This window comes from Crinia signifera, chromosome 2 (assembly GCF_055691185.1).
Source record: "Crinia signifera chromosome 2, ASM5569118v1, whole genome shotgun sequence".
Classification (NCBI taxonomy): domain Eukaryota; kingdom Metazoa; phylum Chordata; class Amphibia; order Anura; family Myobatrachidae; genus Crinia; species Crinia signifera.
In genome coordinates, this window is record NC_139218.1 from 215,306,837 (window position 1) to 215,451,015 (window position 144,179).

Sequence of the window (144,179 nt, forward strand, 5' to 3'; positions counted from 1 at the left end):
TAAACATTATAGGTCATTATGATAAATAAAAAAGGTTTTGCTTGGCAATTTTCACACCAATTTTGAAAAATTCCCTTGACACTCAAAGGGTTAAAAATGGGATGTTGCTACTGGTAATCAATCAGAATCTACTTATAATTTATTTAGCACCTTCTTGAAGATAATATACATAATCTGTAGGTTTTCAGAATATTTTTTGTCTTGTTTTGTTTTTTTACGGCACCTTTTTTCGTACTTACTTCATCCCCCGGTATCCACGGCGGCCATCGGACTCCTCTTCAGTGGCATCCCTGGGCCCAAGGATGCATTGATCGGATGCGCATCCACGCAAGGCATCCTTGGTACCGGGGATGGCGCTGAAGAGGAATCCGAAGGCCGCCGTGGACGCCAGGGGACATCGGGGACCACCAGGGGACCAGGTGAATATGGAAATAATTTTTTTTCCCGAGATCCTCAATAATCCCTCATTCAAAATGCTTGTGGTCCCGAGCATTTTGGATAAGGGATACTCAACCTGTAAAAGAAAACTTGGAAACTTGACCTATACAGTTTAGGTTTACATTAATACTATATATTATTTATGTAAGAACATGTGTACAAACTAATAAATAGAAGAACTGGCTTAGTGAGTACTCCATTCCATGTAGGGCGCCGGAGATCTGGGGAGAAAAGTTCTAGTTTGGGTAATGACACTTTGAATAAGGCATTCATAACAACATTCAATAATATAAAGCCAAGAAAAAATAATCATCCAATTTTGTGTACAGGAAAACAGTATCACGGATAACAAATAAATGCTAATAGCAGGAAATACTATGAAATAACTAAATAATGAATAAATAAAATCTTGCTGTGTGTAACATAATGGAAAAACAAATATAATACTCTAAATTGTAAATGCACAAAAATACATGCATAAATAAAAATAAAAATACACTACTAACAGATGTTTACCAAAATGTGTTTTTTATTAACTCATTTTTCATCTTCCATACATTCAGTCTACATTTAAAATGAATTATGACAAAGTCCAGTAGCTGGTAATTGTATATAGTAAAATTATCAGATTCCTGATGAAGCCCCATGCACCGGAACTTTCAGCTTCTTAACAGCATAGTATCCAGAACTCTCAAAAGACAACACTTGGAAGGAGAAAACCACCGGAACATTTTTCTATCTATACACATACAGCAAGGGTTCTCAAACTTGGTCCACAGGACCCCACACAGTTCACATTTTCCAGCTCACCCAGCTGGTGCACAGGTGTACTCATTACTCACTGACACATTTTAAAATGCAAAACTGATACATTTTTAGTTTGCAAAAATGTGTGGGGTTCTGAGGACCGAGTTTGAGTACCTATGTCATACAGTATGACTGCAGCAATGTCAACACATCAAATCTGAAGCCAGCCAATACCAGAGAAAAAAATACATAACAGTTATGTTTACTCTGCAAACCTAGGGGTTTATTGCTAAGATGGGAGTTCTGTTGAAGATGGGATGTTGCCCATAGCAACCAATCAGATTCTCAGATTCTATTATCTGCAAGAAGGTGCTAAATAAATAAGTAGATTTTGACTGGGAACAATGCCCAGCTGGGAACGATTGTGCGAGGGCCAGATTATGTGGGGCATATCCATGGGCCACTTATTACCCACGGGGCCGTAGATGAGCGCCTAGGTTGCTTTGTGGGAAACCCAGCCCTGCAACCTTCAATAGTGATGGGTAATCTAGATCATTTTGGAGATCACTTTATTATGATTTAGTGCACAAATTTGTTTATTTATGGACCTGCTCTTGAGCAGCGAATTCGGAAGTGTTTGAAGTCAGCGCCTTCGGCAAAATTTTCATTCACCAGGGCACTAGCTGCCTGATTAAAAGGCAGGGGGCGTTCCGTGGGTGGACACTCAGCGTTTCATTGGCGTGCCCATAAAAACAGTGGACACACCCGTAGAAACGCTGGGCGTGCCTCAGGGAACACAGGAATACCCCTGCCTGCCTGGGGCAGACAGTTGACGTCAAATTACATCAGCACATGCCCCCAATTTGGAGAAAAAACGTAAAGCCAAAAAGTATGTCCTGGGCTTCTATTCGGCTGTGTGCAGAGGAAAAAATCTTCGATGGTGAATAACCATTGAAGTATTTTTAATCTGTGTGGGCTCTTGCAAGCAGACTTGTAAGCGTACACATCAGATTCCAGCGTAGTGATGGGATTTGGGTGGTGGTGGTGGGGGGGGGGGTATGCATTCAACTAGACGGTGTTAACCTGCTCGCTAGGCACCATTGGAGGGGCATGTCCATCACCGCCTACTGGACTTGTCCATCACTGCCTATTGGGCATCAATGCAAACTAAATAGAAGGTGACTTATTTATGTATATGCACTCCAGAATTACTCATCCCCCCCTACACATACTAGAAACAGGGATAGTGCACGCCAGGACAATTTACACTGTAATGGCCATTACACATAATGCCACATACTGTAATGCCAATTACACAAAATGCCATGCACAGTAATTCCCATCACACATAATGCCACACACAGTAATGCCCAGTACACATAATGCCACACACCATTATACCCATCACACAGAATGCTACAAGAAGTAATGCCCATTCCACATAATGCCCACGCTGTAATGCCCATTACACATTATGCCAGGGCTAGACACATTTTTATAATGTATGGACAATAGAACAGTGTACACTGTAATGCCTATTACACATTATGCCAGGGCTAGACACATTTTTATAATGTATGGACAATAGAACAGTGTACACTGTAATGCCCATTACACATTATGCCACACATCGTTATGCCCATTACATGCCATGCCTCACACTGTGATGCTCATTACACGTTGCGCCTCACACTGGGATGCCCATTACACATTTCAACTCACACTGTGATGCCCATTATGCCTCACACATATAATGCCAATTACATATTAGGCCACACACCATAATGCCAATTGCCTATTATGCCCCATACAGTAATGTCAATTACCTATTATGCCATTTGCTGGAATGCCCATTACATATTACGCCCCACACAGTAATGCCCATTACATATTATGCCCCACAAAAGAATGGCCACTATATATTACGCCCCACACCGTAATGCCATTACATATTATGCCCCACACCATAATGCAGTATGGTGCCCATTACAATAATACCCATTACATATTATGCCACACACCATAATGCTGATTACATATTATGCCACACACCATAATGCTGATTACATATTATGCCACACACTGTAAGGTCCATTACATATTGTCACATGCAGTGCATGCGGGGGTGTAGAGCAGCGGCGGGTAGACGCTCCATGGGAAAACCCAGCATTTTATGGGTGTTCCCATGAAAACGCCGGGCGTTCCCATGGTAATGACCCAGTGACACAGGTGCCAGGGGCTGTCAGCTGACATCAATGTATTTACTACATTTGAATATACAAATTACAGTATTCAGAATACTGTATGTATACAGTTGTGCTCATAAGTTTACATACCCTAGAACAATTTGTGATTTTCTGCCCATTTGTCAGAGAATATGAATGATAACTCACAAACTTTTCTTTCACTCATGGTTAGTGGTTGGGTAAAGCCATTTATTGTCAACTGTGCTTACTCTTTTTAAATCATAATGACAACAGAAACTACCCAAATGGCCTTTATCAAAAGTTTACCCCAGTTCTTAATTCTTAGTTCTGCATTTTTTGCATTCTGCATTTTTTTTAGTTCTTAAGTATTGTGTGGTCTCAGTCTCACATGGTAAAGCTGCCCATTCTTCTTGGCAAAAAGCCTCCAGTTCCTGTAAATTCTTGGGCTGTATTGCATGAACTGCACATTTGAGATCTCCCAAGTGCGTGGCTCAATGATATTGAGGTCAGGAGATTGAGATGGCCACTCCAGAACCTTCACTTTATAAAATCAACTCTACGCCGACGGGGATAGTGGGGGTACGAAAACGCTGGGAGGACGCGTTCCACCGCCCCTCGCCACGCTTCGTGGTGGCATGGATAGTGTGGGGGGGGGGGCAGTAAAACATCATTGTATGTCATACAAGTGTATAGCTAATGGCATGGCATCGCACCCTATAAAATCGCATGCGATTATGCTGGAGGTGCGATGCATCGCATCGCATGGCTCTATAATGGCCCATGAGATGCAATGCGATGCGATTTTACTATGGTAGTGTACGTAAGAAAACTGGGCGCCCTGCTAGGAAACAAGTACCCATAAATATTGTTTTATGAATTGAAGTCATTCAGGCGTCGGATCAGAAATCGAATTCTCTTGAAAACTGACTATTTTACTTACCTGCAAATGGGTTGGGTGGTTCCGCGCTAACCTATTTTTTCAGCAGCTCCTATAAATTGGTTAAATGGATAAATGGGAAAAAGGAGCGCTATTGAAGTGATTTAATTAAATTGTTATGGGGTAAAGATGCTGTGAGTCACTGATAGTATTGGGGTGCTGAATATGATAAAATGAAAGGGAGTGGTACCTGTAATGAAAAAAAGGTTAGTTGCAATGTTTACACCCTTTTGGGAATTTTTGCGTTTTTTTGATTGATTTTTCGTTTTTGTTTAAAAATGAAATTTCTCCGTGCGGCACTGTCCCTGACTATCCCTATGTACCTCCGTTCCGTGATGTGATGGTCTGCGGTAGATGAAGATGAGATGGCTGGCAGGTATCTGGCTAGCCACGCGTCCGTGGTAGCCGCTGCGATGTTTGTCCGTCTCTGCCGTCAGCCGGAAGTTGCCGGAAGTCCTCGCGGCGGGTTGTACGATGTCACTGCGGGTAGTGGGATCAGCCAATGTGCCCTATTGAATGCACGCTCTGTTTGCAATAAATTAACATCCATCGTGCATTCAATAGGGCACATTGGCTGATCCCACTACCCGCAGTGACATCGTACAACCCGCCGCGAGGACTTCCGGCAACTTCCGGCTGACGGCAGAGACGGACAAACATCGCAGCGGCTACCACGGACGCGTGGCTAGCCAGATACCTGCCAGCCATCTCATCTTCATCTACCGCAGACCATCACATCACGGAACGGAGGTACATAGGGATAGTCAGGGACAGTGCCGCACGGAGAAATTTCATTTTTAAACAAAAACGAAAAATCAATCAAAAAAACGCAAAAATTCCCAAAAGGGTGTAAACATTGCAACTAACCTTTTTTTCATTACAGGTACCACTCCCTTTCATCTTATCATATTCAGCACCCCAATACTATCAGTGACTCACAGCATCTTTACCCCATAACAATTTAATTAAATCACTTCAATAGCGCTCATTTTTCCCATTTATCCATTTTACTTACCTGTTGCAGTTGCTGAATAAATTATTATTTTATTTGACTACATTTTATTTATGAATCCATTAATGTTCACTTTGGTCATGTGGTGAATATATAGAGTGCACTTCTATACTTGCATTTCTTCTATCTACTTGATCCTCAATTAACAGAGAGGTTCCATGGAAGTGCTGCCATATTAATAGCGCAACTCAAAGGGCCACATTCTCTGTGTGATATATATAAATAAATATATATATATATATATATATATATATATACATATATTCCTGGACGATGGAACTCCAGACTCTGTGAATGAAACACATCACACCATGTTGGTAGGATAACCATAGCTATCCTACCAACATGGTGTGATGTGTTTCGTTCACGGAGTTCGGAGTGTCATCGTCCAGGAATATATACATTGCAGTGGCGGCTGTTATTGCATACGAGGGGCACCCAGCAAGTTCCCCAGAAACATTCCCGAATGAGTGCCGACACAAGAGGATTATATACAGGCGTGCACCGGGCATTTTTCGTGTTTTGGATCTGGATTGGTGTTGGTGTTGGATTTTGCTTTTGGCTTTGGATCTGTATTTGTTTTTAAAAAAAATATATAAAAAAAGCTAAAATCACATAACTTGTGTTTTTTTTGTTTCTACGCTATCATTAACCTCAATAACATTCATTTTTTATTCATTCAAAGTCTATTATGTACACCTCACACCTCACAATATTGTTTTAAGGCCAAAAGGTTGCACTGAGGTAGCTGGATGACTATGCTAAGTGGCACAAGTGGGCGGCACAAACACCTGGCCCACTAGGAGTGGCACTGCAGTGGCAGACAGGATGGCAGTTTTAAAATAAAAAAATGCTTCAAAAAGCACATAATACAAAGAAAATAGGTGCAAGATGAAATTATCCTTGGGTCCTCCCACCCACCCTTATGTTGTATTTACAGGACATGCACAGTTTAACAAACCAGTCATTTCAGCGACAGGGTCTGCCACAACTGTGGCTGAAATGATTGGTTTGTTTGGACCCCCACCTAAAAAAGTGGTGCAAGATGGAATTGTCCTATATAAAACAGGACATGCACAGTTTAACAAACCATTCTAGCGACAGGGTCTGCCATAACTGTAGCTAAAATAATTGGTTTGTTTGGGCCCTGGTTTGTATAAGCAGTGGCATAACTATGTAGGGTGTAGGTTATGCAGCTGCTATGGGGCCCGCCATTTGGGGGGCCCAAGGCCCAGCTGGCAATCCTCTACACCCTTTGAAGGTTTAACCCTCTACCCGCCACCACTGTCTTATGCTCCCCCCTGCTAGAAGCACTGCCGTAGTACTGCGCTCCGTCAGCAGCCGCCCTGTTCACCAGCAAGAGATGCTGCTGAAGTCCCACATTCTCTGCTGTCCCATGCTCCCCTAGCTCATACCTCCCAACATGACCATCTCCAGGAGGGACACAATACTCTGCTCCTGCACTTCCCTCGTAATGTATGATTCCCATCACCTGTGTTGAAGCACCTGTCTTATCAATTTCCCTGTTTAAAACAGGTGATGGCAATCATAAATTAAGAGGAAAGTCCAGTAACAGAGCATTTTGTCCCTCATGGAGAGGGTCATGTTGAGAGGTATGCCTTGCTAGTACTGACGAGAAGGAGACCCTGCAGCCGGCAGGCGGCACACAGGAGACCCAGCGGGGGCTGCACAGGAAACCAGGCAGCTGGTGTCTGTGAACAGAACAGGATACTCATCGTCAGCTAACAGTGGACCCAACAGCAAGTGATAAAAGGCTGGTGACACTAGCTGGGGGGGAACTTTAGTAGATGGATATATTATCAGAGATGTGCCCTTATGAGTTGTTATATGATTGTATGGTTGCCTGTTATTCTGCTTAGAGAAAGAGCATTTTTGGAAGTCTTTGGTCGACAAGGTGAACTGTGTGGGTGATTGACATTGTCAGGGACTGATGGTGTGGCTCTGCATATTTGTATATGTGAATATTTGCATGTGCAGGGGCGCTGTGAGAACGCCTTCATTGACTTTCAAAGTCCTCAAGGCATTCGCACAGAGGAGGGCAGGAAGGAGACGGACAGGAGGCTGGTGCGGATGTCAACTGCCCACCCATATCCGTCCCAGCATACACGCATATGGAAGTGATGGTCGGCGACCATCGAAAGATGTGGGAGGTTACCCGCAACATGCGAAGGGCGGGCAGACATACACAGGGTGGGGTTTGGTGGAATTGCAAGGCTGCCTTGCGAATCAACCAGAATAACCCCCTAATCCCAGACAATGCAAACCTTTATTTTTGTTTCTGATAGACACAAATCTGCAGAGGTGCAAAGAGCTGTTGGTGAGAAAATTGTCAACTTAAGCAGAACGTGACATGGCAACATTTCCTTCTTTCATTTCTCCGGCACGTGCCAGAGAAAACTAAATTTTCAAAATACACCCACTACAATGATGGACATGTCTACTATCACTGTATATGATGCTGTTGCCATTGAAAGAATGGTGGATGTTTATTTATTTAATTTAGTGACAGTATCCAAGTAGGCATGTCAGACAGTCCATTTATTATTATTTACAGTTATTCCATTGTGCATTACAATTGGAACAACAGTGATAAAACAGACTAGGTAGAACAGACCAATGTAGACTCGGTAGGAGGGCCCTGTTTCAGCTTACAATCATGTAATATATTGGCAGGAAAAAGATGCAATGTTTGAGTTGGGCCTTGCACCAACTACCTTTGTTTTACTCTATTGTGTCTACTCTTCATTGCAATTTAATATCTGATACAGCACCCCAGGACAGCAGCACCCCCCTCCCACAGTGCCTGGATAACTCTCCAGTGTGTCATCCAGTGGCGGCTCCTAATATTGGTGCCAGGAAATTTCAGTGCCGGGTGCTCACCTGTGGTCGGAGCCCGGGACCCACAGAAGATTTGTCTATGGTCCTGGCTAGCCTGTCTGTCCATCCTGGCTCCAGCGTCTTATGAATACGGACCATCACAAAATGTCCGCCCCCATACAACAGAGTTTTCTGTTGTATGGGGGCGGACATTTTGTGATAATCCGTTTAGATTATAAACAGAAGCCAGGAGGGGACAGAGGAGCAGGGACCACTGAAAAATCTTCTGCGGATCCGGGGCTCCTACCACAGGTGAGCTCCTGGCAGCGGCATTACAATAGCCCCACAGACCCCGGCGCCCATACCTATACAGTGCCTCCCCGCCACCGCAGGGTCTGTGGGGCTATAGTTAAGCCACTGTATTGTGTGTCACTAAGGGGGTTATTCTAGTTCATTCTTTCTGACAAAATCCTTCTTAGATGGACAAAACCATGTGCACTGCAGGTGGGGCAGATGTAACTTGTGCAGAGAGAATTAGATTTGGGTGGGGTTTTACTTCAAAGTGAGATCTATATTGCAGTGTAAAATCATGCAGTCAGTTTTTTCCCTGCACAGAAACAAAAAAACTCACCCAAATCTAATTCTCTCTGCACATGTTACATCTGCCCCCCTGCAGTGCACATGGTTTTGTCCATCTAAGAAGGATTTTGTCAGAAAGAGTGAAGTAGAATAACCCCCTTAGAGTGTCCTCAATACACACAGGGCTCCCCTTAATTGTATGTGTCACACAGAGTGTACCCAATACACAACAAGCACCCCTACTTTATTGTGTGTGTCACAGAGAGCCAGTGTACCCAATACACAACAGGCATCCCCAGTCTTATTATGTGTCAGAGTAGGCCCAATACACAACAGACACCGCTGTAATAATTATTGTGTGTCACTGAGAGTGTGGCACCCCACACTCTGAGTGGGCCCAATACACAACAGGCACCCCTGTAATTATTGTGTGTGTCACACAGAGTGTACCCAATACACAACAAACACCACTGCTGTATTGTGTGTGTCATAGAGAGTCAATGTACCCAATACACAACAGGCAGCCCCAGGTTTATTATGTGTCAGAGTGTGCCCAATACACAATAGGGACCCCTGAAATTTGTATTATGTGTTACTGAGAGTGTGCCCAATACACACATGGAACCCCATCATTGTATGTGTCACACAGAGTGTACCCTATACACAACAGGCACCCCTATATTTATTGTGTGTGTCACACAGAGTGTGCCCAATACACAACAAACACCCCTGTAATTATTGTGTGTGTCAAACAGAGTGTATCCAATACACAAAAGGCACCACTGCAGCATTATGTGTCACAGAGAGTCAGTGTACCCAATACTCAACAGGCCGCCCCAGGCTTATTATGTGTCAGTGTGCCCAATACACAACAGACACCACTGTAATAATTTATTGTGTGTCACTGAGAGTGTGCCCAGCACACAACAGGCACCCCTGTAAATATTGTGTGTGCCACACAGTGTATCCAATACACAACAGGCACCACTGCTGTATTGTGTGTGTGTGTGTGTGTGTGTGTCACAGAGAGTCAGTGTGCCCAGTACACAACAGGCAGCCCCAGGCCGTAATCTGTCACACAGTGTGATAAATTAAATTCATTACAGGCACAGGCAGCACAGTAGTCAGACACTGGATTGGAATGATACAGCAGTGTGCCACTTGAGCTCTGAGCAGAGCAGGTCATATCACCACCCCATGCCACGCCACCCCACAGCACAGCATAGCACAGACACTAATAGCTAAGTACATCCTCTCTCTACCCCTCTCCAGGACCAGAGAGTGAAATGATGTTGAGACGCGGTCCTTATATAGGATACGGGACTCGCAAGAATCCAACAGAGAGAGGAAGATAATTTGCCTCCTCTCATGATGTCACCACATGGAGGCGTGCCCTCTGAACCATCAGGGGCATGCCTCCAGGTCAAGCCCACACACCCCGATGATAGCTCTGCTGAATTGCACCCACCATCCTCTCCTACAGCGCGTCTCACCCACTCTCCTCTTCTCCAGCGCCGCAACTTCAATCCCCCAGGGTAGCCGCATGGAGGTCCTGGATGGAGCCCTGCCCCACCCACTGTCCTCTCCTACAGCGCGTCCCCACCTACCCTCCTGTCCTCCTGCACCGCAACTTCACTCCCCTTGGGTAGCTGCACCGAGGCTCGCTGTATGGAGCCCTGCCCCGCCCACAGTCCTCTCCTACCACATGTCTTGCCCACCCTCCTGTCCTCCTACGCTGCAACTTGACTCCCCCTGTGTAGCGGACTTCAGTGTATGGAGCCCTGCCCACCATCCTCTCCTACAGCGTGTCTCGCCCACCCTCCTGCGCCACAACTTGACTCCCCCTGGGTCTGGGACCTCACTTTATGGAGCCCTGCCCCACCCACCATCCTCTCTAACAGCATGTCTTGTCCACCCTCCTGTACTCCTGCGCTGCAACTTGACTCCCCGTTGGTAGCCGCACTGAGGTCCGGGACCTCACTGTATGGAGTCCTGCCCACTCACCATTTAGGGGCATCGTTCCAATTAGTGCAGACACCAATAGCACTGCTGGCAATGGAGCCCTGCCCATTCAGCAATTAGGGGCATGGCTACAACACCCCCAGTGATGCTAGTCTGATAATATGATTGAATTTATTTTTCAAGATTGTTTATCTGTGTCTGCAAAATGTAGTAGAGGGAGCATGGTGTCCCTGTTAATTAGCTAATTGAGACAATCAAGCAAAAGTGAAATCTTTTGTTTTTTTTAAATGTGGATCTATTTTTGTGGTACTATGAATCCCAGCAATCCCTGAGTTTTGGTTTTAAGAGCCTGAAGGGAGAAGTTTTTGTTTTATTTTTTGCACTACCAGTGTAAGGTTATTTGTGACCGCTATGTACTTGCTATAGTTCAGTACTTTTCTAAAAGCTTAAATTGTTTGTTTTTTTTGTTGTTTTTTTAAAAAAAAGTGTAATTTTTCTTTTCCCTTACAGCTTACAAAAGTAACAAGGTGAGTAGTGATTTTCAGATTTACAGCATATTCTAAAGCGTCTCTTCAAATGGGTAACAAAAAGAGAATCCATGCTAAAAAAAACTCCAAAAGGGTGACAGTTCTAACACCTCAGGTCAGGGACTTATGTGACCCTATTATAGCCCCACAGTTGGAAAGTGAAGTAGAGACTTGATCAGGAATAATCCAGACCTTGGGGAAGATTTTAGCATGGAAACTTTTTGGTGTCACGCTATAAGTGACCTTGAAAAGACTGTCCAATAAAAGGGCCAGGAACTAGAAGAGCTTAAGGGAAAATGTGATTTTCTTCAAGAGCAAAAGCTGAAGGAGAATTAATCTTTTGTGTGACTCCCTGACCAAATTGGGAAGGAGTAGAAAACAGGTTTTCAAGCTTTCATGCCAGGTGTCAGAGTTACTGGAACCCTTGGCAGAGGCTAAAGCCGGATCTGAAAATGTTGTACTACTTAGCCAAGCACAATGAAAGAAAATCTCCGGTGGCCAGACACGATATGGAAGTCTGGTTCTGGCAAATAAGGCTCTGTCACAAGACTTGGAGGAGCTTCAGGAGGAGGATTCTAAGCTAAAACCATTGGCTTTGCCTAGTCTAATTTCAGAGACAGGCGTAGCTGTGATGGTTGCTGAAGACATCATGTCGAATGTTGGGCCAGAGACATTATCAGCCAAAATGGAGATGCCAACTTTGGATGAATTGACGCCAATGGTGGTGCAGGTTGTGGAATAATGGTGCCATACTACAGAGGAACCCGGCTGTACTGGATTCTTTGTTCCAGTCAGAAGGAACATGAAAGTTGAGCCAGAGCCGCCACTGCCTAAAGCCTGGAAGGCTCCCTCTTATGTCACTAGCAAGGTCATCCACCTGTAAAGTGTAAATGAGAGCCCTTCCTCAGAGGTGGAGCATTTCCAGGCACTAAGGTCCATTCAGTTGGTACTGTATTGCTGTTACAGAGCACGGAGGACCTGCAAGAATCTGTCCTAGAACTGGAATTCTTATCTGAGCCAGAGATTGCTTCTGATGAGGTCTTAAAAACCCAGGATCTTTCTCCTGTTGGCACAATATACATTAAGGAGTCAATCCCTGATGGGACATCACAGGTTCAGAAACTCCAGGTTCTGGATATCCAGTATATATGTGAGACTGTCTCTGATGAATCACAGACAAAAAACGTACTTTTGGAGGAGTCTACTTCCGAGCAGTAATCCGAGAAGCTGCCTCTGAAGAAGTTCCACTTGTGTATGTGGAGGATAAGGTGCAAAATTTTGATTTTGAGGATGTTGCACCCCAACATGATCCAACACAAGAGATGGAAAAGATGGAGAGTTGAGAGTTTAAAAAGCTGGTTCTAAAAGCCAGCTAAAAGAAATCACAAAGGAGAACAAAATAATCAAAATGGCTTATGTGCCAGTCATAGAGCAGTAGGAGACAGTGACTAAGGCCAAAGATGGAAGATCAGAGTATGAACCAGTCACATTAATGAAGAAGATGTTATCAAAGCTGGAAGGACTGAATGAAACACTAAAAGTTCAACAAATGAAAGGACTCTCTGAAACTCAGAGCCAGTGCCTATCTCTGAGGGAAAGGGTGACAGCAAAATTGGGCAATAACCTCAGAACAATTATAGTCAGGAGAGAGACTAGGTGTTACAGGTGCCAAGAGCTAGGCCATAAAAGGGGGAATTGTCCATATAGGCCAAGTCCAGTGAGAACTGGGGGAGTCCTAGGCCCACAGTGAATTTTAAAACCTTCCACAGTCCAGAGTCAGTTAGGTCAGGTGTCACAAACACCCAGACAAGAATGAAGCATCTTCCTTAGTAGCCAGTAAATCTTAGTCCGATAAGGCAAACATTGCTGAAAAGCTGATGGAAAGAGAATGTGGCAGGAAAGGTAAATTGCCACCTGGAAACAACCCTAGGGACTTAATAGGGGCTTGTGTCACTGATAGAGGGGCTGGTGGAAGCTACTCACAGGGTCCCAGGGGTAGATGGCAAGTGTGCATGGACCGGGTTACCATCCTTTGGGCCCAAACCAAGTCTTATAGGCTTCTAAGCCCAAGAAGCTGCTTCAAACAGCCAGCACCTGGCTGCTGGTTTCAAAGCAGAGTCTCTATCATTAGTCAGGGCTCCTGGTGATAGATCTTCTAGGAACAGTGGGATCCAGAAGACTAGGGCACCAGTGTCAGGATGCTTGGACATGAGGGGTTTCTTATTGAGTTAAAGGCTTAACCTCCCTGGTTGTTTGTCTCTTTGTATTTGAGCAACCTGAATATAAGCTATTTGTTTTTGCACAAGCCTGAAGTTGGTCACTGGTGGAATTTTTGTAGCAGAGCGCACTCTAGCAAGAAACCTGGGTATATATATAAAATATAGCAGCACTCCACGGATTTTTCAAAAGTGATTTTATTGGTATGTAGAGATGGACGTTGCGGGGGGTTACGTGACCTTTTTCTCAATATTTGAAAAAATATATACAGTAGACTTCAAAATATTGATAGTAAACAATTTACTGTAGTTTGCCACTGCAAAATATTTAAATAAGAACAAGCATTAGATCCATAGTAAAATAAACTCCAAACAAGGGAACGCAAAATGCAATTCTCCAGCTGTTGTGAATCTACACATCCTAGCACATTCTGCCACAGTAATATAGTCCCTAATAGTAAAAATGTGGTGGCTCATGCCGGGATGTGTAGTTTCACTACAGCTTGAGTCCCACATGTTGAGCACCACTATACACTATAGCATTGGGCATTTTGCACTGTGTTCTGAGGAGAGTATGCAGTCAGAATGTTATAGATTACAAAGTCATCATTGTTGGTATTGACATGTTTAAAATGTCAACATCCGTTCTACACATTCAAAATCACATAGGCGAAATGTCAACAATGGAAATGTCAGAATGTAAACATTTCTATTTGGTTCATGCATTAGGTACTGACATATCTATAGTGGGCGCAAGGTGTGCAGTGCATGCGGGCCCCACCCCGCATACCATATGCATTATTTAAACACTGCCCCATTGACCTGACAGCACTGACTGTATAGCTGTATATATAACTGGGAAAATGGTCACCACGGTCATTTAATGGTGAATCTCACATATACAATAGCAGGCGCCAGGAGCAGATTGGAAGCGAAATCCAGCCCGGGACACAATATTGAAGCAGCCCGGGGAGGGGGGGGTTAGGGTGCTAACGCTACTCCCCGGGGGGGGGGTTGGTGCTAACGCTACTGTCCGGGGGGTGGGCGGGTTTAGTGCTAACACTATTGCCTGGGCGGTGCTGAATAACGCTACTGCCCGGGTTTTTTTTTTTTGGGTGCTAACGCTACTGCCCGGGGGGGGGGGGGTATCGCTACTAACTGGGGGGGGTTGGTGCTAACGCTACTGCTGGGGGGGGGTTTAAAGATACTGACTGGGGGGTGCTCCACGCAGGTTCCATCCATGCTGCAGCTGCTTCCGACCGACGTCACCGAACTAGTGGCTGCATCCTGGTCTCAAAGAGAGGCAGCACAGCCCAAAACAAATATGGCCACTGCATATATTCCCCACAGGATTATGCCACTAGCACCGGCCCTCGTACAACTGTACTGTTGGCGGCCCAGCCAGGGCGAAATCTGCCCCACCGGGATATGGCCCGGTTTCCCGGCAGGCCAATCCGCCCCTGGCAGGCGCCATGTTCCTAGAGATCTGCACAGTAGATTCTGGCACATTGCCAAAGTCTTCTCCACTGCCAAGAGGAGGGGGGGGGATCAAATGGAGTCTGCACATGGGCTCCTCCTCTCTTAAAGAGCTTTTGGCATTAGGGTTAGAGGTAGACTTACACCAAAAGGCATAGTGTTGACATTTCAACAATGGTGGCATTACATCAGTGTTGACACAATGGATTTTGATTTGTTTAATGTCAACATCATGAACATATTTTCATCATTAGCATATCGTCAAATTTAGTGTTGACCTTACAACCATGTTATTATTATTATTATTATCCTTTATTTATATGGCGCCACAAGGGTTCCGCAGCACCTAGTTACAGAGTACACATATTCAATGGAAAACAGTAACTTACAGTTGAAGACAATACAGGACAAATACAGGGTGAATGATTATAGGAACATCAGTCGATTTCTGCAACATAAGTATCAAGGTGGCAGCAAAACAGCATGCTTTGGTGCAGTTGAAGACTGCTGAAGTAAGAAAGGATAAGCACATGAGATAAAAGGTCCCTGCTCGTGAGAGCTTACGTTCTAAAAAGGGGGGCAGACAGACAGGGGTGACATGTTATAAGACTTTGGACCACTGGACTACCCAGCACAATTTGAAAGTGGGAAGAGATAGTTTGTGAGACACCTAACAGCACCGCTCAACCAGGCTAACAGCACCGCTCAACCAAGCGAGACAGTGGGGGCAGTGCTAGGCAGTAACAAAAAAGGTCACTGATCCTGGAGGAGGGCTACTATACATGCCCAGACAAAGAATCTTATCTTCCTATGGGCCTTTGTGGAATTTAGCAGGCTTGACAGATGGCCTAAGCATTAATATTTGCCATGTCCATGTTGGGTATGTGTTTTGCAAGGGGGGGGTGTTTAGGGTGTAATGTGTGGCATATGCATAATGGGCAATTTTGTGTGGTATTATGTGTAAAAGAGCATAACTGATGTGTGGCATAATGTGTAAGGGGCAATACTGTGTGGCATTATGTATATAAGGGGCAAAATGGTGTGGTGTAGTTTGAATAAAGAACAAAATGATTTGGTGTAATGTGAATAAAGAGCAAGATGGTGTTAAGTAATGTTAACGACCAATACTATGTACTTGGAATATGTGTGGTGTAAAGTGAATAAAATACACTAACATTACACCCCATACAGTGGCGTAACTATAGCACCGCAGCTTCCGCGACCGCGGGGGGCGCTGTGCATGTGCGGGCGCCGGGGGCTGCAGTGCTATAGTTACACCCCGCCACCCCGCCGCAATCTTTACCTGTCTTCAGTACGCGCTGGTCCCGGCTCCCTTCTTCTGCTATGAGGGCCACCACAAAATGTCCGCACCCATTTAGCAGACAGTTCTATGAAACTGTCTGCTGTATGGGGGCGGACATTTTGTGGTGGTGCTCATAGCAGAAGAAGGGAGCCGGGACCAGCACGTACTGAACCGAACGTAGGTAAGACTGCAGGGGATGGGGGGTTTGCATGGGCGGCGGGGGTGGTTGGTGCGGCTGGGCGGGCAGGGGTTGGTGCGGCGGGGATGGTGCGATGGGGCAGGCGGGCGCCCTCCCTTTAACGGCGGGGGGGCGTCCAAATCCTAGTTACGCCACTGACCCCATACATTACCATATGGGAGGTGGCATCGGCCAACACCTCCTCGTGCTCGTCACCTTCCCCTCCTCATTCCTGTACAGCTGCTGCCTCATCAGGTTCTCAGTGTGCTAAGCTGTCCCCAGCATTTCCCTCAATGCTCAGAGGTCCTTCTGGTGGCAAAGTAAAGTAATGTAGCAAGGAGCAGGCCTCTCATGCCTGGGGAGGTGCCACCTACATGCATTGCATTACTTCGCTGAGTGGATCTATGTAGGGCGGAAATACACTGGGTGATATCGTGGAGAGAAGCAGACGGTGCTGCATTACAAAAAGAGCCGGCTTATAACCATCACAGAGTGCTGCTGTGACACTTACTGCTGCCTGTGCATCTGGGCCAGTGGTTCTCCTGTCAGAGCTGGCTGTCATGGCCTCCCTGCTCTTCGTATCTTTAGGAAAAGGCGGAGCTCAGCTAAAAAATATTTGCTTTCATCAGGAGTGTGCGGTGCCACCCTCTAGTGGGCGATGGCGGGCGATGGCCCCTGCCTAAAACTGCCTAATGGTGACTCTGGCCTTGGACCCTCCCAACCTCCCCCCCCCCAATATAAGCTCAAAAGCCCAACCCACCACACTTCCTCGCTTCTAGAACATTTTGTATTCACATTGTCATATTCATATTGCCTTCCTTAATCTAAAATCTACTAAATTGAAAAACTATTTTTTTATGGCTAAGCTGAAGGGTCACTATTCCCTGTTTATACTTTTTGCCTTCTCTACTTATTTCCTTGAATCATATGTCATTCATACCTTCAAATCTTTGTCCGTTTTGGCACTGTTATCTTCTTATGCACCTCCTATTATACCTTTCTGCTGTATACTTTGGTTTATCTATATCTCATTCTCTGCCATCTCTCCTCTGTCTTCCTTTGAGTATTACTAGACCTATGTCACCTTACTTTTGATGATTCAGCAATACCATAAGCTCAATTGGGTACATTTACTAAGATTAGAGATCTATTGAAGATGATATGTTTCCCATAGCAACCAATCAGTTTCTACTTCTTATTTATTAAGCACCTTCTAGAAGATAATAGAATCTATTGCTATGGGCAACATCTAATCTTTAATAGAACTCTAATCTTTGTAAATTTAACACAATATATCTAAATAAAGCTGTTCATTCTACAAATGACCGCAATGGCTCTCCATAACTTGCAGAATCCAGTTGATAATATTCACCCTGACCTCAATGTTGACATTTTAATGAAATGTGGCATCTGCAGATTGTAGTCATGTTCAATGTAAGCATGTGAAGTTAGACTATGGGAGGAGAGAGTTAGGGTAAAGCACTAGGTTACACCAGTCTTTAGGGCCGGCGCCACCACTAGGCAGGTCTAGGCATTTGCCTAGGGCGCCGGCCACTGGAGGGCGGCAGTTTGCCCCTCGCCCCCCGTGCAAAGGGGGTACCTGCTGCGCCGTCTGGGGAGCGGGCAGGGGAGTCCATGCCGGTTTCTGACAGGAGCCTGCAATGGTGTCCTTGCTGCACGGGTACCTGTGGCGCTGTGTATAAAGCTGGTGGCGGCGGGGGGTCCCTGCAGTGAATAATAAATAACTAGCGCTATCTGCCAGGCTATGCCAATCAGCATGCGGCTAGTGTTTTCAAAACAGAAGCGCTTCCCGCACCGCCGCATAGCGCTAGTTATTTCTTATTCACTGCAGGGACCCCCTGCCGCCGCCAGCTTTATACACAGCGCTGCAGGTACCCACGCGGCAAGGACACCACTGCAGGCTCCTGTCAGAAGCCGGCATGGACCCCCCTGCCCGCTCCCCAGAAGGCGCAACAGGTACCCCCCCCCGGCACCCCTATTATTACTATGTTATTACTCTATTTTAGTATGACTATGTTTTTACTGTAGATTAGCATGACTGTTATTACAGTATATAATGGTCTTATTGCAATATAATACAGGTTGAGTATCCCGTATCCAAAATGCTCGGGACCAAGAGAATTTTGGATAACGGATTATTCCGTATTTCGGAATATTTTAATATTTCAATTATGTATTTTGAAGTATCTTGCATGTATGCTGTATAAACACAATAAATACACACAAATATATTTTATTACCACATAAAATACACAAATATATTTTATTTGTTCAAAAAACAAGGTTTCAAAACATGAAACAAAATTTGTGTACTATCTCAGATATTGATTTTGAATGCCAAGCAATCATTTTCTTGTACATATATAGTGCCAGTTACATATCATGTCCTCAGTAGTGCTGTTAAAAATGTCCCCAGTGAGTTTTTAGCAAAAAAAAAATTTTTTTTTCACTTTCTGGAATGTATGGTTTTCGGAATAATTTGGATAACGGATACGGGATACTCAACCTGTAGTATGTCTCTCTTACTATGGGATACATACTGATGATTGGTGGTTGGGATCCCAAAAAAGGGAATCCCTACAAGGCCTGGTAATTATAGTTACTCCCCACACACACACACACACACACACACACACACACACACACACACACACACACACACACACACTTTGTCTCAGGTTTATGGTTTACTATTTTAAGTTTCCATTTGAAATTAGTGTTTTTGATTTTCCTAAAAGTTTTTAAATACAATTTACATTTTTCTAAATAATTTGTCTCAATCGATATGCCATCGATATGCAATCGGATTATTCAGCATATCTAATTTAAACCATACTGCAGGGATTGTGATAGATATAGGCAGTATAAACAGAATTCACAGAGATTTTTTTTAAATGATTAATTTATTTTACAAAGCCAATAAAATAGCTGAATGGTTCAGTAAATGTAAATGTAAAAAATAAAGTATAACAGAAGATACAAGTTAGCTGAATGCACAATCTTTTTAAACGTTGGAGAAAACTGGAGTTTTAACTGGTTGAAGGTTTAATTGGAAAATGCAGTCCTATTTATATATAATTAAATAGCAAATAAACTTTTCAAAGGGAGCAATTGCCAGTGAGAGGAATTCAATTGAAAATTCATTTTAAAGATTTAATTCCACTTAGCGATCCAAAACCCAGCCTTCTGTAAACAATTGGGCAATAGAATTGTCTGCTTTTAGCACATTTAACTACACTAAATGCAACCAATCCATTATTGGACAGACAATAAAAAAAATGTCTACTCTATTAATATGGTAATTATGCAGACAACACCATTTGGCAAACTGTGGTGGTCACCTGTGTAAGTGTTCTGTAATACATTCGTATTATCTTACAGTATATCATTATGGTGAAACAAGAGGTTTGTGATCAGGGTATTCTTTACTCATTTACTTTGAAGAGCTTTTCCCATGGCTAATGAGAGGTGCTTACATGTTCAAATTAAGTTTTCTCAAGATTAGTGAGCACTGGTTAGGGTTGGCTAAACTTGGACACACACTATAAGATTATCTGCCCAATCTTTCTGGTTAGAAAGAAAATCTGGTAACGTATAAAAGCAAATTATATAATTGACCATTTGTTCCCAAACACTGAAAAATTGACAGAAATGGTCATTCAGACAAATTGGTTAAATCTATTGTGACAGTGAATCACGTATACTGGATAAAGATGAAGTCTTGGTCTGTATTTTGTTGCAGGCAAAACAGCTTTCCAAGTAATCAACATAAGCAAGTATGGTTACAGCATTGCAGCATACAGGGGTCACATTATGGTACAAACTCTTCAGAAAGCTCTAGTGGTCCCCACTATAGTCCACACCTTGGCCTATCACGGGAAGCTATTTCACCGTCAAAAGCAATGACCCTCTGCCCTGGAAACACTTTTATTAGGAAGCCACAGGTGCTGCTTAATCAGCCCAACGTTGATCACATCAGTTTCTCTTGCTGCTGCTGCTGCTCTGAAACCTGAACTGGATCATTCACATTACTTTCATGTGAAAATAAAATGCAGGTTGAGTATCCCCTATCCAAATATCCGTTATCCAAATTATTCCGAAATCCATAGTCTCCAAAATGTACTTTTATTTTTTATTTTTTGCAAAAACCTACTGGCTACCTCTGTAACTGGCACTCCTGGGGAAATAACATGTAACTGGCACTAAATATGTGGACATGATTTCTTGGCATTAAAATTCAGTGCCTGAGATAGTATACAAACGTTGTTTCATGTTTTAAAACTATGTTTCATGCACAAATAAAATATATTTGTGTGTATATCATGTTTTTGATGTGCTTATACAAAATAAATGCAAGATACCTCAAGATATCTCATTCAAATATAAAAATATTCCAAAATACAGACTATTCCGATATCCAAAATTCTTTGGGTCCCGACCATTTTGGATAATGGATACTCAACCTGTAATCATTTTATTTATATAGCACTTTTCTCCTAATAGGACTCAAAGTGCTTGCATTAGGATTTTACAGCACAAAATACATAACAAATTTAACAAAGGACATTAGTCATTAACAGTCATTAATTAGACATTAACCCACATATATAGATATAGGATACCACCACACTCACCATTTCTACGAATGGGGTGCAAACAGCACTCGCCATTCCCAAGTTGGAGTGCAGTGGCCTGTAACCACAGGCTCTGGTAAATACAAATACAGGGGGCTCAACACTCACCATAATAAACTAACTCACCTTAATACACAAATAATCAAATAAATAAATAATGGGGTTTATTTTTATTATTATTATTATTATTATTATTATTATTTGATTATTTGAATATTAAGATGAGTTTAAATAGATACATATATTACTTAATCTGAATCAGTATTAGCTCTGTTGTGCTGGTAACACCATTTCAGTAGGGCATTACCATAACATGGCATAAACCCTTAATTCTCCATTAATATCATTATTGTTAGGCAAAATCAATACAAGCCCTCTTGACAGCAATAAAACCAATTGTCTTTACTCTATAATTACCTTTTAGGGATGACACCACATCTCATGGGCCAGTGATATGTACGTACTGTGTTTGCCTCCATTTGGGTTACACTTCTCTATTATTAATGTTAATATACATATTACTTGATAATTAAGTACCATTTAGAATAAGTGAAAAAATCATGGTATTTTAAATATGATTTACCCAGTATTGTACTTCAATGCCATAGATGGTAGGTTTTGTCACATGCATTCAAAAAAATATTTTAATAAATCCCTTTTAAAGTACTATTGATAGAAACTATGAACTTAAAGCAGGTTGTATTATTGGATAGGCTTCCAATGCTTTTATAGTAGTCAGTTTATAATGTGAATCTGCAAATACAGTAGGCTGAGGAATCGAATGCAGCCTTGCAGCTTATGAATCCTTTTCTCATACACCAGTTTGGATCTCTCAGCCACTTTAGCTAACCTTAGAATATTACTACCTAACAAAAACAAACTTTTTTGCATGGGAGGAATGAGAGGGGGGATTTATGAGAGGAGCGGGTACTTATGGGTACCTGCTCCTCTCATAAATCCCCCCTCTCATCCCCCACAGCAGGTAGACCATATTGCAGGATAACAAATTGGCATATGTTAATTTACAGAAGGAAGTTTCTCAGGTTACAGCAATGGCAGTTCTCACAATAAGAGTACTTCCATAAATTCCTAACGTAATCCCCGGACCACCACAAGCCAATTGCCCAGGCACTAATTGCAATTGAAAGCACCAACCTTCTGTCTTGAATGCACATAAAACACGAAGCACCAGGTGCTGCTAATTAGTCAGTGATTCACAATCAGTGGCGTAACTACAGTGGGTGCAGGGGATGCAGCTACTATGGGCCCGGCAGATTGGGGGGCCAAAGGGCCCAGCAGGCATTCCCCTGCACCCTCCTGAAGTTGTTCTTTTTTTATTTATTTTTTATTAAGTTGTACGCAGTGGCTGCTGCACTGTCTTGGCTCCATCAGTTGTGCAGCTCTGTAGAGCACTGCATCTCTCTGGCGCCTCTCACAACAGAGCTGCATGAACAACTGATGGAGCCAAGACAGCGCCTGAGATTGCAGGGAGGAGAAGGCACCGCTCCAGGGTTAACACGGAGGAGTAGGAGGCACCGCACCAGGGGCTTTGCAGGGAGGAGGCACCGGGGATCGCGGGGAGGAGGAGGCCATGCTCCAGCGATCACAGAGAGGAGGAGGCCCAATGCTATGAGGAGGCCCAACACTCCTCTAGAGAAGGAGGCCTCACGCAGGGGATCGGAGGAAGAGGCCCAGCGGAAAAGGAGAACAGCCAGAGGTACATGCACTATGACTGAGGTGGGAGGGAGGGATTAATGGCATTCACTAAATTTTCAAACCCCTGCTCTCCCTCCACTACAACCCTCCTCCTACAACCCCCTCCTCTCCTACAACCCCCTCTTTTTCTCTACTCCCCCTCCTCTCCTCTACAACCCTCCTATTTCCTCCTCTAAAACCCCCCTCTCCTGCTCTAAACCCCCCATCTCCTCTTCTACAATCCCATCTCCTTCTCTACACCCCCTTTCCTTCTCTACACTCCATCTCCTCCTCTACATCCCCCTCTCCTCCTCTACAACCCCCTCCTCCTCTACAACACTGTAGTAATGATAATAGGGGGGGGCTTTACAAATTATGCTATGGGGCCCACAGAATACTAGTTATGCCCCTGTTCACAATACATTGTAGGAAAACCCGGGTTGGATTTCCCTAGCCATGCTGCTGCTGTTCTAATTCATGAACTGGATCCTCCACATTACCCTCATGTGGAAGTATGCTGTCACTGCCATGATATATATATATATATATATATATATATATATATATATACATGTATGTATATATATCGAGGCACCTGGTGGCCTTAATAAAGCGCCGTGTCTACAAGTATCTCGGTTTTTATAAATATCTCGTTATTTGCTTCTTGCATACAATGTCTTCCAATGCATGAGATTTTCTGTATAGTGTTTCCTGTATATCTGTGTTTATTTGCTGCAATAAGGGACAGTGAAAAAATACACTGTTTCCATTTTTTGTTTTGTTTATATTCTGGTACTATGGGAAGCGGCGTGCTGGCGTCTCTGCCTTCTCCGTAACGCATGATACATTGTCATGGTGATGGAGATAGGATTGTGACGTCTTAGCATTGGGCGACGTCTATGTTCCTGCGGCCAGCGTCCGGAAGCATTGGGGAGGGGGGGGAGGGGAAGGGGTATGTATATAAAAATGTGTTTTTGTTCACTTGTATTTTATGTCCTGATGACGAAGCCATAAATAAAGGCTATCCTGAGGTGATTTAATTCTGAGTGCTGCCCTGCAGACTGACTTTGTATTTGGGCCCCATCCCAGGATGGGGTGCAATGGCCTGTGACCACACACTCTAATAGATACAAACACAGGGGGTCCAGCACTCACTACTACAAACTCACCTTAACATTTAAATAATCAATAAAATAAATAATGGGGTTTTAGTTCATGAATTGATCAATGCATTTAAGCTTGCAGCCCATCGCCAAGGGACCCCATTTTACTGTAAGTCCTACACTAACAACTGGTTTTCATGGGAACCTGGCACCTGTTTGCACATCATAGCTAAAATGAACATGTGTTATTTTCCTGGGTTAAAGCTCAACTGCCAAGTACCTTACGGCTTTTAAAGGTGAGACAATCCCAAACACAGCACCTGAATTAGTATTAAAGGGGCAGCTGTCACAGGTTTCAGGTAAATGAGCTTATCTAGGGTGCCTAAGAAAGCTATGATCACAGTGTTAAAGTCGAGTTACACACACGCCATTTTAGGATAGTATGGCCGCCATTTTTAGTTCGCAGAGTTGCGCAAATAAAGTATAATACCCGAGTCTGTGTAACGATGTGGACCATAAGCGCAGCCATACTAATACACATAAATTCATAATGTGCCACTAACACTAAATAAAATATAGTTAATTAAAGGATTAGTGCACTACACATAGTTTAATTAGAAATACACGATTGTTTCTGTACATGTTTGGTATCTTTATGTTCAGTGTCCCGTGCGCAGCATTCCGGTCACAGCCAAATATTCGCAAGTCCTATGGTCTGATAATTACGGACAAAATACCTATTATATGTACTTTTATCATGTGTCCTGTGTGAGACAAATGAATGCAGTTGTAACCAGTTCCTGTTGCTGTTTACAACCCCCGACGACGATGCCAGCAAACAAAAGGACACCAAAGTACCCTTCCCCTCTGCACTTCTCCAAGCCAGATGTAATACCTTGCCCAATCACTGAGGACTGGACATTTGAACCCTTGACCAATCGTAAGGGCCTTTGCCCCCCCCTATCCTGGACCCTATAAGATAGCCATCCCTGAGCTGGCTCGCTCTTTTTGGAACTGCTGATTATCCCCTCACCATTAACCCGGGCTATAGTTCTATTTGAATATAGCGAGCTCCGAGCGGACTGCGCTGCGCATATTCCATGACGGTAACATTTGTATTCCTCTTCTGTGTAACGTGGCTGGTTATGATTGTATTCTGTAATTGTTTATCTTTCCCCTAGTAGTATTTGACTTGTATTAGTATTGTTAAGGACATTGTATCACGTGTTATCCTGTATTTCTTCTTTCTGTAACCCCCTTTTGTCCGCTAGGGACTAAATACACTATTTTGGAGAATCTATCTCCGCATTTGTTATATCGTGGTCTCGTCTATTATTCGCATCTAGCGATAGCGTATATTACGGACATTGTCCTTAAAAGGTATTCGCAGATTAGAGACTAAGTACTGCGAAGGGATCTCCTATTACTGCAGTGATTCAAGCGTGTACAATATACGGTAAAGGTACGCTACGCTGCGCTACGCTTTGTTCGCACGTAGCTAGGAATAAAGGGTAAGCAGAGTTACGAAATGAGTACGTAAACTGCACATTTCACTTATTGTTCTTTGGCTATATAAATATCAACATTGATAATTGGGGAGCTCGTCCTCCGGGTGTTACAACCTTTAAAACACCTATACCAAATGCACTACTTGAGCCTATACCAGCAAAAGGGTGGAAAGTGATCATTTAACCATTGCTGGAGAGGCCAAGTCTGCGGTGGTACAGGGTTTGAAAGGTGCTAGCGTTTGAACCCAAGGTACAATAAGTGAAAGCCAGAGAGAAATTACGTGTTGTGTTTAAAGCATATAAAGTATTTGTATTAAGTAAACTGTATTTCTGCCTGCCACAAGTAGTTTAACGGGGTATAGTGTCTTGAATTGCTTGTTTATAGTTACGGTACATGTGCGCGTGCGATAAGGTTCGCACACGTGGAGGCAAAGGCCTGTGTTTATTATAGTACATAAAGGATCCCTTCTGTGAAAAACTATAACTTTTTATTGTTAGTTACTGCAGGGCCAGGGACTCCGCCACGTGGCGATAAGTTCTGGGCCTTTTACAGTAACGTGAAGCGTCTGCAGTGTATTACGTAAGGTACGCACACACGTGCTTACGTTAGGAAATTTCGCAATTTTGTACGTAATTTACGGATTTATTGCGGGATTTATTTTCGCATCTTGTCCGTAATTTTCGCACAGATTTAGGGGATTTATTCCATATTTAGGCGCAATTACTGCGTGTAGCGAAACCCGATCGCGACCTTACAAATACACTGTAGAACACGTGGGTGGCCGAGTCATCGGTGGCCTGGGAACAGGTTTAATAAACACACATGCACACGTGGCTGTTCACTGGCACTGCACATGCAGCACACATAGGAGCCCAGAGGTGGCTAGTATTAATCACAAGCTTTATTTAAAACAGTATATTAACATACTGTGGATAAAGCGGTAATTAATAAAAGTAAATATTATTATTTTTGGTTAATTTTTACAGAAATATTGCAAGTTTAAGCGTAAGACCAAGGTGTAACTAGCACCCAGTGTGAAACAGTCATTGGGTGAACGGGTGTGTGATGACACGACTCAGCGCAGTCCAGAGTAGGACAAGGTTTAAGACATAGAGGCGCACGTGACGACGTGCCCATAGGAACTGCCCCTTCCGTGGACCTACCTATTTTGATCCACCGGAAGGGTACAAGAAGCTAAATCGGAACCCAGTGATCTGATTAGCCACTTTAGAAATATACCAGTTTTGAGGATACAGGAAAAACAAGTTTTTTTGTGTTCTGCAAAACTCGGCCGCACCCCGCAAATCGTGTAGTTATGCGTTTCTTACCGTAAGCGAGTGGTGATTGAGTAGACGCAACCTCGCAGAGTGGGCTTCACGCTTAGGTGCGGAATAGTGCCACGCTGCTGTTGAAGGAGTGTTTTGGGAGCAACTCACAGACAAACGACCCACCGGTTTCTGCTAGCTGTGAACTTTTATTCCTGTAACAATGGGAAATAACGGGTCACACAGGGATGCCGTGCTAGTTAGGGAAGAATCAAGCCGACCTAAAAGGTCGGCAGCATTCATAATGTGCAGGAAGCACGGTGAACGAGCAGTTGTTTACCAAGAGAAATGGAAAAAGATGACACAGGGCAGCAAGTTAGAATTTCCCAGAATTGGTAGTTTCGATCCAGAAGTCTTATCAGCAGTTAGAGATCAGATATGTTTGCTCTTGCCACTCAAGGAAAGAGTTGAACAGAATGAATGTCTAAAATTGTGGCAGAAGGAAAGTAAAATTCAAAGGGAACATAGTTATCTGTCGGATGCAAATGTAATCAGCCACAGGAATACAAATGTTTCTACCCCCCAATATGTAAAAAATGGAACAATTCAAGTCCAAAGTGAAACCAAAAAAAAAAAACCCTGAAAATGAATAACCTGTATACTGTTTTTACCACCTATAAGCAAGATACAGATCCACAGGAGGGATTCCTGACATCAGCCATCCCTTGCGAAGCCAGCGGAAAGGAGAGAAAGGCTGATACAGCCCAAGCTGCTGCTGCCATCCTGATCGAGGAGATGGCTGATAGCAGGAACACAATTGGAGACACAGGTAAGTACACACCACACAGCACAGAGATAGTTATTCCTGAGATGTTGTCCAATGGTGCAGAGGGAATACAAATCCACCCTCTGCACACAGTGGAACCTCCTTGTGGACGGGGAGGCAGGGATGAGGTAATGCTTGTAAGGGATAGCGACATGCACAATACGTGAACACGATTGGAACGTCGTTCAATCATCAAAATTTTCCCTGATCCCAGCAAAGATCTGGCAAAGTGTCAGAAATTTGTAAGGGAACGAGGAAATTCAGATGAGCCCACCAATAAGGATTGGCGATACATGTTGAGAGCTTGCCTCCCTTCACACATAGATATCCCAAATTTTATTCGGGATAGTGGTGTGGAGGGCGATAAGATTTTAACTGAACAAGGCAACCAGGAAAATATACGCCTAATAAATATACAATTGGGTGTATATTTCCCTGCGACGGTTGAAAATATCCAGAAGTTCACTATCAAACAAAGAGATGGTGAATCTGCCAGCGGATATTTCAACCGTGCTTTGCAGGCATTGCCAAAACACACTGGTGTCCCTGACCCCAAGGACAACATACATTGTAAGGGAGTGATTGTCTCTGTGCTGATACAAGGTCTTAAGGAAAATTTGAGAACTAGCATAGAAACCATTTTCCCCAACTGCAGAGAGATGACAATAGGTACTTTAAGAAAATCTGCTGTTGATCTAGACAAACGATTTATGAGAGAAATGCAGACAAACGGTGTGCTGAAACTGATAGCAGCTGGCAGTCATGCTTTCAGTAGTGCCCCAACCAAAAACACAAAACACACAAAGCCAGACATGGTAAGACGGAAACAAACAGTGTGTTTCAACTGTGGTAAGGAAGGACACCTAGCCAGAAATTGCAGGGTAGGGAACCATAGGAAACTTAACACATACATAAGTGACTGGGAGACACACTGGGAGGAGACAGGTAGGTCTCAACACATAGCCATAGCCCCACCTAGTAGCCAACGCCGCCCTAAGCATGACACAAATATGCAAACAGGGAGTAGAACATACATATACCCCACAACCAGGTAACATGACACAATATCTGAAGGAGGAGCCTCAGATATGGGTAAGTGTAATGGTTTAAATGCTAAAAAATTTTTTTATTAAACCCGTTAACAACATTCCCTCCTGATCTAGGTTGTGCCACGCAAATGGCAGTTACAATTGGGGTAACAGGAAAAGTGTAGCATTACCCATTGGTAAAACAAATAGAGATCATAATCGGGCCCTTGCATATCAAATACTCTGTCTTATTGACTGCAGTGGCTGCGATTGACCTTCTAATTACAGAACTACCTTGAAAAATAAGTTATGTCTGCTTCTGGGCTCCAGAGGATTCATAACTTAGAGACAACAGGACCAGTATGCACGAACTAGATGCAAAATCGTTAGATATACCCCCATGACTGATGCTGCACTGTACTGTTATAGATTTTTTTTAACCCATCTAAGGTAGCTAAAAACTACAGCATAAATACAGAGTTCCCTTTGAACTAAAGATGGGCAGGACACAGGATTAATGGCAACAATAGCTTCAGTAGAAACCCATTTAAAAACAGAGAGCATAGCACCCCAAAGTACAGCTTCACCATTTTGAAACATGAAGTCGAGCTGGAAAAGTACCCAGTGAAATAACAAGGTTCCCAAAAGAGAACCTTTTAGCAAATACCCCTAGACACAGCCCATAGTCACAACCCCACTGGGTAAGAGAAAGGAGGGAGGGCTTACAGATCAGAACAGGAGTTGAAAATGGTGAGAACCAAATAGTTGAGAGCCAATTCCCCCATAGTGCCAAATCCTGGTGTCATCCAAATAAAAGAGACATTTCTGCTGCAATAAATGTACACATTGCTGTCATTAATTTTTCTACCCTTTTGATTTTTTTTTTCTTTTTCCATTTTTCCTCCTACTCTTCTGTTCCAGAAACTTTAGAGAGCCACAAAGCCTCTCCCCCAGGTCTTGCAGGATTGCACACTGTCCTTACAGCCCACAAATGGTTTGATACCGATACAATGGGTCAATGATTTATAGTTATGTCCTTTCTCATCCACAACACCAGCAGATGGCGATAGACAACTTCTGGTGTATCCTCCTGAGGCAGGACATAAGGTATCGCAGGACAGATTGCAGTTGTGCCTGAACGGGGGAGGGGGGAGGTGGGAATCTGGGACACATTAGTAACCACAACCCCACAAATGATAGAAAAGTAGTTAGAAAAATCTGTCGCACACTCAGCAGAGAAATACCTATTATGAATATGCAGTACCCCAGTAGTCACACTATTTTTCAGTAAATTTTGAACAAAGTCCCAGTAACCTTAAGCATTGCTCCTTACGTTACCCAGGGCAACCACAGCCACCATCTTGTGAAAAGCAGTCCAAGAAGTGCACAAAGCATTCCCCTTCAACAGAGAATGAAAAGGGTTGTAAAATGCATTTACATATGAATAGATGCAATCACAAAACCCATGTCCTCACAGACAGATGTGGATAGTAAAGAATGAGAAACAGGCCTGATTACAGCCCTTGCCCTGGGTATGACTGACACAGGAGACCATGTGATTTGGAATACTGGGCATCTGCTGAGTGTGCGACAGACATAATGACTTAAGAAACCTGGTGATGCCAGCCTGACCAATGTCGTACTGCAGTGTACAATTAAAACCCAGTTACTCGAACGTCTCCCACTTGTCTACACAGTATAGTTGCCATAGAACTACCGGTAAACAAGCTTGAGGATATGGTGTTGGGGCATGTTTTAACTAAGTTATCCTACTCATATAGTCTGGACACTCCTAAAATTCTGCCTAAACATGAGAAAAAAAAATATTCATCAGCCAAGTTCACTAAATGGGAACTTGCATTGATGAATTCTATAAATGTTACCAGTAAAATGGGTAATATTGTAAACCCAGCAACACTCTTACCAGGTGTGCCCTCCAAGGCACAAAGGGTGGGGGGCTGAGGCTGAGGTTGCTGGAATGGTGGAAGTTAGTGGGAGCCTAGACGAATATGATTGCATGACATGTTTGAATCAGACCTTTGCAGCATGTCCCCAAAGGGTGGTAACAACCCATTGGAAGAGGTAATTCATTTTTTTCCCTCTTTCTTTTCACTGATGACAGCTGCCACAGAGAACACTGAGATGGGAAAATTGTACACTGGCTATACCGTGATAGATGGAGAAGGTATAGTAGAGGCTGGACCCCTTGGATGTCTCACTCAGCAACAGCAGCCTCATTAGTAGTGCTGCGGGCTGAGAGAAAAAACAGCCAATATTTATGCCGACTCAAGTACGTTTGTTGGGGTAATGCAGAAGATCTTGGGCCCTATGGCGCCTCAGAGATGTTTGTTTCAGTGGGTAACAAATAAGAATAGTATCCTGCACAGGACAAAAAAATATTTATTAAATTATATAGTAATCTCGAAACCAACTTATAGAGTAATATGCCTGTACTCGTACAGCAAATATTCAGTGTTGGAGGTGCCCCCAGGAATCAAGTACTCATATACTTAGAAAAGAGGAAACAGTGGTCCATAGATAATGGGCCACCGTTCGCAAGAAAGGATTCCTTTTTGGAGGCACACTTTTAAATGGATGAAGATGGTGTTAATTGTGTGAGATAAAACTTAGCTTTTATTTCCAATTAATTTAAAATAGTATTAACTCTAGAATTACATATGTTGCATAGTTTACCATAACGAGTTAAATGAGTAAAGAAAGTTTTAATAATACATGTATATATGTCCATGCATTAATACCACCTTTTATCATCAACGGGTCTCTCTATGATTAAGTGTTTGTTCCTGGTTAAATAATTTCTTTCATAAAGATTTTTCTTTGAAGATACGAGATGTACCATTAATATAAACCTGTCATAGACTCTGGACGTGTCATCAGCCGGGCCTATTAAGGACCCCCATTAATCATATATTAACAATATATGTTTATTTAACAACACCACCATTAGCCACTGTATCGACAATATCACATGGTAAACTAACCTTTGTGTCGATAAGAATACATAGTAAATTTCAGTGGCAAACAACCCTCCCCTATTCCTTGTTTGTTTTTTCACTATAAAAACTTTCTTTACTCATTTAGCTCGTTATGGTAAACTATGCAACATATGTAATTCTAGAGTTAATACTATTTTAAATTAATTGGAAATAAAAGCTAAGTTTTATCTCACACAATTAACACCATCTTCATCCATTTAAAAGTGTGCCTCCAAAAAGGAATCCTTTCTTGCGAACGGTGGCCCATTATCTATGGACCACTGTTTCCTCTTTTCTAAGTATGTTTTGTTTCAGTAGCTGGCACTCCAGTGGCGCAAGCGTTGTAAGTTCAAAAGATTCATGACAGCCGCACAGCTGCCGGACAGAGGGGCTGTTATCAAGTGTAAAGCCCACACCTTCAATAAGGATTCAGTGTCACTTGATAATGAACATGCTGGCAAGGCAGCTGGGTGAGCCATGCGCTCTGCGGATAATGTTTGTGTTCCCCCTGTAAATGTCAGTGTATTCACATAGAAATGCAATATTTGTGTCCCCTGCAGGAGAAAGCAGTCTGGAAGCCAAAGGGATGTGGACAGGAATAGAAAGATGGACAAGGAAAACCAGTGACTCCAAGAACATGCCAAACTCTCAGGGCAGAGATAGCCCATGGCCTGACTTGTCTTGACAGGGAAGGTATGTGGAAATTGGTCCAAACTTACTGGTGTGCCCACAGACAGGTAAGACCACAAGGTCATGCCTTACTTGTCTGGGGAAAGACACTGGAACGGCTGTTCCCACAGAACCATATCCACATCCCTCCTCCAGCAGGAACCTCTGCAGGTAATACAAATTGACTTTGTACAGTCCACTCTAAAAGCGTTTAGATATATTTTTTTTATTTGTTGATGTTTTGTGTGTATAGATATGGTAGCCCAGAAACACCCGTAAAAGTTTAAGACAAGTGTAAACTCCTAGGGACTGATGGTACACCCCACATTCTCTGCCAACCCCAACTTACCGCTAAGGTGGAGAAGGTGAAGGGTACTATCAAGAACAAACTGGGTAAAGTTATAGCTGAAAAAGAATTGCTATGGCCAGGGGCACTGACCATTGTGCTGCATAGTAGTAGAATCACTCTCAGGACTCCACCTCATTTGTCCCCATCGAAACATTGCCTGGCTGGCAGCCATACGTTATGGAAATCCCACAAAAAGATCCTAGACCCAACCATGAACTGACCCATGTGTTAAATCTAATACAAATGATGTGTCCACACCTTGAAAACTACAGCAAAAGGACTTTGTTGACACCTGTTGTGAACTATCATAACCATGAACCAGGAGATGTTGTTGTTTCCCATGCTTTGCCATATACAGGTTGTTTGATAGACCTTTGAAAAGAACCACCCCAAGTCTTGTTGACCAGCACTACCTCAATAACAAAGTCGCAGAGAGAGAGATTCGGGTACGTTCATCCTACTGCCAAAAGACCAGAAACCCAGAAGGTCCTTACATTCAAGAGCGAAAGAAAGAAATCGCTAGAGGCATCATATCGGGAGGACTGGAGAGCAGCTAAGGTCAAGCAACCTGTACAAGCTACAAAAAGGACTGTGACACACCCCACTGGTAACAGGTTGGAAGGATCACTAACAAGTTTTTCTCCATTATTTTGGGTCCTATTTTTAACTCCCCCCCCCCCCCCCACTATCCGTTCTTATCCCCAAAGTCAAGGATACTGCTTTCGCACTGCTGCCAGGTATTGGGCAGATGATACAGAGTTCTGAGAGTGTGTTACCCGACCCAGTTTAGGTCAAGATAGAATCTCTAAGCTTGACATGTTACCCAGGACCGGATGTTGGTAAGGAGGTTTGATAGTAATAATACCAGCATACTCAAAAGTATACCAAAAAGAGAGACAACAAAGAATTCAAGGGTCTGTTGTCACAAACAATGCCTACCAAAGGATGCCATTTCTGAAAAAACAATTGTATATAGTGTAACCTCCCCTGTTTTTATTTTTATCCCAAAATTGTACATTATCCTTCGTCACCCTGAGTAGATTGTTCGATAAATGTGGCCCCTCATTTATCCATGATCCTGGATTGGCCAAAGAGCAGATGGTTTACTCCCCTTATATGTTTAATTCAAAGATCCCAAAATTTCTCTGTTAGGATTATGAATTTCTATGTTTTAGGAAATAATTTTGTACTGTGACAGTTTTGTATTTACTGTCAAAGGGTGGACTGTTAAAGTCGAGTTACACACACGCCATTTTAGGATAGTATGGCCGCCATTTTTGGTTTGCAGAGTTGCGCAAATAAAGTATAATACCCGAGTCTGTGTAACGAAGTGGACCATAAGCGCAGCCATACTAATAAATTCATAATGTGCCACTAACACTAAATAAAATATAGTTTGTGAAAAATGTGTAGTGTCGACCAACCATGCGCTTTAGCTGCCGATTAGAAATATATATGGAGGGTGTTTCCCTTAACCCTTAGCATAGACAATAAAATACAAGAAATTTATACATATCTCATAATCTGGCGCTCAGTTGTTCAGAAAGTAAATATCCTCTCCCCTTCGTTTGGATAATAGTATATGTGGAGGATAAAAGATGTAATATGGTGAAGCACAGTTATGTACAACAAATTCAATTTTAATTGACACCAGTAAAAACAAATAGTGCCTGGTGGATCACACTCAGATCCTTCCAGTGCATACAATATAAACAGTAGTAATGCAATACTGTAATGGATAAAAATGCAGGGTCCCCCTTTCTAACTCAAAGGTGAAACAATTACCGGAATGATTTGAACTGGTCGCCAGTTCAAAATAGGCACAAGTGAATCAGTCCCGGGGCAACTCACAGGTCTCAGTCCGTTTATCAGCTCCGGTACATCCGCTCTGGGTCAGGCAGGTGGCGTTCCAATGTAGTTCTGTACCATATATATATTCTAAGATATCAGATAGTGCTCAATTTACTCCATTTGTTTTTAATATAGTTTTTTTTTTTTTTTTCACTTAACATGTTCACCGTTTGATTTCCTCACTATTTTATTCACAGTTGCTTCCGACGTCCAGTCACTGTGACACCGGGGCGGTGATTGGCATCTCACATACCCTACCAGGGGCGGTGCATTGAGAGCCCGCACCCCCGGAAGTCCTGGTGTCTGAATGCCGGTCCTCAGTTGTTTGACACATGCTATATTAACTCGCTCCCAGGTAAGCTCCTGGTTCACTTATGTATCCATTTTACCGATTATGCACGCTATATGACCTAATGAAAAGGCCAATGTAGGCCTTGAAACGTCTTTTATATGCATCCTCTTCACCGATAAACGTCTATTTGAAGTCTTTTGAGTGCCGCCTCTATGTCAGCAGGGAGCACACCAGCAGTCCATGGATTGATACTACATATGAATCGTTGGAGGGCACCTAGGCATTGATTATTATTTTTCCAGAGTGCCGATTCCGTCCTACATATATATACCCCGACGGGGTGATCCATTTCAGTGGAAGGTTGACACCTTCAGGCTCAACCGATCATTACTTCTTCTTGCAAAATAGAAGGGATAGTGTGAAATCCATATACAATAACAAAAAATGTTGAACATTAAAGTGAGGGGAATCTGACACCCCAAAAAAAAAAAAAAAAAAAAAAATCCCCCTTTTGCCAAGAAAGAGGTACCCCATTTGGTTGACCAATTAGGACAATGGAATTCATCTAATAAATACCCAACCCAGTAGCGACATATATATATGAGATTATATACAATACCGAAAACTACGTACAAAAACTTAATAACCATGATATAATAGATAGAATTAATATATATATAGAAAATGTACAGAATCCAGAAACAACAATAAATACACATCAATACGATGGCATCCAGAAAATGCAGTCACGTTAAACTAGGCTACTTATTCCATAAAGTAAAGAGGAGCACTCATTCCACATATTTATACACACATTTTCCACATTTCACAATAATGGAAGGGACCACTACTAATGAGATGTATTTATGGAAGCACACTCTGGCCACATAATATTAAAAAATCATATAAAAAAACACAAAACATAAAAATTATAAAATAATAAAAAAATAAAACATAATTTAACACAGTGATTCAAAGGATTTAATATCACGACATCACATAAGCATCACTTTTCCTATTCTATTTTAGACTATTGTTATAATTTATATTTTTCCTGCACAATTTTTTCTGCACAATTTAATATGATTTGTTTACACTGCACGAGTGATAATAATATAGCTAGTCTAATTAATTTTTGATAAACCATCACACAATGTAAATATTTATGTATATTTAGGAATTATAGCCATAGTATATTGCACAGAATCAGACAAAAATAATTTGCCTTGATACTATAAGAAACTAGCAGAAAGCAGAAAAAATGTTTCACCACATACTATTGAACTAAGAAAATAAACATGGCATATGTAAATAACTAATGACATAGAATAATAAAACCATCAAATATGGCATTATCTTTAAAATATTTTGTACATGTATGAACAAAAAATAAATAAATAAAAAAGATGCCACATGAAAATACTCTAAATATAATAAAATATTAAAAATCACATCTATCCATAAAGACGATAAATAAAATTAAGAAACATCAAATTAATGCAAGAAAAGACTGTACACTTCTCATACATAAAAATCAAATATACTATCAGACAAAGTAATTAGCGGTAGTAATATCAGATATATGAACTAGCACTGAGTTATTAATTAATGATGACAAAATAGCCCAAAATAACGAAACCTAACTGTCATAATAGCATCAATTGAGATCAACCTATCAGGAGAGATGGCAGGGGATTTAAACCCTTATTGGGAGGCAAACGGGTTAATGCCTTGAGGAAGCTTAGGTGAAACGGCCGTTGGCAGCGAGTGGCCGTAGCTCCTCTATCTCATATGTTCCTATATGTTAAAATATGTATCAAATTGTTGTAATTTTGATGTGATAATTGAAATCAGTGGGTAAACTGTATAGGCAGCGAGTGGGAGCAGAGCCGGGCACAAGCGCAGCTTGTAGCTGACAGCCGGCTGCTGCTACTACAAAAGCCGTATACAACGGGCGAGCAGAGCAGAGCCGGGCACAAGCGCAGCTTGTATCTGACAGCCGGCTACTGCTATTACAAAAGCCGCACACAACAAGCGAGCGGCAACCTATGTAGCCGCCTCGCTACATCTCTAGTGCGGACTTAACAGCCGCTGTAAGTCCGTCTTAACGGACAGGGATATCAGAAAGAGTAGTACGGCTATATTATAAGGGCTATGCGGGGATAAAAAACCAGCACATATTAACGGCAATTGTATGTGCTCAAATTAACCCTAAATCTAAGCAGCCCCATAACACTGGTCTAGACCGTCATTGTATCCCTTGTAAACTCTATCTGTACAATAGAACAAACATTAGATGAGTGGGAAATGCACTGAGATGGTAAAAATAAAGAATAATAAAAAATAAAAAATAAATTTCATCTGACTGTGCCACATACACATATATAAAAAATTGCGGCATCCTCCTAATAAAAATGTCATATGTGGGACCACTAGCCGAATAAAACAAAGTGGTTGCAACAAGTCAAATTTATGAAACACAATATACAGGTGTGCAAAGCCATCAATAATACATTTGCACTCATTTATCGTATCAAGGAATCTCTGAATTTCGAATTAAGCGGAGATTGGAAGATTGGTGCCTTCCATACACACCGTCCAATATTAAGTGCAACAACCACAATAAGAAGCTGTTTGGAGTGGGGTAAAAAAGCTTAAAAATATAAGGCTGAGATATATTTCCCTTAGCTCAACAGCAAATAGTGAGTGCTGTCGAAATACAATAAAAGGATATCTAAGGGTCTGATACTATCTAGACACCTTCAAACACTGTGGGAGTGGGGTAACAGCTTACTAATTAAAAAGTAGCTAATATCTAAATATCCCCTTAAACTCAGGCACAGTGTAAATATCAGAGACAGTCATATTTAGGAAACTTTGTATGAAGAGGGTGAAAGCCGAACAGTAAAAAGCGGCGGACAACCATAATATTCCCCTAGCCTCAACAAGGTTATCCATGACATAATTGGAATACTGTATCCTTAGTCTGAACTATATAATGTTGGGCGAAACAATGTGTTCCTAACACACATACCTATAAGCACCTTATATTGGACGATTGGTGGCATATGTACACACTGCACACCATCCTGATAGTGCTGTTCCCACACACACAGTAAGACGGATGTCTTCCCACAAAACTGCCTATTAACCTGCCCTTAACCACATTGTGCTAGTGAAATATCACTTAGAAAGGAAGATATATTTGTGTTACGACAAATTTTGTCAGCATACAGAATATATTATAAAAAATTTAAAAAAAACTCTTTTTCCCTCATTGGGAGGCTTATTGAGCCGAGGTGACAGTTATTTGAGAAGCACAAGTACTGTCACTCTATATTAGGAACATACAGGAATATTGTTAACCTGAAAAATAAGAGACGGAGCTGAGCGACGGCCATTACATTTTAAATCTTATTTCTGCTCTTTATTTCTTTCTATTTGTTTTAATATTTCACCGAATTTTAATGTAAAAATATTAAAAGTTAAATTTTATGTAACTTAAAAAAGGACTTCCAGTGCACCTACATTATACTTTCTTTCCCTGTGTGTGTTGTCAACCGATCATTACGTCTGAAAGATCATTTTGGCAAAAAGTCTACAAGTCTAACACCAGCCTCCTCCACTTCGACTATTCCTCCTAAACTTATGAAACTTGCCCCTAAGTCCAAGTTTGATCCCATCTCCATCAGTCCCACCATTAAAACTTTCACACGCCTGATGGAACAACAAGTGGAACACCTGCAGAATCCAGTGGCTAAGATACATCACAATCTCACCAAAGATGAGAAGACAGCCCTGGAATCCCTGGCAGCACGCCAAGATATAATAATACGCGGAGCAGACAAAGGCGGTGGAGTGGTAATATTGGATGTGGATGATTATCGCAAGGAATGCGATCGCTTGCTGAGTGATTCAAACACATATGGACATCTAGAGAAAGATCCAACTTGGGGCTTCAAAGTAGAATTGGACTCTATCCTCAACAAAGCTGTACGGGAGGGTTTGATTTTGCCAGAGCTGAGACAGGCACTCACATTGGACTTCCCAGTGACTCCCCTGTTTTATTGTATACCCAAGATCCACAAGGGTCTCAAGGATCCCCCTGGTCGACCCATTGTGTCGGCCAGGGGATCCTTGTACCATCCAATATCGGTATTCTTGGACAGCTGGCTTAATCCTTGTGTTCAAGCACTCCCGGCCTATCTAAAGGACACGACTTCCTTGTTGATCATCTTGAGGGACCTACATCAAGTTCAAGACTTGACCAGTATCACTTGTCTCTGTACAGCGGATGTGACTAGTCTCTACACCTGCATCCCTCATGGTGCAGGTGTGGAGGCGGTCAGGTCACTGCTAACTAACAACCCTTTATATAAGGGTCCTCCCATAGAGCTGTTTATTTCGTTATTGACTCTGGTATTAACCAGAAATTATTTTTTGTATAACGGAAAATTCTATATCCAACAGCTGGGCGTGGCCATGGGGTTGGCGGTGGCCCCGGCCTACGCCAACACATACATGTATGGGGTGGAACAGGGGTTTTTCTTTGATGGAGTTCAGCACAGAGAGGGAGTGTTACTATATTATCGTTATATAGACGATCTCCTTATTTTTTGGTCCAAACATCCCTCTGAGCTAGATTCTCTTCTTACTCAGCATAATAACAGTGGCAGTGTTATTCAATTCACTTTTCATATGGATGCTAAAAGTGTTCAATATTTGGATGTTGACATACAGTTGACTGAAGGGCAGCTGACTACTGCCCTATACACCAAGAGTACTGATAGGAACACTCTTCTAAGGTACAATAGTTCTCACCCTTCCTCATTAAGGCGTGGACTACCATACTCGCAACTCTTGCGGGTGCGGCGGATTACGTCTGATGAGTCCCAGGTACCACAAGCACTGGATTCCATGGTGGACAAATTTGTTCATTGTGGATATCCCAAATCTACTCTTTTGCCCATAAAGAAAAAAGTGTTGGAGACACCCAGGGATAAGGCATTACAAGTAAAATCTAAGACCAGTAACAGTCCAACCTTGGGTCCCTTGGGTCAACCAGTTCTCTTGGGATAGTCAGCATACTACTGCCCGGGCCAAACACTGGTGGACTATAGTGTCTACTGACCCTTATCTCCCTCTTTTACGCAACACTCAGTTGATGGCTAGCTATTCCAGGCAGTCGAATCTGAAAGACAGTCTGGTTAAGCTGGATATCACTGATTGGGATAAAAAGGTTCCCACACATTTCTTAACTAGGAAAAATGGGTGCTTTAGGTGCCTGGGATGTACCACTTGTAAAACCATGGATACTGGGGACAAATTTGGGCATCCTCATTCTAATAAGTTACTTACAATCAGGTACCCGCTCACATGCAGTTCTACCTATGTAATTTATTTGCTTACATGCCCTTGTGGGCTGTCCTATGTGGGGAAGACCCAGCGCCAATTTAAAGAGCGTATGGCCCTACATAGGACAGCCATCAATCAGGCGCTTCACACAGGACACAGCGACCAACCGTTTTCCCGACACTGTTTGTCCCACCAGCATACTGTAAATGAAACACGTTCAATTATCATTGACCATGTCCCCAAAAACATTAGGGGAGGTAACAGAAATAAAATCCTCCTACAACGGGAAAGTAGGTGGATATTCATGCTAGGTACTTTGGCCCCTGGTGGTTTGAACGAGACCTTGGGGCTACAGTGCTTCCTATAGAGTTATAGCTATCTTTACCTGTTTCATGATATATGATTCTCATGCCATTTCTATTGTTCCATAACACGGTGTTTAGTCAAATTATGGTCACCATATGTCTAGTGTTAATAACATGTCATCTCATTTGGAGTACTTTGGATGTTATGTCAGCTCCTCCAAATCTATACATCATGAGTCATTGTTTCCATTGCTATGTAGCTTGTTACTGTGTGGTTTTTTTTCTAGTTTCTCTGTATTGCCCTGCATTAGTTATGGTCATCTATTTATGTTTAAATTTCCATTGCGGTACCAGAATTAATGTTATATAATGGCTATACATACTACCAATGTTGTTAAAACTAAATTTTGAGATTTAGATGCTGGTTTGTATACGTTGCCTAGGCAACAGATTGTGCTCCGACTAGCTCTATGGACATTCTCTATCGCGGGCGCCATCTTGTGGTTGGCATAAGGCGGAAAACGGGTGATGGTTGGCGGAAGCGCAGTGTATACACTGTTGCTTCCGGCCGTCCGTCCCTGTGCACCGCTGTAGTGCGCACCCCTGATTGGGAGGCACGTGAGTGAGGACAATAGTATGGAGTAGTCAGCTGGACCGGAGGGACGCCTGCTGCCGGGGGAACACTTCCGGTTTCACCTGGCTTAGTGGGACGCTCCCTTGTCCGGCAGGTGAGTCTAATCTGTTTTTAATGGGGTTGGTGGGCAGGAGGGTCTGTTTGGGTGTGTTTATAAGGTCATTTCGGTTTTGTATCACTGTGTGTATGTTGTCCATCCCTGACGACGGGGGGTAACCCCGATACTGTAGGATTAAAGGACACCTATTATTCAGCCTGACGAGTACCGCCTCCTTCCTCCTCCTCTCTGTTTGTTGGCCCCATGTGGACTCTCAATTTGAATGGCACCGCAGCATTTGTTTACCTACATTACAAGAACTTTAGTAAGTGTTTTTGAACATTTCTTTCCTGAGTGCCGGATCTTGGATATATATATATATATATATATATATATATATATATATATATATATATATTACCAACGTTACCAAGCCTGGTGGCTCCTTTATCAAGGATCAAGGTGCAGGAAGAATATATATATATATATATATATATATATATATATATATACATATATATATATTAGTCAACACATTGTATATATACACACACACACTATACTTGTAGTCAAAGGCTTGGGCATTTGAATCCCAACTGATAAGTAGTGTAACACTTGCTCGGCATGTCTGGGAATGATCAGTTTTGTATTTATATATTATTCTTGCAGTATATTGCATTATTTATTCAATAATAGTGTGAAAGGCAGCAGGTACAAGCGCTACAGTTATCTCAGACTCCTCCCATGGGAAACACAGATAAGGCTGTTCTGATGTATCCTGTGATATTCTTATGTGTAGCAGTACAAACTGCTCTTGTGTGAAAAGCCATCCTGCACGAAGGAGCAAAATAATTCAGAGCTTCAGAGCAGGAATACATTTTAGTTAACATTTATTCTCTGCACACTGTAATTAATGTAGGTGGAGATGGCACAGTGGAGCACATTCAAAGTTGTTCTATGCAAAATTGCAATGTGTATTTATGAAGCAATGATATCCCTTTTGTTGATAAATGTGTAGATAAATGGGGTTTATGGGTTGCAGGTTTTATTAACATGTGCAGTAATACAGCCTTATTAACATTTTCAATATATGAGTAGCCGAGGAAGTGGAGAGGACCAACCAGTCATGTACTGCAGTCCAATTGGGTATGAGTTTCTTCCTCTCCAGACCTAAGTACTGTATTACACATCTATGTAATATCAAAGTACTCGACACAGTGTTAAAATAGCACTGCATGGCACTGCGCACTCACATTACCATTGGCAAAATGCCTTCTAGTTAACGACCTAATGAATCAGTAAAGTGTAATATGGGGAGAGCCCGTCCACGCACTCCATTAACAAAATATTTCTGTCATTTTATGAAAAAAAGGGGGGATTATCTCTTCTTTGTGCTGTTTCTTATTTGAATTAATCCCTTCTCAATAGCCTGTTATGGTGTATACAGAGCCCGATTACATGTGGGGTAAATAGCGTGTTAAGGGGTAGCTCTTATACCTTAGGTGTCCTCACAGCCTGGTATTATGAGAGAACTCTATTCCTCTAATTTCATTACCCGAGCAGGTCTGATGGCGGGAGGGGGGGGGGGGGGGGGGGGGGGGGGTGCAGGAACTCCAGGCCTAGGAGTGGATCGATTAAGTATAAATAGAGAGAGAAAGAGAGAGATGTATATATTGTATTTAGAAACAAAGGCACTCACAGGGGACTTTAAAATAAATCTTATCTTATGGAATGTACATTTTTGACCAGTTCCTGATTGATCTCATATTTAATTAGAGGTTTAGGAACTGAGTTCCTGCTGGTTCCTGCCGAAAGATAGCATTGGCTCAGACCTATTTCAGGCAGACTCTGTCCCTGATTGGAGAGGAAATTGTGTCCTTATTGGCCATCCTGACAGCCCCCATCATATGACACTTTTCTAATTACTCTTTTCAAGAAAGGTAATGTGCTATACCAAGTACAGTACTACAACTTAAGGGTTCAATATATTAACCAACCAAACCAAAGTCCTGCATCAAGGTGTTCCCTCACAGATTTCTATGTTGGAAAGGTGGGTCCAAAACTTGATCTTCACGAATACTGGTTTCCAAAAATTCTCGAAACCTCACATATTAAACATGTGGGATGATAGCTGTTATAGCCTATTCTCTACAGAGAGAGTGCCATAAGAGGGTACTCTCTCAGCCAATGGCTGCCACACATGAATACACAGTAGCGCTGCCAGGTCCTGAAACAAAGTGAAGTGAATGCTAATGAGATCACAGTATTTCTAACATACCATGTGGCATTTTTTTTTTACATTCTGGTGATTTTTTTATTATTATTATTATTATTATTATTATTATTATTATTATTATTATTATTATTATTACTGTGATTAGCAGTAATAATAATTTATAATTATCAGGTCTTAAGGTGCCCATACACGTTACAATTATTGTATACAATATTGTATACAATATCGCATCGCATCGCATCTCGGTTTTGCGATAAGATCAGATGAGATGAAATCTAGTACAAAAAGTATGTGCAGCACGTACTTTTTGTAGTAGATTTCATCTCATTTGATCTCATCGCAAATCCGATATGCAATGAGATGCGATATTGTATACAATATTGTATACAATAATTGTAACGTGTATGGGCACCTTAAGATTCCATATTTGATAAATATGTCCTATATGATGGTTGTGCTAATGGGTATACAATATGTGGCAAAATGAAATCAGGGGCCAAATGTAATAGGGTGAGAGTTTCAGAAAGTGAGAGATTTTGGGAGAGTTTTCCCATGTTTTTTAAAGCAGCAATCAATTACATGGCAAAATCAATCTGGTTTTGCAGTGTAATTGATTGCTGCTTTAAAAAAAAAGGGGAAAACTCTCCCAAAATCTCTCACTTTCTGAAAGTCTCACCCTATTACATTTGGCCCCAGATGTTCCTGGAGAATTGGCGGTGTTGGTCAGTATGTTTTAATGTCACATCTCTGAATGGCACAATTCCCTCATAATCTCTAAAACAATTTTATTCAGTGGTTCTAAAATAATTTGGCTCTGGGCCCTCCTCAGACAATACAATTACAAGACCCCAGCAGATTTCTACAGAATGGCTGCCACATGTGTGGTCAGCAACTGCACATGCACGGTTGCATTTCATGGGCACAAAACATGTGACGTTACCACTCATTAAACAGAGAGGCAGTGGGTAATGGCTTCCCCAGCTGCTGCTTTCAGGAGCCAACCCTCCCGGTGAGAGTGAATGACCCCACTCCCATTCTGCATTTACTTAGAAAAGGTTCTTCATAAATTCATAGTCATGTTTAGTGAGAGCTAGCTACTCGGAGTCTGGCTGCATCTGCCTGTTTTATCTATAAGTGTCCTACAGCTCAGAAGCCCCAGTACCCAACGCTGCCAATCATATGGATATCTTCATCCAGGTGAGAGATCCAAGAATGCAGCCTGCTAGTGGCAGTGGCGGCAGCTGCTACTATAAGAGTCACGTGAGTACTGGATTGGGGGCGGAGCTGCCTGATTACTTCTCTGATCTCTAAGTCAGTGCTACAAAGAGTCTGAAGTAACAGAAAGTTCAACTGATTTTTCAGACTCCTTGGATCACTGGCTGAGAAATCACAGGAGTCATTAGCCTGACTGTTAGCATCACAGGTTGGGACCCCATGCTGAAATAGTCGAGACCCACATTTTAAGAACCACTGATTTAATTAAAGATGTGGTCATTATCTTAGCATCATCCAGTTCTTTCTTATTCATTTAGATTTGATAGTGTTATGTTTAATATAATTTAATAAAATACAGTTTTAAAGTGAGCATGAATTATTACCTTGAAATGCAGTATCGCTATTATTCTAGAAATATATGCATAAGAGAAAAGAGCTCCTGTTGTTGGTTAAATAACTGGACACAGGCCAGTCACTGTAGAAACAACTAAATATTTCCCTACATCCTCCCTGCTGCCCCTATGCTTGTCTATTTTAAGGCAAATGCGGATATTTGCATGTGCAGAATGTCTCCGATTATAGCAGAGACTGTAATTACTCAATATGAGTGGCTGCAGCTGCAAGCAAGCTCCTTCCCTAAGCTCATGGAGGCATCATGGGGTGACAATGACAGCTTCTGAAGACCCCCTAAGGCACTGGCTTTAGGACAGAATGACAGCAGTGTGGTAACTCTGATCATAATGGTGGGGAGTCTGCCATGGTAGAGAATCAGATTCTCTCACTACAACAAATACAGCACTGGTGCTATTCAGCTGTTCTTGCAGGCAGTTCCAGAACAGCATAACAAATAAAACAAATATTACATTTCTATTTAACTCTCACAATATACCTTGCTTACCTGCTGTCTAAACAAGGAGACAGACATTTTTCCTAAAATAATCTCTTTATAAATCACTTTTCAAGAATTGTTATAAAAATCCCAGTTCCAATTTGGGATTTGGAACCTGGCCCTAAACCAGGTCAGAACCGGGACAGATCCCTTTCACACTGCAGCTTCAACCCACGTTATTCCTGAATTTACTGAACAATCCATTGGCTCTACATTTATTTCAAAAGGCTCTCAAATTTATTCTGAGTTCCTATTGGTGGCCCACTCTTAAACAAGATCTTCAAGAATATGTGACTTCCTGCGTAACATGTGCTCAGTAAAAAGTCTTATGCCAAGCTCCCACACGGTAACTACAATTGTCTCCTCGACAATTTCGACACCTACTTCACAACTGATGCTGATTTTAGTTCTACCAGCTATACCCCTATTTATGCTGTATTTTATCAACACACCCTGTATGTTACCTTGTAATTTGTTTTTTGTTTACTATGTACAGCGCTGCTGACACTTTTTTGCGCCTTATAAATAAACAAACTACTACTACTACTACAATCTTTTACCTATTCCATTTCAGCATTAGACACATCTGCCCATGGACATTATCACTGACCTACTGTTTGCAAACAAATATATTAACATTTGGGCTGTTGTTCACTGTTTTTCCAAGATGGCTCAATTCATACCTCGAACAGGACTACCCTCTACCCCCTGGCTCAGTTATTCTTCTGAGAAAATTTTAGGCTTCATGGTCTTCCCACAGAAATTATATTGGATTATGGGGTCCAATTTGTTGCAAAATCGTAGTACTTGGCCAGATGCACTAACCTTCAAAAGAGATACAATGGACAGTGATAAACAGCCAGCCAATCAGCTCCTCATTCCCATGTCATAGACTGTGTTTTAAAAATGTCAGGTAGGAGCTGATTGGCTGGCTGTTTATCACTGTCCATTGTATCTCTTTTGAAGCTTAGTGCATCTGGCCCCTTGTGTTCAGCACTCCAAAGGAAGCTGGGATTCTCTTCAGCCTATTACCCCAATGGTCAGACCAACTGTGTGAACCAAGATCAAGAAACATTTCATTGGATCTACAATTCCTCCTCTCAAAACAGTAAGGCTGAATCATTTTTCTGTGGGAAATGTTTCCACAATAACAAATACTATTCCTCTTCAGATTCCTCTCCTTTGTTATACAGGTCAACCATTTGTATGTGCCTCAGATAATACACTACAACAATTTGGCAAGATCTGGAATCAAATGTGTTCTTTGTTCTTCAATTCTAAAGGTCTTTTCTTGGTATATGTATTTCGCAGGGTGCAGTTCCATGCCTCAAATCTGAAGATCAGGTATGGGATTTGTTAAATCTAATTCTTCTGGTTATCCCTTGATTCACCAATTTACAGCAAGCAGTTAGTCATTCAGATCAAAATATAAAAATAATAGTAGATACAATTGACTATGTTATCTTTTAGTTGCATTCTTTAACAATGATTTATCTATAGTACATATGAATAAACCAGAATATTAATTTTCAAAAATGGTACCCGGACAACAAAATTACTGTTCTGAGTATTTCTGATTTCACAGTTTTTATCACAACATAAGGCTTAAGGTGTATTCCATGAAGTTTGGCTACCACTACATTGGTCCATTTCCAGTGGAACAAGTCTTCAACCCTGTGATTGTCACCATTTTGCTGATTCTGAATTCTTTCCTCATACATGTGTTCATGAACATCTATCACCTGGGCACTACATGTCGATTAAAGCTGGCCATACATCTACAGATCGATAGTCAGATCTGGTTGGTTGAACCAAAAACCTGGTAGTATCTGTGTGACAGTTTATGGCAGTTTTCCAGCATTTCAAAGCAAATGGGCTACTGTCATTTGCTCTCATCCATTGCCAGGATTTTGTTCCATCCAGCCGTATCTGACAATCAATCTGTAGATGTATGGCCAGCTTTAAGCTGACAGTAGACCATTTGCTGGCCATACATCTACAGATTGATTGTCAGATCTGGCTGGTTGGGACACAAACCTGGAAATATCTGAATGACAGTTTTTAACAGTTTTCCAGTATTTTAAAGCAAATGGTCAACTGTCATTTGCTCTCATCCATTTTTTGTTCCAACCAGCCAGATCGGACAATAAATCTGTAGATGTATGGCCAGCTTTACATTTAACACATGATCACTGTGTGACTCGTAGCACAGGACATCTTTTGTGTCTTTTTCTTTAAAATGCATCTTATTTACAAAGCAATGTGAATAAGATGCACAAGCAGGTTTAGATTAAATATGATGCCTGGCATAAAAAACACTGTAGAGTAGCCTTTTGTTTAAAGATACAACCGTGGTCGCAGACAGAATATAGGCATGCCACATATCATTTTAATCATAAAAATCGGATTGTGTATTCTATTCATATTGATGTAAGATCAATATGCATTTTAAAGTAAAAAGTGGCAAGAGGTGATGCATAGCATCACTAGAAGAGCTGTTTAACACCCATGGAGGTTATATGTACATGGACACATCTGCATTTTGTCTGAAACAGTTAATTCTGAACTGTTCCTTTATGATCGGTGGATCCCTCCAAGAGTCATGTGCAGTGGCGTAACTACAAATTTTTCGCCCCCTGCCAAATATTTAGGCAGCGCCCCCCAAAGAGAGTTAACAAACTCTACCCCCACTGTCATGATTAAGCGCCATTCTGATGCTGGAATGGGCCTAACTGTACCTACAATGTTATTGATAAGTGACCTGCATGTATCTTGTATTTTTATGAAGAAATTGTGGGTAAAAAGGTTATTTCAACAACCCCTGCCCATCTGTTTGAAACCTCAACAGGAAAGCAGAGGTTATCTATTTCCCCCCTGCATCTATAAAACCTGTATTGAAGTCCAGGGTCTCTGGCAAATGTCTTCCCAGACCAGAAGAGATGTCAGAAAAGCAATTCCCTTATAACTCTAGAATGACACCTTATTTGAGATAAGAATTAGGAGGCCCAGGGGGGTGATTGAATGGCTACATTGCTCATCTTCAAAAGGGAAGTCAATTAGCCAGCCCCTGGTTATATCCTAGGGAAACCCCTGGACAGGGAAATTCCTGAGGTGGGGGCTGTGATTGTGTGTGTTTTGAAAATCTTAAAAGTGTGTGTCTCACAAGACATTTTGGTTCATTTTCCTTGGGATGATACGGGTCCGATACCTGTCTCTGAAATGATCCAATATCCGGAGAGATTTCCACTCCAAATCCCGCTTCATGCTGTGTGTCCTTGAAGTGGTTTGTTTCTTTATTCCCATTTTGTTTTATTTTGAAACTGTTTTTACGTTTGACTTACCTATTAATCATATATCTTGTAACTTATGTTTTCTGTAATATACTGTAAGCCTTGTAGTGTTTTCACTTAATTAAAAAGTCATAATTAGTTCTGGTATCTGCTGTTTTCCAGCCCAAGCCTCTGACGAATTGCCAGAGCGCTACCCTGTAACTCATAATTTGGTGTGTCGGCAGAATCAAAGCTGTCGCGGACTAAGTCCAAAAGTTTACTTTGATTGGTGGCAAGCGGAATCGTGGTGAAATACGCACACGCTTGGGGTACTCAGTGAAAGTGTCACGTGGCCGGGATACTCAGATTGTCGTATCTGGGGAATCGCCGACTAGGGTCGTGACAAACTGGTGGCCAGCGGTGGGGATATTTCAAAAAGCAATTTTTGTTTTTTATTTGGATAACTTAAGTGAATACATTTCACCAGATACCAAAACTCAAGGCTTATGTAGTAGTGTAAGTCACCGTAAAAGCATTTTCTGTTCCCCATCCCTGTTTTATTGTTTTGGAGAAGTAACTGCAGCGAAATGGCAGCTACTTATAAGAAGCTCGAGAAGAAAGAGCTTGTGGTGCAATGCCAGGAGAAGGGTCTGTCCAGCAAGGGGCAGACCAAGGAGCAGATGATCCAAGCCCTGATCGATGCAGACCAGAAAGTAGCTGGAGGGAGTCAAGAGGCTTCCAGGTCTGTGGTGGTGGATCAATCAGGTTCCGGAACAGAGGAAGAGGAGCAGCCGACACAGAGGATTGTGGAGACCGCCCGACGCGGATCGGACGCGTCCGATGCTTCTGGTGCCAGCTCTGCCTTGGATCTGTATATGCAAGCCGCCCTGAAATATTTGAACGAGCCCGATGCAGCAACGGTTCTGCGGCTTATGGAGCAATTTAACAACAAAGAGGCTGCCGAACGCAAGGAAAGGACAGACCACCAGCTCCAGTTGGCACTCGCTGAACTGGCTCGCCAGCCTGTGGCGGCAGACGCACATCCCCATCGACCGCGTCGGGATCAATTCCCTGTGATGGAAAAGGATGGTGAGCTGGACACCTTTTTCAGGACTTTTGAAAAGACCTGCAGACAATTTCAATTGGATGCCAGTCTGTGGGCGAGTTATTTAACCCCTTCTCTCCGGGGAAAAGCATTGGATGCATTCGCTGACCTCCCCAGGGAAGTGGATGGGGATTACGCTGAAATTAAGAAGGCGTTGCTGGCCCGTTTTAACATCACTCCAGAAGCTTACAGGCAGAAATTCCGAGGGTTAACCCGCACTGCCTCTGATACCTATGCTGGACTGTCTGCACAGTTAACCCCTTCCCGACATTTGACGTACATTTACGTCATGGTCGGGAAGTACTTCCCGACACATGGCGTAAATGTACGTCATGGCATTTAACTGTCACCGCGTCTATAGACGCGGTGACAGTTTCAACATGTCTGCTGTCCCTGACAGCAGACATGTCCGTGCATGCCCCGGGGGGGCTGCGATGCCGCCCCCCCGTCGGCGATCGCTGTGATTGGCTGTTCAGTGTGAACAGCCAATTACAGCGTTTTCCTGTGTCACCGGCGAATAACGTTCGCCGGTGACACGGGATCAGAGGTGATTGGTGCTGTAAAGTACAGCACCAATCACCGCGGGGTGTAAGGGTGACACTGGTGTCACCCCACCGCACTCCGCCCGCCCCCAAAGGCCGTGATTGGTTCGTCGGACCGACGGACCAATCACAGCCAAGGAGGGGGATTTAAACTAACGGTGACTGCACTGCAGACGCCATTCCGGTCTGGAATAGCGTGCAGTGCAGTCACCGTACCTCCCTGCCGCCATACTGACCAGAACCTTGCTCCATAGCTTGCTCCATACTTACCTGATCGCTGCTTCATCACTGCTTCCTGGATCCTGTTACTACTTGTGCCTTCCTGTGAAATTGTGCTGCTGCAGTGTACTAGCTAGATAGAGAGAGATAGATAGAGAGAGATAGATAGAGAGATAGAGAGAGATAGAGAGAGATAGAGAGAGATAGAGAGAGATAGAGAGAGATAGAGAGAGATAGTGTCAGAGAGTGCTATATTTTGTGCTGCTGCAGTGTGATCTAGTTATAGATAGAGAGAGAGAGATAGAGAGAGAGAGATAGATAGAGAGGCCTAGTGACAGAGTGCTATATTTTGTGCTGCTGCAGTGTGATAGTTATAGAGAGATAGAGAGAGATAGAGAGAGATAGAGAGAGAGATAGTGTCAGAGAGTGCTATATTTTGTGCTGCTGCAGTGTGATATAGTTATAGATAGAGAGAGAGAGATAGAGAGAGAGAGATAGATAGAGAGGCCTAGTGACAGAGTGCTATATTTTGTGCTGCTGCAGTGTGATAGTTATAGAGAGATAGAGAGAGATAGAGAGAGAGAGATAGAGAGAGATAGTGACAGATTGTGCTATATATTTTTGATATAACTGACTGCTGCCCCCTCCTTTTGTGCTGATCAGTATAAATTAACTGATCAGCAACTTTTTGGGGGCGCAGGTTTTTTTTTATATATAGATATACCTGTCAGTGCTGCTGCTGCAGTGTCATAGAGTGATAGATAGTGAGAGATAGAGAGATAGAGAGAGATAGTGACAGAGAGTGATAGAGAGTGCTAAATTTTTTGGCTGCTGCCCCCGCCTTTTGTGCTGATCACTATATCTGAGGTGATCAGCAACTTTTTTGGGGGTACAGAGGTTTTTTTTTTTTTATATATACCTGTCAGTTGCACCAAAGGTTGTGCACCTGCTGCACCTCACTGGTAATCAGTGTCGCATCACTGATCACCTTTTTTTTTTGTGTGTGTGCTGTGGGGTCTTTTTTTAATTTTTTTTTTACACACACTGTGATTTTGTGGGTGTCCTGTGGCCGCTGTGCGCTGATCAGTGACGTACATCACTGATCATCTTTTTCGGCACAGGGTTGATCTATATATATTTTTTTTTGATCAAATTCCTGTTGCCTTTGAGCGCTGTTCAGTGACAGACGTTACTGACCAACATCTGTGCTCAATTTTTGGCGCAGGACTTTTTTTTTTTTTTTTTTTAACCCCTTCAATTTTTTTTTTTAACCCCTTCAATTTTTTTTTTTTAACCCCTTCAATTTTTTTTTTTTTTAACCCCTCCATTTTTTTTTTTTGTATAAAGTATTTTTTTTTCCTGCACACTACATACACACTACAACCTACATACCCCCCGGGTTGAAATAAAGTTTGTACCCCCCCCTACACTATACACGTGTTGAAACATTTCACTACCTGTAACACAAAAATAAAAATGGCATCCCAAATGTCCTCCCAAATGTCCTCCCAAATGTCCTCCCAGTCATCCAGGAGAATGTATTCAGCGGAGGAGGCATATGCCCTGCTTGCTTCTGACTCTGACACAGCCAGTGATGCAAGCGGGGAATTTGAAGGATTCGCCTTAAGCTCCTCTTCCTCCTCTGGTGATGAGGGACCCCCTCAAAGACGCCCCCGTAGATCAGCTGAGACCCCCCCCCCCAATAATTGATCTCGTATGGACCCCACCACCAGACAATTTTGAGCCCCAGGTTCCTGAGTTTTTGGCCATGCCAGGAATCCAATTTGATTCCACAGGTCTCAGAGAAATTGACTTTTTCAAATTATTTTTCTCTGATGATTTTATAAATTTAATGGTGGACCAAACTAATTTATATGCCCAGCAGTTTATTGCTCAAAACCCCACGTCATCATTTGCTAGGTGGACCCCTGTAGATGCAGTAGAGATGATGACGTTTTGGGGTCTGGTGTTTCATATGGGCATAGTAAAAAAGCCAGAAATTAGGCAATATTGGAGTACAGATGTTCTGTACAGTACTCCATTTTACCGTATGGCCATGCCCCGGACTCGATTTGAGACAATTCTTAAATTTATACATTACACCGATAATGCACAGTGCCCACCCAGAGATGATCCCACCTTTGACCGGCTATTCAAAGTCAGGCCGGTCATTGATCATTTCAGTGCCAAATTTGAAGAGGTGTACATCCCAGAAAAATTTATTTGTATCGACGAGTCCCTTATACATTTTAAAGGAAGGGTTAAATTCCGCCAGTACCTTCCCAGTAAGAGGGCAAGGTATGGCATAAAAATGTATAAACTGTGTGAAAGCACCTCAGGGTACACCCACAGGTTTAGGGTTTATGAAGGGAAGGATTCAAGAATTCAACCGCCAGAATACCCCCCCTCCCTCGTAGGTGTTAGTGGGAAAATTGTCTGGGATTTAGTGCACCCCTTCCTGGATAAAGGTTATCACCTCTATGTGGATAACTTTTACACCAGCATCCCCCTGTTTAAGGCCCTTGGTTCAAGAGGTACAGCAGCTTGCGGTACTGTGCGCAAGAACCAAAGAGACCTCCCAAAAACGCACATTGCCCAAGTAATGAGAAGGGGTGAAAGCAGGGGAATATGCACCGAAAATATGTTGTTGGTCAAATATAAGGACAAGAGGGATGTCCTTATACTGACAACAATTCACGGAGACAGTACCACCTCCGTCCCTGTACGAGGTACCAGTACCCACACCTCAAAACCTAATTGTATCCTGGATTACAATAGGTACATGGGCGGAGTGGATCTTTCAGATCAGGTACTGAAGCCGTACAGTGCCCTGCGGAAAACAAAAATCTGGTACAAGAAGGTGGCCGTGTATATCATCCAGATGGCACTGTATAACGCTTACGTGCTATTCCGTTCTACCGGCCAGAGGGGGACATTTATGCACTTTCAAGAGGAAGTCATAAAGGGCCTAATATTTGGGAACCAGCAGGCAGAGGGCCCCAGTACTTCTAGTACTGGCCCCCGTATTGTACCAGGGCAGCATTTTCCTGATGAAATCCCCTCCACTGGAAAAAAGGGCAGGACACAAAAAAGGTGCAAAGTTTGCTATAAAAAGGGAATAAGAAAGCAAACTATTTTCCAGTGTGACACTTGCCCCGACAAACCCGGCCTATGTATAAAGGAGTGTTTTAAAATATACCACACATCTATGGAATATTAGGTTCATAATTTCACCGTGCTTCGGGGGTCTTGCTAATGCCACATAGCACCCACCATTCATTCCACCAGAATCTGAGCCGCAAAATCCAAAAATCACTCCTTCCCTTCTGAGTCCTGCCATGCACCCAACTGGTATTTTTTGGTCACATGTGAGGCATTGCCGTACTCGGGAGAAATTGGGGCACAGATTTTGGGGTGCTCTGTCTCCTTCATTCCTTGTGAAAATGAAAAATTTTGAGCCAGAACTGCATTTTTGTGTAAAAAAATGTAATTTTTCATGTTCACTGCCCACTTGTATCAAAATTGGTGAAACCCCTGGGGGTTTGAAATGTACACTATACCCCTAGATGAATTCCCTGAGGGGTGTAGTTTGCAAAATGGGGTCACTTGTGGGGGGGTTCCACTGTATTGGTGCTTTGGGGGTCTTGCTAATGCGACATAGCACCCACCATCATTCCACCAGAATTTGTGCTGCAAAATCCAAATATCACTCCTTCCCTTCTGAGTCCTGCCACTTTTTGGTCACACATGAGGCATTTCCGTACTCGGGAGAAATTGGGGCACAGATTTTGGGGTGCTTTGTCTCCTTCATTCCTTCTGAAAATGAAAAATTTTGAGCCAGAACTGCATTTTTGTGTAAAAAAATGTAATTTTTCATTTTCACTGCCCACTTGTATCAAAATTGGTGAAACCCCTGGGGGTTTGAAATGTACACTATACCCCTAGATGAATTCCCTGAGGGGTGTAGTTTGCAAAATGGGGTGACTTGTGGGGGGGTTCCACTGTATTGGTGCAACATAGCACCCACCATTCATTCCACCAGAATCTGTGCTGCAAAATCCAAAAATCACTCCTTCCCTTCTGAGTCCTGCCATGCACCCAACTGGTATTTTTTGGTCACATGTGAGGCATTGCCGTACTCGGGAGAAATTGGGGCACAGATTTTGGGGTGCTTTTTCTCCTTCATACCTTCTGAAAATGAAAAATTTTGAGCCAGAACTGCATTTTTGTGTAAAAAATGTAATTTTTCTTTTTCACTGCCCACTTGTATCAAAATTGGTGAAACCCCTGGGGGTTTTAAATGTACACTATACCCCTAGATGAATTCCCTGAGGGGTGTAGTTTGCAAAATGGGGTCACTTGTGGGGGGGTTCCACTGTATTGGTGCTTGGGGGGTCTTGCTAATGCGACATAGCACCCACCAAAATTCCACCAGAATCTGAGCTGCAAAATCCAAAAATCACTCCTTCCCTTCTGAGTCCTGCCATGCACCCAACTGGTATTTTTTGGTCACATGTGAGGCATTGCCGTACTCGGGAGAAATTGGGGCACAGATTTTGGGGTGCTTTTTCTCCTTCATACCTTCTGAAAATGAAAACTTTTGAGCCAGAACTGCATTTTTGTGTAAAAAATGTAATTTTTCATGTTCACTGCCCACTTGTATCAAAATTGGTGAAACCCCTGGGGGTTTGAAATGTACACTATACCCCTAGATGAATTCCCTGAGGGGTGTAGTTTGCAAAATGGGGTCACTTGTGGGGGGGTTCCACTGTATTGGTGCTTGGGGGGTCTTGCTAATGCAACATAGCACCCACCAAAATTCCACCAGAATCTGAGCTGCAAAATCCAAAAATCACTCCTTCCCTTCTGAGTCCTGCCATGCACCCAACTGGTATTTTTTGGTCACATGTGAGGCATTGCCGTACTCGGGAGAAATTGGGGCACAGATTTTGGGGTGCTTTTTCTCCTTCATACCTTCTGAAAATGAAAAATTTTGAGCCAGAACTGCATTTTTGTGTAAAAAATGTAATTTTTCATGTTCACTGCCCACTTGTATCAAAATTGGTGAAACCCCTGGGGGTTTGAAATGTACACTATACCCCTAGATGAATTCCCTGAGGGGTGTAGTTTGCAAAATGGGGTCACTTGTGGGGGGGTTCCACTGTATTGGTGCTTGGGGGGTCTTGCTAATGCAACATAGCACCCACCAAAATTCCACCAGAATCTGAGCTGCAAAATCCAAAAATCACTCCTTCCCTTCTGAGTCCTGCCATGCACCCAACTGGTATTTTTTGGTCACATGTGAGGCATTGCCGTACTCGGGAGAAATTGGGGCACAGATTTTGGGGTGCTTTGTCTCCTTCATACCTTCTGAAAATGAAAAATTTTGAGCCAGAACTGCATTTTTGTGTAAAAAAATGTAATTTTTCATTTTCACTGCCCACTTGTATCAAAATTGGTGAAACCCCTGGGGGTTTGAAATGTACACTATACCCCTAGATGAATTCCCTGAGGGGTGTACTTTGCAAAATGGGGTGACTTGTGGGGGGGTTCCACTGTATTGGTGCAACATAGCACCCACCATTCATTCCACCAGAATCTGTGCTGCAAAATCCAAAAATCACTCCTTCCCTTCTGAGTCCTGCCATGCACCCAACTGGTATTTTTTGGTCACATGTGAGGCATTGCCGTACTCGGGAGAAATTGGGGCACAGATTTTGGGGTGCTTTTTCTCCTTCATACCTTCTGAAAATGAAAAATTTTGAGCCAGAACTGCATTTTTGTGTAAAAAATGTAATTTTTCATGTTCACTGCCCACTTGTATCAAAATTGGTGAAACCCCTGGGGGTTTGAAATGTACACTATACCCCTAGATGAATTCCCTGAGGGGTGTAGTTTGCAAAATGGGGTCACTTGTGGGGGGGTTCCACTGTATTGGTGCTTGGGGGGTCTTGCTAATGCGACATAGCACCCACCAAAATTCCACCAGAATCTGAGCCGCAAAATCCAAAAATCACTCCTTCCGTTCTGAGTCCTGCCATGCACCCAACTGGTATTTTTTGGTCACACGTGAGGCATTTCCGTACTCGGGAGAAATTGGGGCACATATTTTGGGGTGCTTTTTCTCCTTCATACCTTCTGAAAATGAAAAATTTTGAGCCAGAACTGCATTTTTGTGTAAAAAAATGTAATTTTTCATTTTCACTGCCCACTTGTATCAAAATTGGTGAAACCCCTGGGGGTTTGAAATGTACACTATACCCCTAGATGAATTCCCTGAGGGGTGTACTTTGCAAAATGGGGTGACTTGTGGGGGGGTTCCACTGTATTGGTGCAACATAGCACCCACCATTCATTCCACCAGAATCTGTGCTGCAAAATCCAAAAATCACTCCTTCCCTTCTGAGTCCTGCCATGCACCCAACTGGTATTTTTTGGTCACATGTGAGGCATTGCCGTACTCGGGAGAAATTGGGGCACAGATTTTGGGGTGCTTTTTCTCCTTCATACCTTCTGAAAATGAAAAATTTTGAGCCAGAACTGCATTTTTGTGTAAAAAATGTAATTTTTCATGTTCACTGCCCACTTGTATCAAAATTGGTGAAACCCCTGGGGGTTTGAAATGTACACTATACCCCTAGATGAATTCCCTGAGGGGTGTAGTTTGCAAAATGGGGTCACTTGTGGGGGGGTTCCACTGTATTGGTGCTTGGGGGGTCTTGCTAATGCAACATAGCACCCACCAAAATTCCACCAGAATCTGAGCTGCAAAATCCAAAAATCACTCCTTCCCTTCTGAGTCCTGCCATGCACCCAACTGGTATTTTTTGGTCACATGTGAGGCATTGCCGTACTCGGGAGAAATTGGGGCACAGATTTTGGGGTGCTTTTTCTCCTTCATACCTTCTGAAAATGAAAAATTTTGAGCCAGAACTGCATTTTTGTGTAAAAAATGTAATTTTTCATGTTCACTGCCCACTTGTATCAAAATTGGTGAAACCCCTGGGGGTTTGAAATGTACACTATACCCCTAGATGAATTCCCTGAGGGGTGTAGTTTGCAAAATGGGGTCACTTGTGGGGGGGTTCCACTGTATTGGTGCTTGGGGGGTCTTGCTAATGCGACATAGCACCCACCAAAATTCCACCAGAATCTGAGCCGCAAAATCCAAAAATCACTCCTTCCGTTCTGAGTCCTGCCATGCACCCAACTGGTATTTTTTGGTCACACGTGAGGCATTTCCGTACTCGGGAGAAATTGGGGCACATATTTTGGGGTGCTTTTTCTCCTTCATACCTTCTGAAAATGAAAAATTTTGAGCCAGAACTGCATTTTTGTGTAAAAAAATGTAATTTTTCATTTTCACTGCCCACTTGTATCAAAATTGGTGAAACCCCTGGGGGTTTGAAATGTACACTATACCCCTAGATGAATTCCCTGAGGGGTGTACTTTGCAAAATGGGGTGACTTGTGGGGGGGTTCCACTGTATTGGTGCAACATAGCACCCACCATTCATTCCACCAGAATCTGTGCTGCAAAATCCAAAAATCACTCCTTCCCTTCTGAGTCCTGCCATGCACCCAACTGGTATTTTTTGGTCACATGTGAGGCATTGCCGTACTCGGGAGAAATTGGGGCACAGATTTTGGGGTGCTTTTTCTCCTTCATACCTTCTGAAAATGAAAAATTTTGAGCCAGAACTGCATTTTTGTGTAAAAAAATGTAATTTTTCATTTTCACTGCCCACTTCTATCAAAATTGGTGAAACCCCTGGGGGTTTGAAATGTACACTATACCCCTAGATGAATTCCCTGAGGGGTGTAGTTTGCAAAATGGGGTCACTTGTGGGGGGGTTCCACTGTATTGGTGCTTGGGGGGTCTTGCTAGTGCGACATAGCACCCACCAAAATTCCACCAGAATCTGAGCTGCAAAATCCAAAAATCACTCCTTCCCTTCTGAGTCCTGCCATGCACCCAACTGGTATTTTTTGGTCACATGTGAGGCATTGCCGTACTCGGGAGAAATTGGGGCACAGATTTTGGGGTGCTTTGTCTCCTTCATACCTTCTGAAAATGACAAATTTGGAGCCAGAACTGCATTTTTGTGTAAAAAAAATAATTTTTCATTTTCACTGCCCAGTTGTACCACAATTGGTGAAACCCCTGGGGGTTTGAAATGTACACTATACCCCTAGATGAATTCCCTGAGGGGTGTAGTTTGCAAAATGGGGTCACTTGTGGGGGGGTTCCTAACTTTTAGCATCTTATGGTGCCTTGAAACCTACATGGTGCCTAAAAAATAATCTCATAAAAAGGAGGCTCCAAAATCAAGTAGGTGCTCCCTCTATTATGAAGCCTGTGGTTTGGTCACCGTGCACACTAGGGCCACATATAGGATATTTATGAAAACAAAAGAATTGGGGGAATCAGATTTTAGTCACATTTCTCTAGTAAAATGTACTGTGTTCCTTATAAAAATGTATTAAAATTGCAAATCTGCAAAAAAAAAGAAATTTTGAAATTTCACCTACACTTTGTTTTAATTCCTGTGAAACACCTAAAGGGTTAACAAACTTCCAAAATGCTGTTTTGAATACTGTGAGGGGTGCAGTTTTTGAAATGGCATCATTTATGGGGGTGTCTCACATACAAGTCCCTCAAAGTCACATCAGAACTGAACTGGTCCCTAAAAAAATCAGTGTTTGAAATTTTCTTGAAAATTTGAGAATTTGCTATTCATATTGTAAGCCTCCTAGTGTCCCAAAAAATTAAAAGGAAGTTGAAATAATGATGTCAACATAAAGTAGACATATGGTCTATGTTAGTTATTCACTATTTTGAGTGGTAAGATTATTTGTCTCACAAGCAGAAAATTTAACATTTTGCAAATCGCTAAATTTTCCATTTTTTCACGATATTTTGGTATTTTTCACAAAAAAACACAGACTGTATCGACCCAAATTTACCACTAATTTGAAGTACAATGTGTCACGAAAAAACAATCTCAAAACCACTGGGATAAGTAAAAGCAAAAAAAAGTTATCCCCACTTAAGTGAGACATGTCAGATTTGAAAAAAAGGGCTCTGTCAGGAACGCAAAAACTGGCTCTGTCAGGAAGGGGTTAAACACCTTCCTGCAACAATGGCTGGATGGACTGCAGGTGAAGGACTTTGCTGCGTTAAAAGACCTCATACTGCAGGAGCAATTCATCTCCCTGTGCCCAGCAGATGTCAAGGAATGGGTCCTGGATCGAGACCCAGAGTCAACAGAGGAGGCCGCTAGCCTTGCGGACAAGTATGCTGCTACCCGGACCGCCACTACCAGGAAGAGTTGGGGACCACCGGGGCAGCCGGCCTGGAAAGAAAAGCGACCTGGAGGAGCAGTTTCATCACCCGCTCCTGCAGCAGTAAACCCCGTCCCAACGCAAGTGAAGAGGGTGGGGGGAAAGCCGGTTTGGGCCACGAGCCGCCGGTGTTATGTGTGTGATGACCCAGGGCACCTCAGTGTTAATTGCCCAGTGAAGAAGAAGCTGGCGCCCTCCCCTGCAGGGAGCCAGACAGCGAAGCTGGGGCCTGCCGTGTTGTTTGCACGAGGACCCCAGGCCGGAACCAGTGAGAATCTGCAATCGGTGGTCGTAGGAGAGCAGGTAACTGTTGGGCTGCGAGATACGGGGGCAGATTTGACTTTGGTCCATCCCACCTTAGTGAACCCAGAGAACCTTATTCCTGGAAAAACTATTGCCGTACGTGGTGTTGGGGGAACCCACTCCGAAGTAGCACTGGCCCGAGTATACTTGGACTGGGGGGTGGGCCGAGGTTTCAGGGAGGTGGGTGTGCTGCCCCATTTGCCCGCAAATGTGTTACTTGGGACTGACTTGGGCCGAATGCGTGCTACCTATGTGACTGAACCTGATGTTAACGATGCAATGTTGCCAATCTGCCCAGCTAACCCTATTCTTCCCCAGGGACCTGAGGATATAGAGGTTTTACCACTGGCCAATTGTAAGCCAGCAGGATTGGTCCCATGTGTTGTGGAAGATGCACAGGCTAATTTGCAGGTAGTGCAGGATGCCTTCCCAGGTTATGATATTGATGTTAATGATGACAATGTGATGTCTTGCACTACTGTGGGAAATGTGGTACCAAGTATAATAAGTGACCCGGTGGGTCCTGTGTGCACTGCAGACCTGTCAGATAGGGGAGGGTCGGTGTGGGCAGCTGTAGTCACTACTCGCTCCCAAAATAGGGAGAGAGTGTCCCTTGCTGCAGCTTCCCCCACAGACCCCCCTTCTTCTTCTCAGGACACAGACACCCAGCAGGAGGCCCCTGCACACCCTGAGGGCTCAATAGAAAGTGAATCTTTCAAAGCCGAATTGATAACGGATCCCTCTCTGGCGAGTCTCAGGGCTGCAGCAGCAGCTCAGGAGTCAGATGGCTCCCAGGGTACTCCCAGGCTGTACTGGGAGAATGGTTGTTTGTATAGAGAGTATGGAGTCCACAACACCCCACCAGGGCAAGTTACAGACGTCAGCTGGTCATACCCCAAAGGTATAGGGAGGGTCTGCTTAAGGTAGCTCATGAAATTCCCCTCTCTGGACACCTTGGGGTTAAAAAGACCGGGGCTCGCCTGCATAAGTTCCACTGGCCAGGTATGATGAAAGAGGTGGACCGGTATTGTCGGACCTGCCATACCTGTCAGATAGTGGGGAAGCCTGGGGATGTGGGCAAGGCCCCCCTCATTTCTTTCCCTGTGGTATCAGAACCCTTTGAGCGGGTGGCTGTAGATATTGTAGGGCCCCTTGCAGTGCCCAGTAGCTCTGGAAAGGAGTACATTTTGACAGTGGTAGATTATGCCACCCGTTACCCCGAAGCGGTGGCCCTTTCCTCAATTAGGGCTGACAAAGTTGCGGATGCCCTTATCACCATATTCTCCCGGGTAGGGTTTCCCAAGGAGATGCTGACAGACCAGGGGCCACAGTTCATGTCCAGCCTCATGGAGAGCCTCTGCAAGAGGATGCACGTGGATCATTTGATCACATCCCCTTATCATCCCTCGGGGAACGGCCTGGTTGAAAAATTTAATGGCACCCTGAAACAAATGCTCCGCACGTTTGTAGAGTCCCAGGGAAGAGACTGGGAGCGATTCTTGCCGCACCTCCTGTTCGCATACCGAGAGGTCCCTCAAGAATCTTCTGGTTTCTCCCCCTTTGAACTCCTGTACGGGCGCCGTGTGCGCGGTCCCTTGGACTTGATCCGAGAGAACTGGGAGGGGAAGGCAGCCACCCCTGAGACCTCTGTGGTGCACTATGTCATGCAGTTCCGAGACAGGCTGCAGACCCTGACCGAGTTGGCACAGGGCAACCTCAAGGCTGCCCAAGCTAGACAAAAGCGCTGGTACGACCGGAATGCCCGGGAGCGCAAATTTGCAGTGGGGCAGAAGGTTCTGGTTCTGATCCCAATGAGACAGAACAAACTGCAAGCCGCTTGGGAAGGCCCGTACACGGTACTCCAGTGCTTGAATGATGTGAACTATGTGGTTGCCAGGGACGAGGGCAGGAAAAGACATAGGGTATATCACATCAATATGCTCAAGGCCTACCAAAGCAGGGACCCCAGCGTGCTGGCAGTTTGTAGTCTCCCAGAGGAGGAACAAGAGCCCGACCCACTATTAGATCTGACAGCGGCAGCGGCAACAGGGGGTACCCTGAACGAAGCCCAGTATGGGATGGAGCTGACAGAGGTGCAGCGACGTCAGCTGACCGACACCCTGCACCCCTACCAGGCCTGCTTCACAGGGAGGCCAGGGAAAACTCACCTAGTTACACACCAGGTAGACACGGGTAACCAAACCCCTCTGAGGCAGCCAGCATACCGAGGCACATTAGAGGTGTTACAAGCAATGAGGCGGGAGGTAGATGAAATGCTGAGCTTAGGGGTGATTCAGAAATCCCGCAGTTCTTGGGCTGCGCCCGTGGTACTGGTCCCAAAGAAATGTGGTGGCACCAGATTCTGTGTGGATTATAGAAGGTTAAACGAAGCCACAGTGTTCGATGCCTATCCCATGCCCAGAATGGACGACCTGCTGAGTCAGCTGGCTGCTGCGCGCTATGTCACCATTATGGATCTCAGCCGTGGGTACTGGCAGATCCCATTGTCACCTGAGGCCCGCGAGAGGTCCGCCTTTATCACCCCTTTCGGCTTGTATGAATTCCTCGTCATGCCCTTTGGGATGAAAAACGCTCCGGCGTCCTTCCAGCGCTTGGTTAATGGCCTGCTGGAGGGCCGGGAGGACCACGCCGTGGCATACCTGGATGACATTGCAGTGTTCAGCCATACCTGGGAGGAGCATTTGGTCCATTTGAGTGATGTGCTACAGCAGATCGCTAGGGCTGGCCTAACTATCAAGCCAGAGAAGTGCCAGCTGGGCATGCGTGAGGTACAGTACCTGGGGCACCGGGTAGGCGGGGGCATTCTCTGTCCAGAACCAGGGAAAGTGGAAGCTATCACTGCCTGGCCCAATCCCAAAACCAAGAAGCAGGTTATGTCCTTTTTGGGGACAGCAGGGTACTATCGCAAGTTCGTGCCACAGTACAGCACAATTGCGAAGCCTCTGACCGACCTCACAAAAAAGAAGCTGCCCCACTTGGTAAACTGGACGGCAGCTTGTGAGCAAGCCTTTTGCTCATTGAAAACAGCCCTGTGTGAGGCACCTGTGCTGCAAGCCCCTGATTTCAAGCGCAGGTTCATAGTGCAAACAGATGCCTCTAACTTTGGACTGGGGGCTGTGCTCAGTCAGGTGGATGACAAGGGAGGGGAACACCCCATTATGTTCCTAAGCCGAAAGCTACTTCCTCGGGAGGTGGCCTATGCCACCATCGAAAAGGAGTGCCTTGCCATAGTCTGGGCCCTCCAGAAACTGCAGTCGTATCTATATGGTCGCGACTTTGTTATCGTGACAGATCACCACCCCTTGCGCTGGTTGTCTAGAGTCTCCGGTGACAATGGCAAGCTACTACGGTGGAGCTTAATTTTGCAACAATATAACTTCACCATTCAGCACCGACAGGGTGTACACCATGGTAACTGTGATGGACTGTCACGTCAGGGAGATGACAGCTTCCCATCCCAGCCAGGTACGGACAAGTGTCCGGGCACAGCATGAGAGGCTGTGGCCAGCTGTGGCCACTGCTCCCATGCTGATCTTTAAAGGGGGAGGTGTCATGATTAAGCGCCATTCTGATGCTGGAATGGGCCTAACTGTACCTACAATGTTATTGATAAGTGACCTGCATGTATCTTGTATTTTTATGAAGAAATTGTGGGTAAAAAGGTTATTTCAACAACCCCTGCCCATCTGTTTGAAACCTCAACAGGAAAGCAGGTTTCAAACATCTATAAAACCTGTATTGAAGTCCAGGGTCTCTGGCAAATGTCTTCCCAGACCAGAAGAGATGTCAGAAAAGCAATTCCCTTATAACTCTAGAATGACACCTTATTTGAGATAAGAATTAGGAGGCCCAGGGGGGTGATTGAATGGCTACATTGCTCATCTTCAAAAGGGAAGTCAATTAGCCAGCCCCTGGTTATATCCTAGGGAAACCCCTGGACAGGGAAATTCCTGAGGTGGGGGCTGTGATTGTGTGTGTTTTGAAAATCTTAAAAGTGTGTGTCTCACAAGACATTTTGGTTCATTTTCCTTGGGATGATACGGGTCCGATACCTGTCTCTGAAATGATCCAATATCCGGAGAGATTTCCACTCCAAATCCCGCTTCATGCTGTGTGTCCTTGAAGTGGTTTGTTTCTTTATTCCCATTTTGTTTTATTTTGAAAAAGTTTTTACGTTTGACTTACCTATTAATCATATATCTTGTAACTTATGTTTTCTGTAATATACTGTAAGCCTTGTAGTGTTTTCACTTAATTAAAAAGTCATAATTAGTTCTGGTATCTGCTGTTTTCCAGCCCAAGCCTCTGACGAATTGCCAGAGCGCTACCCTGTAACTCATAATTTGGTGTGTCGGCAGAATCAAAGCTGTCGCGGACTAAGTCCAAAAGTTTACTTTGATTGGTGGCAAGCGGAATCGTGGTGAAATACGCACACGCTTGGGGTACTCAGTGAAAGTGTCACGTGGCCGGGATACTCAGATTGTCGTATCTGGGGAATCGCCGACTAGGGTCGTGACACCCACCACCCCCCACCCCCCGCAGGCCGGTACGGTACCTCCTAGCGCTGGCGCTTCTGATGGGTCCCCGGCTCTCCCGGCTGCTAATAAAAAGTGACACTCGGAAAATGGCTGCCCCTATAATGCAGACAGCTTTCCGTGTGTCACTTTCTGTTAGCAGCCGGAGCCGGCCCGGTACCCGACAGAAGCGCCAGCGCCAGGAGGTACCAGCGGGCGGGGTGCGCGTCGCTGGCAGCCGGGCAGCCAATGTTGGGAGCATTTTTAGAAGTAGGAGCCGCGTCTCACCTACCCGGCGTCTGGCAGCAGCAAGGGGAGCGGCCCGGCCACACTGTCACTGACAGCTAGCCGGGAAACCCGGCACAGGAGTAGCCAGCCGCCCGGCTCCCCGCACCCAGAAGCGCTGGCGGGCGGACAGCAGCAGGTAACTATAGTCCCGCAGTCCCCCGCGCCCACACCTTCTTAGCGCCTCCCCGCCACCGCGGGGGCTGCGGGACTATAGTTACGCCACTGGTCATGTGCAAGAAGAAAGACCATAGGCTTCTATAGGGTCTAATAGACATTACCCCAACACTGAAGCTCTAGGATGCAATGTGAGTTAGTGTTTGTGGCTGCATTTCACCTTTAGTACATCGCTCTGTGAATGTGGTAAAGTTAAAAGTAGAGGGTGATTCACAATCTATGCGACTTTCAGATAGAAATAAACCATACTTCCACAAAACATTCCTTCCATCAGTTGAACAAAATCTAGTTTTTGCATGTGCCTTCGAGCAAGTGCCTTCATGCGTGTAATATACACTGAGCAAGGAACACCCCTGAGACACCCATCTCCTCCGAAGGATGTGCAAACTTTTGAACTTCTTTGACACAGCTTTCATAGCCTTCAACTTCACATACTTAGGTGTGTAACATCATAAAACAGCATTTGACTGATTACACTTCTGTGCCTTTATAAATTCATCTTACAGACATGGCAGGAGAAAAAACTTGGGACTTGAAGACAGATTTATTCTTATGTATAAAACACTTCTGCTAAAAGGATTATATGGGTATACCGCACAAATTAAAATGATATATCTATAAATAACAGAGGCTGGGAATAATGGAAGAAATTCTTCCAATATTTGCTAAAATAATATGTATTAATAAACATAAAAGCAAATACATATATATGGATAAAAATTATTGTACACAAAACACTGAGCCTCTGTACACATATTGGAGCTTAACATTCTTAAATAAATCCAGAATTTCTCCAATCCTTTAGGAGATGTACTCCCCAATAATTTCATTTTAAGTGCCTCATAAATTAATAGTTATTGCACATAAAGCTACATAGAAAGGGAAAGCGGATTGTGATGTTGGTATATTAATGTTAGTCCAATAGACTTCACAGGAAATGATATACATGATTAAATATAAATGATAAAAACAGCAGATTTCTCGAAAAAAATGCTTAAACAAAATATCTAAAAAATTGTGAATTCATTTATTTCCTTCTTTAATGTAAAAAAATACACACAATAGACCAGGGGTCTTCAACCTTTAAGACAGCGTGGGCCACCTAAAAAAATCCAGTGAAGCCCGAGGGCCACTATACTCTACTGCGGTATTTCGGACAGCCTCATAGAATCACAGCTCCCCTATAACGTCAGCACAGTCCTTCATAGATAGTTGGCACAGCCGCCCATACTCAGCACATAACCCCCCCCACACACACATACCCAAATAGTTATCAGCAGCCAATTTGGGTTCCAGTGCAAACAGCAAAATTTGTGCCCCCCCCCATATATAATTTGATATTGAATAAATTGCACGCACCGTAGGCGCGCTCCCAAAAAAAAAAAGGGTGTGGCCTAATTATAACGAGTGTGAACTAGCAGGAAAATAATTACCTGACACCTCTTTTGCAACCTGCATGATCAGACATTGGTTACAGCAGGAATGGTCGTTGTCCTCACACGCTTAAGTTGACTGAAGGCTGCACAGTGACATATAAACATGAAGGCCCACACAGTGACCTAGTACGCCTCACAGATCGAACCCAAACAATGAAAGGCTACTTAAATCAATATACACTGTTACACTGTTTATCCATAATACACATTACACATTATGCCGCACACCGTGATGCCCATTACACATTAATCCACACAAAAATTATGCCCATTGCACATTATGCCCCACACTAATGCCAATTATGCCACAGACCATAATGCCAGCAGTACTCCTGCTTATACATATGATGCCCCAGCAGTGCCCCTCACCTAATGCCCCAGCAGTGCCCCTCACACACAATGCCCCAGCAGTGCCCCTCACAATGCCCCAGCAGTGCCCCTCACAATGCCCAAGCAGTGCCCCTCACAATGCCCAAGCAGTGCCCCTCACACACAATGCCCCAGCAGTGCCCCTCACACACAATGCCCCAGCAGTGCCCCTCACACACAATGCCCCAGCAGTGCCCCTCACACACAATGCCCCAGCAGTGCCCCTCACACACATTGCCAGGTCCCCTGCTCCCGCCAGCTGTACCTCCTCATCCTGCAGCTTTGCCGGGTCACCTGCTTCCACCATCCATGCCTCCTCCTGCAGTTTCGCCGGGTCCCCTCCGCCAGCTGTGCCTCCTCCTCCTGCAGTTCCAGCACCGGGTCCCCTGCTCCCGCCAGCTGCGTCTCCTCCTCCCGCAGCTTCGCCGGGTCCCAACTCCCCAGCTCGTGACCAGACGTGACTCCTCCTCCCTCAGCCACGCTGGATCCACACCTCTGCCCCGCCTGCAGCCAATGGAAATCGGGTAGGCGGCACCCGGGGGGACTCCATTACGCTGCCTCCCTCGGCAGCGTTTTCTTTTACTTTAAAAAGAAAAATCCTGTGCATGGCGGGCTGGCAGGCCAGGGCAGCCGAGAGGAATGCCGGGCCCCGGTAAAAATTTTGAGGCGTGGCCTAAGTGTGGGAGGTGTGGGCACCTCCCGCACTTAGGCCACGCCCCCAAAATGTTTAAAGTAGGGTGAAAGAAAACTCTAAAAACTGTAATCTCAGCAGCAGCACACACCTACAGCATGTGCTGTGCTGACAGCAGGCTCAGCATGTGCTACTGTTGCTACCCGGGAGGGACGGAGGGGGAAGGGAGGGGTCGGACCAGGGCCCCTGCGGGGCCCCCCCAGCAAGCCTGGGCCCGGGTAATTTGTACCCGCTCCCCCCCTCTCTCGGCTGCCCTGGGCAGGCAGGGGGCCACTGAGATCAGCTCCGCGGGCCACTCGTGGCCCGCAGGCCATGGGTTGAAGACCCCTGCAATAGACTTAACAAATAAGTAAAAAAATAAAATAGAAGAGTATGTGCGTGTGTGTGCATATTTATGATAATGTTGAGATGCAAAAGTGCAATCTAGTCGATAGGACAAATTGTGGACAAGATTGTATGTACAGACTTCCAGAAAATGGTGGATTATGTATTGATGTAATGCATCACTTGTAAAAGAAATTCTGTGTTCTCCAAAGCTGAATTAATTCAGTTCTATAGCTAATCCGGAGCATCTGAGCCATTACAAGGTTTTAATTTTACTACAAGGTGAGGCTATGAGAGCTCAGCGGAAGAGGTGCAACTTGCCATTTATGCAATGCTATTCAGCCCAGGTGCTAATTGGATTTTTTTAGAAAATACCCAGTTCATAAATATTCATCTTATCTCTCAGGCCTTGAAATCCTTTTATTTGTTTAACAAGAATGGCACTCAGTAGTGTGCATTAACGGTGTATAATTTTTTATTTGATGTAATTCATAATATATATATAATGAAGGATAATCAGGTGTTACATTGACGGGCTCCAGGGGAGGAAGCGTGAGAGAGATATGACCTGTTTACTATCTCTGGAGGCTGGGCATAGAGGAGCTGAGACATTTGCTGGAAATAGCTCAGCTACTGTATGCATGGAACTAGGCCCTGTAAATTTACATAGGCAACACTGCAATGGATTGGAATCCTGTCAAACATAATATATACCTGGGAGGAGGGTTAAAGGTCTGATTATAATACCATAACAACAGTGTGAAGCAGAAGAGTCACTTCCACTGAGGATGGGGATGTACAGTGATAACATCAGCCCAACACACATTGCGATAATTGACTACATCGCACAGATGTATCAATTATCGCATGTAGGGACAGTGTTTGCGATAAAGCTCTGTGTCTGTGATGGGTCTCCTCAACACCAAGGAATAAATTTCACAAAACATACACCAATGCTGAACTGTTCATGTGCCACCATCGCGGTGGGGTGAGGCAGGTGAGGCACAGCCTTTCCTGTCATAGTAGCGCATATGCCGGCGTTTTGAATTGATAAAGTATGTCAAAAATACAAATAATTTATCAAAAAAAATCTTATTTTTATTATTCTAATCATTTTTATAGTCAAAACGCTGGAGTAAAAAGTCTATGGCAGGTGAGGCAGTGCCTCACCTGGCTACCTTTTCTGCACATCTCTTATCAAAACTCAGTGAATCTCCAGCAGTACACACTGCTGCCCATGTATATAATGCTGGTATGTACCCCATGGCTCATATATTGTGTGCATATCTGGCTCTGGTACTTGCCAGGGACTCTTGAGCCATTTACCTCACCGCACGTGCTACCACCACCACCAGCAACCCACTTCCCGTCACGATGACCACAATGCAACCCACCTCCACCACTGGTATACTCATCATCCACTGGGGAATGTAGCACTGACGGTCTTCGGGGCCTCCTGCTGCACACCAATCCCTGGACCTGGGCAGGTGAGTATTTTTTTTTTGTTTTGTTTTTTGTACACAGTGATCAGCCTGTGTATCTATCGGACACACAGCTGATCACCCTGGCCTGTCCCTGCAAGCTGTGCAGAAGCCCAGAATTCACACATACGCCCAGTGATTTGCTAGCTGAAGCTGGAGTTATTATCACATTATATTTTCAGCAAATTTGGATGATCACATTTCCCATAATAAATATGGGAAATGCAATCTGGTTACTAAAAAAAAAATGCGAATTGAAGGGTTTGGAGCAGTTTTTCACACAAAACAAAAAACAGAGCTCCCAAAGTATAGTTTTCCTTTGGCGTGCAACCAAAATTCTAACTGTTGTGACTGTAAGAAAATACCATAAAATATTGTACAACACTGATGTATTTTATCTGTCAAACAGTTATATAACATGCATAATAAAAGGTCTATTAACCTAACACATTAATTTATTAAACCAACAGATTGCCTAATATGCTGTCACAATGACCCAACTTCATAATCAATGTCACGATTTGAGGTTTAACAGTTATGTCAGGACCTGTGGATTGGGCTGACGAATCGTGCAGGAATATAGGTCGCTGGGTGGGATGACAATTTATGGGCAAAGCTCATATGGTATATGCATGGTGGGATCAGAGGAGGAGGAGGAGAATGAACCAAAGGTTGGAATTGGAATGAAAACGGAGCCTTGAACCAGGCTGGAAATAGAGAAGAGGCAGCTTGAACACAGGCTGGAAGTAGTGCTGCAGAGGCCAGGTAATAGTACCAGTGCAGAGTTCCCAGCTAATAGAGCAGATTAAATTAAACAAACTCAGAGGCAGAGTCAAAGCAGGAATCCAGCAGACAGGTGCTCAGGTTCAGTCAGCTGATCAGAGACAAAAGATACTGTACACACTTGAGTGAAGAGCACAACATGATCCATATTTTTACAATAAACTGCTTTTTACAGGTGGAGGATAAAATGGAGCCCTATTAGTGGAAGCAGACATGAGCTGGATGTCTTATAGATCGTATAATGTGTTGCATTCTGCCACTTATCATGTACATACTGGTAGTAATAATGCTGGTATGTACTTATAAATGCACAAAGGACAGCCCTCATCATGAGAGCTGACCCTTGCAATGGAAGGACTTCCAGATATATGACCTTGGGACCTTCTGCCCATGTACAGTGTGATGTGGCATCAGTGGGGTGCTGACAGGGATCCATTTGGTCCTTCTCAGGAGTAATTGTGTAGAAAAGCCTATAGGTCTCTTTTGGGTATTGCCATCTACCCCCCATGTTCAAGCTCCAGAATGTTTCACATTTCAGAGCTTGGTAACATGGGAAATGCTGTCAAATTCCCAAATCAGCAGGTTCTGGATTTTTGGCGCATTTTCCATTTGGTGCATGCTGCTTCCAAGTTAGCATTAGCGATAATCACTCCATCCGCATATATAGTTAATGTTGCCTATAGAAAAGTGGTTCTTTCTACAGATATCCCCAGAAGGATGTCTAAAGTTAACTTCAATCTACATACATGACTACCTACTATTTTGAGGTTGGTATCTTTGTTAGTTGTTATTTGTTTTGAAAAAGTTGAGAACAGTACTTTATCAACAACTAGTTTGACAGAAAACCCTTCATAGCATAGTAAATGTTATTCAAAATGTTAGTACATAATCTAAAAGAGCATGGAATACAGTTTATATTCAATTGAATTCAATGCCAGATTAAGCCTTCGGGGGGCCCGGGGTACTTTAGACAGGGGGGCCCCCTTGCACTTGTCATTACTGGCTGCAAACTGCATGGGAGAATATTACACTGTCAAAACACAGAGAAAAGGCAGAATAAACTTGGTCAATGGGTAACTGCAGGGGATATATATATATATACACACACACACACACACACACCACATGAAAAGCCTGTGTTTGTCCCTCTGCACCTTACTCTGTAGGAGACCTCCCAGTCCCAGTGCTGCCTCTGATTAAAAACCCTCCCATGACTAAGCTGCTGCTGCTGTTCTCCATGGGCCTAATAAGCATGTAATGAGCTCCACCAATCAGAGCTCAGCACAAACCTCTCAGCCTCTGCCCTCTGGTGCAAAGTGTCATGGGACTCCCAGTAATTCACAGCACACTTGTGCAGTCAGTGTGCATTGGCTCCCGATGCTCAGCACCATTAATCATTGTCACATTGGCAGATAGGTGAAGCTGCAGCACTACCCCACTCCCATGCACAAAATCTTTAGCTTAAAAAATATATATATATTTTTTTAAATACATGCCAACCACAGGGGGGCCCTAGCTAGAGGGGGGCCCAGGGGTATTGACCCCTTGTGCCTCCATTATAATCCGGCCCTGATTGAATTGAATATGACATCATCATTCTTGGTGTGTATAGCAGGTTTCAGTTCATTAATGTTTCTGTGATGATGTTTACAGACATTAGCGTTTAGATGGCCCCATCGGCTGTGTAGAGTACTTTCATGAAGCTGATAAGCTTTGTTTTCCATCCTAGTAAGAACATTCTGCTTGTTACCGTACAAATGAATGTGAACTTCGTGAATTGCAGTTCGGTGAGGAATATGAGTTTATTGTCATTACTATAAAAACAGTTTCTACAGAAAAACTTTATTTGTGCAAAACATACTGGTAAGATAAATCAGTATCCTTAAAAAACACACATAAACAGAAAGGCTAAAAGTACATCATAAAATCATCAAAACTGTAGACACACCTTCAATATGTATATATTGCAGATGGAATAAACTGTTGTTCAGTCAACTCGTTGCTGCCAAACTTCTTAATTCTTTCTGCGATTAAAGTTTGCCAAAAGATACATAAAAGGGATGGCTCAGATCTAGTAACTATTTTTATAGGATGGTGTTTTTGTGGTTATGAAACAACTTTTCAGACAGTGTTTATATTAGAATTATATGGGCATCAATAATGCTGCCATAGGGCCTGGATCAGCATGGATTGCAAAAGCGGAATCTTTCTCTAATGGGCAAACGTGCACTGCAGGTGAGGCAAATGTAACTTGTGCAGAGAGAGTTAGATATGAGTGGATTATATTGTTTCTGTGCAGGGTAAATATTGGCTGATTTGTTTTTACAATTTAGAATTCAGTTTGATCACACTCCACCCAAATCTAACTCTCTCTGCACATGTTACATCTGCATACCTCCCAACTTCTTGAAGTCCCAAAGCGGGACAGTTCATGCGGTGTATATTTGGGGGCTTGGCCTAGTGGGAAAGGGGCGTGACCTGTAGGTGTGGCGCTGATGCGAGGCCACGCTCCATTTTTTCTGCTGTGGGGGCATGAACTACTGAGCATGCCCCAGTCCCTCCGGCTGCAGGAATAGACACAGCTTCTATTCATGTGTAACGGGGGGGGGGAGGGGGGATGACGACTCCCAACTGCCCCCCCCGCCCCGCCGTGGTTCACTGCCGGTCCCAAAAAAGCAGGGTATTCCCGTGATAAAAGGGACAGTTGGGAGGTATGCATTTGCCCCACCTGCAGTGCAGCATGGTTTGTCCATTAGTGAAAAATGTAGCTTTTGCCAGCCATGCTGAATTTAGGCCAATAGTCTCATCGTATGTTACCCCCTGGGGCACAACAATGAAAGCCAGCACACCACCAATATATTTGTAATTAAGCATTACATTTTTATTCTTAAAGGCAAAAAAAAAAAACTTAGAACAAAACCTATTTCCTTCTGTTAGGAAAATGCTCAGTAGACAAGGCAACATATGCATATACAATAGGAACAAAGGGCTTAATTCAGCCTGTTTGCTAGGCTGTGTATACTCGCAGCATGTGAGGGGATTTGTACGTGAACGCATCTCCTCGAATGCGGCCATCCGGGAGAAAAATCATTTGATGTTTGCTGACCTGATTTATGTAGCCATCAATCTGAAATGAAAGTCAATATTTACTTTTCAGATGGCCACTGCAGTCCGAGTTCGGGGCAAACACTGATGTCATGTGACGTCAGCCGCCTGCCCCATGCAGCCATCAACTGACCTGCATTCCTAGGTGAATGTCCAGCCTTTTCATGGGGAGAGCCATAAAATGCTGGACGTTCCCCTGCAGCCACTCCCTGACCATGTGTGACACCTCATTGTGTGTGATACTTGCCGCAGGCTTTCTCACAGGGGGTTTGCGCATGCAAATATTCACACATGCGCAGACCCCATTTCCACCCCTCATCAAAAACGGGGCCAAATTTGGACCCATAAGAACAGGTCTCCAAAATAGCTTTCAATTCTGATTTACCTCTTGCCTGCTTACTCTGTCTCCCCCCACCCCACCCCTGGAAGAGTCAGTGGAGCACCTGCATCTCATCCACTTCCTAATGAGAAAGACACAAGACTTTCCAACTGTTGTCATTAATATGCTTATATACAGTGACCGGTTGATAGGTCTGTCTGCTATATAGTATACCTTTACCTTTGCACAAAATTGGGCTGGGAATTAGAGAATGGGCGAATCAGCACTAGGGCCTCCACTTAATGTGAAATTTGGGTTATGCTAGCTTCTTCATGTAGAGATATGTGCAGTGCAGTCTTTCTTTACTCTGTAATTCACACAGGGCATGTTAAGCAATTTATGCACTGGAAGTACTGTAATGGCAGATAAAACATGAATGATCTTGGCAATAACAGGGGCTCATCTGTAGGCAGGATTTGACAACAAACAGCAGAGCAGTAACATCACTATCCCTAACAGAAGCTCTTCATTTACAGTACAGTATCATCTTTATCTCTCATTAGCTTCTACAGTTCGTAAGCGAGGTCGAAACAGAGCTGTACTTAACTGTAATTTAGAATACCCCATCATCACCACAGGTAGAAATCTCTGAAATACATTGCACGTAAAGTAATTGCTGCGCTATATATGGGCCACTAATAGGCCTATCTATAAAAAGGTGTTTGCAATGTATCCCTACTGCTATCACTTAGTATCTGTGAGGGACCAAAACAGGGCCAAATGCTATACGGAGTATTTGCTCTCCCTATGAACAACTTTTTAAAATATTGTTTTGTTGTTGTTGTTATTATTATTATTAATATTATTAATAATAATAATAACAGTTACTTATGGGTGCTGGATGACTGACCAACGGTCAGTATCCCGATGTTGGAATCCCGACTGCCGATGCTCCGACAGGGTGGATCCCGACTGACAGGGGCTATTCTCTCTTGTGGGGGTCCACGACCCCCATAGAGGGAGAATAGAACCTGTGGTGATCGAAGCGAGCCACGAGCCTGCAGTGCAGCAAGTCCGCAAGGGGTTTCTTTGCGTTCGCTCCCCCTGTCGGAGCACTGGCAGTCGGGATTCCCACGTCTAGATACTGACCGTCGGGATCCTCCCTGTTGGGCAGTCATACCACACCCGTTACTTATATAGTGTAGCAAATTATGTTGGGAAGCCTCCTCATTTCAGACAAGCTAGTCCACTAAACTTATTCTACATTTTTTTTTTGCTCTCTCTATACATTTAAAATATCTGCCCCACCTGTAGTGCACATGGTTTTGCCCATTTTGAGAACAAATTTGTACTGCAATCAGATCTGAATACTTGTTACTATGGCCCTTATTCTGTTCACTCGCAAAGGCAAATTCCTTCTCAAAAGGACAAAATCATGTGCACTGCAGGTGGGGCAGATGTAACGTGCAGAGAGATTTAGATTTGGGTGGGTTCTTTTGTTTGTGTGCAGGGACAATTCTGACTGCTTTATTTTTACACTACAATATAGATCTCACTTTGAAGTAAAACTCCACCCAAATCTAACTCTCTCTGCACAAGTTACATCTGCCCCACCTGCAGTGCACATGGTTTTGTCCTTTTGAGAAGGAATTTGCCTTTGTGAGTGAACCAGTATAACCCCCTATATGTATTGAATTTATAACAATTTTTGGTGCATACTTTACCCTATAAGTTTGTGGTGAGGATTCTAAGGTGGTGGAATTCACTAGCGCGCTCTATTACTGCCATTTCTATCCCTCACTCTCTCCCACTGAGTATTAGATTAGGTCTAGAAAACTAACTGTACTGTGATTGACTCTCCTCTATTGACATCTCACCATTCTCTATGGCTCTTCATCGCTTCCTGTCGATAACATCTCCCTCCCCGCTGTCCCTTAACTTGATTTCCTGGGTATCCTCCTTCCTCTAGATCATAGATCTCTAGCAACAGGCTCTTTCATACCTTTTATGCCCCTAAGACTTCCATTTTCCTGTTCTTTGACAGCCCCATCAAGCAGGGGTGAATTTAGGGGTCAGGCCGCCCCTAGGCACAATTTTTGCCACCCCCCCCCCATATGTATGTATATGTGCACAATAGAATCAATCAATGTGAATCAATAGAAAATATAACTACACAGAAGTACATAAAGATATATATCACAGTCATGGATATCAGAAAAAAGCAGACACAGTTGTATAAATTACAATGTATCGAATATTAAATCAACAAAAGCGGCAAGGTAAACATTACATAAAGGTACTCCAGACAATCCTTTCATTGAGGCCATGTGGTGCAACGGTGTTCAGCCGATGAATCCACACGGCTTCAAGCTTCAATAGGCGTTTAATTCGATCACCACCACGATTCGATGGTGGGATGTGATCGAAAGCCAAATATCGAAGCGATTCAATGGGGTGATTAAATTCCTTGAAATGAATGGCAACAGGTTGGTCGGCTTTTTTGCCAAGTAGAGCAGCTTTAATAGAAGACCTATGCATCCCCATTCTTTCTTTAAATTTTCTTGATGTCATGCCTATATAAAATAAGCCACATGGACAAATGATAGCGTAAATAACAAATTGTGAATCACATGATAATACATGTTTAATTTGATATATCCTATCTGAATGAGGATGTTTAAATTCATTTGTGGCAATCATAAACTTGCATGTCACACAATTAGGACATTTATAGCACCCTGGTTTCTTGTATACAGTATTTGGATGAACAACTGTATTAAAACCTGTCACATCTGAGTGAACCAGAAGGTCCCTCAGATTACGTCCACGTGAGTAACATGTTAGAGGCCGTACTGATTTGAACACAGGGAGTTTGCTATCCGCTATATATATATATATATTGTAGTCGGGATCCTTGGAAACAGGAAAACACGTCACTGCAGCATGTAGTTTCAAAAGAAGTAGAACTTCAGCTTTATTGCATAGCCCCAACGGCTCGTTTCGGGGTTTTCATACCCCTTTATCAAGAGGCAATAGCATATACAGCATAACACAGGCAAGGTATAAATAGCAGTCAGTTTAGCACCAAAACGCCCCCTCAGGTACTCACCTGACACCCAGAACACCTGTGAGCAGGGCGCATAGCAGTGACGCTCGTGTCTCTCACACACACAGCGTCTACTGCCATAGCAACCCGTCTCACAGTCCAGACGTCAGAGTACACTGCTACCAATGAATCCCCGTAACTACTGAGCACGCTACCACATGTACGGGGGCGCGGCTCTCACACGCGTCCCCTGTCACCATGGCAACCCGTCAAAGCAGTCACGTAGGAGACCATCAGCCAGATAGGGACGCTACAGCGATCATGCATATACTGTGCAAAAATGCAGAAAAATACATGCGTACAGTGGTACATCTAAAACATAAATATGATATCAGCGGTGCAGGCGTAGTGGGGGAACGGAGCGAGTCTCACACCCTGGCTCCGCCTCCCCACCAACCCACAACACCGATAACATAAACATAACATAAAACACCACAGATCCCGGCGATTGGAGCACAGCGGCACCCTCCACTGCACCAAGCCACTTCTCACACCAGTGGCATAGCGCAGTAGCCGGCACCAAAGCCACCCCAGCCGCACGGAACCAACGGTGAATCAATAGAAAATATAACTACACAGAAGTACATAAAGATATATATCACAGTCATGGATATCAGAAAAAAGCAGACACAGTTGTATAAATTACAATGTATCGAATATTAAATCAACAAAAGCGGCAAGGTAAACATTACATAAAGGTACTCCAGACAATCCTTTCATTGAGGCCATGTGGTGCAACGGTGTTCAGCCGATGAATCCACACGGCTTCAAGCTTCAATAGGCGTTTAATTCGATCACCACCACGATTCGATGGTGGGATGTGATCGAAAGCCAAATATCGAAGCGATTCAATGGGGTGATTAAATTCCTTGAAATGAATGGCAACAGGTTGGTCGGCTTTTTTGCCAAGTAGAGCAGCTTTAATAGAAGACCTATGCATCCCCATTCTTTCTTTAAATTTTCTTGATGTCATGCCTATATAAAATAAGCCACATGGACAAATGATAGCGTAAATAACAAATTGTGAATCACATGATAATACATGTTTAATTTGATATATCCTATCTGAATGAGGATGTTTAAATTCATTTGTGGCAATCATAAACTTGCATGTCACACAATTAGGACATTTATAGCACCCTGGTTTCTTGTATACAGTATTTGGATGAACAACTGTATTAAAACCTGTCACATCTGAGTGAACCAGAAGGTCCCTCAGATTACGTCCACGTGAGTAACATGTTAGAGGCCGTACTGATTTGAACACAGGGAGTTTGCTATCCGTGGCCACAATCGGCCACAAAGCTTTACTGGCAATGGGGACAACCATGCTAGAGGTATCAAATTTAGTAATAAAAGGAAAAACGTTTTCACGCTTTTTACTTTTTGGTTTAAGAAGGTCGGCTCTAGATAATTTAAGGGCTCGATCCTTACAACTCAATAAATTTTTTAAGAGGTATCCCCTGGTATGGAATTTCTCAACAATCAAATCCAGTTCATCATTAATTTTAGATGGGTCATTACATATCCTACGCGCCCGTACCATCTGCGAATAGGGAAGACCATTTTTAAGTTGTGGAGGGTGGTGACTACTGGAGAGTAGGAGGGTATTCCGATCGGTAGGTTTTCTAAATACCGATGTCATTATTTTACCCTCAGACAAAGAGATTTTTACATCAAGGAAGTCTATAGACTCACCACTAGTTTTAAAGGTAAATTTAATGGGCGTATCCGCCGCATTAATCTCATTCATCATGATATTGAATAACTCTTCTCCCCCGGTCCAAAACATAAAGAGATCATCGATGTATCTGCAGAACGTCTGAATGTGCTGGCCAAAACGATGTTTAAAGAAAAATTCATTTTCAAAATTAAACATAAAAACATTAGCATAGGCCGGAGCGACCGCCGCCCCCATAGCACACCCAGACGTCTGCAGATACATCTTCCCATCAAACAAAAAATAATTTTTGGTAAGTACCATTTTCAATAACTGTAAATACAGAGTAATGTTGAAGTCAAAACTGGAAAGACCATTGAGAAAATCGCTCATAGCAGATAAGCCTAACTCATGTGGGATGGATGTATATAGACTAGATACATCCATCACACACATGATAGTGTGTGATTGCAAATCAGATGTTAAGGCAAGGGCATTCAAGAAACTGGTGGTATCTTTAAGAAAGTGGGGCTGGGACGTCACATGGGGCTGAATCAACATATCCAGAAGCTGTGATACCGGTTGATACAAACTCCCCCTGGCAGAGATGATTGGTCTACCAGGGGGGTTTTTTAATGCTTTATGGATTTTAGGAAGCGAGTATAATACCGGTATCACAGGATCCTTTACCTTGAGTGCAGCAGCACATTTTGAGTCAATAAGCCCATCACGCACTGAAACATCAATTAAATGAAATAGTTCCAATTGGAATTTTTTAGTAGGATCAGATGTAAGAGCAAGATACACAGTGTTATCCGCCAACTGGCGGTACAATTCAGCCTTATACTCACATAGATCCTGTATCACTATCCCGCCCCCCTTATCGGCGGGGCGGATAGTGATGGTCCTATCAGAACTCAAGGCTTTGAGGGCATCACTTTCAGCACGAGAAAGATTGCGATGTATCGGCTGATTTGCCGCATTAAACCGGACCATAGAATCATTCATTAAGCGAGTATAAGTCTTAATAGATGTATTGGTGCTTGGAGGGTCATAGGTGGATAATCGTTGACGTCTGATGAATGCACCTGTAACACTATTGTCCTGTGTTGATACAGAGTTCTGGAAGTGTTCCTTCAGCCTCATATTTCTTCCCAGCCGATGGAGGCTGCACTGCCATTCAAAGTCATTGTGTGTGGTAGTAGGAATAAAGGAAAGTCCTTTGTTGAGAACTTGTACTTCAGTGACGGACAGGGATCTGGTGGACAGATTGAAAATTAGCTGTTCTTCTTGCCTGTTGCTTTTGAAGAGCCTTTCGTTTTGGCCGCTGCGGCGGGTTCTTTGGGTATTGCGCCCACTCTTTTTCGGGTAGCTGCCCCTAAAGGGGGCCTTGCAGCAGACGGGTCATCAGACTCAGGCCAACCAAAATCACTGTCACTTTGTGAAGAGACTCTTTGTTGATCACGATTGTCTCTGCGATTACGCCAGGTATTGGCATTTCTTGATCTGTATGGGCGTTTAGGATTATTGACACCTGAAACCCAGCGATAAACTGTATTCTCTTCGTAGTCCTGTTGGACAATATGAAGTTTATTCTTTTTGAATCGAAGTAATTCAGCTCTGCAGTTCTCACACTGGGTATTCAGTTTTTGCCATAATTTATCATGTTCTTTATCACGCAAGATAGCTTCATGGGTGGTTATATATATATATATATATATATATATATATATATAATATATATATAGTAGACCTTGAGGACAGTACTCCGTTAAGTGCAATAAAAGGGTGCCTTCCGACCTAGAGATCCCGTGAGGACATCCAGCATACAAATGTTCCATTTATATATATATAGATATATATATATATATATGTATATCTATATATATATCACAGTAAACACAACAATTAGCTTTGGTACACACTTGGAGGCACACACTTTTAACATGACAATTTATTAGCACTTACTGTTTAATAGCAGGGATGCAAACAGTTGTAGGGGGAGATTCTCTAAGAATCTCCGCCCCCCCTTTGCCGCCCATCGCAATTATAATTATCGCATATGTTCTAACATATGCGATAATTATAGCAAAGGACAGCTCTTGCGTTATGAGCTGTCCTTTGCGGTGAGAGTCGTCGGGTCCCAGCAGGTCCTGGCGGCTCCCCCTCCCTCCCACACCCGGCGCTGCTGCTGCTGCACCGGGCTCTCCTCCTCCCTGCACCCGGAAGAGGATCAGTGCAGGGAGGAGGTCACAGGTCCGGGCAGCACAGCTCTGTGCTGCTCGGACACAAGTGAGGGGGCGATGCGGGGCAGCGGGGGTCCGTGCGGGGCGGCGGGGGGTCGTTGCGGGGCGGCCGTGGGTTCGCGTTAGAAGCCCATTGGCTTCTATGGGGCATCGCCAGATTTTTCTGGCGATGCCCCCCGCCGCGATAATGGGGTTTTTACCGCATTTTTAGCTTAAAGAATCTCCCCCAAAGTGCTTGAGACACATTCTGTTAGCTTCCTGTAGCAGTAGCATGATGAGAGGATGGAGGGCTCCGTAACCTGAGTGCATTGCAAGGAACGGTACTCTTTACCTAGAACGGCGCCCACGATGTCCATCGCGGTCATCGGGGGTAAAAAATCGCGGGCATCGCGGCCATCGCATGCACTAAAAAAACGGGTGCGACGCGATGCCCGCGATGCCCGCGATTTCCTATAGGGATCAATGTTAAAAGTGTCAATGGACGCGATTTTTGTGTTCAATGCCTTAATGCCCGCGATTTTTCCATAGGAAACAATGTTAAATGGGCCACAGAGCCCTAATAGTCCCCCTGAAGCCAGAAATGGCCCCCACAATTGTTAACGCCACCCCACGATCAACTTGAACCCGAAGCGTGGCGAGCGCTGCGAGCCCGCGAGGGGCGGCGGTACGCGTCCTCCGACCTTTTCATACCCCCACTATCCACGTCGGCGTGGAGTTGAGAATAGAATAGTGTGGCTAGCGCAGCGAGCCACCGAGCCCGAAGCATGGCGAGCGCCGCGAGCCCCGCCAGGGGACGCGGATATCTTCACAGGTAAATGCGTCCCTTCGCGGGCTTCACAGGTATCCGCGTCCACTCGCCACGCTTCGGGCTCGGTGCCTCGCTGCGCTCGCCACACTATTCTATTCTCAACTCCACGCCGACGTGGATAGTGGGGGTATGAAAAGGTCGGAGGACGCGTACCGCCGCCACTCGCGGGCTCGCTGCGCTCGCCACGCTTCGGGTTCACGTTGATCGTGGGGTGGCGTTAACAATTGTGGGGGCCATTTCAGACTTCAGGGGGACTATTTGGGCTCTGTGGCCCATTTAACATTGTTTCCTATGGAAAAATCGCGGGCATTGAGGCATTGAACACTAAAATCGCGTCCATTGACACTTTTAACATTGTTCCCTATGGGAAATCGCGGGCATCGCGGGCATCGAGTCGCACCCATTTTTTAGTGCATGCGATGGCCGCGATGGGCGCCGTGCTAGGTAAAGAGTACCCAAGGAACATAAAGTAACACTACTAGTAGGTAACAGTAGTGTTTGACAGCTTGTGTGGACGGGCTCTGGATGCTGTCAGTGTGTGAGCAGGGCAGGCATACTGCCTGTATGCTCTGCTCGGAAGGAGGGAGGGACGGACGGGACTTCAGGCTGCCAGCGCTGCTGCCCAGAGAGGGACAGGGAAAGGTACAGTGGCAGTCAATAGCAGCGCTGAGCGCACAGGCACAGCTGTGGGGATGCAGGGAGGCTAGAGAGCTCCTCCCTGCACTGAGGAGCGGCAACTGACAAACTGAGTGAGGACATGCCTGGCAGCTGCCGCCCTTGATAGGTACCCCCTAGACCCGTGCCTCACGGGCCTAGTGACAAATCCAGCCCTGCCATCAAGAACAAATTATGTCACTATCATCAAAGGTTAATGACAGCAAGGCCAGCTTATCTATCAAGACCAATGGGTCAGTAGTGTAGCCATTAGGACAGTTAACCAAGCATCTCTATAAAAAATAATTTATCACTTTGACAGATTAATGCAGATTTAGTTACGTTATTTATGTAGGCCTATTTTTAGCAGTTCTCCATACTTTAATCATGTATGGAAATATTCCACACACTGTAGAGAGGTTATTTCCTTGCTCTTTGCTCCAATTGACCATCTATGAAGAGAATCAAATACATTGCTGGTTTATGTTGTGCTCCATGTGCTTAATGTAATAAAGGGTGAAGCAATTTCTTTAATGGACAAATCTTTAACATATGAGTGAGCACATGGATAATCTTTAACCCACTGTACTACAAATGGCTTTACAACATGCCACCCACAATTAAAATCAGTGATATGAATTATGAATATCTGGCTTGCATTGTAAAATGAGATGGGCTAGTAATGCTCTAGTGACAGAAGTAAGCCTGTCATCCACTATATGTAAATAATCCACAATATACCTTCATTTATACGCTAATAGTAATAAGAAAATGTTAGTACTTTTGTAAGCATAAAAAACAATACTATGGGGGAAATTTACTAAAGGTCATTTGTAAAAAATAGGTGTATTTGTATCCAGAAATAAACTTATTTTTGACATTTACTATCCCGAAAATACGGCAATTCGTATTCGTATTGACAGCACATCAATACGAATATGAATTGCCGTATTTTCAGGATAGTAAATGTTAAAAATGAGTGTATTTCTGGATACAAATACACCTATTTTTTTTTACAAATTTCCTTTAGTAAATTTCCCCCTATATTGTAAATCTGTGCTGTACATCTTGTATAACTGAGTTAGTTAATGAGAAAACTACTATATGAAGCAAAATGCCTACTATTTCATATTCATGTTATAAGCAAAACATTATAATGTATATTACAGTGTTATATTAAATATAAGAGTAAGCAGGTATCTGTATGCCCAAGACTGAATGTATTGTTACCGGGTACTAAGAAGTGCATGTTGTAAAAATAGTTTATTTTCACGTTAAAATGACATATTTTACTATTTATTTTTAAGGAAGGCCTTGGGCAGGGACAGATGATAGGGGCATAAAGGGAGTGATTGCTCAGAGAACCCACTTATTGGAGGGCCCCAACACTGCTGCAAATATATCCCCAAACTGTCCACTTCCAGAATATTTCAGGAATTTACTAAGCTTAAATGGCTAAAAATATGCCTATGTAGCCATTTGTTCCAGTATATGGCCGTAAATTTGTATTTTTGTCATTTACAAAGGCCAGTATAGGGGCATTCGTATTCGTATTCCAGGAATATTTGTATTCGTATTTCCGAATACGAATACATAGGCCATCGATAGAATACAAATACAATTGGTGGTACCATATTTACTAGCAAAAAATACGGTAAGAAAATACTCCTAATTTTCCAGACGTATTTGGCAGAAGCCTGCACGGATCAGCCTGAAAAAGACCCTAGTAAACCCTCCAGTGGTGAGACTTTTTATTATTATTTCAATTGCCAAAAATTGCAATGTGGAACTATATATATGAGGATCAATCAGTAAATCAGAAACTGAGGGATTTATTGTGCAAAAATTTGTGTGACCACTCTTTATTTGTGATTTCCACCTTTCACTGCTGCAGAGCTTCCCACAGTGGTGTCTGAAAGAGGTTTATTGTGAGGCATTGGCTCATACTGTATGTACTTTGATATGTTTGATCAAAGTATTACCCATCTCATCATATGAAATATATATTCAGAGGTGTTCGGGTCGATTTAAGTGCATGTTATTGTAAGCGATTTGACCCCTTAAAATATGGTTGAGGCAAGAGTTTATTATTTATTTACTATGTCCAAAATAACTGCAAATTAATAGATTTGGACATAGTATAGGAACCCAGATCTCTGTGCTGCTCGCAGGCATCACTTAACTCTGAACATCGAACCCAGGATTACTTACACAGACCCCGGATACCATCGGCTCCCTGGCCACACCAACGGTTCCCAGACTGACACCACCCGTGGCTCCCAGGACACACCATCTGTTCTTATACCGACACTACCATCAGTATCAATACTGACTCTACCATGGGCTCTTAGGCCTTACTTTCGATGCACAGTGCGACTCTATCATTGGCTCCCAGGCTACACCATCAGTTTCCAGACTAACCCTACTCCTGTCATTATTTTTGATACCATCATTTGCCATACTGACTTGTCATCTCCCATCAAAGTCCCACTAAGTGTGTGATGTCCAGTGTTCACTATCTCCATTGTTGGCTATACCACATCCAGTACCATTGGATCCACCATCGATGGTTAAGTATCCCAATGTTCACCAGTATCACTACTCTGTATACCCCTGAGTATCACTTCAGTCCCAATAGACAAAACCGGGCAAAGGGCCATGACCTGCTCGTCAGGCAAAGCGAAGGCCATATCCACTTGCGGGGGTCAATGGTGAAAATTCCTGGTGAGTTAGATTCCGCTCCCCTGCATCAGGTCTCGACAATTTTCTGTGTCTACTGTGTATCCTCCCAGAGTGCTCCCATGTATGAGCTATCACTACCTCAGACCACCTACAGTAGCTTTCGCTACCCTGCGCCCTCCACTGGCTCTCTCAAGTCATTACTGGGAACACAACAAGACCAGCCTATGACACTTTCCCAATCACGCTCTTTAGAAACCGAGCAAAGATACAAGGATTTTTTTTTTAAATCCACACAGATTGACTGAATCTAAATTAATCATAATAATTTGACAATTATATTTAGTAATTTTTACAAGGAAAGGTGCAAGTTTTTCCAATGTTAGCACTTAAGTCATTTACACATGAAAATGCTTAAAGTTATCGTAACAGTCAAAAGCTGTTACTGAGGTCAATGAATTTCAACCTTGCTAGCATTAGTGGTATTGAATTGGTTACTGTCACAATAGCAAGTCTGCAAACGCTCATGGCTTCCTTTCTTTCATAGGCTATAGAAAGGGATGGGGTTTTTTTTTCAGCACCAGGCTAATCATGTAGCATACAATGAGAGAGGAACCTAATTAAAACTGAAATGAAGATATAGTCTCATAAAACTGTTAAATGAAGTTTATCTTATTTCAGTTCACACAAGAAGGCAGAGCGTTATCTTATGTTATCTGGCTACATGTGCTGTGTAAAATGCAGAATAAATTACAATTTCACCCTTATTTCTCAGTAAAGTTATTTTATTCGACAGTTGGTGGATTGTTTTCACAGGATTTAATTGACTGCTCCTGGTACAGAGGACATAATGTGTCTTAATGTGTTGTATGGTGCATAATGAAATAGTTTTTTCTTCCTCCTACTGACCAGTATTCATAACTAAGACCAAGAAAGATCACTGCAGACAAGGAACCAGGCAGTGTAATAAGTAACATTTATTGTAGGACATAAAAATAACCATGCTTGCTATGTGAAAACCATATAAGAGTTTTCGGTACTTGTTTCCTAGCACGGCCACACCGATTAGCATCGGGATGGTCGTGTCGGGAAAATCGGGTCGGTCGCATCGCATGCGATTTGGTCGCATGCGATGCGACCGATGCGACCGATGCGATCCGATTTTTACATTGGATCCAATGTAAAATGGTCCCTGGGACCCGATTTTACATAGGATTCAATGTAAAACAGCCCCCAGACCCCAATTTCAGCACCCCTGATGGCCCCGTCATGCCCCCCCATTGTAAACGCCACCCCACTATTGACGCCAACCCGAAGCGTGGCGAGCGCAGCGAGCCCGCGAGGGGCGTCGGTGCGCGTCCTCCGACCTTTTCATACCCCTACTATCCACGTCGGCGTGGAGTTGAGAATAGAATAGTGTGGCGAGCGCAGCGAGCCACCGAGCCCGAAGCGTGGCGAGCGCAGCGAGCCCCGCGAGGGGACGCGGATACCTGTGAAGCCCGCGAGGGGACGCGGATACCTGTGAAGGTATCCAAGTCCCCTCGCGGGACTCGCTGCGCTCGCCACGCTTCGGGCTCGGTGGCTCGCTGCGCTCACCACACTATTCTATTCTCAACTCCACGCCGACGTGGATAGTAGGGGTATGAAAAGGTCGGAGGACGCGCACCGCCGCCCCTCGCGGGCTCGCTGCGCTCGCCACGCTTCGGGTTGGCGTCAATAGTGGGGTGGCGTTTACAATGGGGGGGCATGACGGGGCCATATACAATGAGAAATGGCCCATATTGGCCCATTTCCCATTGATTACTATGTTAAGATGGACTTAATCAAGTCCATCTTATCTTGTGCCATTATAATGGCACAAGACCGACACGACCGACGCGATTTCAATGTTAAAAATATTTTAACATTGAAGCCTATGGAGAAATCGGGTCCATCGCGTCGGTCGCGTCGTGTGCCATGTTAAGGCACACGACGCGACCGACGCGATGGACCCGATGGACGCGATTTCTCCATAGGCTTCAATGTTAAAATATTTTTAACATTGAAGCCTATGGAGAATCGGGTCCATCGCGTCGGTCGCGTCGTGTGCCTTATTAAAGGCACACGACCGACGCGATGGACCCGATTTTCCATTTGCCGGGAAAATGGACCTGATTTGAAAGAAAATCGGGTCCATCGTGAGCATCGTGTGCCTTAAAGTTAAGGCACACGACCAAGAAGATTGTGGCCGTGCTAGGAAACAAGTACTGAGTTTTCAATACAGTATTTGCTAGCAATTAATCTGGGGTTAAAAAAAAATGTCCGGGCCCTGACTGTTATCGTGGGGCCCTACTCCAAGCAGTAGGATGCACAGTCATCCATTTTGTGTCATCTCTACTCCGCGTAACCTATGCTACTCATTGTAATTCTATGTACTGAAGGAGTATATGACTTGTGGAAGTTATTACTCAAAATGTCAGCACCAACAATTGCAAAACACACACTCATGGGAAGCTGTACTATAGCAGCACTTAATGTGAAAATTCACAGCTGCATCCACCTCTGAAGCTCCACCAAGTGAGGGTAAAAAGGAAAACAATGAGAAATAAGGTAGAGTAGGTTATGAGTGTCTTTCTTTAAAATCTGTAGGAGTTATCTCGGGATATGTATTGAATCACAAAAGCACTCAACATAGGAGCTTATATGGGGACTGCAAATTACTAAATGTATCAATCTTCTCAGAGCTTTGCCCCTGTCAGCTAACAATCTTTATATGGCATTGGCCACTGTGGCCTTTAGTCTACAGTAACAAAATGTTTTATGTAGAGGGGTGGAACTCTAACTCTGAATGTTTTGAATTGATGACTACGCTTGTTGTTGATAACAGTTTCTTATATAGGGCATACATATTCCGCAGCGCTAAGCAAGCCAGGTCCAACCCAAGAAGTACTGTAAAAGTATAGTGCTAGCTACCACTTTACTATTTTATCATCACAATCAGGACTACTTTTCAGGGAGAATTCTCCCAAATGCAGTTCCTAAAGGTCTCTACGACATAATTAGAGTTACAGAATCAGTTTCAAGCTGGGCAGAGGACGACACAGCCACTCATAGCCATTAAAAATGGCCAGCCATTGACCAGTATTTTCTTCCTTCTTCACCTGGGGGGCTGCAACCTTCAAGCACTTTTGCATGGCCACCACGTCCCTCAGGACTTTCCCAACATCTTCTATCTTCAGGAGCTCTTTATCACTCCTCCTCTGCCCCGGCCTTGTGCTGGCTAATATTAGAAAATGCAAGGGCCAATGATGCTATTAGCTCACCTTAGCCATCTTAGATTTTTTTAAATGAAGCAGTCGCTCCTGTATAGGCGGTGGCCATGCAAAAGAGCTTAAAGATTGCTGTACACCAGGTGAAGAACAAAAAATCTGTGGAAGTCCTGGGTGTGGAAGTCCTGGGGGAGGTGACTGCCCCCATCTCTGACTCTCCTCTCTTCTCCTTCTCCCTCTGTATCTCTCTCTCTCTCTCCCTCCCACAGAGGTTAATACCCCTATAACAGTAAGTTATGTGATGAGGCAATATTATTGATATACGTATACATTTATACTGGTTGATGATTCTTTCTTTCTGATTTGCACTATTTTTATTCTTTCTTAATATTATTTTTACGGATTTTTTTTATTGATTTATGTACCTATCAATGCCCAATCCCATGTAGCTCCACCCACATTACTCACAGCCCCACCCACAAATACTAAGTGATCCTGACCCTTTAAAAAAAATAGTAATCCTTTACGGTAAGTGCCACTTCTGCTGTTCACCAGTCTTGCCCAGTGGTACAGGATGGAGAATGAGAGAGTGGGACCCCAAAGGTGTTTGGCAGAAAGAAAAGCAAGATTAGTATGTGGTGCTACTTTCTTCCCTTGTTGATCCTGATGCTAATTAGCAGAGCAGCACTCAGACCTGGGTTGGACCTGCACCTTATTACACCCTGAAGGAGTTACTATCCACATTTATAATAAGAAAAACTATACTTTTCAAATTGCTTATCTGCTTGTATAAAGTTAGATTAAAGATAGCATATACTGTATTATATTGTTCTATTAGTAATGCAATTAGCAAAGGTTATTACATGCAAATAGGTTCAATAGTGTGATTCTTTCCTTGTGTACAACTTAAAGGCTAGCGGTATGCTTGCAGACACTTACTAAACCTGAATCACAAATTGATGTGCTAATGTGTTAATGCAAATTACAACAACCTTTTTAACGCCTTAGTCAATACATTCACAAGTGGATACAATTCTGCAACATTGCTTATTTGCCTATGTTAATATGTAACTAGCCGGAATTGTATGAATTTCTGCGGCGGTATGATATACTGTATGTGAGTGGAGACTTTGCAAGCCCAGTCTCCTAGAGGACAGTTCGTTCTCTATGTGCTGTTTATCTCTGGTGTGTTAGTGCCGTACTCCCGGTGTTCAAGCCCTGGTGCGGCTCCTGGACGAAAGTATAGAATAGAAGCAGCAGGAGTAAGGTGATCACGATATCTGTGCTCTTACGCTTTACTCATTGGTGCGTCTGGATCGGGCTGTGTTCCGCAAACGGTGGCTCACCAGCTCTGACAGACTTGAATGTGGGTACTGATAAGTACCCACCTTACTGCTAACTCCATTCTCGACCCCCTCCAATCCGGGTTCCGCCCTTTACATTCCACTGAAACTGCCCTGACCAAAGTCACTAACGATCTAATATCGGCTAAATCCAAAGGCCTCTTCTCTATCCTCATCCAGCTTGATCTGTCGGCTGCCTTTGACACTGTTGACCACCCTCTCCTGCTCAACACCCTCCGCTCCTTTGGCATCACTGGCACTGTATTCTCCTGGTTCACCACATACCTCTCCAATCGCTCCTTCTCCGTCTCCACTCCGAGCTCCTCCTCTCCTACTACCCCGCAGCCAGTCGGTGTTCCCCAAGGGTCTGTCCTTGGCCCTCTCCTCTTCTCTCTCTACACCACCTCTCTGGGCACCCTCATCAGCTCCTATGGTTTTCATTACCACCTTTATGCTGATGATACCCTAATCTATCTCTCTTCCCCCGACCTATCCCCATCACTCCTGTCCAAGGTCTCCGAATGCCTCACGGCCATCTCAGCCTGGATGACCCAACGCTTCCTGAAGCTAAACATGGCTAAAACTGAACTTCTAATCTTCCATCCCCCGAACATCCCCTCTTCTCCCACTATCTCCATCAGTATTGGTGAAACCGAGATCACCTCCACCGACCAAACGCGCTGCCTCGGTGTCATCATTGACTCCTCCCTCTCTTTCACCCCCCACATTCGTGCTCTCTCACAGTCTTGCCGCTTTCACCTACGCAACATCTCACGCATCAGACCATTCCTCTCCACTGACGCGACCAAAATTCTCATTCACTCTCTTGTCATCTCCCGCCTTGACTACTGCAACATCCTTCTCTCTGGGCTACCTCTCACCTGCCTCGCACCTCTCCAATCCATTCTTAACGCTGCTGCTAGGCTCATCTTCCTCTCCCGCCGCTCTACCTCCGCCTCCCCCCTCTGTCTATCTCTTCACTGGCTCCCCATTCCTTTCCGAGTTCTCTTTAAACTCCTCACCACCACCTACAAGTCTCTCTCCTCCTCCACCGCTCCTTACCTCTCTTCACTGATCTCTATCCACACTCCCTCCCGTCCTCTTCGCTCCATCACTGACCGCCGACTGACCTCTCACCTAATCACCTCCTCCCACTCCCGTGTCCAAGACTTCTCTCGCGCTGCCCCCCTGCACTGGAACAACCTCCCGCCACCCATCAGGCTTTCTGATTCCCTTACCTCCTTCAAGCGCTCCCTCAAAACCCACTTTTTTCGACTAGCCTATCCCTCCTCCTATCCTCTTTTGATCCTCCTATCCTGCCTCTGTTCCCCTCCGTTCCTACTTATCCTATTGTTTTTCGTTCGTCCACCCACCTATTTTTAGTATGTTAACTCTTATGAGTAGGGCCCTCCTTCCTCACGTACTCACCCTACCCCTTTACCTCACCTGTGCTCCTGTCCTGTTCTTCCCTTCCTCTACTTCATCTTCAGTCACCTCTACAATTTTGACACCTACTTCTGAACTGATGCTGATTTTAGTTCTACCAGCTATACCCCTATTTATACTGTATTTTTCAACACACCCTGTACGTTACCTCGTAATTTTTTTGTTTGCTATGTACGGCGCTGCGGACACTTTGCGGCGCCTTATAAATAAACGTACTACTACTACTACTACTACTACTACTACTACTGATACATTTGGTGATGTGGGTGCACCCCATGGCGGTAATGTCCTATAGTGTCACCGGCAAACACAGCCAGGGCCGGATTATAATGGAGGCACAAGGGGTCAGTACCCCTGGGCCCCCCTCTAGCTAGGGGCCCCCTGTGGTTGGCATGTATTTTTTTTAGCTAAAGATTTTCTGCATGGGGGTGGGGTAGTGCTGCAGCTTCACCTATCTGCCAATGTGACAATGATTAATGGTGCTGAGCATCGGGAGCCAATGCACACTGACTGCACAAGTGTGCTGTGCATTACTGGGAGTTGACTAAGTCCCATGACACTTTGCACCAGAGGGCAGAGGCTGAGAGGTTTGTGCTGAGCTATGATTGGTGGAGCTCATTACATGCTTCTCAGGCCCATGGAGAACAGCAGCAGCAGCTTAGTCATGGGAGGGTTTTTAATCAGAGGCAGCACTAGGACTGTGAGGTCTCCCCCTGCAGTTACCCAAAGACCAAGTTTATTCTGCCTTTACTCTGTGTTTTGACAGTGTAATATTCTCCCATGCAGTTTGCAGCCAGTAAAGACAAGTGCAAGGGGGCCCCCCTGTTTAAAGTACCCCGGGCCCCCAGAAGGCTTAATCTGGCACTGAACACAGCATTAGGCATTCTCCATTGTCCCTGTGATGTATGCAGTGCAGACAGAGAAGTCAGTATAGTGAATGAGTGCAGAGTATGCCGCAAGCCCCCCCCCCATGATCCAGGGGCCCATGTGCCCCCACACCCTGAACCCATTATAGAGAATCCACCACAGAGAGCAATATGAAGTTTGAACATGGGGAAAGGGACAATTGGGACAGATAACCTGTGCACTAGTACCACGTATAATTTTGAATACAATTTGTTATATAATGATCCACTATTTTGTTATATCAAATGCTATTGCAAAAATACGTTTGTGGAGGTGCACCCTGGAGAGTAATAAATGGTACAATCAAAAGGAAGAAAAAAGTACTCTCTTTTTTTGGGGGCACGCTTAGAATTAAAACTTAACGTTTAATCATAAATTCATTTAAAATTGTTTTAGGAAATAACTGGACAGACACACATAAAACATACAAATGCTCTAGATACTCTGTTTTTGAGTTCTGTATTTATTGTGGATTGGTTTTTGTTACGGTAAGAGCTCACCTATTTAGGGAGAATTCTCTTTAGTCGCGGGAATCGGGATGCAGTTACAATCCCGACGGTCGGGATCCCGGCGTTCAGAATCCCGACGCCGGAATCCCGACCGCCGAAATGCCGACACTTTCTCCCTCCGTGGGTGTCCACGACACCCCTGGAGGGAGAATAAATTAGTGTGCCAAGCGTAGCGAGGCACCGGGCCCGCTGTGTGGCGAGCGCAGCGAGCCCGCAAGGGGGGCGATCCACGTCCCCCCCTTGTTGGCATTTCGGCATTCGGGATTCCGGCGTCGGGATTCTGAACGCCGGGATCCCGACCGCCGGGATTCAATACTGAATCCTTAGTCGCTGCCAATCTCACACAATTGGGGTGCCACAATATATATGGAGTGGACCGCGAATATTTTTTAAATTTTCTTACATTACACCAAAATATGATAAATGGTTCTCAGGTCACTCTGGTGTGATAAGCCAGAGATAATGTGCCTGAGAGAGTGCCAGTTTAGTACAGTCAATTGTTAGTGCAAAAAGATAAGATAGAGAAAAAAGAGGAAATTGGTGTCAGTACACCCCTGCAGTTTGTTTGTTGCAACGGTGACTGCTGCTGATTGCTCTATCCGGCCTGGCTCAACCAGACCTTACAATTGAGCGGGTCTATCCGTGCTACAGTTGCAGATTCGGGTTTGAAAAAAGTTGGGGTGTTCAAACTCTCAGTGTTAGAGTGGGTGACTCTCTGGTTAGCAAAGCCCTTGCAGGGAAATCTACCCCAATCAATAAAATTTTAACCCAGAAAGTGTGTAGCTTTCAAGAAAAGGTTAGTTGCCATATAAGGTGTCTGTACACGCTGCTTTCTCCCACATGCTTTTCAGTATTGGTGGGCGATGAGCGGTGTACTCTACCTTTCTGTGCGACTTGAAAATTATAGGCTGGATAGATATATTAGGTAAAAGAATGGAGCAACAGACTGAAAAAAGATATTGCTATAAAAATGCACTATGTCAGTAAATATAAGGTTTTGGGGGTAATCACAGTAACGTTTGAATATCAAATTTCTACCCTCATAAATTCATATGATATGTACCGCAGTAATTTCTGTACAAAAACTGTTAATACTCTCTCTGGGCAAAATTACTCTATAATAATTTTTACATAAGGATGGGATTATCGCTGAAGGTTGTTCAAAAAAAAGGTCTCTCTAAATAGAATACGTAGGTACTATCAATCAGTACATGACCAAATATATGGTATCCATTTCACCAGTAACTTTTTGGTGCACAACCTATAATTCAAATAGCCAGAGATTATTCACGAATTCTAATATATAGAATCTATCCCTCACTGGGGAGAATGCTGGAAAAATATCCTAGAGTCACCTGAATCTTTTAAAATATATTTATCACAGTGGCTCTCTGATATCCAGCATGAGGCACAAAAAAGCAGGAATTATGGGTCGTATTCACAAATGCTTATTGTTATGATCAGCCCCTTAACATAGCGGTGGTCTTACCACCGCCCAAAGTGCTGCTGTTTGCTGCCTGAAAAGGTGTCAGTCTGCCCAGAAAAGATCCCCGGATCCTCGATCCTGTGGCCTGATAAACAGGTGATAAAGGAGTCTGGTATCTCCCCAATAGCTGAAGGTGTAAGCTGGTTGTAGAATAGGATAGACAGCTGTTTCGCGGAGGTCCCGCTTCCTCAGTATCCTCAGGATATCCTCAGGATAAGTCGGACATGTTCCCCAGCAGCCAGTGGCGTAACTACTGTAAGGCAACCCCAGCTGCTGCTTGGGGGAGCAAGCAGCATTGGGGTCTGTGTGGGTGCCGGCACCCGCTCGACGCATTGACATGCTGCTGCCTGCCGCTGCCCACTGACTGAGCACCGGAGGTGATGTCAGCCGCAGTGCGGATGCGGCCATGGCAGAGATGACAAATCCCCCCACTGATTCAATTGACTGTATACAGAGCCAGCTATTGGCTACTGTGTACAGGATGGGTGGGCAGACGGGCATGCTAGGGCGGCCTGGGATACGTCAGAGCAAAGGGAAGCAGCAGTGTCTGCTGGTCTGTCTTCCTCTCTCCATCATGTGTGTGACACGATCATGTCACAAACTGGGAAACACGCTGCAGAGGAGCCTGGGGGGGGGGGGGGGGGGGTCAGGGGCGCCACAAACTTTTTGGCAGGATGGAGCAAAATGTATAGTTACTCCACTGCCAGCAGCTCTATCCGACTTGACACTTATTGTGCTATGTTTTACATATGATAAATTGCATGTGATTTATCACATGTAAAAGAGCTCCCTGGGAGCTGCAGGGGGAGTTCAAGGGAAAATACATTGCTTATGCTAAAAAGCACCCTATTTGGGCCGATTTCACCTGCTATATTGGAGCAATCCGTCAAAATCGGCTCAAATCAGACTTGTGTATGGGTACCTTTAATTAGAATAAAGCAAACTCCGAGATTGCATCGCTAACAGGTTGTACCTCTGGAAAATGAACTGTTCTGTTCTGTTGCAAAATTGGAACTGCACAAAATGTTACCGCATGTCACTCAACTTAATATGGAAGGCGGACTCACAATTTCTATAAGTTACTCATTCTACGATTGTAATTACCAAATTTTTCTATTGTGGTTACAATATTTGGAGAAAAGAACAGTTTATTACTAGCTCCTGTGAGTTATTAACTTAATATTTTATATGTGTAAATGATCACTTTTTTAAAATTCCCCTTGTGTTTTGTCCTTTACTTCTTGCTTCAGGAGATTGATGTCATTTGGCACAGACCTGGAGATAAACATCATTGTGATTGTAACATTAATTCTCCTTTCCAATGTCCTGCAATGCATATATACATATCCATTGTACTCATTGCTTCACACTGCAGCTCCATTTCAGCTTCAGGATTTAGCACAATGCTTACATCATGTATGCACGTCACACAGAACAGAACTAAATATACAGTGACCTACACAATAGATGAGCATTATTGGTGAACAATGTTGCCATGGCTCAGCCACGTGAAGCCCTTCTGACATTTATGGGGTGATTCAGGACCGCTCACTAAGCAGCAGTTGTTCACTGCTTAGTGAGTGGTATAATTCCGCCCGCTGCCTGGCCGAACACCAGAAAATGATTTCTCTCCCCTTCGGAAATAAAAGTCAGTCTAAACTGAATTGTATTTCCATCAGAGTCAGTGGGAAAACGGGGCGGGGGCTGGCGTCATGAGACCCACCTCTTCCAGGCATCGTCCCACCTGCATTCCCAGGGGAATGCCCATAAAATGCTGGGTGTTCCCCTACTTCCGCTCAATGTCCACCCCCTCTGGAGTGAATGGTTTAGCAAGTGCATGCACAGACCCCCCCCCCACACACACACACACACACACACGCACGCACGCTCTCCCATTCTCGAAGAATGGCATGCCGAGACTCAAAGTTATGGCGAGCTTGCAGGCAGGGCCGGCAACAGAAAACTTGGGGCCCTGTACACTGATATTTCTGGGGCCACCCGCCGCCCCCCATAATCCCGAACCGGCACAACCCTCTTCTGCATGGGCTCGTTGCTGGCTCCTCTGTGCCCCCCTTGTGGCTAACGCCCGGCGGCCAATGACTCCATTGCCTCCGGGAGTTATGCCACTGCACTTCTACATACACTACTACACTGAAATACAGCCATGCCTGGCTGCAGGGGCGTATCTAGAACCTTGTGGGCCCCATAGCAAAATCCCCCCCCCACCCATTATGACAAAGTCAGTGTTATACGTTATGCCAAGCAGAGCCAGGGGCGTAGCTATGGTTAGGCAGCCCCAGCCGTCGCGGGGGGGAGCCGGTGCCACTGGGGCGCAGCAGGGTCACGGCACTCTCAAAGACGAGCTCTGCTCAGTGCTCTGCTGCTGGGAGGAAGCTGGGTATATACTGTTGAGCCGCCTGTAGGTGGCGCTGCAGCGCACAGCTGAGCTCCTCGGCTGTCAGGAAGAAGCCCCTCTCTCTGTCTCAGGACATGGGGCTGCCTGATACACGGAGCTATGAATAGGTGACATGCTGATTTTACAGGTTTGTGTACCTTGTTGTGGGTGCCAGTTGCAGGGGCATGGACAGGGGAAGAAAAGTGTGGGCACCATTAATGTAAGCTGGTGGCCCAGTGAGTACTATGTCTTGGTAGCTGCAGTGGGAAGGGGGAGGACTGGGTATATGGAAACTGGGTGCCCTCCATTGCTTGTGGGGGTTATTTGCTTTAGTATTGGTGTTTGTAAGTATGCTGTATGTGTGTATGTATGTATACTTTTTGTGTATGCTCTGTGTGTCTATAGCGTGTGTATGTTTATAAATATGCTGTATGTGTGCATGTTGTATGGTATCTGTGGTTGTATGCCATGTGTGTATGCTGTATGTGTGTGTGTATGTAAATATGCTGTGTGTGTGCATGTATGGTATCTGTACCAGTATGCCATGTGTGTGTCCGTGTATGTCCTTTGTGTCTAAGGTATGTGTGCTTTAATGTCCTGTGTGTGAATGGTATGTGCGTGTGTGTGTGCGTGTCTGTATGGCATGTCCTGTGTGTATGTATGGCATGCGTGTGATTACTGTAGTGTGCATGTATGTTCTGTTTGTATATATGTATGGTATGTGCGTGTATATGATGTGTGTCTGTATGGTATATGTGTGTGTTTGTGATGTGTGTCTGTATATATGGTATGTGTGCATGTATGTCCTGTTTGTATATATATGTATGGTATGTGCATGTATGGTATGTGTGTGTATGGTATGTGTGCATGTATGCCCTGTGTGTCTGGTATCTATTAGCCCCTGGTCCCTGGATGCCAGCATTCAGTATTGCGTCACTAGCATCCCTAATGCCTTTAGAAGAGCGGCCGCTGAACTTGAAATGAGTTAGGATGCCAATGCCGTAATACTGACAGCTAGAATCCTGATTGGTGAGTATGAAGGAAAGAGCGGAGCGAGACAGCGAAACGCTATGAAGAGAGTGGGGGTGTGAAGGAGAGAGAAATAGAGAGACAGTGATGGAAAGAAAAAGAAAGTGTCAGAGAGAGAGAGAGAGAGAGAGAGAGAGAGAGAGAGAATCAGACCCTTTATATATTTTGCAATGGGACCCACAAGGTTCTAGTTATGCTCCTGCACCCCAATTGTTTGCCCTGAGTTGCTGGCAGCAGCACCAGAGCACCCTGACCTATGATCATCCTTTCTCATCTCCCAAAGCAGCAGCGTGTCTCCTGGGCAGCAGAACTTGCTGCTGCAGTGCAGACTCCACCCTTCCTGTCCTAGAGACCAACCAAGCTATCACACGCGCAGAGCCCAGGAGGAGCGGCCATCACAGAGCACCCGTCATGACCTTCAAGATAATGGTTGTGACCCACTGCCATCCCCGCGCTTCAGTGTCCTCTCCTGGCTGCAGTTCTAGCATCTGGTAAGATGTGTTTTGCTTGGTTTCGGGTCAGGAGATGGGGTAACTGGCGCTCATTTAGGCTGGTGCTCTCTTCCCAGAGGCTGCCCCGGTTCCTGCTGCTGGCCGTGCATGGGGGATAGAGGTGGTGTCAATGGTGCCTGCAGCAGCACTGGAAATAACTTTCAATATGGCAGCTTAAAGTGCAATGTATGTACACTTCTAAACCTAGTAGCTTCCATACCCCTTCCCTACCACCAGTACTGCCTATCCCTAATCCACCTTGGCCTCTCCCTAACCCGTTATAGCATACTTACGGCTAATTGTTGGCTGTTGACATTCCGTTGTTGGCATACTGATGCGCTTAAATGTTCCAGTTTCAGTGTTCTAATGGCAGTTGGGATGCCAGTGTCGATATACTGAACACCAGCAACCTGATTGCCTGGAAGCTGACCTCATTCAATATATATCGGGTTTCACCATGTGTGCATAATGTGTTATATTCTGTAATGGGCATTACGGTGTGTGGCATAATGTGTAATTGACTTTAAGGTGTGTGGTATAATGTGCAATGGGCACTACGTTGTGGCATAATGTGGCATAACTTTGTGTGGCTTAATGTGTTATGGACATTACAATATGTGGCATAATGTGTAATGGGCTTTATGGTAAGGGGAATAATGTGTAAGGGTCATTATGGTGTGTAGTATAATATGTAATAGACATTACAGTGTGTGGCATATTGTCTAATAAGCATTGCCACACACCCTTCATGGAATGCTATAGGTTCCAAAAAATGGGAGGGGGGCGCCAGATTTTTTTTGGCTGGGGGGAGCAAAATTTCTAGTTACGCCACTGAGCAGAGCCCTTTTTACACCAGGCAGAGTCCCTTTTTACATTTTATACCTGGCAGATGCCCCTTTGTGCCACACAGATCCCCCATTACACATTACAGAGTCACTGTTGCGCCAGGCAGAGCTCCTGTTACTGTATATCTTATGCCAGACAGAGCCCCTTTATACCAGGCAGAGCCAGCGGTATATATTACGCCAGGAAATACCCCATTACCCCACACAGAGTCCCGGTTACACCGTGCAGAGTCCCCATTATGTCAGACAGAGCTTCCGTCACACCACACATTGCGCCAGGAACAGCCACCGTTACACCAGGTAGAGCCCCTATTAAACCACGCAGAGCACTTTATGATAGGTAGAGATGGAGAGGAGGGGAGGGAGGGAGAAAGAGGATAGATAGGGAAAGGAAGAGAGAGGGGGATCAGTTATTACCTGTGGTCAGTAGCTGCATTGGACTCCATTGCGGGCGGGCACTTCCCGGCATTAAGCCCCACCCCTAAACACCCGTGAATCGTCTGTTTCTGTTTCCTCTATGCAGCTGCAGCCTTCCTGCACCCTCGGCATAACAACAGACATGAGGGAAGGGTAGAAGGCGGCGCGATTCTTTGGGTGGGCGGTTGTGGAACAGATCTGCGGTCCGGACACTTTGAGTGATACATCAGCGCTGGCATGCGCTGCGGAACCCTGCAGGAGAGACCTGGGGCACACTGTCACACAAATGAGTCGGGCCGCACATGGACACCAGACTGCCATGGCCAAGATGGGCCCTGGCTGGGCTCTGGGGCCCTTCAGATTGCCGGGGCCCGTCACACATGTCCCCCTTGACCCCTTCCCTGTCGCCGGCAATGCTTGCGGGATGAACAAAGGTGGCTCCAGCTGTATACATATATTTTCTAAAGGTGTTTCAGGATCTCAACCTTGTCCATGCACAATAGTGTGCACCCAATACCAAATGCTTGCTAGATTAGGGAGACTCTAGACAGACACAAACTACCACACAACAGTAGCTGCCGAGGCAAAAAATCTGGAGTAATCTGATATTTGAGTTGGGTGTGCATTTAGCCAAGTCCAAATATGGCTATGTGGCTTCAACTGTGCTGCATAATAATAATATTGAACCTTGGGGAGTATGAGGCCACCTCCCGACCTGGGTCTGGTCAAGGTACCAAGCATTAATCGTGCTCATTTAATAGCACTGATTAAGGAGGACAAAAGACTAATAGGGCCAGAAAATTCGAAAGTGAGATATTTGGGGGAGTTTTTTTTTCCCATTTTTTAAAGTGGCAATCATTTACAGTGACAGATCAGGTTGATTATGCCATGTAATTGATTGACGCTTGAAAAAAGTGGGAAAAATCTCCCAAAATCTCTCACTTTCTTATTCTCACACCTTATTACATTTGATCTGTCTAAAAAATTTCCAATATATACAGTATATACTTGCCAATGCTGGAGAGCATATCAGGGCCGTAACTAGGGGGGGGCTGGGGGGTCACGCGCACCGGGCGCTGGAGGTGAGGGGCGCTGTGAGGTCCTGTGACAGGTATGTCCGTCCATCTCCTACTAGCGCGGCTGCAGGAAGCGCTGATGACTTCGAAAAGACTTGCCGGACGCTGATTGGCTGAATTCAGCCAATCAGCGTCCGGCAAGTCTTTTTGAAGTCATCAGCGCTTCCCGCCGCAGCGCTAGTAGGAGACGGACGAAGTCAAAGTAAGATGCGGCTGCGGCTTCTGCGGCTTCAACGGTGAGAGGACTGTGCGGGGAGGGGGGGGTCTCCGGCGCCAGGGACAAGGCGTCATTTGGACGGTCCCCCCTGTCAGCTGCTAACTAAGCAGCGGGGAATAAACGCTGTGCGCATGCGCACAGCGTCTATTCCCGCAGCCAGGGGGCTAGGGGCATGGCTAGAGGCTCACAGAGCCTCTGGGTCATGCCCCCATAGCGGCAAAAATGGGGGCGTGGCCTCGCGGGAGAGCAGCGATTATAGGCCACGCCCCCAAATTAGGCCACGCCCCCGAAAATTTTGACGCGCCTCCGGCGCGCAGCAGCATCACTAGGGGGGTGGGCACCAAAAGACTGCCTTGCCCCGGGTGCCGGAAACCCTAGTTTCGGCCCTGAGCATATAGAAGTTTGGGTTAGAAACCATTTTAATTAGATTAACTCTTTCTGTCATAGTCAAAGGCAGTTTGCCCCATATTGCCACCTTAGTACAGAGAAAAGTTAGCTGAGGAATAATATTCAAGGGAATAGGATTCTAAGAATAATTGGATTTGCCCCAATTATTAGACCTGAAAATTGACGAAATGGGGGGAATTTACTAAAGGAAATTTGTAAAAAAATAGGAGCATTTGTATCCGGAAATACACTTATTTTTGACATTTACTATCCCCAAAATACGGCAATTCGTAGTCGTATTGATGTGCTATAAATACAAATTGCCGTATTTTCGGGATAGTAAATGTCAAAAATAAGTGTATTTCTGGATACAAATGCACCTATTTTTTTACAAATTTCCTTTAATAAATTTCCCCCAATGTGTTAATGATTTCAATGGCCCTGATCATAGAGACCATGCTGTATTTAAGAGTCAGAGCCCCACATACAAGTAAAAAAAAAAAAAAAAAAATTAAAATAAAGATTTATTTAATCTAAAAATATTTTAAGATGGATATAATAATAATAAACTAACCTTTTTCCTGTTTCTGCCAGTCACATTCCTCAGGGCTTACCTTCCAAATGTGCTGTTGTCCCTCAGGCTCATCTTTTCTCCAGATTCCAGAGGGCTCTGCATACCCTGCTGTGGTGTCCACCATTATTGCCAGCTACTGCTGGGCAAGTCTGACAGACAGTGGAGCTGCCAAGGTGAAGAGCAGCACCTCCTCGTTGCGGGACGCACGTCTCTGACAGTGCCGCTGCAGGATTCCTGTAGTATATAGGAGGCGGAACCCTTAGCGGCATCAAACCATGGATGCAGGAAGGGAGAAGAGACCGTTCTCTGACTGCAAAGGTTCCAGGATGGGACCTCATTCACAGACCTGACCTGGACTCTGCTGTAGGTGAGAGAGGCTGCAGTGTGCAGTGTGGCATAATGTGTATAATGGATCTACTTGGAATAATTTGTATACGTGACTCTACCTGGCATGTGTAAAAATGACTCTACCAGGCATAATGTGTGTTATGGGCTCTACCTGGCATAATGTGTATAAGCAATTCTTCCTGGCATCATGTGTGTTATGGGCTCTACCAGATGTAATATTTACAAGGGGCGTTAACTGGCATAATGTATATAGGTGTCTCTGCCTTGCATAATGTGTAAAAGGGGCTCTACCTGGCATAATGTGTGTTGTGGACTCTAGCTGGCATAATGTGTGCAATCGGCTCTACCAGACATAGGGGGAAATTTACTAAGATGTGTATTCTACTTCACATGTGATGTTGCTATGGGCAACCAATCAGAAATCAGAAATAAGCATCTTAGTAAATTTCCTCCATAATGTGTAAAAGAGGCTTTAACTGGCATAATGTGTGTAAGCTACACTACCTGGCATAATGTGTACAAGGGTTCACTTACTTTCAGCTTCTCCATAGAGTTCTGTAAAGATACAAGCAACACTCTTAATATGGCCAGAAGCTAGGGGTGCCAAACTGAGTTCATATCTTGGCCCCTGCACATACCCCCCAACATTAACCCTCACCCATACAACCATTTGTCCTCGTACCTCACCCAACATGAACCCTCACACCTGCACACCTTTAGCCCTTACACCTCCCCAGCTTCACCACCATTAGCCCTCATACTGTACCTCACCCAACATTAACCATAACACCTCTACAACCATTAGCCCTCATACCTACCCTACATTAGCCCTCACACTTCGACACTTAGGTAGAGATGCTTATACACATTATGCCAGACAGAGCCTGATACCGTACCTCCACCAACATAACTTTCATCTCCCTCACTATTAGCACTCACACCTCCACCAACTCCACCGTTATTAGCCCTCACTTTTCCTCATAGTCAGCATTATCATTAGGAATGGTTGAGGAGCTGTCAGTTGGCAGCAACCCTCTAACTGTGATTGGGATTTATCATGATATTGTGATTCTCTAATCTGCCCTCTATAAAAATAAAATGAGCAGAAAATGTATGTTTCACAATTTTTTTAGATGTTTCACCAATACTATTTATCGGGCTGTCCAATCAGAATGCCTGATAAAAAAACACATTTCATTGCGTTCAGTGAAACCTCTGTGTTTTTGGCTCGCTCATGTTGGCAAAACATAATCCACAATAAGACTTGGCACATACCATCTTATTGGAGCCAGGTGATTAGCCCCTGGCATCTCCTGGCCAGACAATTGGATACAGCCAATAAATTAACAATAACTCTGTGATGTGTGTGCAGCACAGAACCTCAAACACAGCAGAAATCTTTATATTGGAAGGTATTACAGTCCAGTGTGTCCATTCAAATATATATCAGTTAGTATAGTAATTTGTTTCCTGCAATAAAATGTATGAATCAGAATTAATTTAAAAAAAATGGACAGAGCAGAGCAGAGGTTTCACTGCCTTGACCATGATGGTAAATGAGGCTACTACTGTGTATGTGTGGTGCCATCTTGTTCAATATGAGACAGTTACAGACCTGATCCCTATTCGGACGCTGGCTGATGTTTGTGCTACTGCACATGCAATATTTCTATTTGAAAGCAGATAGCAGTGTAAGTGACAGGGGGTGGCCGTGTGGGGGTGGATCCTGGCGATTTCATTGGCGTGCCCTCAAAAAACAGTAGGCGCGCCCAATGAAATGTTGGGAGTGTCCAGGAAAACGCAGGCATTCTTAGGCCTGCTAGGGGTTGGGTGGATGACACCACCTGCAGGCCAGAAGCAGCTGTTTTGTTTGCTGCTGCCGGTGGCTGCAAACCGCAAGGACCAGAGGAAAAGTAATTCCATGGTGAGTTAAAATTAAATGATTTTTCCTCTAGGTGGCTGGAGGCAAATGGATGTGTACATACACATCCATTCACTGCCTCTGCAAACCTATTTGCAAGGCGCGATTTCGCAGGGCAGGAGGCTGATACAGACCTGTCCACACAACTGCTGAATTCGGCCCTAGGTTAGTGCTCTACAGTCAGAGAAGCAAGTCTTCTACTTGGCTCCAGTGAGACCGGTGAATACCTGCCATCCAACAGATTTTCAGTCAACAAGAATGTGTGCTTTTGCGTGGGCACACTTTTGCACACCCATTAACTTATCAATTACTGTACATAAAATTCAAAGCTACAGTATAATATAAATACTGTATATTTATGGATAGCTTTACTACCCAGCTCCAATTCCCAGAGCACTGTCAAATTCTATTAAGTTGCTTGTTTAGGCATCAGTAGAGTCTATGCACTTGTTGGCAATACTGAGCAAACTAATGGAATCTTCATTATGTTGTCACATTCAAAAAAAAAAATAAACTGTTGTTTTTTGTTGTTGACATTTTTGTTGTTTTACTGCAATCTTCCCTTAAAGGTAATGTACGATCAATATTGTGTGAACAATGTCCTACATTTCATTAACGTCATGTTCTTTTAAATTATTTCAGAAAATATATAGAACAATGAACATTGATTTGAGGAAGGCTGTGTTTAGCTTTGACTTTTGGGTCAGGTCACTCAAACTGTTTAAGCAAAAGCTAATAAAATCAGGCATATTATACATTTAAAAAAAAGCTATTGATATGGCTGAAAAAGTGAAAATATGGCTGGAGTAATAAGCAGCAGAGTTATCACATCTCAGATTTGAATGCAATGGATCAGTGCCAGATTAAGCCTTCGGCCCATTGGCCCATTGGCAGATAGGTGAAGCTAAAGCACTACCCCACTCCCATGCACAAAACCTTTAGCTAAAAAAAATATAATTTTTTTTTAAAAAATACATGCCAACCATAGGGGGCCCCTAGCTAGAGGGGGGCCCCTAGCTAGAGGGGGGCCCAGGGGCACTGACCCCTTGTGCCTCCATTATAATCCGGCCCTGCAATGGATGTATCAATTATCACATACAGACGCCTTATCAAGGAATGCCTCATACTCACAAGACCCAGTGACCCCCAGTGCTGTAAAGTGAGCTGCCACTTTGCAACATCACTTTACTGCACCTGGTGTCACACAGCAGTGCAGGAGAACCCGATGACCAGCAGCCCTCACCCTATGGGGGATGCAGCAGCATTATACAGTGGAGGGATCACAGAAGGTATTGCGATAGCTGCTGTGTTCCCTTCTACTTACATTTGGTGGAATAATTGCTCTTTGTGGCTAACCCCTATGTTCAATCAATAATGAATTGTGTCTCTGTTTAATAGGGAAGGTATAGCAAGAAAGTGGGGGGACAGGGTGACAGGGTGACATGAGCTTGCTCCTGGTGCCGTAGCTCCATGCTACTCCTGAAAAAGGTTGAATATCACTGCTCTGAAGGGTCATGCCAGTATTTAGCATGGACTGAGCAGCCCTCGATTTAAAAAAAAAACATATGTTGAAGCTTATAGATTTGGGTCAGTCAGGCACCTTACACATGGAGCTATTGCTCCTACATAGCTTTATAGTGACAGCTGCTGTAGGTTCATATAGATAGAATTTCCAGACTAAAGCTGTGTACACACGGTGCAATATCGCTGCCAATATGGTCGTTATTGACCATATTGCCAGTGATTTGTTTGTGCTGCAGCAATAAATTGCTGGGTGATTGCTCCCGTGATCAGCCTCCTCATGGTCGCCGCTCCTACGATCAGATATTTCCCTCTGCGGCTCCCCCGGCATAATACCTGTTCATCAGCAACCATCTCTGGTCACTGATGAAAACTGGACACTGAGCAATATATTGCAGCACTGTGTGTACACCGCTTAAGGGCCTAATTCTGGTTCACTCGCAAAGGAAACTCTCTCTTTAATGAACAAAACCATGTTCACTGCAGAGGGGGCAGATGTAACATGTGCAGAGAGAGTTAGATTTGGGTGGGGCTTGTACTTCAAACATATCTATATTGCAGTGTAAAAATCAAGCAGCCAGTACAGATGCTCTCTTCATTTTCGCCAGCGTAGTAGTTGCTCATATCTGGTGGCTGGCACACCAACAAACTCATGTGTCCAATGCCAAGAATTTACTAAAGAATGATTCAATCTACATCAATTAACATCAATCTTGTGTTTCAGGGTCAAAATTACACATTTATTAACAGGTGACTTTTGCATTGATTTAAAAAAAGTATAACAACATTCTAATGAAAAAATTCTATGTCATTAAATGTGCATTTTAGATCCTGAAACACCATTGATGTTAATTGATTTGAAATCAATCAAAAGGGCCCTTTCTCCCGATTACATAGATGTCTTCCTTGTTATCTCTTGGTGTAGGTGGGGTCCGAGGAGCAGAATCTGGTTGCCCTAAGCATCTGACGAGGATAACACCATTTTACCCTATATCAGTCTTTTCCCAAAATAAAAAGACACTGTTGAACAATCAACAGAAACCAAGCACTTCAGTCCAGTACCTTTGTACAAGTAACCACAGCTAGTTGGTTAAAGTAGAGATGTGCTGGCTCGGATACCCCAGATCCGAGCTCGCATGAACGGTAGCAATCCGAGCTCGGGCTCGGATCCGTGCGCATGAGCAAAACATCATTGCCCGTGCCGGATACTCGCGAGATCTGGACTGCTATATGAATAGCAAGCGTCTGGCGCAATTTGTCACTCCTGAGTTAGGAGGTTTAGGGATAGGAGTGTGCTTAGTACTGTGTGGAACTTTGTTAGGTTAGGTAGATTTTGTACTGAAGCTGTGGTTTTTTTTGCTGCTGGGGCAACTGCCAGTGGATACTAGTGCAACTGTCTGCTCTGCTCTCTGGTGGTGTGTGCTCTGCACTGTCAGTGGCTGGCTGCCAGCCCAGTCAGTACTACCTCTACCTGGCCATTTCAATCAGACATGTGTACTGTTGTTAAACTTATTAACCACTTGTATACCAGTCTACTTGTGCATCTGCTCTATAATACCTCCCTGCTTTTGCATTTTTTTTGCAGCCTTATATAACTAGTAAACATAATATCTGCTGGTGCATCTACTGTAATGAGTCTGAAATATAAATAAATATTTATAAATTAACAGTGTACTGGTGCATCTACTAAATAAAATAATATCTCTGCTGGTCCATATTAATTACACTGCCATAGATATAATATCTCTTTGGTGGTGCCTAATTAATTTACTGCTGTATATACAATCTCTCTCTGGTGGGGCATAATTAATTTACTGCCGTATATATAATCTCTCTCTGGTGGGGCATAATTAATTTACTGCCGTATATATAATCTCTCTCTGGTGGGGCATAATTATTTTACTGCCCTATTTATAATATCTGGTGGGGCATAATTAATTTACTGTCATATATAATATAATATCTCTTTGGTGGTGCCTAATTAATTTACTGCCGTATATATAATATCTCTCTCGTGGGGCATAATTCATTTACTGCCGTATATATAATATCTCTTTGGTGGTGCCTAATTCATTTACTGCCATATATATAATCTCTCTCTGGTGGGGCATAATTAATTTACTGCAGTATATATAATACCTCTCTATTGTTGCGTCTACTGCCATATATACTTGCACTCCAGTGGTGCTGTCCTGTGGTGTAATATATTGCGAAACTCCACAAAAATAATGGAGATCCAAAATATGGAGAATCTATTAGGGAAAGATGAAGCGCTGCTTCCTTTTCCTTCCCGAATCTGCTGCAAATGCAAGTAGTAATGATGACATAGACGGTGATATGCCATCAACGTTGTCTGCCAAGGCCGATGTTTCTTAATCTGCTGCAAATGCAAGTAGTAATGATGACATAGACGGTGATATGCCATCAACGTTGTCTGCCAAGGCCGATATCCAGTGTCAAAGTACGGGGCATGTAAAATAAAAAAAAAACAAAGTTGAGTAAAAGGAGGACTAAAATAAATAACTTCAAATCATTGGAGGAGAAACGTAAAATTCTAAATGTGCCATTTCCACGGAGTGGCAAGGAACGGTTAAGGCCCTGGCCTGTATTCATGACTGGTGGTTCAACTATACATGACCATGCAAGCTCTCCTACTCCCCTCTTTAGAAATTTGAACAGATTTCAGCTGTCAACAAAAACACAGCAAACATCTCTGCCTACTAAAGAAGACATGTTATCACAAATCCCCAAGGAGAGTCCAAGGGTTCTGGTGGTTGCGATGCCTGACCTTCCCATCACTGTACGGGAAGAGGTGGCTCCTCCCACCATTTTCAGCACTCCCTCTGCATATGCTGGAGGGATCACCCACCCTGATTTAGATAATTAAGGTGTCCATGTTGTACACTAGGAGGAGGATATTGATGTACTGTAGCTGGCACTGAGGAGGAAATTGACAAAGAGGATGCTGAGGTGGTTTGTTTAAATGAGGCACCAAGGGGGGAAACAGTTGTTGTCAATGCGATGAAAAAGCCCATAGTCATGCCTGGGCAGAGGACCAATAAATCCACCTCTACGGTCTGGATTTATATATTTGTATTGCCATATGTAGCTTATGTAAAGCTCCAATAAGCAGGGGTAAGGATCTTGCCCACCTAAGGACATCCTCCCTTATACATCACCTGAATACCCTTCATAAATCAGTGTTTAGTTCAGGAACTGTGATTAGCAGTCCAGGGACACCTAAATCCCTTGGTCCTCCTTGTCAATTTCCTCCTCGATCCGGATCGGGTGGAGTCCTGCAGGCCATGTCACCAGCATGACTGACTCCTCTTCTATCCAGGATTCCTAAAGAGGATCCTGCAGTGCTACGCCTACTACTGCCACTGCTGCTGTTGCTACTGGGAGTCGGTCATCATCCCAGAGGGGAAGTCGCAAGACCGCTACGTCTTCCACTAAGCAATTGACCGGCCAACAGTCATTTGCCATGAGGACGAAATACGACAGCAGTCATTCTATGGCAAAGCAGACAACTGCGGTCTTGACAGCTACGTTGGTATTAGACATGCGTCCGTTGTCCACCATCAATGGAATGGGATTTAGGCAGTTGATGGAGGTATCATGTCCCCAGTACCAAATCCCATCTAGATTCCACTTCACTAGGCAGGCGATACCCGTACAGGGATGTCAGAAAAAGTGTCCTCAGTGCCTTGAAAAATGAGGCTGTACCCACTGTCCACTTAACTAAGGACATATGGACAAGTGAATCAGGGATAACTAAGGACTATATGACTGTGACAGCCCACTGGGTAGATGCATCGCCTTCCGCAGCAACAGCAGCATCTCCTGCATGCCAGCTCCTTCCAAGGCAGAAACCGGTGTATCACCGGTTTCAGGAAGAGGCACAATGCTGACAACCTCTTAGAGAAACTGAGGGAAATCATCTCCCAGCGGCTTACCCCCAGTAACATTGTGTGGGCATTACACATGGGCAAGCGACAGTAGCGTGACAGGAGCGTGCAGGAGATGCTTGCTGTGGTCTGCAAAATTCGCGGATGCTTTCAACTTTCTGCCACTGCCTGCGGAAGGCTTGAGCAGCAGCAAAACTCCTCAATCTGCCCTGCCATCAGGTTAAACAAGCAGTGGCGAAGCGCTGGAACTCCACCCTCTATATGCTGTAGATAAAGGAGGATCAGCAAAGCACTTTTATAGCTTAGTATTTCCGGCCCTAAATAAATTCCTGTGCAGAGCATTAAAAAAATATGCAAAATTGCTGATTAAATATACATATCTTTATAGTGTATATAACCTACTTCGTCATATAAAGAATTCCAACTGACCATACATTATGGGCCTTATTCTGCTTGGTACGGTGGGACCGTATACGGGCGGATCGGGTTGTTTTTTCATCTGCGCATGCATAGCTTTTGCAATGCGCAGATGCGGCGACCTCACACTGCTCACGGACAGGTCTCTACGTGCGAAAACACCTGTCCGCAGGAGTATAGTCATTGTGGGTGGCAAGTGCGCGTTTTTAGGGGAGCGGCTGGAATAATGAGGAAAACTGGGCGAATGCGATGTGCATTTTGGCCCAAAAACAGGCGGACGCCAAAGATAGCTCCAGACCACCCATAGAGATAGCGTATGAGAGCGGACGCCTGGGTCTGCTAATTAACGCTGATTACTACACCTGAATGTAATAAGCAATGCTGCAGCCTATTAAGTGAAAACCATGATTTCACTACCTGCAAGCCACACACAGCCCTTAAACACATTGGAAGCATATCTTTCTACACTTCTCTACATGTAAAGGTTGTTTTCATTTTAGGTAAGATTCATTCTAAGACCTGCTTAAATATGTCAAGGTAGTTATTTTATAACCATCTACACCCATTCAGTAAGTGTTTTTGTATACTTTAAAAAGCAGGACACTCAATTCACAGAAGTCGACATGTGTCAACTTTTTCACTGTAACACCAACAACTTTATTTAAAAGTAAAACCAATGTGGGGACACATAGATAGTGATTAAAATGCAACATTAGAACATAATAAATATACATGAGGGTTAAAATGTTGTTTTTCCTTTAGCTCTTCAGAAAGGTGGTTTGTCCACCGAAACAGGCTGTCGGGCTCACTGGGCTGCATGAGGCTGCATGATTGGTCGCAGGTTTTATGATTTTCACCATGAACTTGAAGGAGTGATCATCCACTATAAGTTAATGAATGGACCTTACTATGCTTATTTACAATATGTTGCCATGTACTTGAAATCCATCTTTTTTATATGATACATTTATTATAAAAATTTGAATTATCACCAGTGGTGTGCTGATTTCTCTCCTTCCCAGTGGAGGTTATGGTATGCAATTTTTTATGTGATCAGCACCCAATATATGTTGTTTGAGCAGTGTGCTTCTTTTCTCTATTGAACTATATATATATATATATATATATATATATATATATATATATATATATACACACAAAACATCGGCACTCACCTTTCCTAGTTTTGGGGGTGCCCTATGGCTTGTGACCACATTGAAATATCCGTATTATCCAAAGGACTATCATTTGTACCAAGCCATTCTCCAGTTCCATTTGATTGGACATTAGACTGCTACAAGTTTGGGCGAACTCTCAGATTGAGAGAACACTTTAAGGACAAACCCACGGCCGACCCTGTAGGTGTCGACATACCAGCTCAATTAAAGAAATTATTGCCCAAATCAACATTTGATCCCCAGGTATCCAATCCCTCAATAAAGACCTTCACATGCATGATGGAGGCTGCAGGTCAAGTTACACCTGCCCCTGCAGATTTACAGCGCAACAATTTATCTGGGCAGGAGAGGGAAGCCCTGAAGGGATTAAAAGCTAGAACAGATATCGTGATCCACAAGGCGGATAAAGGTGGGTCAGTGGTTGTGCAGGACTTATCAGACTATGTCACTGAATGTATGCGACAATTAGCAGATGTACAGGTATATGAAGTTTTACGCAAAGACCCCACTCAGGTCTATAAAAAAGAGTTGGACAATTTAATTGGCGTAGCAACACGTGATGGCATCATTTTGGGTGAGTTGGGTAGGGCACTGAGCACTGAGTATCCCATCACTCCTTTGTTATATATGTTACTTAAGGTATATAAGTGCCTGGACAAGCCCCCTGGCAGGCCTATAATCTCAGCCAGGGGATCCTTGTTCCAGTCTGTGTCCACTTATTTAGACGCCATATTAAATCCATACGTACAACAAACAAATTCGTACCTTAAGGACACCAATCACCTATTGGAATTGCTCAATGCCCTAGGTACCATCCCCGACGATGTAGTCATGTGTAGCGCTGATGTCACAGGGCTCTACACATGCATCCCCCACACAGAAGGGATGCGAGCTGTGGAGAACCTCATCAGCAATAATGCAATGTACAAAGGCCCGCCTATCCCTTTCTTCATGGATCTACTGCATTTGGTACTAAATCGTAATTATTTTTTGTTCAACGGTGTGGTGTATGGCCAGCGGCTTGGCGTAGCGATGGGATCCAATGTGGCCCCATCCTACGCCAATGCCTACATGAACGAGGTGGACCAACAGTTAATCTACGGAGCCCCATATGCTAATAAAGTACTTTTATTCCGCAGATATATAGATGACCTGCTCATCTTTTGGAGGGGCAGCATAGATGAGCTAAAAAGTATATTTGAAGCACATAACGCATTGTCCCACCCGATTAACTCACGTACAATATGAGTAAAGAGGTCATTAATTTTTTAGATGTAAAAATTAATCTCAAAAACAATCACATTGAGACATCCTTATACATCAAGGAAACTGACCGCAACACCCTCCTCAGATATGAAAGTTGCCACCCTAGGGCATTGCGAGAGGGGTTACCCTACTCGCAAATGCTAAGAGTACGGAGGATAGTAAGTGAGGAAGCCCAAGTACGTTGAATTGGATGCCATGCAGGCCAGGTTTGAAGAAAGGGGATACAAAAAGAAAGAGTTGTCCAAAATCAAAGAGAAGGTCCTTAACATCTCGCGAGAAACTGCATTAAATACCAATAGTACCATGGGCAGCTGTGAAACCACAAAAAATGTAAAAAAATTATCAGGTAACCTCTGACAGAAATCTCAAAAGTCTGCACAACACACAGATCATGCCAGCCTATAAAAGAGGCAAAAATTTGGCAGATTTGTTAGTAAAAAATGACATAGCTAAGCTAACTAAAATCAGCAAACCTAGCCAATTTTTATCCCGCCCCAAGGGATGCTACAAATGTGTGGGGTGCACGACCTGTAGCTCCATGATTACAGGAGACACGGTGAGTCACCCACACACAGGTAGAAAATTTAAAATCCAGCATTCTGTCACTTGCTCCAGCCGGTATGTTGTGTACATTCTGTCTTGTCCATGTGGACTTTACTACGTGGGCAAGACAGAGTGTCAATTTAAAGAAAGAATGGTGAACCATCGCCTCGCCATAAGGCAAGCATTAGCCTCCGGCCAGAGCAAACAACCAGTGGCACGGCATTGTGCAGAAAGAAAGCACAACTTATCCAGCATAAGATCTAAAATTATAGACCACGTACCTGTCCCAGCAAGAGGTGGCAATAGAAAGAAACAGCTCCTACAGACGGAGGCGAGGTGGATACACCAGCTCGACACACTCGCACCCAAGGGGCTGAATGAGCAACATGGATTGTACCATTTTCTATAGGCATCTTATGTCCTGTAGAGCAACAAGTTTAAAACCCTAGGGTACATCCATGATAATTCAGTATTTAATAAGTTAATATTGCTTTAAGAAATATTGCTCAAAAATACAGTCCACTATCAGTGGATGCACACATCTATAAGTAAGATATACAATGCTGTATCAGGTCACCATAGCGACAATTTTTTGTACTAATAACAGAATAAAATAAAAACAAAAATAAAAATTGTTTAGATATATTACAACATATGGGACCCGATAGATGCAGCATCCCCCTGCAGATTTTTAAATTGTCTATTGTCTATTTTTTATTGTCTATTTTTATGTATTTTAATGTATGCATTTTATGTATTACATTTATTTTGTATTGCACCCAGCACTGGCATTATATTGCCTTTTAAATGGCTGCTACATAGCCTCTTACTGCACGTTTTTATAATGTATTAGTATTCATCACATGAATTATTTCTCTTTCAGATCATGATCTTGATGTTTGTATGGTCACCTAGCAACCGGCCTCCCTGTGGAATCCAGAGAGAGGCTTGGCTATCCAGCTGAACCGCAGCGTGGGAGAAGCCTGATGACGTCAGAGGAAGCACTGGACGGAAGTACAGCCTCCTCAATGGCAGAATACAGGTAATCACACGCTGGAGGTGAGCGGAAGCGGGGGACACAATCTGGTGAACACAGGTAAGAGGGGAGGCGCTGATTGATCAGGGCGAGGGAGTTTTTCACTTGTTATAGAATATAAGTGTGTTTTAGAATCACTGTTGTTTATCCCTGAGGACGGGCCGTGTGCCCGAAACATGTTGGATGAATAAATAAGTTTGTTCACGTCTTGCAAATCCGTGAGTGCTGCCTGATTCATTGACCCTATACAAGGACCAGCCAGTCCATGCTGGAAGGCACCGGGTCAGTACCGACAGCATCATCCACCTGGGAGTGCCGGCTTACACAGCATATATATATATATATATATATATATATATATTCAAAAACAAAAAGAGGTGCGCCTCATAGTGTAAAACCGTATTTATTTTAAAACACAGACAAGTGCAGGTACACAGATCAATAAAGACTCGTACCAGGCGGATAACCGCTGTGGGCTGGTTACCACAAGGTTTGACATAAAACTCCCAGGCAATAACTCCTACCACCTTCCAAGGCGCCGCTGGATCTCGAACAGACTGCCGGCTAGCCACCAAGACAAGCAGCGTATCAGCGTGTAGGCGAACGTGGATGGAGCAGGAGAAGCCGGGTGCAAGGAAAGCTGTCGTCACTAGCCCTGCCCTAATGCATTTTGTATCCAAACTTCATCAGAGGGCGCCCTCTGATGAAGTTTGGATACGAAATGCATTAGGGCAGGGCTAGTGACGACAGCTTCCCTTGCACCTGGCTTCTCCTGCTCCATCCACGTTCGCCTACACGCTGATACGCTGCTTGTCTTGGTGGCTAGCCGGCAGTCTGTTCGAGATCCAGCGGCGCCTTGGAAGGTGGTAGGAGTTATTGCCTGGGAGTTTTATGTCAAACCTTGTGATAACCAGCCCACAGCGGTTATCCGCCTGGTACGAGTCTTTATTGATCTGTGTACCTGCACTTGTCTGTGTTTTAAAATAAATACGGTTTTACACTATGAGGCGCACCTCTTTTTGTTTTTGAACAGATTACCCCTTTCACTCCCGGAGTCCGGAGTGCTTCTTGGAGGTTGCTGCAGTCTCACCACAGACTTAGTGTTTTCTACAATCAGTGGACTGTCTGATTGGTTACAGCTGGTGGTTGGCTATACACTAGCGCAGGTTTACCTATACCTTTGTGCTCAAATATATATATATATATATATATATATATATATATATTAGATTTGCAGTACAGTGATCGCAAATACACGCTATAGCACGTATTTACCTGACAATGAATACCAGAGAATCACTTCTCCAGATAGGGTGCATCCCCTTGGGAAAGGATCTCCGGTATGTGCAAAGTGGTGGTGGGGGGGGGGGGGGGTAGAGAGGGAGTGTGTGAAAGTAATGATTATTAAGAACCATCATTCCGTTTGGACCCAGGTCAGGTAGGATCCCATTTTTTGTAAGTGGGGGGTTCCACTTTTGTTGTCACTAGGTGCAATCACTGTACTCTTAGCTCTACTCCCAGCACTGCTGGCCCCTAATCCACTTCTTACCCCAGTACTGCCCCTGCTAATATCTACTCTTATCCCCTCCCCAACCCCAGCACTGCCTGCCAATAACCCCCTTTGCCCCCAGTACTGCCCCTGCTAATATCTACTCTTATCCCCTCCTCACCCCCAGCACTGCCCCAGCAATAACCACTCTTATCCCTTACCTGTCCCCAGCACTGCCTGCCCCTAGCCCTCTCACCACCCCCAGCACTGCCTGCCCCTATCCCTCTCACCCTCTTAATACTTATATAGGAAGAAATCATAAAATGAATAATTCTCAGTACTTCTCTGTCACTCCAGATAGACAGGAGAACACAGAAGGGGTAGAGGTGAGCGTGAACAGAAGGTTAGGATGAGACCCAGCTTGGGTGTAATGAAGAACTGAGGTCTGGAGAACCTATCTAATGTTACAGTATGTGAAGAGTGTGATAGGGAGCGATGATTTCATTTTCCTCTATTGTGCTTCTTCCTGCTAACGTTCTATTTCTGGTGTGACCGGACCCCCTTGTACTGTACACTTAATAAGCCGTGTATTATGTGTACGCCGTATTCTGTCCCTCCCTGAGCTACATTATACATGTAATGAGTACCTTTATATTTTGGAAGTATATTTCCAGAGTATGTAAAACACAAGAACACAGGTAGAATAGGTGCAGAATGCTTTATTATGGAACTATGCTACAATAATAATTATTGACACAACAGTCACTACAGGAGCCATCACTACCCCTCAGTCATCATCACTGGAAACTGACACCACCATTACCTTTGGTAAAGGCACAACTGGCATTACAGCAATTACCTTTACCAAATGTTATGGTGGTGTCAGTTTCCAGTGATGATGACTGAGAAGTGGTGATGTCTCCTGCAGTGACAGTGGTGTATATAATCTTCATCGTAGCTTCGGTGGAGATCTCCATTTTAAAAGCTTGGTGCGGTTAGTTGTTCACCGCGCCACATCCCCAATATGCTGAGATGACAGTTGTTATTCTGCAGGGGCGAGAGGTCTCTGACGGCCCTTTTAAAGAATGATCTTATGGCCCCCTTAATGGTATTTCTGGGGGCACAGTTATTTGTAGGTGCGCTGGTGGCCTCCCCTGTGCTCTGGGCATTGGCAACATCAGTATTGCTTGACTTGATGGGAGTGCTGGTGCCTTCCTCAGTGTTCATCATATCGGGCTTGCTGGTTTGCTCCATGATGATTGTGATATAATATCTGACTGGACCCTTAGTGATTGTCGAGGGTACATTTGGAGCCTCAGCCCTGGTGTATGTTTTGGGTGCCATCACAGCTTCTATTTTCAGCACCGATGCCCTCCTCACAGGGATGCGCGATGGGCGAGCGTTTACCCTCTCAGTTGGTGGTTGTTGCAGCCTCACGGGTGCCAGCTGTATATGAGGCACTTGCTGCTTGCCTTGGTCTTGCCGTGGCTTCATCACTGGAAGCCGGGATGGTGGAGCATGCACCCTCTTAGTTGATGTTTGGGGCACTGGCGGCTTCTGCACGGCGATGCGAGATGGGGGCTTATACTGCCTGTCTGATAATCGTGGGAATGACAGCGTCCATTTCGCTGTGTCTTGTGGCACCGATCTTACTTGTGGCTTCGTCTTCAGTAACTTTGAATTCGACATAGCCATAGCCGATACTATACAAATAAAAGATATATAAATCAGTGACATAGCAATTCAGATAAAACAATTGACCATAACAAAGATCTGGTTATGTTACTAATAACAATACTGCGCATACAGCTCTATTTATATGTTACTAACTAATACAAATACTGCGAATGCTGCTCTGGTTATATATTACAAACTAATAATAATTATATGCACACAGCTCTGGTTATATATTATGAAATAATAACTATACTGCAGCTCTGGTTATATGGAACTAACTTATAACAATACTGCACATGTAGCTCTAGTTATATATTACTAACTAATAACAATACTGCACATGTAGCTCTAGTTATATATTACTAACTAATAACAATACTCCGCCTGCAGCTCTGGATATATGTTACTTACTAATAACAATACTGCACATGTAGCGCTAGTTATATATTACTAACTAATAACAATACTGCACATGTAGCTCTAGTTATATATTACTAATTAATAACAATACTGCACATGTAGCTCTAGTTATATATTACTAACTAATAACAATACTGCACATGTAGCTCTAGTTATATATTACTAACTAATAACAATACTGCACATGCAGCTCTGGATATATGTTACTAACTAATAACAATACTGCACATGTAGCTCTAGTTATATATTACTAAGGCATAACAATACTGCACATGTAGCTCTAGTTATATATTACTAACTAATAACAATACTGCGCATACAGCTCTGGATATATGTTACTAACTAATAACAATACTGCACATGTAGCTCTAGTTATATATTACTAACTAATAACAATACTGCGCCTGCAGCTCTGGATATATGTTACTAACTAATAACAATACTGCACATGCAGCTCTAGTTATATATTACTAACGCATAACAATACTGCACATGTAGCTCTAGTTATATATTACTAACTAATAACAATACTGCGCCTGCAGCTCTTGATATATGTTACTAACTAATAACAATACTGCACATGTAGCTCTAGTTATATATTACTAACTAATAACAATACTGCGCATGCAGCTCTGGTTATATGTTACTAACTAATAACAATACTGCACATGTAGCTCTAGTTATATATTACTAACTAATAACAATACTGCGCCTGCAGCTCTGGATATATGTTACTAACTAATAACAATACTGCACATGTAGCTCTGGTTATATATTACTAACTAATAACAATACTGCGCCTGCAGCTCTGGATATATGTTACTAACTAAAAACAATTCTGTACATGCAGCTCTGGATATATGTTACTAAATAAATAATTATAATAACGTATGTATTAATATAAGCATACATGCATTTGCAGTACGCTAGTTAAACAATATTAAATAAATATAATAATTAGTAATAACAATAATAATTGTAATAGTAATATTAATGAGAAATGTGTCTGCATCTCTCTGGTTATATATTACTATATAATATAATAATATTATAACTATTGTTATTAAGAAATGCACAGAGCACAGGATTCATACTTTACCTTGTATCCACTTATCACAAATGAGTGGCCTGTGCATGGGAAGCACTTATAATGGCTTTGTGATGTCATATTGCTTATGATGTCATACTACTTGTGATGTCATATTGCTTATGATGTCATACTACTTGTGATGTCATAGTACATTTTTAATACATTAATTACTATACTGTGCATGTAGCTCAGGTTATGTTACTAACTAATTGCAATACTGCGCATACAGCTCTGGTGGCATGATACTTACTAATAATACTGCGCATGCAGCTTTGGTTACATGTTAGTAACTAATAACAATACTGTGCCTGCAGCTCAGGTTATATGTTACTAACTAATAACAATACTGTGCCTGCAGCTCTGGTTGTATGTTACTAACTAATTACAATATTGTGAATGCAGCTCTGGTTATGTTACTAATTAATAACAATACTGCGAATACAACTCTGGTTATGTTTTACTAACTAATATCAATACTGCTCGTGCGGCTCTTGTTATATGTTACTTAATAATAACAATAATACTGTGACAGCTGTCCGTACCCCATCTGTTTATACGGTACTGTGACTGCTGTCCGCAGCTCTGTACCAGTTTATAAGGTACTGCTGTGACCGCAGGCCGTACCCCACTGTTTTTTTTAAATGAATAAAATTATTACAAGTTTAAAAAAATAAAAAAAATGTCTCTGTCCCACGTGCTGTGACTGCTCTCCGTAGCTCTGCATCATCTGTTTATAAGGTACTGTGAGTGCTGTCTGTACCCCATCTTTTTATAAGGTACTGTGACAGCTGCCCGTACCCCATCTGTTTATACGATACTGTGACTGCTGTCCGTACTCCATCTTTTTATACGGTACTGTGGCTGCTGTCCGTACCCCATCTTTTTATATGATACTGTGACTGCTGGTACTCCATCTGTTCATAAGGTACTGTGACTGCTGTCCGTACCCCATCTGTTTATACGGTACTGTGGCTGCTGTCCATACCCCATCTTTTTATACGATACTGTGACTGCTGGTACTCCATCTGTTCATAAGGTACTGTGACTGCTGTCCATACCCCATGTGTTTATAAGGAACTGTGAGTGCTGTCCGTACCCCATCTGTTTATAAGGTACTGTGACTGCTGTCTGTACCCCATCTGTTTATACGGTACTGTGACTGCTGTCTGTACCCCATCTTTTTATATGGTACTGTGGCTGCTGTCCGTACTCCATCTTTTTATACGGTACCAGTGGCGGATTCAGGGGGGGGCACCCATGCACGTGCCCCCCCTTTCATTTATTTTGTAGCTGAGGACCAGGGCTTTCCAACGAGCCCAGCCCCGTGTCTCTAGCCCCCCGGGAACCAGAGATATCGCATGGCAAACCTGTAACGTTTTTTCCCCATAGGATAATATGGGACCCGTCAATTCCGACCCCCACCCGGTTCCGACGGCTGCCAGTTCCCGCCCTGGAATCACAGAAGCTTGTGGTTGATTTCATTCAATTCCAAATCGCTGGGCATTCAATATGATACCAGGCTGGTCCAAATAGGTCAATCGGTTCCAGAGATATTGCGTGTAAACCGATTTTTTTATTTTTGAAATGTAATTTCATGGCTCAAACGTTCCAGTTTCACTGGACCAAAATCATTCAAAGCCCACTCAAAAGTTCTTCAATATAAAACTTGTCTCATGTAAATGGGTCAGTTGGTTCCGAAGATATAGCCGGTTAAATGAGATAACTGGTTAAAGGGGGGAGGGGTGGTTTTCTCTCCCCCTCACACCAGAAAATGCAGGGACTAGGCTGGTGTAAAAGGGGCCAACCTGGGAATGCATTTTCTGGTGTGAAAGTGGTATTATTTCAAATAGCCAGTACCTGCAGTGCTCTGAATACAGCCAGGCTCTGCCACTATCAGTGGCTATCACTTCTGCTGTCCCCCATTTACCACGAGCATGTATTCCCCCTTGGCAATGAGCATGTAATCCCACATGGCAATGAGCATGGAACCTCTGGCAATGAGCATGGAACCCTTGGCAATGAGCATGTAGAGAAGCAGCACTTATGTAGCATAATTTTTAATAGGCATTATGGTGTTTGGCATAACACATAATGGACATAATGGCGTGTAACTTAACATGTAATGGACATTATGGTGTAACTGTTTAATGCGAGCCTTTGGTGGACAATGGGGCAGATGTATTAAGCCTGGAGAAGAGATAAACTGGAGATAAAGTAGAGATAACTCGGAAGAGTTAACGCACCAGCCAATCAGCTGTGTTTGAAATATGACAGTTGGGATCTGATTGGCTGGTGCGTTATCTCCTTCCACTTTATCTCCAGTTTATCTCTTCACCAGGCTTAATACATCTGCCCCATTGTCCCTGTTTATGAAGTGTATTGTGAATTCTGGCTCAATCCATGTGGCATTATGTGAATTTTGTCTCAATCCGTGTGGCATTATGTGAATTTTGGCTCAATCCATGTGGCATTATGGGAATTTTGGCTCAATCCGTGTGGCATTATGTGAATTTTTTCCCAATCCGTGTTGCATTATGTGAATTTTGGCTCAATCCGTGTGGCATTATGTGAATTTTGGCTCAATCCATGTGGCATTTTATGCATTTGGCTCAATCCGTGTGGCATTATGTGAATTTTGACACAATCCATTTGGCATTATGTGAATTTTGGCTCAATCCGTGTGTGTTATTATGTTAATTTTGGCTCAATCCATGTGGCATTATGTGAATTTTGACACAATTCATGTGGCATTATTTGAATTTTGGCTCAATCCATGTGGCATTATCTCAATTTTGGCTCATTCCATTTGGCATCATGTGTAAGGGGCAAGTATAATGGGGACTAGTATTTTGTTGCATAATGTGTAGAAGTTGTATATGGTGTTGACATGCCCCCTGTTGATTGGCCACACACCCTTTTCTGGAGCGCGCCTTTGGCGCGCGCACAACTACATCTTTCACTTTTGTCGCCATGGTGGGCCTGCGTACTTTAAATGCCAGGGCCTATTTTTAATTCCATTCCCACCCTCTCCTGCTGCTCTCTTAACATGTACACTGGCACCACTAACACCGCCCCTCCCCCACCCAAACCCTTTTTTATCATGGTGCCCCCCCTGTCATTTTATCCTGGATCCGCCCCTGTACGGTACTGTGGCTGCTGTCCGTACCCCATCTTTTTATATGATACTGTGACTGCTGGTACTCCATCTTTTCATAAGGTATTGTAACTGCTGTCCGAACCCCATCTGTTTATAAGGTACTGTGACAGCTGTCCGTACCCCATCTGTTTATACGATACTGTGACTGCTGTCCGTACTCCATCTTTTTATACGGTACTGTGGCTGCTGTCCGTACCCCATCTTTTTATATGATACTGTGACTGCTGGTACTCCATCTGTTCATAAGGTACTGTGACTGCTGTTCGTACCCCATCTGTTTATACGGTTATTGTGGCTGCTGTCCGTACCCCATCTTTTTATACAATACTGTGACTGCTGGTACTCCATCTGTTCATAAGGTACTGTGACTGCTGTCCATACCCCATGTGTTTATAAGGTACTGTGAGTGCTGTCCGTACCCCATATGTTTATAAGGTACTGTGACTGCTGTCTGTACCCCATCTGTTTATACGGTACTGTGACTGCTGTCCGTACCCCATCTGTTTATATGGTACTGTGGCTGCTGTCCGTACTCCATCTTTTTATACGGTACTGTGGCTGCTGTCCGTACCCCATATTTTTATATGATACTGTGACTGCTGGTACTCCATCTTTTCATGAGGTATTGTAACTGCTGTCTGTACCCCACCTGTTTATAAGGTACTGTGACTGCTGTCCATACCCCATCTGTTTATACGGTACTGTGACTGCTGTCCGTACCCCATCTGTTTATACGGTACTGTGACTGCTGTCCGTACCCCATCTGTTTATACGGTACTGTGACTGCTGTCCTTACCCCATCTGTTTATACGGTACTGTGGCTGCTGTCCGTACCCAGGGGCGGGCTGGGCCGGGGGGCAGGGTGCCATGTGCCCCCCGGGCCGCTTACCCAGCCACCTGCTGCGGGCCGCGCGGCGCACCTCCTCCAGCTCTCCTGCGCTGGCCGCGTCTTCCAGAACACGGCCGCGGCCACAGGAAATGTAGCCGCGGCCGTGTTCTGGATTCTGGAAGCAGCGGTCAGCGCAGGAGAGCTGGAGGAGGTGCGCGGCCTGCACCGAACTGGGGCTGCAGGGTGAGGGCAGGAGGGGCATGTACTGCGCTCTCCCCCGCCCCCCCTCCCCCAGCAGCAGCAGATGGAGTTGAAACAGCAACAATGGTGAGTTGCAAATTCTGGCACTGGGGTATATGTGTTTCTGGCACTGTGGGGGCATGTGTGTATTTGGCACTGTGGGGGAATATCTGGCATTGTGGCGGCATATGTGTATCTGGCACTGTGGGGGCATATATGGCACTGTGGGGGCATATGTGTCTCTGGCACTGTGGGAGAATATCTGGCACTGTGGGGGCATATGTGTATCTGGCACTGTGGGGGCATATCTGGCACTGTGGGGGCATATCTGGCACTGTGGGGGCATATGTGTCTCTGGCACTGTGGGGGCATATGTGTCTCTGGCACTGTGGGGGCATATCTGGTACTGTGGGGGCATATGTGTCTCTGGCATTGTGGGGGAATATCTGGCACTGTGGGGGCATATGTGCCTCTGGCACTGTGGGGGCATATGTGTCTCTGCCACTGTGGGGGCATATGTGTCTCTGGCACTGTGGGGGCATATCTGGCACTGTGGGGGCATATGTGTCTCTGGCACTGTGGGGGCATATGTGTATTTGGCACTGTGGCGTAATATCTGGCACTGTGAGGGCAAATCTGGCACTGTGGACATCACATTGTGCAGTGCAATGGGCATCATGTTATGGGGCGTAATGGGCATTACAGTGTGGGGATCATTGGGTAATTGCCATCACAGTATAGAGTGTAATGGGCATCAAGGTGTGCGGCATAATGTGTAATTAGCATCACAATGTGCAATCTGCAGGTACACAATACAACCATGGAATAGGCCACGCCCCCTTATGTTAGGCCACAAGTCTAATTTTTCTGCGCGCCTCCGGGGCGCGCACAACCGTTCCGTCTTCCGGAAAGTTGGGGGGGGGGGGGTATGGGCCAGTGCTCTGGACTTGCCCCCTAGGCTAAAAGTTGCCAGCCAGCCCCTGTCCGTACCCCATCTTTTTATATGATACTGCCACTCCTACATGAGCCACTTGCTTGTGCCGCACTTTTGTGTGGCTTAGCATAGTTACCCACCTACCTCGGTGCAACCTTTTGCCCTAAAAACAATATTGTGAGGTGTGAGGTGTTCAGAATAGACTGGAAATGAGTGGAAATTAATGTTAATGAGGTTAAAAATAGCGTAGAACCAAAAAAAAAAATATTCTGTGATTTTAGCTGTTTTTATGAGTTTTTAAAAAAAAAAAATACAGATCCAAAACTAAGACCAAAACCAAAAAGGGCAGTTTTGGCAAAACCGAATACAGATCCAAAACCGGAGGCAGATACAGATCCAAGACCAAAACCAAAACCGCAAAAAGTGGTCAGCGCACATCTCTAATCAGAACCCCAAACCTGAAGGTAATCAGAACCCAAAACGTGAAAAAAGTGGCCGGTGCACATCCCTAGGTTAAAGTATTTAAATATTTGCTTTTTTTTTCAAGGGCACCAATAGAATATTAGTTCTGTAAAATTATTATTCTTGTGAGGTTATTTTGATAGCAATGAGATCCTGTGAGACTCACCCTAGTACCGTACAGCACAGAAATTCTATTGTGTGTTGTTTGCTAAATTTGTATACTAAATTTGTAAACAATTAATATGTTCATTATTTCAAGTGTTTATAATGAAAAACTATCTTAAAAGTGAATCCAAACTTACCGGTACTTTCAATGAAGTCAATTTATTGCACCTCTGTGTATTCGGGACAACTTCCCTCTCTGGTGTGGAATAGAAGCTACAAAGGGTGCTGTAGCAGGTTGGTGTAAAGCTACAGTATGTACACACGCTTTGATTTGTTTTTGATTTAATGTTACATTCGATTTTCTATTAGATCTGGCATTAGATCTTCCCATTCAATTTGGCATTAGGTCTGTACTTTTGCATTAGATATCGAATTAAATTTACATTCATTGTACATTGTACACATTCGATTTACTGGATCGGTTTTGATATTTCAGTGGCTGCACAGTAGATTTTTCTTTTCGATTTTAAGAAAACGGGAGCGCACATCGAATCGAATGCAGATCGAAAGTGTCCTAAAACCCATTTGATGTGGATTTGATTTTGCTTCTATAAGCAAAATCGAATCGAAAATAGCCAAAAATCGATGCATGGGTACACAGCTTTAGAGGAAGAAACCAAACCTTAGTCTATTACTGCAATCAGGTAGCATGGCCCTTAATAGTATATAAACATATTTTTGGATCCCACACGAGCAGTCCTAACAAATGTCCTAACAGACAGTCCTAACTCTACCAACTGAGAGCAATATTTCACTTTAAGGACCCTATTCTTGTTTAATCGCTCCTCTGTGCAGCCGCTGTGTGCCAAAGAGGTGTCTCAGATCTGCGATCACTGGTCGTCGACCATCAAAAGATTTCCCTGCACCCAAGGCTGCAAATGGATCTTTATGCTAAAATTTGCAGCCATGTGGTGGATCGCGGCATGCGAGGGGGGCGGGCAGCATCTGGTGGACTCGCAAGGCTGCAAAATTCGCAGATTTGCGAGTCAACCAGAATAACCTCCTAAGGATGAGACATACTAAGCCTTGAAAAGTGATAAAATAGAGAGTGATAAACCACCAACCAATCAGCTCCTATCTGTCATTTTTAAAACACAGCCTATTACATTGCAGTAAGGAGCTGATTGGCTGGCAGTTTATCACTCTCCATTCTATCACTTTAATAGCTTAGTATTTCCGGCCCTAAATAAATTCCTGTGCAGAGCATCAAAAAAATATGCAAAATTGCTGATTAAATATACATATCTTTATAGTGTATATAACCTACTTCGTCATATAAAGAATTCCAACTGACCATACATTATGGGCCTTATTCTGCTTGGTACGGTGGGTCCGTATACGGGCGGATCGGGTTGTTTTTTCATCTGCGCATGCATAGCTTTTGCAATGCGCAGATGCGGCGACCTCACACTGCTCACGGACAGGTCTCTACATGCGAAAACACCTGTCCGCAAGAGTATGGTCATTGTGGGTGGCAAGTGCGCGTTTTTAGGGGAGCGGCTGGAATATTGAGGAAAACTGGGCGTAAACATGGGCATACACGGGGTTGTGCACCAAAAATGTACAGTGCTACAACTGCTCGATTGGCGAACGCACCGTGCATTTTGGCCCAAAAACAGGCGGACGCCAAAGATAGCTCCAGACCACCCCTAGAGATAGCGTATGAGAGCGGACGCCTGGGTCTGCTAATTAACGCTGATTACTACACCTGAATGTAATAAGCAATGCTGCAGCCTATTAAGTGAAAACCATGATTTCACTACCTGCAAGCCACACACAGCCCTTAAACACATTGGAAGCATATCTTTTTACACTTCTCTACATGTAAATGTTGTTTTCATTTTGGGTAAGATTCATTCTAAGACCTGCTTATATATGTCAAGGTAGTTATTTTATAACCATCTACACCCATTCAGTAAGTGTTTTTGTATAATTTAAAAAGCAGGACACTCAATTCACAGAAGTCGACATGTGTCAACTTTTTCACTGTAACACCAACAACTTTATTTAAAAGTAAAACCAATGTGGGTTACATAGATAGTGATTAAAATGCAACATTAGAACATAATAAATATACATGAGGGTTAAAATGTTGTTTTCCCTTTAGCTCTTCAGAAAGGTGGTTTGTCCACCGAAACAGGCTGTCGGGCTCACTGGGCTGCATGAGGCTGCATGATTGGTCGCAGGTTTTATGATTTTCACCATGAACTTTAAGGAGTGATCATCCACTATAAGTTAATGAATGGACCTTACTATGCTTATTTACAATATGTTGCCATGTACTTGAAATCCATCTTTTCTATATGATGCATTTATTATAAAAATTTGAATTATCACCAGTGGTGTGCTGATTTCTCTCCTCCCCAGTGGAGGTTATGGTATGCAATTTTTTATGTGATCAGCACCCAATATATGTTGTTTGAGCAGTGTGCGTCTTTTCTCTATTGAACTATATATAAATATATATATATATATATATACACACAAAACATCAGCACTCACCTTTCCTAGTTTTGGGGGTGCCCTATGGCTTGTGACCACATTGATATATATAGATATATATATATATTACATTTGTAGTACAGTGATCGCAAATACACGCTATAGCACGTATTTACCTGACAATGAATACCAGAGACTCACTTCTCCAGATAGGGTGCATCCCCTGGGACCCACTCTACCCAGGCTGGCGTGCATGCCTTTTCTATTACTGTATATGTCAGGTATGTCAGCACCTGGCTGCAGCTCATCACCAGCCTCCGGCACCTTAATTATTGGGTTTGGGGAAGGAGGCCGGATATATGCCATGCTGGGGGTTTGGGGAAGGAGGCCAGGGATATGCCCCAGGCTAGTGCTTTGTGTCAGGATGGGGTTTGGGGAAGGATCTCCGGTATGTGCAAAGTGGTGGTGGGGGGGGGGGGGGGGGGGGAGAGGGAGTGTGTGAAAGTAATGATTATTAAGAACCATCATTCCGTTTGGACCCAGGTCAGGTAGGATCCCATTTTTTGTAAGTGAAGGGTTCCACTTTTGTTGTCACTAGGTGCAATCACTGTACTCTTAGCTCTACTCCCAGCACTGCTGGCCCCTAATCCACTTCTTACCCCAGTACTGCCCCTGCTAATATCTACTCTTATCCCCTCCCCAACCCCAGCACTGCCTGCCAATAACCCCCTTTGCCCCCAGTACTGCCCCTGCTAATATCTACTCTTATCCCCTCCCCACCCCCAGCACTGCCCCAGCAATGCCCACTCTTATCCCTTACCTGTCCCCAGCACTGCCTGCCCCTAGCCCTCTTACCACCCCCAGCACTGCCTGCCCCTATCCCTCTCACCCTCTTAATACTTATATAGGAAGAAATCATAAAATGAATAATTGTCAGTACTTCTCTGTCACCCCAGATAGACAGGAGAACACAGAAGGGGTAGAGGTGAGCGTGAACAGAAGGTTAGGATGAGACCCATCTTGGGTGTAATGAAGAACTGAGGTCTGGAGAACCTATCTAATGTTACAGTATGTGAAGAGTGTGATAGGGAGCGATGATTTCATTTTCCTCTATTGTGCTTCTTCCTGCTAATGTTCTATTTCCGGTGTCACCGGACCCCCTTGTACTGTACACTTAATAAACCGTGTATTATGTGTACGCCCTATTCTGTCCCTCCCTAAGCTACATTATACATGTAATGAGTACCTTTATATTAAGGAAGTATATTTCCAGAGTATGTAAAACACAAGAACACAGGTAGAATAGGTGCAGAATGCTTTATTATGGAATTATGCTACAATAATAATTATTGACACAACAGTCACTACAGGAGCCATCACTACCCCTCAGTCATCATCACTGGAAACTGACACCACCATTACCTTTGGTAAAGGCACAACTGGCTTTACAGCAATTACCTTTACCAAATGTTATGGTGGTGTCAGTTTCCAGTGATGATGACTGAGGAGTGGTGATGTCTCCTGCAGTGACAGTGGTGTATATAATCTTCATTGTAGCTTTGGTGGAGATCTCCATTTTAAAAGCTTGGTGCGGTTAGTTGTTCACCGCGCCACATCCCCAATATGCTGAGATGACAGTTGTTATTCTGCAGGGGCGAGAGGTCTCTGACGGCCCTTTTAAAGAATGATCTTATGGCCCCCTTAATGGTATTTCTGGGGGCACAGTTATTTGTAGGTGCGCTGGTGGCCTCCCCTGTGCTCTGGGCATTGGCAACATCAGTATTGCTTGACTTGATGGGAGTGCTGGTGCCTTCCTCAGTGTTCATCATATCGGGCTTGCTGGTTTGCTCCATGATGATTGTGATATAATATCTGACTGGACCCTTAGTGATTGTCGAGGGTACATTTGGAGCCTTAGCCCTGGTGTATGTTTTGGGTGCCATCAAAGCTTCTATTTTCAGCACCGATGCCCTCCTCACAGGGATGCGCGATGGGCGAGCGTTTACCCTCTCAGTTGGTGGTTGTTGCAGCCTCACGGGTGCCAGCTGTATATGAGGCACTTGCTGCTTGCCTTGGTCTTGCCGTGGCTTCATCACTGGAAGCCGGGATGGTGGATTGCGCACCCTCTCAGTTGATGTTTGGGGCACTGGCGGCTTCTGCACGGGGATGCGAGATGGGGGCTTATACTGCCTGTCTGATAATCGTGGGAATGACAGTGTCCATTTCGCTGTGTCTTGTGGCACCGATCTTACTTGTGGCTTCGTCTTCAGTAACTTTGAATTCGACATAGCCATAGCCGATACTATACAAATAAAAGATATATAAATCAGTGACATAGCAATTCAGATAAAACAATTGACCATAACAAAGCTCTGGTTATGTTACCAATAACAATACTGCGCATACAGCTCTATTTATATGTTACTAACTAATACAAATACTGCGAATGCCGCTCTGGTTATATATTACGAACTAGTAATAATTATATGCACACAGCTCTGGTTATATATTATGAAATAATAACTATACTGCAGCTCTGGTTATATGGAACTAACTAATAACAATATTGCGCATGCCACACTGGTGGCATGTCACTTACTAATAACAATACTGCGCAAACAGCTCTGGTTATTTATTACTAACGCATAACAATACTGCACATGTAGCTCTAGTTATATATTACTAACTAATAACAATACTGCGCCTGCAGCTCTAGTTATATATTACTAACTAATAACAACACTGCACATGTAGCTCTGGTTATATATTACTAACTCATAACAATACTGCACATGTAGCTCTAGTTATATATTACTAACTAATAACAATACTGCACATGTAGCTCTAGTTATATATTACTAACGCATAACAATACTGCGCATACAGCTCTGGATATATGTTACTAACTAATAACAATACTGCACATGTAGCTCTAGTTATATATTACTAACTAATAACAATACTGCACATGTAGCTCTAGTTATATATTACTAACGCATAACAATACTGCGCCTGCAGCTCTGGATATATATTACTAACTAATAACAATACTGCACATGTAGCTCTAGTTATATATTATTAACTAATAACAATACTGCACATGTAGCTCTAGTTATATATTACTAACTAATAACAATACTGCACATGTAGCTCTAGTTATATATTATTAACTAATAACAATACTGCGCCTGCAGCTCTAGTTATATATTATTAACTAATAACAATACTGCACCTGCAGCTCTGGATATATGTTACTAAATAAATAATTATAATAACGTATGTAATAATATAAGCATACATGCATTTGCAGTACGCTAGTTAAACAATATTAAATAAATATAATAATTAGTAATAACAATAATAATTGTAATAGTAATATTAATGAGAAATGTGTCTGCATCTCTCTGGTTATATATTACTATATAATATAATAATATTATAACTATTGTTATTAACAAATGCACAGAGCACAGGATTCATACTTTACCTTGTATCCACTTATCACAAATGAGTGGCCTGTGCATGGGAGGCACTTATAATGGCTTTGTGATGTCATATTGCTTATGATGTCATACTACTTGTGATGTCATATTGCTTATGATGTCATACTACTTGTGATGTCATAGTACATTTTTTTTTTTTTTTGAAAAATGTTTTTATTAGATTTTGTTCACATGAAAAATAGAACCAGTAACAAACATGGCATTGTGTTACAAGAGTTATGGAGAACAGTACAATCAGTCTTGCAACAGCATTACATTATATATATCTCTGTACTTCGCTTCATACAGAGTAACTCCCCACTTTATATCACCTCTATGAAGATGACTTAAAGCAAGTTCCGGGGGGAATTGTCTGGGTGTGATATCAAGAAAAGGGGTTTCTTTAGCGTGTTTTCCAGTTTTTGTTATAGACAAAGGATAATGGAGTGGTCAGTGGAGAGCTCCCTCTGCATAAACAAGGCAAGTGACTGAGGGCCTTATTCTGGTTGGAGCGGCCGGGCCGTACGCGTACGTCCCGGGATTTTTTATGATCTGCGCATGCGTACATTCGCCAATGCGCAGGCGCGACCACTCACCAACGCTTACGGACGGGTCTCTACGTGCGAAAAAACCTGTACGCGAGTGTACGGTATTGGGGGCGGCATAGGGGCGTGTTGAGGGGAGCGGCCGAAATAATGAGGGAAAATGGGCGTAAATATGGGCGTACACGGGGGTGTGCACCAAAAATGAACGGTGCTACTACCGCACGATCGACTAAGGCACCGTTCATTTCGGACACAAAACAGGCGGCCGCCAACCGCCATCTCAAACCACCCCTACAGATACCGCATGCCAGCGTGCGCCTGAGTTTGCTAATTAACGCTGGTTCCTACTCAAACACATACACCTGAATGTAATAAGCAATGCTGCAGTCTATTAAGTCCAAACCATGATTTCACTACCTGCAAGCCACACACAGCACTCAAACACATTGGAAGCTTATCTTTCTATACTTCTCGACATTTAAAGGTTTGTTTAATTTAAGGTAAGAATCTTTTGAAGACCTGCTTATATATGCTAAGGTAGCTATTTGCTAAACAGTTAGACACATTCACTACGTGCTTTCATAGACTTTACACAGTAGCACACTCAATCTACACAAGTCGACATGTGTCAACGTGTTCACTCTAATACAAACATAGGTTTTGTATTTAGGATACAATAACATAAACCACATCTAACACCTACAAAGGATGTTTCAGCAATGTTTTAAGCCCATGACCACTATTTTGCACACAATCTTTGTATAGTACCCAAAATACAGAACTCTACCACTATCTCATCTGCTATGAATTGGATTTGACTACACTCTGGATGTAAGATGCCACCAATAACATTATTGCACTCACATCTCTCTAACAAAGGATTCCTACATCTGCTTATGATTCTGTCAAATCATATATATGTAAAAACTTAAAATTGCTTGTGAACAAACATGTATATCATGTTTGGCCCATTCACACATCTTTTTTTTGGGAGGACACATATGCATTCCTACACAAATGTACCTTTTCACCCTTGTTTGTCTGCCTCACCCACTCCATGAGGAAAGCATTGTTCTGGACCTGCTTTTACCTACTACTGTAGGAGCTACCTCACCTGCACACAAACTGCTTTCTCACCTATTAAGTTGCTCTGCACATGTGCTGACACAAACTAATTAGCAGGGAAAAGTTGGATAGGAACATGGGAATGGCCATGGAGAGGGTTACACATGGGAAACTTCGACCACACTTCAACAAATGTTCAAAAATACCCTGGTCAGTAAGTACACATAAATCTAGTATTTGTTTCACACAAGAAATTACACATACAACAATTTTGATTTAATTGGTAAAAGAAATTTATTTGCTGTTCAGCATCACAGCTTAAAGTGTGAACACTTTAATGTCAGAAATGAAATAAACAAATAAAATAGACACAAAAATAAAAAAACAGCCAGAACAAGAGGTTGCATATCTCCAAACATGTGTTACCCTGCAAATGCAATGGTGAAAGAAATGGGGACACCAGAATACATACTGCAACAACCAGGGTGAATACTAAGCAAGATACACACCACCAAAAATTTATCCTGCATTTGTAGAGGTCAAAATAAGAACTTTAATGCCCATGGCACGAAAATGGATAGATGGCCAACTCAGGAAGTGGATGTCCAGTGCAATTTAAACATTTGGGGTCCAACCACAGAGGAAGTGAACCAGGTCTCATTATTTGGGCCCTTTTCTCCCCCTTTTAGATGGGGCCTTGGGGACAGGGGCCTTTGGGTCAGATGGCTTGCGGCGTCTTCCCCTAGTGGACACAGGAGGGTCAGCAGAGGTGGAAGGTTGGGGAGCAGCTTGGGGTGGAACAGCAGATGGGGGATTGTCCCTTAGGGACCTGGCGGTGGGCAGCAGCTCCGCAAGAATGACATTCAGGCGGCTGAGGTGTTGGCCAATGTTTTGCATGCCAGCCGCCAGAGTGTCATTAATGCGGTTGAAGGCCTCACACTGCTGCCTGTTTGTGGCCTTCCAATCCTCCAAAAAATCCCCAATCTGCTGCTGACGGAGCGCAGCATCCACCCCTTGCTGCTCGATCCTCTCCAGCGTCACCATCATGCTCTCTTCCCATGTCTCCTGTGGCTGGGGCTGGGGGTGTCTTCTTGGTGGAGGCTGGACCACTCGCTCCACCTGTGGCTCTGCAGAGGAAGATGCTGCCGGTACATCCTGGGTTTCTGCTTCTGCTAGGATAATAATTGAAAAAAATGTCACCATCACATACGCACTAAAAAATCTCTTTCAAAATACAATGCATTACTGTGACTTACCATCAAAAGCAGCATCAAAGACCTCCGCCGGGAGCTCACTGTCCATATTGGAGATCCCCCTGACCTCGCCCACATCAATGACGTCCAAGGCGTCCTGCTCCAGGGGGGTATACTCCAAATGATCGGGCATAGGACCTCTCCCGGTGGACATGCTGTGGTTGTACCGGTCAGTCATCTTCCTCTTCATTGCCGTTTTGAAGTCAGTCCACCTACAAGTTTAAAAATACAAATATCACCATGAGATATGTGCACCACTGTGCTACGTGTAGGGTTACCACCTAGTCCCTTTAATTCCGGACACATGTTACTTACACAGGTTCTGTGGCAGTTTAAAATTAGGTGAAGTGGAGTCTTGAAGTCAGCCAGCCACAGAACCTGTGTAATTAATATGTGTCCGGAATTAAAGGGACTAGGTGGTACCCCTAGCTACGTGACATTTCCTAGTGTGGGTGATCTTATGTTTTTTAGCAATATGTGTCCCACACACACATTCATGTCTCCATTAGGAGGCATTTCAGTGTCTCATCACATTCATTAGGCCACTAAATGCACATACATACATCACTATGCAGAAATGACATCATCCATGGCCAAATTATGCACCTCCACCTGTTGTGAAACTACACATTCCACCATAGCTTGACAATGTGGTTATTATGGAGTAATTTAACTATGGGATGGCATACTGGGATGTGTAGTTTCTCACCAGCTACATGTGCACAGTTTGCTCATTCTTGTTTCAGTAGCATCATATGGAACATGTTACAACAACTCTTTCAAAAACACACTTTCTCTTGTCCCATCACATACTTCACATGAGCAGAACTGTGCCCATAACCTCACATCACACCAATGGTGCATGTTTCATATATCAATGTGGGTTATTAGACATGGTTGTGTTCACATGTGACATTGAAGTGTAGCACTATCTACAAACACACCTTTCTATTATTCTCAAAACATACATGTAACATATGTACACACATATGACATTATCAGGGGGACAAACACCAGGGCTATTTTTCAGCAGGCTCCAGCAGCAACTGAGGCCCTTATTCTAGGTCACTCTTTCTGACCACATATTTCTTAGATGGTCAAAACCATGTGCACTGCAGGTGAGGCAGGTGTAAAACCCCACCCAAATCTGATTATCTCTGCACAAGTAACACCTGCCTCACCTGCAGTGCACATGGTTTTGTCCATCTAATAAATATTTTGTCTGAGTGAACTAGAATAAGGGCCTCAGTTCCTGCTGGAGCCTGCTGAAAAATAGCCCTGACAAACACACTAACCTTTTCTTCACCGCTAGCCAATCTCTGACCACTGGTGACACCTGGTTCACTTCCTCTGTGATCTTGTCCCAAAGCTTTCTCCTTGCACTGGCACCCGGCTTCCTGGTTGCCAATTCTATCCATTCGCGTGCCCTGGGCACTAAGATTCTTAATTCTGCCTCTACAAATGCAGGGTTTCTCTTTCTGGTGGTGGCATCCTGCTCAGTCCTCACCCTCGATGTTGCAGCCTGTTTTCTGGTGGCCCCAGTTCTCTCACCATGCACCTGCTGGGTCACACCTGTTTGGAGAGATGCAACCTCTTGTTCTGGCTGGTTGCTTGGCCCTTGTGGAGCTGGTGGAGGTTGAACAGGGCCTGTTAGTGAGGGGCCCGCTTGGTCTGGCAGGCTACCTCTCTCTTGAGCCCTCCTTCTCCGCTCCTGTTCCCTCTTCTGTAACGCTTCAAGCAGGGATTCTGCTTGTGCTCTCTGCAGAGCGTCCTCAGCTGCGGAATCGTCTGAGTTAGACATGTTTGCAGCAATTCTGGCCTGCATCTGACTGAATATTTATATGTTAATCTCCCGCCATAAACAAGGGGGCGTATATTTTTCCCGCAATGTACTTGCTAATTTACGCCGATATTTCCCGCCGATAATTGCCGCTTAAATTACGCAGGTCTCCACGCACCTGATCAATCACCTGTATATGCACATACACAGGTTGTGGAGCATTGTGTTCTGCATCGTGAAATGTGTGCACCTGTCATTCCAATGATGAGTGTTGTCAGCTGGTATCTGTTGGAGTTCGTGTATGCTTTGTGAGTCACATTTCAAAACATCACGTTATAATGCTTTCCTTACATATGTAATGAGTCTGAAATTGTCATACACCAACATGTTGCATTGGGCCCCTTTAAGCAGCGTATTTATAAGTAGACGCTTGCGTGTATTAATTTTCGCACACTGTATATACAGTACGTCTCTCCATGGAAAACGGTGTATTGTGCCCCCCCTTTAAGCAGCGTATTTATAAGTAGACGCTTGCGTGTATTATTTTTCGCACACTGTATATACAGTACGTCTCTCCATGGAAAACGGTGTATTGTGCCCCCCCTTTATGCAGCGTATTTGTAAGTAGACGCTTGCGTGTATTATTTTTCGCACACTGTATATACAGTACGTCTCTCCATGGAAAACGGTGTATTGTGCCCCCCCTTTATGCAGCGTATTTATAAGTAGACGCTTGCCTGTATTATTTTTCGCACACTGTATATACAGTTCCTCTCTATACATTGAATGCATGCTGTTGGTTTTGGTCTGTGTATATCGGAACGGTCCGCGTAAGTTTCTATTCGCATCCAGTTTGTTAATGTAAGAAGGATTAATAAAGTTAATACCAAACAAACAATTTTTTAGACCAATCAGCAAGCGCCAAAAGTGATATATGTACCTGCAATTATTAACTGCGCCATTGGCACTATGACTTCAACCAGGGCTAGGCCGTTTTCGACCCAGGAGTTGTTGGCCTTGGTTGAGGTCATGGACCGTCACCTGGGGCCCAGGGGCCCATATGTGAGCAATATGGACAAGCGGCGGGCGTATACTGCTGCCCGCCGTCTCATCTACTCCACGACCGGCGTCCGCAGAAGCCTGGGGCAAGTGGAGCGGCGCTGGTCTGACCTGCGCCGGCGGCAGCCAGTTTTGCTCTGCACACTTCGCCGCCATATTGCCCGATGTAAGTTTTTATTACTAGTATGTCTGCGTTTTTTTGCAAATGTTTTCTGTACTTTTAATAAATATGTTCCTGAGTATGTGGGTGTATATGGGGTGTATAGGGGGTGTATATGGGGTGTATAGGGGGTGTATATGGGGTGTATAGGGGGTGTATAGGGGGTGTATATGGGTGTATATGGGGTGTATAGGGGGTGTATATGGGTGTATAGGGGGTGTATATGGGTGTATAGGGGGTGTATAGGGGGTGTATAGGGGGTGTATATGGGTGTATAGGGGGTGTATATGGGTGTATATGGGGTGTATATGGGTGTATAGGGGGTGTATATGGGTGTATAGGGGGTGTATATGGGGTGTATAGGGGGTGTATAGGGGGTGTATATGGGTGTATAGGGGGTGTATATGGGGTGTATAGGGGGTGTATAGGGGGGGGTTTAAGTAGTTGCTCAGTTTTTGGGTGTAGCATATCAATTAGTTTGCATGATAACTGTCTGAAATATAACAGCAATGATAATTTGGAAGGTTATGAGCATGACTAATGTGCATTTTTCTTTCCCCCTTTTTTATGAAACCCAATCTTCGATTTCTATGTCATCAACATGAACATTTCAGCACGGGCAAGGGCACGCATGGAAGCCCGGGAGCAGGCAGCCCGGGACCAGGCAGCCCAGGAGCAGGCAGCCCTGGAGCAGCCAGACGAGGAGAAGGAAGAGGAGGAGGAAGAGGAGGAGGAGGAAGAAGAGGAGGAGGAAGAGGAGGAGGAAGAAGAGGAGGAGGAAGAGGAGGAGGAAGAAGAGGAGGAGGAAGAGGAGGCCGAGACAATGGGTCAAGCTGGGGCCCACACAATTTCCCCATCCCCTTCCCCCACCCCCTCCCCAACCCCCACCCCCACCCCCTCCCCAACCCCCTCCCCTACCCCCACCCACACCCCTACCCCCACCCCCACCCAAACCCCTACCCCCACCCCCTCCCCACCCCATTTCCAACCCCCCTACACCTCTCCACCACCCACGCCCAAACCTCTCCAATCCCCACTCACACCCACTACCTCTATCCAAATTACCATCCCATCACCCTTGCTCCTGACCCCCCCAACCACCGCACAGCCAACCAGCGGCGACCAGGATGGCTCAAGTAGCCGTAAGTAAATAATGTGTCTAATGTTTACCTACACATTTCTACACATAAACAATCACAACAACCACATATGTGTATCCAACATCAACATTAGTTGCAACATATCACTGCAGGGCGACCATGAGGTGTGTCCTGTCCTTCTCCAGGAACAAGGGTCCCCTTGGTGGTTTTTTGGAGTGTGGCCATGCCTCACCCCTTGAATAATTGACATAACAGTACATCCAATGAGATATCCGACATTAGTGGTGTGGTAGTTATGTGGCTCCAGGTGTTGGGTAACTCCAGTTCCCAGCATGATGTGCAACATAAATGTAGAGATTGTTTTGTTAATAGTGTGTGAGGCCATGCGGATGCATGCTTTACAAACATAGCTGTAGGCCTATAATTTGTACAGCAATGTCCTAAATTTAAAATAGTAAGGAGTGCTTAAGCCACAACAATGTCATAACCCTTAAATAGCACAGCCTAATTGTGAGGTTAGAGGACAGTCCCCCAAAACCAAACTACCAATTGGGATACAGCATACATTCATCCAAGAAGGAGTAAGTTAATTAATGTTATTTACTATGTACAGTATGTGTGTGTTAACATATTATTTTTTAGTACTGTGTTTACAGCAGACCCATCTTCAATGTAGTTTAAAAATGTATGTGGCCTTCACACATAACTCTGAACTTTTTATTATGTACAAATACAACAAACATTTGTGTATGTTATATATTAATTTTTTTTTTTATCCCTTCACTACAGACACTGAACAGCAGCAGGAGGAGGTGGCAGCCCTGATGCGGGAGATCGTCCTGACCCTCCTGTATTTACAGATTCTTTTTGGCCTTCTGGAGGCCCGCATTTAATTTATTTTTATCCCCCCCCCCCCTTATTATTTTTGTTCATAATAAAAGTTTAAGTTCAGATAGAAGTTGCCTGTGTTTTTAATAATAAATATGTTAGAGGGCTTGTAAGGGTAGGTACATACAGATGTGTAATGTAAGTTATATTTGTAATTTGAGGTGAGGGGTAATGATTGATGTGTGAATGTGTGTGTTTTTGAGTAAAATAACACATAGTGAAAATGCATGAATGTTTAATGTTGTTCGATTAAAACATCACACATAACATCAGGGTAGGTATACATGTTACAGCAATATGGGGACACATAGATAGTGATTAAAATGCCACATTAGAACATAACAAATATACATGTAATGAGGGTTACAATGTTGTTTTATTAGGTCTTTATTAAGGTAGACAATTGAGTTAATAGAAAACAATAATTGAATAACAAATAGATTAATTAATCAATTGTCAGAATTGTAGTTGAAAGGCAAGATTTGCAGGTCCATATATGTGAAGGGTATGCCAGCATACACGGACGTACGCTCACTCTCACGAGCGGTGACATAAGCTGAGTTTTCCATTGAAAACAATAGGGACCCGTCCGTGCAAGCTGGCGTACGCTCAGATCTCCGCAAGAAGTCGTTGGGAAGACGGACGAAAGACGTCCGTAAACGGCGGCGTACGCTCAGTTGTACGCCAGTTGTCGGAGTGTAAGGGCTGGCCCGTCCGCGTACGTTGCCGTACGCTCATTTGTACGCCACTCCCCTTCTACGTTGTTTCTGCCCGTACGTAAGCGGCTGATTTGTGGGTGGACTTAACCCCAACGGCCGCGTACGGCTAGCGTACGTTAATAGTGAACGTACGCACGTTTGGCCGCTACGATCAGAATAAACTCCATAGTGTACATATAGGTAAATTAAATTATACCACAACTAACATAACAGAATTATAGAGGATGCGATGGGAGGTTCCTGAGGGAGCAGGTTAATATTATTGTGAGAGAGTAAAGGGGGAAAAAAAAAAAGAGAGAGAAGAAAGGAAAAGGAGAGGGGGGGGGAGTGGTAGAGAAGGGGGGGGGGGGAATAAGAAAGGATCAGAGTAGATAGGTTAGGAGTAGGGATATACCTTGGGTTGGACATGCATAAAAATACATTGGTTAAAGGTTATAGCGATAGTTATAGTTAGTTAATACAATTTTTCTTCAGTGTTTAGTAACATGAGATGAATCTTCATAGCACAATACTATAGACAGAGAAGAGGGGTATCATAGTACATTTTTAATACATGACAGGGTATTGTCTAATCGCTGTGCCCAATTATCCCCCCACAAATGACATAACTCTCTTGTTGGATAAAATTGGCCACAGCAGCCATCTTTATTGAAACAATACAAAATTAACAATAATCAAAAACATTCCCCACGGAAGGTGGTCCCCGAGGCCCTCAATAAATCAATCCACACCTCTAAGCACTTCCAGGAGTTGTTACCCCCAGCCGATAGCGATTGGCTCGAGGGCACCAATTGTCAACACCCAGTGCTCATTAATTAGCCTCACCCAGGGGAGTCCAGCCCCCTCATGGGGCCCTCCCCGCCGCATAATTAAGCCTCAATGCCACTAACCTCGAGGACCCCCCTCCGCCACCAAGCACGGGGTTAAACCCTTGACCCCGAGCGACCCCCCCACATCCGGAACGCTGTTTCTATTCCTTCCTGTAGTCCCAAGGACCAAACATCGATCCCTACAGCGTTCAAATGCACACCGTCTCCTCTCCAAAAAGCACCGGCACCAGACTCAAGTTCCTTGTGCCTCACCACCACCGCGCCGTTTCTAGCCATAAAACGCCCAATTGCCCTGTTGACTTTTATCCGTGCCTTATTGATCTTGTCAGCCGACCTTGCATCCCTCCAATAACGGCGCGGCACAATATCCGACCAAACTGTGATCACCTCTGGAAACATTGCCCATAACCGTAAGAGATCAAACTTGATATCCCGTATCAACTCCCTAAATGGTCTGCTCCCAAGGTCATTCCCTCCCACGTGCAAAACTAATATGTCGGGAGCCCTATCCAGCCGCACAAAACGGTGAAATTCCTGTAACACTCCACTCCATACCATACCGCGCTTCCCCAGCCAGCGAACCACTGCCTCCTCTCTATCCAAACCCAGCTGGCGGCCGTTCGGTCTGACATCAGCCCGCAACGCTCCCCAAAAGACATATGAATGTCCTAAAATCCAAATCAGGCACGGGGAATGCCCTAAAATTAGAAAGCACACCATCAGTCTCAACAATCCCCTAAACGAACATATGAACGAAAACGAGACGATTCCCATCGCCCAATGCGCTTAATCAGCTCATCTCCCAAACCCAACCTAGCAGCCTCAGTTGCGGCCCCGATGCGGAAAGAGTGACCCGCGTATTCCTCCCCCTTTAGGCCCAACGTCCGCAGGACTGCTCTAAACACGCTAGTGAACTGGAACCGTGATAAAAAGGACCCATTCGCATGCATCAGCAAAGGATCACTTTCTCTGCCCACTCTGACTTCCTTAAATAACCTTAGCCGTGCCACCGGGCACATATCCGAGCCTAGTACAGAGAAAAGAACCACCTTCTTCCCCCTCCCTAATTGATCCGTCTTAGACCTCCTCACCACTAGCTCCACCCTATCCGAGTATAAATCCACATCCTCCCCTAACAAACCTCCCGGCCTGGAGACGCTTGGACTCACGAGTTCACCAATCCGCAGTGCCCCGAAGAAGGCAAGCGAAAAGGCTACCCCGAACAACCTTTCCTCGAAATTGGAACTACAGACCTCACCCAACTTCCTGCCCATATTCTGCAACAACTGGAAGGACACCGGCCTTCTCTGATCCTGTACTACATGGCCTTTTCTTCAGCCTTTTAAAGCCTGCGCAATCAGGAAATTCTTTGTGACATCAGGCCTCCAACCTGCACGAAACCCAAAAGCTAAGCCCGCCATACAGCGCGTGATCTTTGCCACTGACCAACCAATCTCCTTACAATGGCCTATGTATAGCAAGACAGCCAACTCGTCATCATCCTCCTTCAAACCTACTACCTCACGCCATTCTAACCAGCTCCGCCATTCCTGATTGTATGCCGACCATGTATTTGGGGCCAAGGATTCCCTGATGAGCTGATCGACTACCCGTCCAGCAGAGCCCAGAGCCGACTCGGGAACCCGGTCCCCTCCCTGTCCGCCTCTGGTGCCAACTCCCGGAATCGTTCCCACTGTGAACGAGATAAAGAATCCGCAATGCCGTTAGAGACACCGGGAACGTGCCTAGCCACAACCCACAAATTCAAAGCCATTCCAATACCAACTGCTGCAAAATAGTAACCACCGGCGGTGAAGATGCCGACAATTGATTAATAGCCATGACCACCCCCAAATTATCGCAGTAAAAACAAATCTTCCTATCGCGGAACAGCTCACCCCAAACAACCACAGCAATCAAAATAGGAAACAATTCCAACAATGCTAAATTTTTAACCAAGCCTCTCTGCACCCAAGACTCCGGCCACCGGCCCACACACCAATGTCCCTGGCAATAAGCCCCAAAACCGCCACTCCCAGCGGCGTCTGTAAAAAGGTCTATCTCTGTGGCCACGCAAGTGTCTGACATCCACAAAGCCCTGCCATTAAAGGTTTCCAGAAAAGATGCCCACACCCGCAAGTCCCCTTTCAACTCACTACCTAATCTGACAAAATGATGAGGAAGAACCACCCCTGCTGTCGCTGCTGCCAGCCTCATGCTGAAAATGCGGCCCATCGGCATAATGCGACACGCAAAATTCAACTTACCCAGCAAGGACTGTAATTCCCTCAATCTGATTTTCTTCAACAGCAACGCCCTCCCTACCTCGGCCTTCAAACCCAGTAATTTTTCTTCAGTCAAGCGACACTCCATATTCACAGTATCAATGACAATACCCAAAAAACTGATCACAGTCGCAGGGCCCTCCGTCTTTCCTGGAGCAAGCGGGACCCCAAAGTCTGCCGACACCCTTTCAACAGTCCTCAACAATAAATCACACAAACCGGTCCCCCCGGGACCAATACATAAGAAATCATCTAGGTAATGAATAACTGAACTGCACCCAGAGACATCCTTAACCACCCACTCCAAAAAGGAACTAAAGGCCTCAAAATAAGCACACGACAAGGAGCACCCCATCGGTAAACAACGATCAACAAAAAACTCCCCATCCCAACAACATCCCAACAACCGCAAACTGGTTGGATGAACAGGCAGCAACCGGAATGCCGATTCAATATCAGTCTTTGCCAACATGGCCCCTTTCCCAAACCGCTTCACCCACTTAACAGCCGCATCAAAGGATGTATAAACCACCGAGCAGATGTCGGGGTCAATGCCATCATTGACCGACGCCCCTTTTGGGAAGGATAAATGGTGTATCAGACGAAACTTGTTCGCCTCCTTTTTTGGCACCACCCCCAACGGAGAGACTATCAAATCTGGCCACGGTGCCGCCCTAAACGGTCCAGCCATACGACCCAGCTGCACCTCCTTAAACAGTTTTTCCTGCACCACTTCAGGATGCTCCCTAGCAGACTTCAAATTCCTCCTAAAACTTCCTGACACCTGCACGTCAGAAGGTATCTTAAAACCTTCCCTAAACCCCTCCTCCAACAAGGCGGCTGTCTGCTGGTCAGGATACCTACGCAGATAACCCAGCATCCTTTCCAGCCGAACTGGTGTCGCCCCCTTTTGAACTACTGTCTCGGGACTTCCCTCTGAAGCATTTATTTGCCCCATGGTTCCCTCCACATGATGAACATTCATGCTTGAATTTGCATTTTGCTCCAAACCGGCATGACCTGTCGTTGAAGGCAAAGCAGAGTCCCTTCTGCATGGCCGTCCCGCTTGTGGCCTCTCTCGGCCCCCCCCCCATCCCCACGAAAGGGCTGCCCACTTTTTATGGGGGCCGTTACCCTTAACCATAAAGCAATATCCTTATGATCCCAACGAATGTTGGGGCGAACCGCCTTCCTCTGCCTAAACTGCTCATCATACCTGAGCCAAGCCATGCCCCCGTACACACGGTATGCCTCTCCTATCGCATCCATGTAACAGAATAAGCCTGAACAATTGTCAGGTGCCTTCTCCCCAATCACACTAGCTAAAATAGCAAAAGCTTGTAACCAATTTGTGAATGACCGCGGTATCAGCCGATACCGCCGCCGTTCCTCCTCCTTTTTCTCCTCCTTGCGGGGCCTATCCAGGTTAAAACGCTCTAAGGGTAGTAATGAAAATATATCCACATATTCCCCTTTCCAAATCTTCTCCCTCACCTCCTGCTTCAGGTGGGCCCCCAATGGCCCCTCAAAACATACATACACCTCCCCTTTCGCAGTGTCACTAAGCCTCCCACTCTCATCCTGCGTCACCACACTGCCCCCTTCAGCCCCTGCCCTGCTGCTGCTTTGCTCCCCGCCGGATACCAGCACCACGCTGCTCCCCGGCACCCCACTGCTAACCGGCACCCCACTGCTAACCGGCACCCCACTGCTAACCGTCACCCCACTGCTAACCGGCACCCCACTGCTAACAGGCACACTATTACTGACCGGCACACTAATGCTAGCTGGTGTGCCTGAATTCTGCGGTGCCCATGCTGCCGCCGGGGACGGCCCCGCCCCCTGCCGCAAACCCACCAGCCAATCTGCAAAACCACTCAATAATTCGGTAAAGCCCCTACTCATTTCCCCCTGGGGGGCTAACCCTCCCCCCCCTGACTTTGTGCTAAAGCATTAATAGACATAGAGACAGACTCACCAGGCTGCCTGGGGGCTGTGAACCCAGCAGCCGCAGGTCCAGTGTCCTGACGGGTCCCAGATGAAGAAGGACCAGGTATCTCTCCATCGTCTGCTGACGCTGCCATCTCTCTTCTCCTGTCATCCCCACCTTCAGGTATAGCACCAGCCGGCGTGACCTCATTGGAGGCGGAGCCAGCTGTGCGTCTCTCGCTCCGTGTACCAGGCCTGCGGTCCGCAGCCTGTACTTCTGCCCCCCTGGCACGACTCACCCCGCGCTGGGCAGCAGCATGCCCCGCATGCCCCGCCGCTCCAGGTCCAGACCCACGCAACGCCGGATCTTCTTGCACGTGGGGGGGGTTCCCCCCGCGCGGAGGGTTCCGCCTGCATGTTGGATTCCTCCCAGACCTGGTCCTGCGGGCGGAAGGTGCCCGGCCCGCAGCCTGGCCTGGAGGGTCCCTGACGGGGCTCCTAGAACGGCGCTGAACCCTGGGGGACACAGATGGGCTGAAGCGCTCCGGAGGCCTGGACCTCCGAGGCCGTGCGCCCGCTGGAGCAGCCTCCTGCGTTGCTGCTCCCAGTCCCCCCAGCAGACCTGACATCTGCTGCTGCAGCCACTCTGTCCCTCTGGTGCCTGCTGCCTCCCTGAGGGCAGCCAGCGCTGCAGATACCTCAGCATCAGCGTTTGGGGAAGCCATGGGAGATGCAGTGCTGCTTAGCTGTTCAGAAAAATCTCCCAGTGACCCCTATTTCCTGCCTGCATCCTGCTTATATACCCTTACTACACCCCGTTAAGCCCCTCCCCCTATGACCCTCTCCTTAGACACCCCTTCTATGACTGTCCAGCTAGTCAGCTCCCTACAAACCCTGTCAGG

At 44.3% G+C, this 144,179-nt stretch overlaps 1 protein-coding gene and 1 long non-coding RNA gene across 4 annotated transcripts; one reads left to right on the forward strand and one right to left on the reverse strand.

Annotated features, from left to right (window-relative positions):
* Positions 1-46,308: 46,308 nt before the first annotated feature.
* LOC146058971 (uncharacterized) lies at positions 46,309-113,471 on the forward strand. Of its 3 annotated transcripts, none has more exons than XR_014470072.1 (5): positions 46,309-46,437; positions 46,523-46,673; positions 97,416-97,623; positions 101,160-101,506; positions 113,125-113,471. It is a non-coding gene; the product is annotated as an uncharacterized LOC146058971 (long non-coding RNA). The 3 variants fall into 3 exon arrangements; XR_014470071.1 differs by lacking the exon at positions 113,125-113,471 and adding an exon at positions 110,017-110,179; XR_014470070.1 differs by lacking the exon at positions 113,125-113,471 and having other exon boundaries at positions 101,160-103,793.
* A 14,892-nt stretch (positions 113,472-128,363) lies between these two features.
* LOC146058485 (uncharacterized) lies at positions 128,364-132,743 on the reverse strand. Its single transcript, XM_083170775.1, has 3 exons — positions 132,531-132,743; positions 132,104-132,446; positions 128,364-128,484 (listed from the first exon to the last, which is right to left on the reverse strand). The coding sequence occupies exons 1-3, from the start codon at positions 132,715-132,717 to the stop codon at positions 128,364-128,366; spliced, it is 651 nt and encodes a 216-aa protein (XP_083026901.1). The 5' UTR covers positions 132,718-132,743.
* Positions 132,744-144,179: the final 11,436 nt, after the last annotated feature.

Bases quoted from the DNA above. Each gene is read 5' to 3' on its own strand.
- LOC146058485 (XM_083170775.1), bottom strand. From the start codon at position 132,717: ATGAAGAGGAAGATGACTGACCGGTACAACCACAGCATGTCCACCGGG. The intron at 132,447-132,530 runs GTAAGTCACAGT...TTATTATCCTAG, and splicing joins CTTTGATGCTGCTTTTGATG to CAGAAGCAGAAACCCAGGAT. The intron at 128,485-132,103 runs GTCCCTAAGGGA...TTATTTGTATAG, and splicing joins GAGCTGCTGCCCACCGCCAG to TATCGGCTATGGCTATGTCG.